The sequence below is a fragment of the Cibotium barometz genome, chromosome 42 (assembly GCF_041138505.1).
Source record: "Cibotium barometz isolate CiBa-2024 chromosome 42, ASM4113850v1, whole genome shotgun sequence".
NCBI classification, from domain to species: Eukaryota; Viridiplantae; Streptophyta; class Polypodiopsida; order Cyatheales; family Cibotiaceae; genus Cibotium; species Cibotium barometz.
In genome coordinates, this window is record NC_141087.1 from 22,244,263 (window position 1) to 22,379,773 (window position 135,511).

Sequence of the window (135,511 nt, forward strand, 5' to 3'; positions counted from 1 at the left end):
AGTGTCTCCACTTTTTCAGTGCATGAACTATCGCTAGTAACTCTCGCTCGTAAGCCGAGTAGTTACGCTGTGCACGATCTATCTTTTTACTCTCAAATGCAATTCGGCGTCCCCTTTGCATTAGTACGGCCCCAATGGCCTCATTACTAGCGTCTGTTTCCAAAACAAACGGCTCATTTGGATCCACAATAGTCAAAACAGGTGCAGCTGCTTACGATCACCTTGAGCTTTTCAAAGCTTTTCTGTTGGGCGTCCCCCCAACTAATGTTTTTTGTTTTTGATCGTAAACTGGTCAGTCTCAACGGGACTGCGATCTTCGCGTAGTCCTTCACATACTGTCGGTAGAATCCCGACATGCCAAGAAAAATCTGTAGTTCCTCGAGATTCTTTGGCGCTGGCCATTTAAGAATAGCCTCTACTTTTTCTGGCTCCATCCGCGTACCATCGGCGGATATAATATGGCCAAGGTAGTGAATTTCTGTTTCAAAAAATTCACATTTGCTCTTCTTTGCAAATAATTTGTGCTCTCGCAACAACTCGAACACTAGACTCAAATGCTCTATGTGTTCTTTCTGTGTCTTACTGTACACAAGAATATCATCTAGGAAAACTACTACGAATTTTCCCAGATATGGACGTAAAATGCTGTTCATTAGCGTCATAAACGTCGCTGGAGCATTGGTTAGCCCAAATGGCATAACCAAAAACTCAAAATGCCCGAAACGGGTCCTAAATGCTGTCTTCGCAACATCTTCTGCTTTTATTTTAACCTGATGATACCCAGATCTCAGGTCTATTTTTGTAAAGTATCTCGATCCATAGAGTTGAACAAACAACTCATCCATGCGTGGCATTGGATACTTGTTCTTAATCGTTATCTGATTAAGAGCCCTATAGTCTATGCACATCCGCATAGATCCGTCTTTCTTCTTTACCAGAAGAATAGGCGATGCCCACGGACTTGAACTAGGCCGAATAAAGCCTTTGTTCAAATATTCCGTCAATTGTTTTTCCACCCTCCTGTGCCTCGGAGTGGCTTAATCTATAAGCAGGTTTGCTTATAGGTTTTGATCCTGGCATAACTTGGATGCCATGGTCTACTTCTCTAGATGGTGGTAAACCATCTGGTAAATCATCAGGAAAAACATCTTGAAATTCCTCTAGTAAATTCATTAAAGTATCTACGTACTTTTTCTTTAATGTCTCATTCACCTTGGATTTTTTCTTGTTTGAATCACATGCATGCCAAACAGGGTTTTCAAACAGTGGGTCTCGTCCAAGGTTATTTTGTTTTCCTTGTTTGTCTACGCAAACATCATTTATTGTTTCATCTACGAAAACAGAATTCAAAAGAGGGTAACAAGCATATACCTCTGCTATCTGGTCTCTGCGGACCGCTGTACACAGCTCCATGGAGGAAATAAGTGGTGTGGCAGGGACAGTACGGTCGCCCTGCAGGGTGATGACTCTACCTCCGTGATCAAAACATAGCGTATTATGTAAGTAATTCCGAGCTAGACTAGGGCCCAAGCCATACAGCCACTCCCTGCCTAGATATACGTCTGCTCTGGCTAAGTGCATGACCTGAAAGTCAAGCGGAGCCTCGTAGTCCTGCATAGATAATGGGACCCCCAATACTACGGTATTCCATACCGTTTTGTCATATCTGTTGGCTAGGTCAACAGTATACTCATGATCACTCCGGGTCTCAGTCAATCCCAACTTCTTGACTAACGAGTAGTTCAAGAAGTTGTGGCTAGCTCCATCATCAATAAAAACTATGACTCTACGGCCACCTATGGTGCCATACATATGCACCATGTCATGCGGACCTACAGTAGACTGCCACATCGCTAGTGTCACTGAACAAGCGTGATGCTCATCACAATGACACACTGTCACCTCTTTGAACTCTGCGGAACTGAGAGGGAGTCTCTACACTGTATGCAACTGCCTAGAAGATTTACCATCTTTTTTGGGCTCATTGCCACTCGTCCTGGCTTTAGGCTTTGGACACTCAGCCTTCGTGTGCCCTACTTCATTGCAATTAAAGCAGCGATTTTCCTTTCGCGCTTTAATATAGTGCTCTTTCTTTTGGATTTCGGTGTCTCTTTTTTTCCTGGATGGTCGCGGTTTTTAAGACCAATGACTACCCTGTCCTTCCTGGTCCGTCCTATCCCCTTGTTTTCACTACGGAACCCTTTTCTTTTAAGGCCTGACCTCCTTCTTTCACTACCCTCGGCCCTGCTAGAACCACCACGCGCACTACGGCGCTTGATGTCATCAAATACCTATGCATATATTGAATTGCCTCTGCTAAGTCTTTAGACTGTAAGGGCTCTACGTACTCAAGGTAATCATCTTTGAGGCCTCTCTTAAAGCCTCGCAATGTCTGGAATGCATCGATTCCCTTTAGCTTGAGTACTGTCTCCCTGTAGTTTGAGATGTACTGAGTTAGGGATTTGTTCTCCATCGAGCACTTGTCCCATAACTCCCAGCTTCTCTCTGCCTCATTAACAGGCAAAAATTCTTTTCTAAACATCGTTTCAAATTCCGTCCAAGTGGCAGGGCGAGTTGTCAAACTCATCCACCACTTGTACGCTTTGCCGGTTAATGAGAGGCTAGCCTCTACGGGCTGTATACGGCTAGGCTGCTGTCGCAGCGCGTGCAAATCTGACCACTTTGCTAGAAACATATTGACTGAGTCCTTGTTTCTCTCTTTTTCCTCGCTACCAAAACTAGGCGGCTTTAAGTCTTTTAATAACGACGAAGCTATGGACGGCCCCGCAGGCGCATCGGCCGGCCTGTACTCCTGCAACCACTGGCGAGGCTATGCTCACCCGTGCTGTAGGAGCTCGGCTACCACGAGGAGTCGGAGTACTAGCCGAGGCGGCTGTCATCAGTGCATCTAACCCTGTAGAGATGCTCTGTAGCATCGTGACTAAATCAGCCTGGACTTTACCCATATTGTTTAGTTTGGCATTAAGATATTTAAACAGTCCACTAGAGAGCTCCGTCTCTGTCAGGACATCAGCAGGGTCCAATAGGTCATAGTCGTCGTCGTCATAATCCAAGAGGTCCTCCTCGGTCCCCTCGGTGACGTCGGTGTTCATGTCCTCTAGCTTGTCGGCCAGAAAGGGGTCATCTGCCAATGCGGCCGCTGCGGGCTCGCTGGGTCCTAAGGCGGTGTCAATAGACAAGGAGGGCACTGGCGGATCACGCGTGATCGACGAGCGCACTCCGGACCGAACAACGGTCGGGCATGTACGGCCTGACAATTCGGTTGGGGTCAAACCCGCGAGACAAGAGACTTGAAAAACCTAGAGAAGTAGAAGGAGGTGGGGACACACTACGCCTAGCAGACATCTTTAATTCTTGCAAAAAACAATGCGAGAACTCGAAAATTACTAAAAAAAAAACGCTAATAAAAATGAGCAGTGGGTGGAGAGAGAATAATAGTCACCCCCCTTTACGGTTAGCTGTCGATTTGTGTTGCGCTGCGAGCCTTTACAAGGACGCTACTTCGAGATTCTCCGATCCGAGAGAAAAAAATAATGCCTGCAACTCATAAAAAAATTAAAATGATCGAGAGGCTATGCCTTGCCGGGATTATTTCTTGCGGGGATTATCCCTCCTCCCCAGCCGAGAGAGAGGGTTTGTTTGAATTGAGTTTCATTTTTAATTTCATTAAAAATGAATAATGAAATATATATTTAAAAAAATAAATATTTTTTTTTTCTCCTTTCGCTGGTTGCCTGCAGCGCTGGTGGTTGGCCGGCCCCCTGGCATGGCTGCTCGACCGGTTGGCCGTCGCCGCCGCCTGGCTGGCCACGCAGGCCGGCTTCAATGCAAGCCAGTAGGTCTTCGCCCAGGCGCACATAATGGCTCTTCGCCCTACTCAGACGACGACCACCACGACGGAGCTTCCTCTTCCTCACGGCGGGTGGCGCACACAATGCGCATCTTTGTGCTCTTCGCGTTTCCAAGGCAACCCCCCCTTGCACAACAGCGCTACGTGAGGTAGGGGGCTGCTGTTCGCCTTCCCCCACACACAAGCGTCAACAAATTCTTTCGCAGACAGTGGGGCTGGTGTCCGCTCCCCCCACACACAAGCTTCAACGCAGACAATTTCAACGCAGAGAAAAAAAAAACAAAACGAAAATTGCTTACCTGGTTTTGCTTGCTGTGTGTGACGGCGGGGGGAGAGAGAGAGAGAGAGAGAGAGAGAGAGAGAGAGAGAGAGAGAGAGAGAGAGTGAGAGAGTCCTTCCCTTCCAAAAATGGTTTGGTCGCCTCTCACACACTCCCTTGTCGAGATAAGGGTGAGAAGATGAATGGTTGAAAACCATCAAGTGGGCTCCGGTCCCCCGTTCACGGGCGGACTCTCACGATCCCCTCGAACCATGCTCTGATACCAGTGTTAGATATCCGTAACGCCGCTATATGGGCGTTACCACGAGAGGGGACGGCCTCTGGCTCACCACCCAGCCATAGAGGAAGAATGAGGATTGCCCCTCATCCCCCAGGCTATATAGTGTGTGGCCTGCCGTCCACACTAGCCTGGCCGCCCATGACTCCGCATGGGCGTCCTCTCCCACTGAACCCCAGACATGGCCATCCGGTCTGCCGTCGGTCAACACAGGCGTTACAGCCTACGTGACAGCTTAATTGTCTGAACCTCTCATGCAATAGCTCAAGTGTCCAAAGCTACTAGTGCCCGCATTGGCTGGTGCAGTAAGGTTTAAAAATTTATGCATATTGTTTTGTATGGTTCCTCTCCTAATGACATTGCTTCCCTAGATCATAACACTAAACTCCTCAAACATCAAAGGAAGATTTATCACCTAGGTGTTCAATAAGCCATACACATCATACAACTTCTTAGTATATCTGTCGCTAGAAATAAAAGATACAGTACCTAATCTTATGGGTTGGGCACTCGACATCGTTCTCGAACACTACCAGGATGAGCTTCCTTGTAGGCTTGAGGATGAGACTGGTCATATGTCGGGATGAGCTTCCTTGTAGGCTTGAGGATGAGACTGGTCATATGTCGGGATGATCCATTGTCGATGATCCATGAAACATCGAAGGAATGTTTTATCTTTGCACAAATTTCTTCTATTGCCATGAACAACTCCAATTTCACATCAGCACTATTTTCAGACTCCTTCAAAGGCTTCAAAGTGCCATTCTTCTCATCTATTACCTCATTGGCAAATTAGCATACTTTACATGGATTTAGCTTCTATTATTCTTTATTTTATAGATTTAGCATACTAACATACTTCATCATTTTGTGAGCATTCCACAAGGAATTCACTTCAATCCATAGCTCTCTTGGAACACCATCATTTATTGTGAAGATGCTTCTACCTATGTGCATGGTGCATAATCAGGGATAGATGTAATGGTGGACAAAAGATTGTGGTCGAAGAACCTTTAATGGATGATACAAAAAGTAATGGGAAGGATGAGCTTATGACTCTTGTTATTTTGCTCTCTAACGAGACCACAAGAGGAGCACTAGATTGAAAATGCGAAGGATGAGTTTATGCTCATATGGCTATGAATTTAGTGATTTCCATATGGAGAAATTAGAGATCATCCACTCCCACAATTTCAAGGTGGGATGTATGGAGAAAGATGTGGATCTATGTGGTCATACGACTCATGGATCATGCACCCTTTAATTTTGAGGATGAAATCATTGTAGGAGGGGATAGTTTATAATAAAGATATTTTAGGGTGCACATGCATATGGGGACGTGCCTAGGTACTTTGGGCTTAGGGACATTTACACATGTGACATATGGGGGCCTTTTTCACCTTTTTGATCTTTTTAACATGATACAATTACCCTTTTTGGAGCTCCAAGCTCTTGGCTATGGTGGTACTCCCTTGAGTGCATGTGAACACTCCATTATGAGTGTGTGTGGTACTCCACTTGAGTGCAACCTTTCTCTTTCCTCTACCCCTCCCTTGCAAAGTCCACCACCTATTAAACCAAGAGATGGAACTAACTATACATTCTAGTAGTTCAAGTTGAGGTTTATTTTGGACTCTTATGAGTTGTGGGAGAGCACCACAAGGCTTAATGCGAGGTAGAACTAACTTGAGATTTTTTCTCATCCAATACAAATACTTTTATTAGATCTAGATCTTGCTTTGGCTTAGAGGAGAGGGAGTGTAGAATTATCTGTGTGCTATCATCACCAATCACCATAAATATTCCATTGAACCATTTTTGGTTGCCATAGATTTGGACACCATTTCTTAGCTCTTGCTTTGGCGTAGAGGAGAGGGAATGTAGAATTGCCTATTTGCTATCATCACCAACATCATTGATTCTATTATGACTATGATTTAGAATATAACAAAGGTACATAGTAAAGGTATGGGTGGACCATTCGTCATGATGATGGTAAGTTAGATAGAGCTAACTATACACTCTAGAAGTTCAATTTGAGCTTATTTTGGACTCTTACCATAAGGCTTGATGTGAGGTAGAGCTAACTCAAGATTTTTACGATCTAATGCAAATAATTTTACTAGATCTAGCTCTTTCTTTGGCATAGAGGAGAGGGAATGTAGAATTGTTTGTGTGCTATCATCACCAATCACCATAAATATTTCATCGGACCATCTTTCGTCGCCCAGCCAAGTTATGGATTTGGACATGATTGTTTCATAGATTGATCATATGTGCTTTTGGTATCTCCATCTTTGCTATTTGATGTGGAATTATAGTGGCAACACCCGTGGAACTTGCTCACTTGAGCTAGAGTTCTCTCATAAGATCATCTAGCTATGCGACTGACCTATACACCCCCTCATTTTTAGATCTCTAAAATTCTCTTAGTATCCTTTCTACCAAATTTTCATCACCCATAGGTGCTTTTTATATGCCCATAGATAGGTGATATTGCTGAAGGAAGATCGAATTTATGTTTGTAATCCAAATTACAAACTTGTGCATTTTGGAAAACCTTAAGTACCATTATCTCAATATGATAGAAGTGGCTAGTGCTACAAATGGATGTGAAGTCAACCTATCTAAATGGATGTGAAGTCAACCTATCTAAATGGAAATCTCAAGGAGGAGGTGTATGCAGAGTAGCCACTAGGTTTTTTTATGCTTAGTTTAGAAGGCAAGGTAATTGAAACTTTAGAAGGCATCGTACGAGTTGAATTAGGCCCCTTGAACTCGGTATGAGTAAATAGACACTTATTTTATAAGTATTGGTCTTTCTAAAAGCCCATCAAATGTAAATTTGTATATTTTCTATGAGCAAGGCATGTGGGAAACTTTCCAAAATCTCATTAGATATAATTTTATATAGTTTCTATGAGCAAGGTGGATGGAGAACTTTATTTTTATGTGAAACCATGAGGAGAAGATCTTGTAGTAGACAAAGGAGTTGAATGGATCGGAGGTGAACATTGAAGGGGGGTGTTGAAAATCAATGCTCCATCATCATTCTCATGGTTGTGTAGTGAGACGAGTACTCTATTTTGGAGGCCCTCTTTATGAGGAGCCATTATGTGTGAGGACATGCCTTGATGCATGACATTGCCCAGTTTAGACACTGACATTAGCCATAAGTGGCTAGATGGTTGTGAGATTGCTTATGTAATCTTGACACCACGCCACACATAGGTATGGTGTTAAAACCCTACGATCTCTCTAGATAATTGTTATGCATAAACATGCATAAATCAGGCATAAACTCATCCACCCGACCACCCCGAGCCCAAGGGATGCACACATGAATTATAATGAAGTACATCATACCTTTACCTTGATGTCCCATACCATCAAGAGGTATAACTCCAATCCAGTAGCATGTAGCTATAGTGTGAAATGATAGGTGAGTAGATATAATTCTCTATATAAGAGAACATCATATCATAACAACCTAGATAACATAGCCTTAGTCTCCCTTGAGTGTGCCCCATGCCCCTATTATTATATAGGAGGGCCCTTAAGTGGCTCTTGACTCTCCATTTCCCATGTGTGACAATTGGATGCCTGACCCTAACCTTTACCCTTAAGGTTAGTCCTAACCCATGCTCCACTAGACCCATGCTCCACTAGATCTTGTTCCCATGCTCCCATGCTCCACTAGATCTTGTTCCCATGCTCCCATGCTCACAAGCCTAGCCTCCTAGTATATGCACACATAATGTGCATATAACATACTTCCCCTCTCTCAAAACATTACACTCTTGCAATGAAAAGAAGGAGAACTACATTGAATAATCTCAACTAACTCCCAAGTCGAATCCTCTATTTCCCTATCTTTCCACCTAATTTTAACCTCAGGGATTAGTCAACTACAAAGTTTCTTTTCCCTGAATTCAAGTACCTTATCAGGTTCATGTGGAACATAGGATAATTCTTCGACTTCAACGAGTTCTTGAGGAGTAACTATGTTATCCTCACCTCCCAGTTTCTTTTCCCTGAATTCAAGTACCTTATCATGTTCATGTGGAACATAGGATAATTCTTCGACTTCAACGAGTTCTTGAGGAGTAACTATGTTAACCTCACCTCCCAATTTCCCTTTCAATCTATTGATATGAAAGACTGGATGAACTCTAACATGTGGAGGTAGTTCAAGTTCATACGCAATCGTGCCAATCCGATGTATAAATTGAAATGGACCACAAATAGGAGATAAATTTGAGCATTTTCCTTTTGACAAAGTCTGAGAATCTTTAGGAACTTTTGAATAAACCAACGCTCCTGGTTCAAAAGATCGAGATGAGCGTCCCCTATCAGCATAAAATCATGCTCTATCCTAAGCACTCTTGATAGAATCCTGGGCTTCGATCAGCATTTCCTACATATCATGCAAGAAATCCCTGAATGCATCAAGCTCAATGTCCTTAAGACCGACATCAATAGGTGCTCTGGGTTAATACCCATATATAAGTATGCACGGACTAAAACTAGTAGTCGTATGTTTAAAACTGTTATAGGTAAATTCCATCATTGGAAGATACTTTTCCCAATTTGATGATTTTCCAGAGACATATGCACGAAGCATATCCTCTCTACAATCTGATACACACGCTCTGTTTGCCCACCAGACTGTGGATGATCAGATGAACTCATACACAAAGTAGTTTTCCTCGTTGTAGAATAAAGTAGGAAAACATGGCATTATAATAGCAGGAACCAAGTATCCATCGGCGACCCGATGTACACACATCTCCACATGGAATTATCGATATCCCAAGTTATCCATATCAATATAGAGTCATCAACGTCTCGATGAGTCACATATGTTCATCCGTAAACCATCAGGTTGATTGTATAAATCACCTAAAGGACGGAACTAGAGAAAGAAATGCCAACAAAGGAAGAATCCAAATTTCCTTAATCCAAACACAACAAGATAAACTCGTTGAACTCTAAAGAAAGAGATTTCAAGTGAAAATGCCGACGAGATTACACTCTTCAATACATGCAGGCTATAGATAAAAGAAGTTTATCTAGAGAATGTCCACACAATAACTTTAAATGAATTCAGAAATTGAGATTGTCTTTGAATGTTGAGGTCAACATGCTAAGTGATGTAAGCAAAGCAACAATCTTGAGCCCAAATTATCCCATAAGATAATATATGTGAGGGATCACTAGCGTCCCATACCACCACGTTACCACCCATACATACCTTACCAATTTGAAACTCCCTAGTATGCCGTCTCTAGGAAATATGAAAAAAATCATGTATAAAAGGAATAAGATGGCCTTATCCTAGACTTTCACATACTAAAACCTGTCTCTATATACTTGAGACTACATCAAGGAATAACTCTTTCCGAGTACATCATTAGAAAAGAATTTGAATTATTGGTGCCTTTCTAATGATAACTACCCAATAAACATAATAAAGCTGGGGTAGAAAAATAACCTACCTAGATATATAAGCAACTAGGTATCCAAGTTGGAATATGTACAAAAGTACAAGGAACATAGTCCAAAATTACGTGCAAAAAACGAAGGCAAATGCTACCTTCAAAGCACATGATATTATCCAAAAGATCAAAAGATTCTTATAAAACCGTGGATAAAAGCATAGAAGCTCCTCGAATCCATGAAAACCATAGTTGATCATCATAAAAATTAATGCATACCATCTAATGGTCATTAATCATACCAAAAGAAGCATTAAAATTGGTGGCCAACTCATCAATCCGGAGTATATGAATGTGGTGTCGTTCAAGCAAAACTCCAAAGTAAGCAAGTGAAACACATACGTGTAGCACTCATTAAAAAACCCCTAGACACAAGTGATCTAGGCAGAACCTGATGAGTCCAAATAAAAGTTGAAAAACATCCAATAAAATCCACCAAAACAAATAGATCAACTAACCGATGATAGAATTTATCTTAGGCTTAAGAAATTAAGCATAGACCACACTTAAATAAGTGCAAAATAAATTATCATGAAAAAGTGTCAAAGGTGAGACACACTTTGAACGCAGATTCTAGCCATCAAAAGTATGGAACATGTCCAAAAAGAATGGCTAAACAATGGTAAATATTTATGAAAACATCGTTTTAGAATTAATCCAAACCAAAATAACTTCTAGTACAAGGTACAATCGTATTAATAAACCAAAATAACTTCTAGTACAAGGTACAATCGTATTAATAATATGTGAATAACCTGCATCTATCTAATGCCAACACGTGAACACGTACTTCAATACTAAATAACCCTCGAAAATATTAAATTCTCGAGAAAATAAATTATCATGATTTTTTTAATAAAATTTCCTAATTTTATAGGGCCTCAAAATACAATAATTTTGAATTCCACCAAACCTATCCTATGGCATTCCAAACCTATATTTTTCTAGAAATTTTTTAGCAATTTAATTTTCCAAAATACCATTGATATTTTATAAATACCAATTTTTTAGGACTTCTAAAAATAATTTCTCGAAAATTCCTAATTTTTCATGAGAATCCCATCGTTTACGAAATTTCCATGCCCGACAATTCTCAAATCCAATGGAAATTTTTTATTTTAATGGATTTCCTAATTTTCTGGGTCAAAAAATATGTTTTTAAAGGAATTTGAATGGTCACGGGCGCTCGAACGGACACATCACATGCCAAACACCAACCCCACATTTTTTAAAAATTTAAAATACCCTTTGTCTAATTTTTCACTAATTTTTGAGAATTTTTTAAAATTTTTAATTAACCCCGAACGCATTAGAATGCGAACGATCAAAAAATTTCAGAATCCCAATGGTTTTCCCAGAATACGGAAAGCCAACAGTTGGGGAAAATGAAAAGACAAAAAAATCAAAATGTGAAAGGTCAAAAGTTTTCGGAATCCGAAAGATCAAAAGGTTTCCCGGAATTCGGAAAGCCAAAAGGTTTCCCGGGAATGCGGAAAGCCAAGAGGTTTTAAGAGAAAAAATTTCAAAAATTTCAGAGAATTTTTTTTCTCAAATCTCATATTTTCTCAAATTTTTTTCAGGCTTTTCCAAGCTTTTTTGAAAAAACTTTCAAAAGCTTTTTTTTTGGTAAAAAACTCTTTTTTAAAATATATATTTTAAAGCCTAAAAAAAACTTTTTTTAACTAAGGTTTTTTAGAACCTTATAAAAATGAATTTTTTTTTGGGGGGGCGATTTTCGCATGCCTACAGCGAAACCCCTCCACGCCCCCCCCACCCCGACCCCCCCGACGCGTGTGCGAAAAACCAGAGAGAGAGAAGCTTTCTCTTTTCTCTCCACCCTTCTCTTTCCTTCTCTCTAATTCCACTCTCTCACCACCCCATCTTCTCTTCTCTGTTAATCATAGAAGAAGATTAACATTTAATTAATATTTGATTAATCATAATTAAAAATTAATTATGATTAATAGTAAATAAAAATGTGTCTATTAAGGGGCATTCACACGGACGAGAGAAGAAATAAAATAAAAATTCAGAATTGAGAGATGAAGAGGATCCCACGCACACGAGAGAGCATTCCATGCATCAACATGCTGCTCCCTACTGCATTTCAGCAGAAAATTGGGAGAAAATGGATAGAATATCCACGGAAAACCCGTAAAAATGCATTAAAAATACATTTTAACCTTAAAAATACTCTAAAATTTTCTAAAAATTTTAGGGAAAATTTCCAAAAATTATAGAAATTCAGGGAAATCATTCTATCAAAAATATCATAGTAAAATATGTGATATTTTGGTAAAAATTTCCATTAATGCTTATTTTAAACACAAAAAATAGAGAAAAATAGCATTAAACTCACGAAATTTCCTCACATCGATTCATTCATTGAATAGAAGAAACACGCATTCCAACCGCCATATCGACGATCCACATGCAAAATCATCAAAACAAATCAAAAAAATAATATTTTTATTTAGTAAATATTAAAATTTACTTCAAAAAATACCAAAAATTGCAATAAGAAAGAAAAATCAACAACAATTAACTAGAGATTGCTCTGATACCACTGTTAAAACCCTAAGATCTCTCTAGATAATTGTTATACATAAACATGCTTTACCTTTACCTTTGTCCAGTAGCATGTAGTGTGAAATGATAGGTGAGTAGATATAATCCTCTATACAAGAGAACATCATATCATAACCTAGCCTCAAGATAACATAGCCTTAGCCTCCCTTGAGTGTGACCCATGACCCTATTATATAGGAGGGCACTCAAGTGACTCTTGACTCTCCATTTCCCATGTGTGACCCTTGGATACCTGATCCTAACCTTAACCCTTAAGGTTGTTCCCATGCTCCCATGCTCTCAAGCCTAATGTGGGTTAGCCTCCTAGTATATGCACACATAATGTGCATATAACATATGGCAATAAGTAGGATGCATGTAAGTGTGAGTTAATAGACTATACTCTAGGGAGAAGGAGAACCATGCCAAGTAGGTATGCTAACAAGTAGGATGCATGTAAGTGTAAAGCTAATAGAATATACTTTAGGGAGACTTTCCAAAATCTTATTAGATATAATTTTACATATTTTCTATGAGCAAGGTGGGTGGAGAACTTTATTTTGATGGGAAACCATGAGAAGAAGATCTTGTAGACAAAGGAGTTGAATGGATAGGAGGTGAACATTGAAGGGGGGTGTTGAAAATCAATGCTCCATCATCATTCTCATGGTTTTGCAGGTGACGTACTCTATTTTGAAGGGCCTCTTTATGAGGAGCTGTTATGTGTGAGAGTATGCCTAGATGCATGACATTGCCAAGTTTAGACACTGGCATTAGCCATAAGTGGCTAGATGGTTGTGAGATTGCTTATGTAATCTTGACACCATGCCACATAGGTATGGCAATAGGTAGGATGCATGTAAGTGTGAGTTAATAGACTATACTATAGGGAGAAGGAGATCTTCCCATCTACCATGCCAGCAAGTAGGTATGCTAACAAGTAGGATGCATGTAAGTGTAATAAGTAGGATGCATGATGTAAGCAAAAGCTAATAGAATATACTTTAGGGAGACTTTCCAAAATCTTATTAGATATAATTTTATATATTTTCTATGAGCAAGGTGGGTGGATAACTTTATTTTGATGGGAAACCATGAGGAGGAGATCTTATAGACAAAGGAGTTGAATGGATCGGAGGTGAACATTGAAGGGGGGTGTTGAAAATCAATGCTCCATCATCATTGTCATGGTTGTGTAGGTGACGGGTATTCTATTTTCAAGGCCCTCTTTATGAGGAGCCGTTATGTGTGAGGGCATGCCTGGATGCATGACATTACCCAGTTTAGCCACTGGCATTAGCCATAAGTGGCTAGATGGTTGTGAGACTGCTTATGTAATCTTGACACCATGCCACATAGGTATGGCAATAAGTAGGATGCATGTAAGTGTGAGTTAATAGACTATACTCTAGGGAGAAGGAGATCTTCCCATTAACCATGCCAAGTAGGTATGCTAACAAGTAGGATGCATGTAAGTGCAATAAGTAGGATGCATGTAAGTGCAACAAGTAGGATGCATGTAAGTGCAAGCTAATAGACTATACTTTAGGGAGAAGGAGATCTTCCCATGACACCTTGTCCTTGGATCGTAGGGCTTAAATGGGCACTCAGATGATGCCTAGAAGTTGCACCAAGACTGATGGTGGACAAAATTTGATATTGTCCCGGTTGGGTGATGTGGTTAATTTAATACATTTGGACTAGTCATAAAGAGTTGACTTACAACATGACTAACCCTAGATTGTATATATAGACCTCTCTATTATATTGAGATATTATTTTGGACCTTTTCTAGTGAATGATATCCTAAGTCTTATAGTCTACCTAGATCACCATTAAATCTTCTTGCCATAGTACATGACATCCTAAGTCTTATAGTCTACTTAGATCGCCATCAAAGCTCCTTGGAATGATGTCATCAATTTGTAATCTGGTTTCCAAATAATAATTCAATATTATTTTCCATCTCTCTTTATATTAATTTATTTGTCTTATGGAAGGTTCGACTATTGTTGTGAGAGCATAAGTTGTATTTTCTTACAAAAACATGATCATACCCCCTCATAAAAGAAGCCTACCTAGCTTGTGTAGATTTAAATTATCCCTACTTGCATACCTATGTAGCCATAAGATGAGTACCATTCCTCCTAATTTACAAAGTTATGATACTCACAATCATCTCCCAATTTATGCTATAGGGTAAGTTTTGAGTACCATCCCTCCCAATTTACAAAGTTATGATACTCATAATTATCTCCCAAATTGTGCTATAGGGTGGTACAAATTGTGATTTTGATACATGACCCAAAGTTCATCTATAAACCTAGCCTTTTATGAGGGCTAGGTTCAATCCCTTTCTTCATAAGAAATGTATGGACTAGATTGGGATAACCAATTGTTAATCCCATTTTGGATTAACAAGTATGCTCCTTCAATTGAGGACATTAATAAGTGTCATGAAACGACACTATAAAAGTTGTACATTATGAGATATTGGCCACCCAAGGCCTAGTTAAGTAAGTTTTGGGTGCCCAAGTGTGAATAAGGGCCAAATGTATATAAGGCATTTTCTCATAATGAAAAGACACAATCCCCCTTTGTACTATTGAGAGCTCTTCCTTGTGTCTTGAGAGAGCATTCTAGCATATGTGCCTCTTTTATGCTTGTGTGGGAGAGTGGGAGTGAGAGAGAGAGATTGCCTTATGATTCATGCTTGTGTGGGAGAGTGAGAGTGAGAGAGAGAGATTACCTTATGCGATGGTATGAGCGACTCTACAGTGATAGCGTGAAGGTGGAACTTGGAGGTTCGGAGCTTAACAAGTGAGCTTGGAGGCCTCAAGGGACTCAAGTTTGAAGCATTAGTAAGTGCCCTACGACAGTTGTGTTCTATTGCTCTTCCTTTAGGTGAATGCATTGAGTTTCCTCTTGGAGGTGTGGTAGCCCATAACATTTTTGATGCCGCTGCTGCCCAGAAAACACCTTTGTTTTCTTCCTTCCTCTTTGGAGTTTCAACTCCCATTGCATAAGATTCATGATTTCCCTTGCATTCTGGTAGTGAATTATGTAGGAAATGAATGGATAAGATGTGTGTGGAAGTAAAAAATCATGTGAAATTGGTTGTGTTTGTTGTGTTGTGTATGTGTAGTGGAGTGGTCTTAGAATAGAGCTTCATTGTTTTTTCTAGTTAATTTTGATGTTTGCATCACTGGAATCATCAACGTGAACGAGCAGGTTGGTGTTCTGTTTTTCTTCTTTTCCAAAAATTCATAAAAATAAAAAAAAATAAGGAGCCATTGACTGTGCCTTGAACTTGTATTCCACTCCTTAGACATGGCACAATCATTTTGGGAACTGTTGGATAAATATTTTTGTTATGACCCTCCTTGAAACACATCCAAAAAGAGATTACCTGGTGAACCACAAACTGTCGTGAGGATCTTTCCGATGGTCGAGCTCGTAACCCTTAAGGTCTCCAAGCTCTACAACTCCTTGAGAAGCAATTCCACCACGTCTCCCGCGAGCGTTGTCACACTGCCGTCGCGTTGCACTACGGGTCCTCGTCTCTCCTTTCACCTCACTTCAGTCACACACACTCACTAGCATGCAATAGGGAGATAGATTAGCAAGAGCAAGACTCAATTGCACAATGGGAGAGTATGTTGTATTGTGAGAGAAATTCACTTATGCCATAAGTGTTCACACTCACTTAAACTATGGCCAACCGGGCACTTTAGGCTTATAAGAGGCCTAATGCTATTATAATGACTACTCTCATAATATATCCATGAATTACATCACTTAGGACTTCATCCTGTCTTACTACCACATGCTCTTGAAGCAGAAATCGCCATAAATACTCCGTCACACTATTACGGGTGCCCATCCAAGTTGTAGCTTTGGACACTATTGCTTCATATCTTGAATGTATGACCCTTTGGTGTATCTATCGTGACTCCTTGATGTAAGCTAATGGTGATAGCTCTTGTTAATCTTAGAATTGGATTAACATTCCCCCCTTCCTGTGACGATCGCATTGATGAAGACCTTTGGGTGGGGAGAATGAACAAGCTTTGTCGATGGCTTTGATGTTGAATGACGTTCAATGGTCTTTGTTCCTCCAGAAGGAATAAGAAAAGATAGTTAATGAATGCAGAGGTTAGTGGTGTATTGGGAATTCCTAATGGGGTGGGGGTTTTTTGCGAATGATTGTATTTTTATATTTGTGTGAGCCTCTTTTGTTTTTTTTTTTGCTTTTCTTTTTCTTTTTTTGGCTCACTTTATTTTTGGCAATCATCAAGGTTACATGTGATTTTTGTTAGTGGGGACACTAAGAGATGTTAATAATGGGAGAGAAGAGAGAGAAGGATCCGGAGGAACGTAGACTTAATCATTAGAACGAGATGATGATTCTTAATTCCTCATTTAATTCATTGAAGCGACATTCATCATTTGAAGTAATTGGCTTGTGATGATGTCCCTTTATGTGGCAGGATTCTTGTCAAATGTTTGTTGAGTAGGACCTAATCCTGTCTTCTTCTGCCCATGTGCTTTTTATATTTGTATGTATATTTAAGTGCTCTTAGAAGTAGTTTTTCATGAAGTACAAGAATTGAGTCATATAGACTCTTATTGAACTTCTCTATGTTGAAGTAGCCACTTGTTAGCGAGGATTGAAAGAATTACGTCAACTTGCGAGGCTAGTATAGAGATCTTCACTAGGGATTGAAAATCATTGAGTTGTGAAGATTGTGGTGTCATTTAGAGAGGTTTGTAATTTGAAGAAAAATTCCAGGCGATGGGTTGTACCATTGACCAGGCTTTCACCCACCATGGCCCCCCCATCCAGAGATGTACCTGGAAGTTGTCGATGGTGAGGCCTTGGTGCAAATGTTCTCCAGTGCTGCATGAGTATGGATATGTACTCATGGAGTAGCCTGCTAAAATGATGTTGAGGCAGTAGGGAAGACTGCTAATTGTTTGCTTGAATAGACAAGCTCTCGTGTTGGTGATGAATGCACGAGAGTGGTTGAGTGATTTGCTTGCTGTTTCTTGGGCCTCCATTCTTGTCGAACTTTAGGTGAAGTTTTTTGGGGTTGAATTTGGTGGTGAGGTTTTCTTCACAATGTTCGATTTTGGTAACCATATGATGGAATTACCATCATAGTATCCTTGTTGATGATGTACATGCACAAGCATCCATCTTTGACGAACACTGTAATTTGGTGGCCGTTGTGCTTGGTGTTGAGGCTTTATTCTTTGTACAAGCTTAGGGGACTTTGTGATGCGCTTGGGGACCCAAGCTTTGGTATTTCTTTGATAGTACCCTTGTGCTTACAGTAGTGTTTTTGGTACCCACACTTGTTGCATTAGTGGAGTTCTTTGAGGAACTCGCATAGGCTTTCGTGGACGGTGTTGTGGAGTACTCTTCTTCTTCCTTAGCTTTCGAGTGCTTCGTTGAGCAAGAGGTATGACTGTCGAGACACCTAAATTTGATTGGCACCTTCATAGTAGCCTTGAGCTACTGCTTCTCCACCCACATTTTGATACTATTAAGATATCTTGATTATGGTTGTCATAGGGTGGAGTTTTCTTTTGGGGTGATGTGGAAGGTTTGGGGCCCTCCTTGACTTTGGTTGGCGTTGAGGCCGTAGGTTTGAGACTCATGGGCATTGTTGATGATGATGAGGTTAGAGTCTCTTTTGTGGAGTGGCTGTCAACGATGAGGCCTTTGAGCATGTGGTTGTCTCCTTTGAATGAGGTTTGTCGAATGAAGATGCATAGGCTCCGCGGTCTTTCGTTTGAGTTCCTTGTTAGAGATAGATGGTTTGGCTATCTTCAGGTGAGGATGGGATTGAAGGAGTAGATGCTTTATCTGAGTTAGTCGTTGGCGTAGATGGTAGGTCATTGTGTAGAGGGGCTTTTGTGGAAGAGGCTTGTATCCTTGCATTCAGCATCATAGATATCCATTAAAGTTGGATCCTCTTCATGGCAGTATGGTATTGTCAACTTTTTATCGTTGATCGTTCATGATGACTCTATCGCTAGCAAGGCACAGTGGTGCTTGGGTAGCAACAGCCCATTTATGCCCCAAGATTAAATTTACTTCCAACACATACTCAACCACAAAAAAACTTGCAAGTAGGGGGCTAGTTTCAATATACATTGTATTTTCAAAGTACCCCAAACGTGGCATGTTCAAGTCTTGTGTAAAGTTTATTCTTTCAGGATGGGCCATGAGTGTTGGTTGACCTAACAAATCCCATAGCTCGAGGGTCATGAGATTGTGTTCTCATGTTGGATAAAGTTGTGCTTGAGCTGTGGTGATTTTATTTGCAATTTCCAATCCAACCAGAATCCTAGGGATCTTTTCAGTAAGATATGTTGGAAGTTCCAGCTCTTTTGCAAGGTTTCTTCCTTCCATAATAGCAATTGTATATTGCCTGCAGGAGTGTTCAAGGTGACTGTTTGCATGGATTCATCTAGTGAATGCAATGATTCACTTATCCAAGGTCCACCAAAGATGACATCATACTCAAGGGAATCTAGGGTAACATGAAATGTAAATTCTATATCGCCATCGATTGTTTGAGTAGTGTATCTAAAGTAACCTAGAACTTCAATGTTTTGTTCATTGGATCCTTTTACAAGACTATTGCTTGCAAAAATGAGTTTAGGTTATCCCAATGACACCCAAGTGTCTATTGTCATGATGTTATGACTAGCTCGAGGGCTAATCAATGCGCGTTTGCACGCTGAACATCATTTCCTGTAGGGAAATCTAACCACACCATGATAGAATCTTCCAAAGGAACCATGAGTGTTTTGATTATTGTTTCAGCGTCATCAGATCCTGTGTCTGTTTTATATTCCCATTCACTTTCATCCTCTGTTTGGGTCTCAGCTTTTTCAAGAGTACCCAATGCGTACACTGGCACACTTGGCCCTTTGACAAATCTTAATGAGGGATGTTTGGAAACTTGCGAATCCTCATAGTCCTGTTTTATGTAGTTTGTTATGTCCTTGTATAATTCTAGTTGAGCCATTAAAGGTACAAGTGTTGAAGTGATGTTGGCTTTATTTATCAGAGAAGATCATTCCTCCGAATGAGGTTTTGAGAGACTGTTTTAATCTTGTAAAGGAATTATCAAATTCCTCACGTGCTTTCTCAAGCCTATAGTTCGTATAGTCTATTTCAAATGACTCTTTTGTAGTAGAGAGTATGTCTTCCTCTTGAAAGGGGAAGCCATACTCCTCTAGGCTTCGTATTTTGGTTGTTCTTTTAGGATTGGCATTATGAGGCTCAATCACAATCGGTGACCCTGTAAGACATTCAACCAAGCTAAGCATGCTCTCCTGAACTTGCTTTTTACGTTCTGCATATGTCATGTGATTATCATTATCCATTTGGGGTGGTTGGGTGGGTTCTAGTTTCTTGATTGGTTTATATGGTGCACTGAGCGAAGAGTAAGAACTTGTTTCATCCTCACTTAGTGATATACTAGAACTTGTTTCATTCTTTGACTTTCTTTGGTTTGTCAGTTTTTCATTATGCTTACCCATGCGAGACGAGATCGAATTTTCTTTTGGGTTTTTGTATCCTATGTCGTACATATGGGTGTTGAGGTTTGTGCGGTAGTGTTTGATGTGGATGCTTCTGCATCTTGTATAGCTTTCGGCTCTTTTGGGATTATGTCCTGTTTTGGGTCTTTGTCCTCTGCAGGCTCCTTTTCCCTATCTTTTCTCGACCTTGGTTTCGATAGTTTTTTGTAGTCCCTTGGTTTTCTTGGGTTTAGAAGGTTTTGTTTTTTCTTTTAGGTTCTGTTTTAAAACATGTTCTTCTACCCATGTTGAGGTATTGTCTTTTACATTCTTTTTGACTGTTTGTCATGCCTTGGCTTGTAAGCGTGGACACGGATTGGTTTAAGCAGAAGGGTCCGATCTTTCATCTCTTTAAATCCCAGAAGCTTTTTCTTGCGGTATGAAGCCTATATGCCGGGGGTTTTAGAGGCATGAAATACCGAACAAATATGATTCACTTAAACATGGCACTTCATTATGAACTTTCCCATTCTAGTTCCCTTAGTTCCCCTAGTTCCCATCACTATTCCCGTTCTAGTTCCCATGTAGCCAGTTCTCATGTAGTTAGCCATTCGCATTATGATTTCCATCTGTTACTTAATACTTAAAGTATTAGACTGCTTCCTGTTCCTTTTTCTAACCGGCAACTTAAGCTTTATACCAACTCAGTGGATTCGGGCTGTAAGCACATTCAAGGGCCCGTTTTGTACACTTAAGATGTTAAGAGTTGTATTTTGTGAGACACGTTGCATTGAAGAAACTCATCTTGGGCAATCTTGGAACATGTGATCAATGCCACATCGTTCACACATCGGTTTTACAAGGTGTTAGTGACTATGGGCATGGAAGTATTCCAAACTGTGCAGTTTGCACCTTGTGAGGTCCACGATAATAGAAACACTGAAGTGTTCGATTAAATGTTGCTCTTGAGCAGTTTCTACCCTTTGGACTGTTTCTGTTTGGTGCACGGGAGATGGAGGTTTTGAGTCCATTGTGGATGAAGCGGGACACTTTTTAGTATCATGGTTAAAGGTTTTACAATGTATGCAGTATAGAAGGACAGGTGCCTTGTATGCACAATGAGGATTGGGATGGTCGTATAGTGATTACATTCGACACAAGGCATTTCGCTCGTCACTATTAGAGGCATTAAGGATGTCTAGTTTTGAAGGTTTTTATCCTGTCTTAGGGATGTTGTCAATTCCGAGATCGATCTTTCTTTTGCCATTGCTTCACTTGGTTTTTAGATGAGAAACACCTCGTAGCATGATCATCTTCTAGCATGTTGTCATCTAAATGTATTGCTTCTTTGCAACATTGATCAAATGTTTCCAGATTGGATACAATGATTAAGTTATGTAAGCAATTATTCTTCAAGCCCATCATGAAACATCTCCTCAATTGAACATTGTTTAATTTTTCCCATGACTCACAATGTGAGTCCAAGAGTTTTATCCAAAGGATAAAATCTCTAATAGATTCATTGGGTTGACGCTCGATTGAATAGAGTTCTGTTACTGCACTCCATCGATCACCTTGTCTAGAAAAGCCATGTATAAAGGCTAATTTCAAAGTTTTGAAGTTAGTCTTGATCGCCGGCATCAATGTGATGAACCATCGACTAGCTTTTCCCTCTAAGCATAAGTTCAACGCATGTACCTTAGTGGGGCAGTTGGGATTTCCAAAGGCTTCACATCTCTATTTTAAAAATTTTAATGATTTGAACAGGGTCTGTTGTTTTGTCATATTTGCCCATAATTATAGAAATTTATACGGTCGTATTTCTGTATGAGTCACTAAGGCGGTATGTGAGTGCTCTTGTTTGGAAGAGATTCAGTGAGTCCTTGGGCCACCCCCCTTTCTAGACTAGTCAGTATGTCAAAAGGTGTGGGCATCTAGGAAAGGGTTGGTACTTATAGGACTTGCAGGAATGTTAGGCAAGGGACCAAAGCCCGGTGGAATCAAAGTGACAGGGGGTGTAAAACCCGATGACACGCTTATTATTATAGGCATGGCCAATGGCATTGGGAGGTGAATTTGCGGCATAGATCTCAATAGCTCGAAGATGTCAGCCATTGGGTTCAGTCCTTGTGTAATCCCTGGCAATCTTGTGGCCATGTCAGAGTGCCTAAATGCTCCTTAATGAGCAATCATAATTTATTTATTTTTTTGCTTTTTATACTTTTCCACAACCCATTACAATCTCAAGAGGCTTGGCGTACTCTTCGTTGGATCAAATGGGTGTCCATTTGCCCTAATTAGCTTAGGCGCTATACGCACGGGAACGACCTGAGATATTTTTCAGAAAAAAACGTATGCTAGGAACTTCCCAGATGGAAGAGGAGGTCCTAAAACCTATTTTCCATCACTATCTCAAGACTGAAATTTTTTTGAGAATTTTATCTCTGTTTCGCAGCACATTTTTTTGGGTGTTCCAAAATGAATTTTGAAAAACTCTGCGTGAGGAAGTTGTAGTAATTTTGGAGTACTACATTTTGTTTCTTTGAGTCGTTCGTGATTTTGTCGTTTAGACTCTCAAAAAGTAGCCCAAATATGGCTCGTCGTCGTTTTCGCGCTGTTTTTTTTAAACGATTTTTCGTGGTTTTTGCGTTGTTTTTAACCTCGATTTTCGGGTCGAATTTTGAGGCTGTTGGTCGGAGGCCAAAATGATCGATTTTGACTTCGGACGACCAAATCTAAAGTCACAGAGCTTGATGTCAGCATTCCGATGAGCTCTAGAGTACTTTTATCGGATATATGGTTTAGGAGATACGAGCCTCCAAACAGGGGTGTTTTCCAGAGAAATCGTGTTTCTTTTTTTTGCCACGTGCAACTCTGGTTTTTTTTTTTGCCACGTAAAACTCTAGTATTTCACGCCGTGAAACGATTTTTACACCGTGAACGAGACTTCACATGGAAATTAAATTTTAATTTTTTTATTTTTTACCACGTGAAATTCTGGTGTCACGTTGTGAATTGACTTCACGTAAAAATTAAATTTTGATTTTTTATTATTAAATTATTTTTTTAACCGCTTAAACTGGTGTTTCACCTCATGAACCGGACTTCACGTGGAAATTAAATTTTGATTTTGATTTTGATTTTGATTTTTATCGCGTGAACTGGTGTTTCACGCCATGAACCGGACTTCACGTGGAAATTAAATTTTGATTTTTTATTTTTATTTTTTGCCACATGAACTAGTGTTTCACGCCGTGAACCAAACATCACGTGAAAATTGAATTTTAATTTTATTATTATTATTAATTTTGATCGCATAGAACTGGTGTTTCACGCCGTGAACCGGACTTCACGTGGAAAATAAATTTCATTTTTTATTTAAAACTGTGTGAACTGGTGTTTCACGCCATGAACCAGACTTCACGTGGAAATTAAATTTTGATTTATTTTTATTTTTATTTTTATTTTTTACTACGTGAACTAGTGTTTCATGCTGAAGCAGTTTTCACGCATGAACCGGACTTCATGTGGAAATTAAAATTTGATTTTTTTTAAAAAGAGTCTAGTGGAAAATATGAATTTTTGTTTTTTGGGGGGGATTATTTTTTGAATTTAAAATGAAAGGAATATGGGCATTTTCCCAAAAAGGTAAGTGGGAAATCAAAAAAGTCGGCCTTTTGATGACACCCCTTACACCCCTTACACCCTTCATAAATGACCCCCAAAATAGACAAATTGACAACTCATGAGCATCTACTCATTAGCCTTAATGAGTTATCTAAAATAATGATTAAGAATTAATCCAAGATTAATTCTTTTACTATTCTTTCTCTCTTTTACACTAATCAACAAGGACTCTAATTAATCACTAATCTCTAATTAATTCACACAATTGAGGACATCATTGGAGAGCAAGGGAGAACTAATCTTTGTGCATCAACAATTGTGTAAATTAATCTAAATTAGAAAATTAATTAGACTCTTAATTATAGTTTCCTCTTTTAAGATAAATTTAAGCAAAGAGAGTCAAATCCCTCCAATTGATCAAAAAATTGATGTGATCAGGTGTTTTGATGCATCTAGATGCTCTCAAAACACTCAAAAATCCCAATTTTGACTACTCATATGATCAATTTAGACCCCAATTAACACATTTTCTGATCAAGATTAATCACCCTTAATAACAAAAACTAGTCCATTAAGAGAAATTAGTCAAATTCAAAGGTTTTTTGATGGTTTTAAGAATTTTTTTAAAAGATTAAGCTACTCCTAATGCTTGCTAACACTCTAATCCAAACAATTTCAACAAAAAACACACAATTAAACTCAAATTAATGATCTTAGTTCTATGCTTAAACTAAAGAGAGCTAACATTCACTAGAATTGCATTCTCTTGTATTGTTTGATGCAATGGATGTAAACTAAGCTTAATACAACTATGTGCAAGCCCTAAGAACATGAAAAACCATAAAAACAACAACAAATTAATCTAAAAATTAAGCAAAAAACATTCTTTTCAAAAACAAAAAGGGAGCTATTCTACACCAAATCTCGCACAAATCACCATCAAATCCACATCTTTTTCATGGGAAACCACTAATCAAGATAATGGGCAATGGGTTTTGCGTAGATTAGAGACAAAATGATGGAAAAGGCCAAGGGATGGCTCCCCGGCAGTGGCGCCAAAAATGGTATGGCTCACCCTAACCCTCCTTTTGAAACACATCCAAAAAAAGATTACATGGTGAACCGCACTTATCGTGAGGATATTTCCAATGGCCGAGCTCGTAACCCTTGAGGTCTCTAAGCTCTACAACTCCTTAATGAGAAGCAATTCCACTGCGTCTCCTGTTGCGAGCATTGTCACACCGCCGCGTTGCACTACGGGTCCTCGTCCCTCCTCTCACCTCACTTCACTCACACACACTCACTAGCATGCAATAGGGAGAGAGATTAGCAAGAGGATTAGCAAGAGCAAGACTCAATTACACAATGGGAGAGTATGTTGTATTATGAGAGAAATTCACATATATACATGGCCATAAGTGTTCACACTCACTTAAACTATGGCCGGTCGGACACTTTAGGCTCGTAAGAGGCCTAATGCTATTACAATGACTACTCTCATAATATATCCTGAAGTATATCACTTAGGACTTCATCCTATCTTGCTACCACACACTCTAGCGGGAGTCGCCATACTCCATCACACTTTACGGGCACCCATCCAAGTTGTAGCTTTGGACACTATTACTTCATATCTTGAATGTATGACCCTTTGGTGTATCTATCGTGACTCCTTGATGTAAGATAATGGCGATAGCTCTTGTTAATCCTAGAATTAGATTAACAATTTTACACCCAGAATCACATTAGCCAGCGGGCGGGAAGTTCCCACGTGAAACTGCAAGAAAAAGTTCACGTCGTGAACCGTTTTTTACAACTTCACACCGTGAACTGCTCCCGACATCAGCGCCGCGATTAACATCGCAATTCACTTGATTACCTTGCTAAAAAGAGGTAACCTTATCTTCCTAACACCACGAGGTCTGACAAAATTAAGGAACATGAAAGTGCAAAAAATCGTTCGCGACGTGAACTTTTTTAGAACTCTTCATGGCGTGAACCAATTCGTTCATAACGTGAACCATTTTAGAAACTTTGGTGGCGTGAACCCTTTATTTTTCATGACGTGAAACCTTTCACAGCGTGAACTTTTTCTTGCATCTCATGGCCTAATCATCAAATCAAACTCATGAGCTTGGTATAGTCAGGTTAAGGCTAAGGAAGTCTTGAAAAGATTGACACCCATAACAAGGTAGAGTTTTGATTCCAAGAATAAAAAAATTTAAACACGTGAAAGTGCAGAAAAGTGTTCACGAACGTAAACTATTTTCTGACACTTCATGCCGTGAACTGTTCTCTGCAATCTCACGGCCTCAAAAATAGATCGACAGAATCTAATCAAAACTTAATTGGGTCATCAAAGTAGCTTATCAAATCGTACATACATGCACTTAAGATCTGGAAAGCTCATTAGAGACGATCTTACACCTAACGATGACCCATGATCTTCCTATCAAAAGAGTGTGGGTTCCGGTCACTCAGTAAAGGGACGAAGAAGCATAATCTATGGGCATGGGTCTGTCAATCGCCGCCGCTAGACTTGGTCCAAGGCAAGAAGTGCCCATCCAAACATCAAATTCAAGGCTGTCGAACATCGGCACCCCCCGAATGAGATGGGACATAGAAAGTGCGGCCAAGATGGGTCAAGTATTCTTCCCCACCTTAGTGGAAGTAGAGTTAGATCTAAAAAGAATCGAGGTGGAACGTCAACTACGAGAGTTGAGCTTAAGGAAACAAGAGCTTGATACTCGAAGGGCGAGAGCTAAACAAAAGGAGATGGGAGGTTTAAACCTACTCCAATCACGGGGTAAAGAGCTGAACAAAAGGAGATGGGAGGTTTAAACCTACTCCAATCACGGGGTAAAGAGCCATAATTAGTCATGGGAAGAAGTGAGGGAGAAATTCCAAACTTAGAACCCATAAATGAGGAGCCCATAGCTGAGGAAGGGTTTGTAACCCTAGAAGAAGAGGATAATCTAGCAAGAGTGGCAGGTGAAGTGGAGGACCATTTGTACACCAAAAAAGATATTGAGCAGATGATCAATCATCCTACGTTTGTAACAGGACATACCTAGAAGAGCCAACATAGGAAGAGGACGAGGTCTAGGTATGTTGAAATTTGAGCATAATGATGAGCTATGGTGGATCAACCACTAGAATCAACATCATTAACAAAGTGATTAGCAAATGATTAAGATGTAATTAGTGAATAATTGGCAAATAGATTAATGTAGGCATGGATACTCAAAAACCAGCAAATTCTCATTAGGGCTATGCCTCAATTTATAGAGTTTACATCAAGCATCAAATCCCATTGATTTCTCCATGATTCACTCCCAGAATATCTCCACCTTTTGCCTGATTCTCTCCACCTCTTCTCTTTTTCCTGAATATCTCCCAGAATAACTCCACACTCCTAAATTCTCTCATGCTACCCTTTTTTCTCTCCCAGTAGATTCTTCTCACCTTTTCACAGGTTCTTTCACAATTACATCTTCTCTTTTATAGCCTCTAACCAAGAGCTTGTTCCCACACACACCCTATTCACTTGTATATTTCAACACCTCCCCTCAAGTGAATAATCCTAGTACACCTAGACCCTATACCAAGTTTGCCTCCCCTTACTTGATAGTCCGCGACCAGTGTCTACTCCTCCCCTCAAGTTATCTCAGCACACCTGGACCCTGTATCAAGTTTCTTTCTTACTTGACAGTCCGCGACCAGTGCCTCAAGTCCCTAAACTCCATAGTCCTTGACACTCTCTCTCTCTCTATGTGTCCCAAGGCTACTATAAGTGCCCGCGACCTTGACTAAAGTGCCCACACATACATCTACCACGTGGCCTACATCATCGGCGGTGGCTCAGAGGTGGTTTTACTTTATTGGGGCAGGTTACATTGGGTTGTGGGGTCTCTCTCTCTCTCTCTCTCTCTCTCTCTCTCTCTCTCTCTCTCTCTCTCTCTCTCAGAGATTTTCACATGGCTCCTCACTCTTTGGAGCCTCACATCTTCTCTTGTCTTCAGTCTTCTTGTCGTGTGGCAGCTTCTCTCCACGCGTCCGTCTCTTCTTTTAGTCTTCTCGGGGCAGCTTCTCTTCTTGTGGCAGCTTCTCTTCTTGTGGCAGCTTCTCTTCTCGTGTCCATGTCTTCCTTCAGATCTTCTTCTCGGTGTGGATCCTCTTCTTGGGAAGAGATATTCTTCTTCTTTCATGGCTGGGGCCATGAGCTTGTCCGTCAGGTCATTTTGCTCCATGTGAGCAACATGTTTCAATGTTTTGCTGACAGTTCCTTTGGGCTTTTTATGTTTATCTTTTGTCATTATGCAATGCAAACCCAAATTTATGCGGGAGGTCTTACCTCTTGCCTTATTCTGGACAAGGACAGTGTCTATTCCCATTTTTACACTGATGCAATGTGCCCAATACATAATGCGTATAGCATTCATTCTCATGCACATTCCAAATGCAACTCTGGCTGTGAATAATCTTGTATTTGAGTGAGATTTATAGGCATTAGCCAAAGGTTAAATGAAAAATGATGATTTTCACAATTTTATCAGCACAATTTTCCCAGAAATTACATTAAATCAAGGGTAACCAATTTGTACGGGATGGTTGGAGTATCAAACCAACTCCGATTTGTAATCTGAAGTTATAAGGATCTGTATCAGATACCTAATGGTTAATTTGAACCCTCAATTGCACCAAAATATAGTGATTAGCACTGATTAATCACTGATTAGCAAATTAATGCTCTGTTTTGTGTGCAGAGAACAGAGTATGCGGGGAGTCCAGATCTGGTGCCTTCCACTTCAAATGAGCTCAAATGCTTTCAAAGGCATCAATAGCAATGAGTCTAGTAGAGGATTAAGCCAAGAAACACAAGATTTGACCAAATATTGAAAGCTTAATCTCTGTTTTACCAAAGTCACCTGCATATTTGATGAAGAGCTTGGATCTCACTGTAGACTTGATGAAACTGAATTCTATCTTCACCAGCTTGTAGAGCATGCTTGATTACCCCTTGGGCTAAGAGGAATTATAAAGATTTGATCTGATGAAATGGAGATCTGCAATTTACTCAGAAAAATCAGCGCTGGCCAAATCGTCGATTTCTCCTGATAGCGCCGGCGGTTTGCTATGTTTTTTTGATGGGCTTGTAGCCAAAGATGTAAGCTATGATATGCTAGAAGCTTGTGCCCTAATTGTGAGTGTGCCATGTGCTAGAGATCCTCACTGGTGGCTGGGGGTGAAGGGGAGAAGTGAAAACTCACTAAAAATTTGATTTTTTTGCTAATCTTTTACTAATCCTAATTAATTAACTAATGGGCTCATAAATCTGATTGATTCTAGGCATGGCTCTGATACCATGTTGAAATTTGAGCATAATGATGAGCTATGGTGGATCAAACACTAGAATCAACATCATTAACAAAGTGATTAGCAATGGTGGATCAAACACTAGAATCAACATCATTAACAAATGATTAAGACGTAATTAGTGAATAATTAGCAAATAGATTAATGTAGGCATGGATACTCAAAAACTAGCAAATTCTCATTAGGGCTATGCCTCAATTTATAGAGTTTACATCAAGCATCAAATCCCATTGATTTCTCCATGATTCACTCCCAGAATATCTCCACCTTTTGCTCGATTCTCTCCACCTCTTCTCTTTTCCCTGAATATCTCCCATAATAACTCCACACTCCTAAATTCTCTCATGCTACCCTTTATTCTCTCCCAGTAGATTCTTCTCACCTTTTCACAGGTTCTTTCACAATTACATCTTCTCTTTTACAGCCTCTAACCAAGAGCTTGTTCCCACACACACCCTATTCACTTGTATATTTCAACAAGGTAGGGGGGAGAAATTCCTCAAAGACCAAGGGTGGATCCAACCATTGACCTTAATGCAGCCACACAGATGGATCTGTTGAATATGACTGTAGAGATGGGCCGAGGAATGGTCAGGGAACTAGGCACTGCTCTAGAATCTCGACCCTCCCAGATGAAGCCACACATCATTTCTAAACTTGTCCAAAAATTCTATGGAGACAGAGATCCTATCCAACATCATGTAGAGATTTTTGAATCCACATGCAAAACCTGCAGACCTATCAATGATGTGACAATGATTCATGCTTTCTCACTGTGACCCTGGAGGGAAAGCGCATCAGCAGTGGTTCCAAACCCTCAAACCCGAGGATAAGATTAACTTCACACGACTCAAGAATGTGTTTGTGCCCAACTTTGCCAGTGGTGGTGATCAATGAAGCCATGTCGCATAGCTACACAATATCAAACAAAAGGAAATGGAGTCAATGAGAGACTATGTGTCATCTCGACTTAAGTACTTAAATTCAAGGTGCAAACTACGGGAGAGGTTAACTGACGATTAGTATTGCCTTGCTTTTGGAGAGGGGTTAAGAGGGGTTAGAGACCACAAGATGCATGATTATCTGGTACTAGCCCGACCAGCCACTCTAGATGCATGTTGCAAACTGGCATTGAATATGAAGATAATATGTTGGAATTGCCGCAACCGGAAGATGTCAGAATATCTTCAACAACAACAACTTCGCGTGTCTCGAGTCACCAAGAAATTTAGCTGCCAGCACCTAGAGCTCCATTGGCTTTACCAGCACCACCTGGACAAATCACTGCAGAAGCTGCAGGACAACCCAGCTCTTCCTATTTGCCTAGGGGGATGTTTCGGGTTCATGACACTTCACCTCTACCACCACCTGTTCTACCACCACAGGCTAAAATCAACCAAGTATTGATTGAAGAGCCATCTGAAGATATTGATATGGTGTGTGAAATAGAACTTAGCGGAGAGTACTATGAAGAAGTTGCGGGAGGTCACACCAAAATTCTATGTTCCTACAGAATAACACGCCAGTACCTGTGTTTCAAACCACGGTACAGTGGAAGGGTAAGGACATGAACTCGAACATGAGGAGAGGACCGCTATAATGTTTTGGCTGTGGAGGGCCACATCGAAGCTGAGTGCCCAAACAAGAATGTGGTTCATACGCACCAACCCCAACAATTGACTGCTTTGCCCAATGACATGTCAGTACTTACTTGTACTAAATATGGTATTGATCATTTGATCAAGGGTTGTCCATATCGTGCAAGCGGTTTGGCTTCCACTTCTAATCAAGCCACCATCTGAACCATTAATGTGCAGCTTTGAAATATCACACCACTCAATGTCATCCTCCTTACACGAGCCAAAGCCCAATTGGGAGACAAGGGGAAGAACCGAGCTGATGCGACTATTTCCAAAACTGGCCGTAGGAGAAGAGTGAAAAAAGTGGGTAAGGGTGACACAAGGGTCACAATCTAAGATGGATCCGAAGAAGATATGATCGACACTAGATCCACCCATTCGAGAGGAGAAGGGGATCAAGGGATCAACCACCACAAAGAGCCTGACCTAGAGGAGTAAAGGGGGAGACCATCAACCCCTAAAGGAGTCGGTGAGTACCCAAATGCCTACGAAGAGATAAGAAATCTTAAGGATGCCAGAGCCTTAGTAGAAGAATGTCAACGGCTTCATGAAGCCAAGCTAAGGGCTAACCGAGTCAGGAATACAATGTATCCCCACGAAACGAGCCAACAAGGGAAAGGGAATTGGATGTACCTACTCCAATTCCAGAAGAAACAGAAGAGGGATCTCAAGAAAACACAATATCCAGAATGTTTGAGGAAAATGCGTTGGGTGAGTCCATCCATTCCTTCCCTATGGTGGATGAATACGAGACACACACCTGGGGGGACCCTCAATCACCAGAGAACCTAGAGACATAGGAAGTCTCGCGGGCTGTACAAATTCCATTAGGGCAACTGCTACGCAACGCAGTTCACCAATCCTATGGACATACATGAAGGAATGGGTAGAAGGTGGAGGACTAAGGCCAGCCGATACTACAGAGGAGGTTTTGCCACCTTTGGCAGAAAGAACCCTAAGACACACAAGGAAAACCTGAGTTGTTAAGATACCAGTTAATCAACTAGGACATTATTATGAAAGCGATGACATAAATGCTATAATCTCGATTCATCACAATGGGTACCAAACACTGGCTATCTTGGATGGTGGGGCGGGGGTTAGCATCATCACAAAACGTTGGTGGGAGAACTGGGGGAAAACCCAATCTAAAAAGGGTAGATCTAATCGTTAAAATGGCTTGACAAAACATCTTCAAGGCCCATTGGACTTTTGGAGAATGTGAAACTCAAACTCTTTATGTTTTGCTACCATCATACATTTGTGGTGGTAATGGATTTCCTATGCCAGCCCACCGACTCATATGACATAATATTGGGGAGATCATTCATGAGGGAATCCAAATTGGTGCATAATTGGGCATTAGATCACGTGTATGTGTGTAGGGATTTGCAAATTTTGAAGATAGATCTGAGAACATGGACAACACACCCCATGGAAGGGTAATTGTTTGGTAAATGATTCGGTCACAATGGAGCGGACCACATCTGTACAAATATGCCAGCCCACGATGGAAAATTCCAAGGAAGAAGAGGAAATGAAAATGTATGCTTCACTTCCTCCTTCGGACTTCAGTTAAAACTGGATGCATGTGCTAGCTACCATAGATGTGATGGAACCCAGGGGAACCCAGTATGTGGAATCTAGTACTATGACCTCTGTCTATATAGTTAATTGGCAAACCATTGATGAAGAATCAAAAGAGGAGACCTCTAGCATAGAAGGGACCGTAACACAAGGCTGCACCAATGCTCAATGCCTTAGAAGATGGCAAAAATAGAAACGATATATTGCCCGACAAAATGCCCTATTACAAAGAAAACCCATGGATGCCTAGTGGCTGAGATACCTTGAGGCCACTAAGGTACTTGATGAGTGTTCCAAGGATTGGGGTGAGGAATTGAGTAAGATATCACTGGAGGGAAAACACAAGGAGAAAGTCACCCTTCAAGAGCAAGAAACACCTAAGCTTATGAAAGCTGGACGTCAAAAATGGAATAAAGCTTTGGCAAAAGCTGAACGTGAGGCTAGAAAGGTCATGGCTAAAACAAAAAGTGAAAATGAGGATAAACCAGACTTGCTCTACCCAACCATTTACAATTCCAATCATGGAAGGATCAAGACCAACTAGGCATAAACCATACCTGATGAATCCTAAGTATGCGGCAATTGTAAAGGAGGAAATAGACAAGCTCATACTGCGGATTTTATCTATGAGGAGATAGAACACACGGATTGGTTGTCACCAATCATAATAGTGCCAAAAAGAATGGAAAACTTGGGGTATGTGTCGATCTTAAAAAGGTCAACATAGCTACTAGGAAAGACCATTATCCATTACTCTATATACGGAACATGTTTTGGAGAGAGTGGTTGTTGGTGAAGAAGCTTACAGCTTCTTGGACGGATTTTCAGGCTACAATTAGGTGTCAATAGCACCAAAAGACCACCATAAGACATCTTTCAATACAATGTGGGGGACATTCGCATACAAAGTCATGCCCTTCGGTCTCACCAATGCCCTAGAAACATTCCAACGATTGATGTGCACAGCCTTCAAAGACTACTTGCAAAAGTGGTTGGAGGTATTCATTGATGATCTATGTGCACACTCTCGATGGGTGAACCATCTGGCTTGCTTAAGGAAGGTGTTCGAGCGGATGTTGATTATTCGTATATCCCTAAACCCTTTATTAAAGTGCCAATTTTGGGTCAAACATGGTGTGATATTGGGACACATTATTTCAAAGAATGGTATATCCATGGATGATAGCAAGGTCAAGTTGATATTGGAGCTGCCACCGCCCACTAATTACAAAGGTGTGCAAAGATTTATGGGCCACGTGAGGTATTACCGCCGCTTCATAATTTTCTATGCTGAAATCTCCAGGCCATTGTACAAGCTACTCATTGTCTTTGAATGGACGAAAGAATGCCAGGAAGCATATGATCGACTAAAGCATATGATCGACTAAAGCAGGGATTGGCTAGTGCGCCAATTCTATGACCCCCCAATTGGGACCTCATATTTCATGTGCATAAATATTGATGCATCAAACTTTGCTATTGGATGCGTACTAGCCTAGCCCGTTGAGTTCAAATTGGACTATCTACTCTGCTTCACTAGTTGCGTCAATTAAATGATGTAGATGTGAACTACACCACCACAGAGAGAGAAGGATTGGCCATGGTTTATGCTATCAAGAAGTATCGACATTACCTATTGGCCAACAAATTCGTATTCTTCATGGACCATCAAGCCTTATTGTACTTAGTGAATAAGCCTTGCACCACAAGAAGAATCACACGATGGTTGCTATTACTGTTGAAATTGGACTTTACAGTTACATTAAGAAAAGGGAAACAACATGTGTTATGTTAAGAATTTCAAATGGGGAACCAGCAACAATTGGTGTTGAAGATGATCTCCCTGATGCTTGTTTGTTCAAACTGGACATGGTACCCGAATGGAGCAAGGAGATATCTGATTATCGAGCTCATGGTTTTCTGTAGAGGAAACACCCTTGAACAACGATAAAATGCGGTGACTTATTAAGCTTGCTGCACCTTATCAATTAATTATGGGAGAACTATATAAGCTAGGTAAAGAAAATGTCCTAAGAAGATGTGTGAGAGAAGATGAGTTCGTCACACGATATTAGATGAAGCTCATTTAGGGATAGCTGGAGGGCATTTTGCTGGCGAGATCACGGCTCGCAAGGTACTTCAAGCAAGATTATGGTGGCCTACATTATTTGGAGATGCCATAGAATTTGTCAAAAGGTGCGAAGAATGTCAACGATTTGCTATCCCACAACAACAAAGGGACAAGATGCCGCTCACCCCTATTATTGTAAGATAACCCTTCAAAAAATGGGGAGTAGATTTTGTTGGACCTATTAGTCCAGTGGCACATCCATTACAAGCCCGATATGTGATCGTGTGGCCACGAACTATTTCACCAAATGGGCAGAAGCTAGAGCCTCGAAGCGAGTTGATGCACGAACAACAACAAAATTCTTATATGAACAAATTATCTTGAGATTCAGCTGCCCATTAGAATTAGTTAGTGGTCGCGACTCACATTTTATTAATTGCTGGATTCTTAGTAGTCCATCAGAAATCATCACCTTATTATCCACAGGCTAATGGTCAAGTAGAGAGCACAAACAAAATTTTGTGTACTATCTTGACGAAAACCTTGGAAGCAAGTCGAAGGACTGGGAACATAAGCTGACAGCAGCCCTATGGGCATACTAAACACACTCCCTTCCGTCTAGCTTATGGTGTTAAGGTAGTAATGCCTATGAAATACCTAGTTTTGAGCTTAAGGATTGCAATGCAAGAACGTCTGATGGAGAATGCATTAGCTGAAAGGCTAATTAATTTAGAGAAGCTCGATGAGACCAGGCTGATTGCATTGCATGAACTCATGGTCGAGAAACTATGCAGGAAGCATTGGTTTGACAAAAATTTGAAACAAAAAGAACTGGAAACGGGGGACCTTGTCCTCATGTATGGTGTAGGAAGCACCAAAAAAAAGAAACTCAAATATAGAGGCCTGGGACCCTTCCGAGTGTGTGAGATCACGCTCAGGGGTCAGTTAGAATTAAGACTCTGTGTCTTCCAGCATACATGCACGTCACGTTCGAAGACATGGTGGACACAGGGTTCTGGCGCTCACACTCAGCATTTAGATGAACCCTCAAAAAGCTTCAGTCACGCCAAAACTTCTACCGACATGAGTTCGCCGACATGAGTTCGGTGATTAGGTCTTTAGACCTCAATAATAACAGGTTCTGAGGACAGAACCTACATCAGGAAGGGGGGATGTTAATCCCATTTTGGATTAACAAGTATGCTCCTCCAATTGAGGACATCAATAAGTGTCATGAAACGGCACCATAAAAGTTGTACATTATGAGATATTGGCCACCCAAGGCCTAGTTAAGTAAGTTTTGGACGCCCAAGTGTGAATAAGGGCCAAATGTATATAAGGCATTTTCTCATAATGAAAAGACACAATCCCCCTTTGTGCTATTGAGAGCTCTTCCTCCTTGTGTCTTGAGAGAGATTGAGTGAGAGAGCATTCTAGCATTTGTGCCTCTTTTATGCTTGTATGATTCATGCTTGTGTTGGAGAGTGAGAGAGTGAGATTGCCTTATGCGACGGTGTGAGCGACTCTACGGTGACAGCATGGAGGTGGAGCTTGGAGATTTGGAGCTTAACAAGTGAGCTTGGAGGCCTCAATGGACTCAAGTTCAAAGCATTGGTAAATGCCCTATGACAGTTGTGTTCTATTGCTCTTCCTTTAAGTGAATGCATTGAGTTCCCTCTTGGAGGTGTGGTAGCCCATAACACCAATCTATAAGGCCTGAAGTAATATAGACCATGTGAATCCTAAAGCTACTAATTATTTAGGCCACCGAACATCACATCTCTACAACTCCAAATGCAATGCCTAACTAACTCAATAGAAATTTATGAGTATATAAGGGATGAAGGATTTAAGCACTACTCTCCATTGGTGAATTGAAAGGCCAACATCTAAGAATAGCTATAAGAAAAAGGAAACATGAATCCTCTTATAAAGAATTCCAAAGTATATGCTAAAATGTTTTCTAAATAGCCAAAGTGATCTCATAATTTTCCCAATAAGGTCTAAGAGTAGGAATCCTATTTATAGTATGAGCATAGATGCCTAGAAGTCTTGACTATGTACTAAAAAAGGAGAAAGCTCTCTTCATGGGGCAGATTATTAGCATCAATCCGATCCCATTCTCCCATATGCCAATAAAGGTAATGGATTAAGCAACAACCATAAAGCTCCAAGAATCATGTGTCATAAATCCAGATGATAAGTTATTATCTCCCTAAGCAGCACACTATATTGATAGGCACCATAAGCATACTATATTTAGTGGCTCCATGGCCATTATAGGAATGGGGTAATGGTTGAAGCTTGTGGACCACACATGTTAAACTATAGCACACAATAAATGTCAAATCTTCCTTGGAATTCGCTAACATGGAACAGATTAAAATCTATATCACCCAAAACCTTATTTGCCATACTCTATACCAATTATAAAGGATTCCTTTTTATCATTCATTTTTGTCGTTATGGTATCATTTAATTTCTTATCCCCATAACATCAATTATAGAGGATTTATTTTGATCTTTATAGTATCCACTTTTGATACACCACCTCATGAAGACCATAATAAAATTTTAAGTGCCTTTGAACATTGAATTTTTAGTAATGTCAAGCTTAACCTTAATAATACTACCTTCCTCTCTTTAAATCATCCATCTACAGCAACAAGCTCATTAAGGTGTTCAAAGGATACAAACTCCCATCTAGATTTGCTACAACTGACTCGTTTTTAGCCTGACACATAGTCTCTAAAATGTCCCAAGCAAGTTTAGATGTTCTGTAAGAATAAATATGCAAAATAATTTACCTTTTAATAGGTAAAGCAATTAATGCCAAAGCTTATGCATCATTAGAATTCCATCTTCTCTGATCAGTAGTAATTTGAGGGGCTTAAGATTAGGTCTCTTGGCCCTGACCCCATTAAGGAGTAACATGAGCAATTTTGTGAGAAATTTTACCAGTGTGGGGCTCATCACTGATAAGATACCATAAACCCTTGGCAACAATAAAGACATTTCTAATGGTGAAACTCCAGAGGGAGTATTTTGACCCATCTAGCTTGTTGTCTTTTAAAAGAATACCAAACAAATCATTGGATGAGTTGCAAGCCATACCTGCTGTTAAATCCAAGAAAGAAAGATACTAAAAATATCTTGAAATAAAGTCACCAGATGTTGATGAGCAATTTGTCAGTCGATAAAAAAATATACGATTGAATCACGTGATTGAAATCTATAGTTAAATCAAATGATTGAATACTATAGCTGAATCAAATGATTGAAGTTTATAGTTGAATTGGACGATTGAAGTCTTAGGCCAAATGATTGTTAAAGTCAAACTACAGTAGAATCGGATGATCAAGTAGTCGTGGATCAGATGATTGTTGAAGTAGAATTGGAGTAATCAAACTACATAGTAGAATTGGGCAATCGAATAAGTTAAATCACTCGATTGTTGAAGTAGAATTGGAGTGATCAAACTACAGAGTAGAATCAAGCAATCGAAAGAAGTTAAATCATTTGATTGAAGAAGTTAACTAGCTAATCAAACTACATAGTAGAATCGAGCGATTGAAGAAGTTGAACCACTCGATCGAAGTTGAACCACTCGATCGAAGAAGTTAAATAACCAACGGAATCAAGGCGTTAAAGAAGTTAGATTTTTTATTGAACTAGTCGTAAATCAAGTGATTAAAGAGTTGGATTACTGATTGAACTAGTCATAAATTGCATAATTGAATCGTGTTGAATCCCACAACTTATGCAAGAATCAAGCGTAAAAATTAGATCATCGATTGAACTAGTCCTGAATTGTGCAATTAAACTGGTCCTGAATTGTGCAATTAAATCATGCTAAATCCCATGATTTATATAAGAATGGCAAAGCAACTGTTAAATTTGGATCACCGATTATGGAGGTTACAAAGAGTTATATGCCATGTGATAGGTCATCATAGCCAGACGTCAACTCGTGGAGATGGCATACACTACAGTGAGATAGAGGGAAGACAGCATATGCAATACCTATTGAAGTCATTAATGAGGTATGCAATACATGTTGAAGTTATTCACATCATATATAATACTTTTTGAAGTCATTAACAACCAGAGTTGATGCTCATCATTTTAGCAAAGAGTTATTTGCCATGTGACAGGTCATCAACCAGATGTTGGATTATGGTGATGGTAGATGCTATTGATTGTGGAGGTTGCAAAGAGTTATCTGCCATGTGATAGGTCATTAGCCAGATGTCAGCTCATGTTGATGGCAGACGCTACAGTGAGACAGAGGGAAGATAGCATATGCAATACCTATTGAAGTCATTAATGACATATGCAATACATGTTAAAGTTATTCCATATATAATACCTGTTGAAGTCATTAAAGGCCAAAGTTGATGCTCATCATTGGCTACAGAGATGTCGTACATATTGCACTATTGGGATGAGCCACTCAAAGCAAGACATTGTGGAGATGTCTATAGCAAACAGTGTCAAAGCCACTGTTGTGAAGATGACATTGTTGACAGCCAAATTTCTCCTTTACATAGAGTTAAAGTTAAGGCTCAAAAGCCTTAATGCAATAGCTTCCATGTAGTTAGTAGCTCATAATACCACACATAGTTAGAAGCTCATAATAGAGAAAAGGTCTTTGGTAGTTTTTACTATAGAGCTCCAAACCTATGGGCTTCAAAGTGAAATCAAAGTAAGCTTCAATAAAAGCTCTGATACCACACTATTAGCTCACATTGGAGCTGAATTCACACACACATAATGCTCAATGAGAAGAACATAAGGGTGACAGTGTGAGGGAGAATGACTAGCTCAAAGAGGAGAGTGATGGAGGTCTCTACATTGGAGCTGAATTCACACACATTGGAGGTCTCTACATTGGAGTTGAATTCACACACACATAATGCTCAATGAGAAGAACATAAGGGTGACAGTGTGAGGGAGAATGACTAGCTCAAAGAGGAGAGTGATGGAGGTCTCTACAAGTATAAAAAAGAATGAACAACAAACTTAAAAAATGGATGTGGTTGCTTATAAACTAGCTAACCCTAAGGTATCCATTTACACCTTGATGGCCATGGGGAAAAACCTAGTGGGATAAAAGTGCCCATGGCATCAGTACATGGCCTCATTGTGGCACTAACATAAATATTTCATAGTTGTGGTTTTAATATTCGGTCACTCAAGAAAGTTTAAATCGAATAAAAAACATGTCTATACAAGTTACACAAAATGAATGTTAGGACATTTGAACATCCTTTTTAAAAAGTTCATGGCACTATTCACTAAGTATGTTTATAAGTTTGGTGCTTGGATGACCCTAGCACCTCCCATTTTTAGGGACTCATTGGTTCCTCCACCCAGTTTAGCATTTATGTAGCTCATTTCTTCCTCCCAAAGCTCCTTGCTTGAGGTAAAGGAAGACTACCTTCTTATCATGGAAGCACTTTGTTGAGTGTTGATGGGATTGAAGGTTGGGTGGTTTGATGCACTATAGTTGATTGGATTGTCGTTCCTATACTAAGTTCATAATATCACAGTTTATGGCTAGATTAGAAAGTTCATGCAATTTGATAACTTCATTATTGGGAAATAATGCAATTCGATAACTACGTTGTTGGGAAATAACATGTCAAGGAGATGTTGTGGGTTTGATATTTGGTCACTCAAGGAGGTCTGAATGAAATCAAACACATGTCTACATAAGTGTTTGTGTGTGTTTTTTTTGCTCACGTGAGTTTGAATGAACTTGGTTTATGATGTTGTGTGGTGGCTGGGTGATGGCCTCTACTACACCACTAGCACACACGAAGAAGACACTATGGGATCAGAACTGGGGGACACTAGAATCCAAGCTCCAAGGGCACCAAAAAACCTCGCTCCTGTCCTCTGCTCTCCAGCTAACACCTCCGGACACCTCAACACCCTCCCAACCTCCCTCTCTGATCCAATTAATTCCTTCAGCTGTCCTCTTAGGTCAGCACTGACCTCCAACACTGTTATATGCACATTATGTGTGCATATACTAGGTAGAAGGCTAACCCACATTAGGCTTGTGAGCATGGGAGCATGGGAACAAGCTGTAGTGGAGCATGGGTTAGGATTAACCTTAAGGGTTAAGGTTAGGGTCAGGCATCCAAGGGTCACACATGGGAAATGGAGAGTCAAGAGTCACTTGAGGGCCCTCGTATATAATAGGGGCATGGGGCACACTCAAAGGAGGCTTGGGGGCCTGGAGGCTTAGGCTATGGTCTCTTATGTAGAGGTCCATATCTACTCACCTACCATTTCACACTATAGCTACATGCTATTGGATTGGAGTTATACCTCTTGATGGTATGGGACATCAAGGTAGAGGTATGATGTATTTCATTTATAATTCATATGTGCATCCCTTGGGCTCGGGGGTGGGTGGATGAGTTTATGCCTGATTTATGCATGTTTATGCATAACAATTATCTAGAGAGATCTTAGGGTTTTAACAATTATACATCGGATTGGCACGGTTGCGTTTGAACTAAAAACTACCTCCACATGTTAGAGTTCATCCAGTCTTTCATATCAATAGATTGAAAGGGAAACTAGGAGGTGAGGATAATACAGTTACTCCTCAAGAACTCGTTGAAGTCGAAGATTTATCCTATGTTCCACATGAACCTGATAAGGTATTTGAATTCAAGGAAAGGAAACTTTGCAGTTGACTAATCCCTGAGGTTAAATTTAGGTGGAAAGATAGGGAAATAGAGGATTCGACTTGGAAGTCGGTTGAGATTGTTCAGCATAGTTCTCTTTCTGTTCATTGCAAGAGTGCAATGTTTTGAGAGAGGGGAAGTATGTTATATGCACATTATGTGTGCATATACTAGGAGGCTAACCCACATTAGGCTTGTGAGCATGGGAGCATGGGAGCATGTTGTAGTGGAGCATGGGTTAGGACTAACCTTAAGGGTTAAGGTTAGGGTCAGGCATCCAAGGGTCACACATGGGAAATGGAGAGTCAAGAGTCACTTGAGGGCCCTCCTATATATAATAGGGGCATGGGGCACACTCAAAGGAGGCTTGGGGGCTTGAAGGCTTAGGCTATGGTCTCTTATGTAGAGGTCCATATCTACTTACCTACCATTTCACACTATAGCTACATGCTATTGGATTGGAGTTATACCTCTTGATGGTATGGGACATCAAGGTAGAGGTATGATGTATTTCATTTATAATTCATGTGTGCCTCTCAACTAAAGGTGACTGAATTAGTTTTGACACAGTAGACTATAGACTTGCACTCACAAGGGTTCCTCCTCCATCATCTCAATTAATGCAACACAATTATAGCTCCTCAGCACAAAATCTCATCAATTTATTCAGAACTCATGCTGTACACATTGTATTCTTCATTGAAACAAAAACATACAGTCTCAACATCCTTGAGACTTGGGACTTCAAGGAAAAAGAAGAAAACACATAAAACTATCAGGGGTCCTCCACTGATAGACCAAAGTGACACCTCTTCACAACAAAACCTTCATCCACACAATGAACCAGCTTTCAACTGTTTGATAGTAGAGGTATAGTCGAGCAAGATCTAGATTGGGCCAAGTCTCTAATGATGGTGCTACACGGAGACCCAAGGAACACACCTCCTAGCCGATCCTCTACGTTTTCAGCTCTCCTTCAGCTCTGGCTCAAACCAACCTTCTCACATTGCTTCGACCTTCTGTCTGCAAACCTTTAACAACTGTAGGAACTCCAGCCTACAGTCTCTAATGATGGTGTTACACGGAGACCCAAGGAACACACCTCCTAGCCGATCCTCTACATTTTCAGCTCTCCTTCAGCTCTGGCTCAAACCAACCTTCTCACATTGCTTCGACCTTCTGTCTGCAAACCTTTAACAACTGTAGGAACTCCAGCCTACAGTCTTTAGCAAAAACAAATCATCCTACACGAGTCCACTCTACTACAGTTTGTGACTCACCCTCTTCTCTAGTGATCTCTAGCCACCGCGCCTTGGAGAGTCCCCTAAAAAAAACTTAATTGTGCTTCTTGAACCCCGTCCCTGCCTTTGTTTCTTCTAAATAGATGTGCCGCCCAGCTTCCCTAGGTCACCCATACGCTTTCCTTTCTCATTTGCACACCTGCGCTTATTCACTTAGCTGCACACACGTCTCTTTGCCACCTATGATTCACCATACACCATCATATGTACTTTTCTCCCATCTATACAGGGATTGGGCTTAAGATTCACCTCATAATGCATCTAATTGAGATCGTCTTATTCTTGCATAGAAATTGACAATGACCACTTAAAATCTCAAGTTTTATATTCACCATTTTGAAAGATAACATGGTTGATTATGTATTGGTGGATGGTTCATTTAGCAAAGATTATTACATGTGTAGCCAAATGTTAGAGGCAAAGGTGATGGTGCAAAGGCATATATAGACTAGGCACATGGAAAGTACTTGTCACATGATTAGAGAAAGTGTCACATGATGTGCCATGGTGCATAACACGTGATTGGCTAAATTCTCTTGGATCTCTATATATTGATTTACTTTGGTCTCTCATTAGAGAGTGTGATTATCAATAAAACTCATACTTATGCCCTCCTTGTGATTAAATGCTAATCATATTCTTTAGTTTATCATGGACTTGATTATGAATTTCATAGATCCACCATGGCTTTTATGGTATTAAAGCCAAATCATCTTATTTAGTCTATCATGGAGCTGATTATGAATTTCATAGATCCACCATGGCTTTTATGGTATTAAAGCCAAATCATCTTATTTAGTCTATCATGGAGCTGATTATGAATAGCTGATCCACCATGGCTTTTCACATGATAATAAAGCCAAATCATCTTATTTAGTCTATCATGGAGCTGATTATGGTGGAATAGAGAGAGAAAGATAGTTGTAAAAAAATATTGTGCTTTAATTATAAATTTAACCTAAGTTATTTAAAAAATGATTTTTGCTATAATTAGATAAATTTTGATTAATAAGCTTATGATTTTGAATTATGAATATTGATTAATTAATTTTTTATATACAACTAAATAATCAATGTAAAAAAAATATTATGTAAGATCATAAAAATTATACATATTTAAAAGTCCATGGTACTAAATACAACAAATCAATCTAATCAACATGTCGTGCAACATATTCTCTCCAATGCAGTTCTCTCTCTTCTCTCTGTGCAGTTCTCTCTCTTCTCTCTCCACACGAGTTCAAGTCCCACCGTTGGTCGTATATGCCCTCGTGTTGCATTCTACCGACATTAATACCTCTCTATCACTTTGCACACATAGAAGCCATGAAGGACATTTTTCAAGCACCTTAGCTTTCTCCTGTAAAATAAGGCCACATTTGGTCCTACCCCAAGTCCACATTTGGTATCAGAGCTAGGACAGACATTGTGTGCAATCTCCATGTGGTCACAAAGCCGCCTCATTATGCTGCAAGCGCCACCCATCGCCTCCGCTCGGCGACTCAGCGTCCGTGCACACACCTATCGCTACCTTTGCACGCCATCTCTCTGCTACTACTGATGCCTCCACCGCCGCATCCTTGCAGGGATGCCTTCTTCTCCGCCATGAGCTGCACCCCATCACTGGGTTTCCTTAAGGAGATGATCCTTGGAGCTCAACAAGAGATGGGCTACCACAAAGTAAGGGAGTCACATTCAATTATAATATGTAATCGTTTTGGTCTCATGAAAAGTTTCATGGTAATATCTCAACAATTTAGACACTTTTAACATCATCTTTTATATCAAATCTCTACATACATGGCCCCATATTATGAAGAGGTCATGCTACTTAATGGGAAGCTTGGTCGTCAATGTAGAGCTTCGGACACACATGTCCGAAAAACAATACCTCGTACATGAAAAAGAGTCCACATGTTGAGGCATCTTAAGAATGACCACAATCTACATGATGTCAAGATCCCCAAATTAAAGGCCCCGGGTGGCCAATATAGCTGATGAAAGACCTCATGTAAAGTCATGTCCATGTTACCAAAAGACAAAGCCAAACTCGCTTATATGACATATCTCTCGCAAGTTTGAGATTAATAGAAAGAAGTACCATGTGAGACAAGTCAAGAAAGCCAAGTTTGAGTGGGAATTACTGGAGGAGGACAATGAGTCAAAAGATGATTATGTGCATGATCGTGTTAAGAAGGCCATGGACAAGTACACTACGTCTAAGGATCTTTGCCTCTCACACATAGAGAGGCGCGTCAGCAAGGTGATGAGAACATAGTAAGTTCTCATCCTAACTCTCTTATTTACCATTCCACATAAACTAGAAGTAAACAAAGTTGTTATTAAATGTCGTAATGTCATTCATGGTAGAGGTGAAAAAATCCATTCAAGACTGTGAGAAAGATGATGAGGATGAGTTTGAGGAAGAGCGCACAATCCCAGTAAGGTTGCATGTCTCTTTGTAATATTGAGCTATGCATGTTCCCGTTTGAAGATGGACTAAAGAGAGTTGCTCTTAAACCTAGAGAGCCCGTGCAACCAATGTATCAAATGTGCCACTCGCACCTATAAAGGAGCACAAGAGAATAAAATACGAGGACTTCTCACCAATAAAGGTATATTGCCCTTTTACTCCATAAATGTTATATCCTTTCATCATATAGGTGTTGGTGAGGATTATGATGACAAAGACGTATCACCTTTGATGCAAGTATGCAGAAAGGTTGTGACGTACTCGGACTCAATTGTCGTCACTGACTTACATTACATCATAGCTTTATGAACTTTCTGAATAAATTAGTAACATGCGTGTTTATAATGTACGCACAATTTAATGATATAGGGACATGAACAACACCCATAGTGATAAATTCACCTTGCGAAAGTAGGCAACAACAATAATGAAATGACATTTTAGGGTGACTAATGGGAAGATCGAGTGCTTGAGTCTACACAAAGTTGGCGAGCAAACATATTAGGAGAGGTAAGATATAAAATATATTTATATTGTTTACGTTCACTTTTCTTCTCTAATTTACATCCAACCTTGTAATGATGTGGTTTACGTCCACGTCAGATTGAACATCTGCATGACCTTTTATTTGACATCCACACAGTCAAGGCTGATTGTTGCAGAGATGGATGCAAAACTTGCCGTGGTTGATTGTTGCAGAGATGGATGCAAAACTTGCCGTGGTTGATTGCAAAGATGGATGCAAAGCTTGTCGACTCTATTTTAGAAGTCCAAGCCTCGACGAAAAGCATGAACCTTTTTGCCACGTGAGTCAAAATAGATTATTTTACAAGTATGTTTCTTATTAATAATGTTGTGGCTCAGTTATGTGGACTCCCACATTGATAACATTTCTATATTGACAAATTAATCTTGGAATTGTAGATCTTGCAAACCACATGTTTGCTTTCTTTCCAATAATCCATAGGTACATCTACTTTGTTGATTAAGTTGGCTTTAGTTGTTTGAATAAGGAATGTTAATGTTGTTTAATTACAAGGATCATTGGGCTCTTTTAGCTTTTTACAATGCACACTCGAAGTGTGTGCATGGTTTACCATGAACAAAGAGTGTCTTACTCTTCTTTGACTCATTGTCCATTTGCTCACCTCAAGATTATCTACCGATGATACATAGGTAGGCCACCAAAGACACTCTATCTTGCTATCTTTTGAGGATCGATTGGTTATCCCTTATTATTGATTGTGATTTATGTATTAGGGTGTTCTAACATCTTGGTCCAAATTGTACTAATCCAATCTTGAAACTCCAGCTTGAGAGCCCACATGATCACTTTGAGATCATGCAAGTGGAGGTACGAATCATGTTATGTATGCCCTTGTAGCTACCATTTGTTCAATTAAAGCCAATTTGTTTAAATATGCACATGGTGTTCATCTAGGTATTATGTCAAACCGAACAATGTTGATTGTGGATATTATGAAAAGATGCAGGGGGGAAGAGAGCTTAAGCTCTTGCAAGCACACACACACACTCACAAAACCCTAAAAGTGAACACACAAGGTGAGAGGCTGAAAATCTTCTCTTCTTCACTCAACACTCACAACACACCATATACAAAGATAAGAGTACACACATATGAAAAGGTACTCAACCAAATACATACTAGGGTTCTCTATAGTGTGAACCCAACTAAATGAGCTGGCGTTATAACATGCCAGTCTCTAGAATGAATGTCACACAGCCTGTCATCCCACTGGCCGCATATCACCCATGATCTCACCAACCATGCCAGTGGTGTAAGTGTGGGGCCTATCCCCCAGGCGGGTCATCAGTGTCCACCGCCTCACTAGATGAGCTCGATATCTCAACACTCCCCCTCGAGCTCAACTCCATCTCATGTACACTAAGCGAAGCCCTGAATCTGCGAAGCTTCTCTGTACCCAATGCTTTGGTGAAGATGTCAGCTACCTGATCCTGTGTGCTGACATAAACAAGGTCAACGTCTCCTGCCAAGACCTTCTCTCTGACAAAATGGTAGTGGACCTCTATATGCTTTGTGCGAGCATGAAAAATTGGGTTCCTGGCCAATTGTATACTACTAATGTTGTCACAGAAAATGACAACTTGTCACTGATAGACCCAATCTGCACAAGTAGCTTTCTCAACCAAGCTACCTCACATGCTACCATATATCTGTACTCGGCCTCTGTACTGGATAGAGCAACCGTAGGCTGCTTCTTGCTGCTCCAAATCACAGCAGCACTCCCCAAAGAAAACATGAAGCCGCTAGTAGATCTTCTATCTGAGATACTACCAGTCCATCAGCATCTGTGTACCTATGTACACAGATCTCTGTCCCAGTTTCATAAAATAGTCCACAATGCAAAGTAGACCTCACATACCTCAGTATGCGTCTCAATGCATCCAAATGCGGCTTCCAAGGAACCTGCATAAACTGACTCACCAACCCAACAGCATAGCTCAAATCTGGCCTGGTGATCGTCATGTAGATCAAGCTTCCTACTATGCACCTATACATAGTAGGATCCTCCAAAATCTCTCCTGAATCTGCACTCAACTTGCCATTCTGATCCAATGGCACTGAGATAGGCTTACAGCTTGTCGTACCATACTTGGACAACATGTCCAAGCCATATTGTCTCTGCAGTAATCCAATACCATGTGGTGACCTAATCACCTCAATGCCGAAGAAATATCTAAGCTCCCCTAGATCCTTCATCTCAAACTTCTGTCTAAGTAAGATCTTCACATCAAAGATCTCTGCATCATGGTCCCCCGTAATAATCAAGTCATCCAATGGCACTGAGATAGGCTTACAGCCTATCATACCATACTTGGACAACATGTCCAAGTCATACTGTCTCTGCAGTAATCCAATACCATGTGACCTAATCACCTCAATGCCCAAGAAATATCTAAGCTCCCCTAGATCCTTCATCTCAAACTTTTGTCTAAGCAAGATCTTCACATCAAAGATCTCTGCATCATGGTCCCCCGTAATAATCAAGTCATCTACATAGATGACAACAAGCACAACCCCCTATCACTGTGTCTCACAAAGCCAATAGTGATAAGATATTCAGAAACCTTGTCAGACCATGCTCTTGGTGCTTGTTTTAAGCCATACAAGGCTTTCTTCAACCTGTAAACATGCTCGGGGTGACTCACATCCTCATAACCAGGTGGCTGCAACATATACACCTCTTCCTGCAAATCCCCATGCAAGAATGCATTCTTTACATCCATCTGATGTAAAGACCATTACTTTGACGCAACCACTACTATCACAACTCTCACTGTTGCCATCTTGGCAACTGGGCTGAAAGTTTCCTCATAATCAATGCCATATATCTGTGCATATCCTTTGGCTACCAATCTAGCCTTGTACCTGCTTATCTTTCCATCACTGTTATGTTTTACTTTGTACACCCACTTGCATCCAATGGCTTTCTTGCCTTCAGGCAATTGCACTAAATCCCAAGTCTCATTTCCATATAGTGCATCCATCTCCTCATCCATAGCTTTCTCCTTCCAAGACACATTTCCAACAGCCTCATCTCAATGCATGTGGGCTCTACAACCTGTACAACTATTGTAATGTATGCATAGTGATGTGCCACATAACCATCATAGGTAAACCTCTGCACAAGATTCTTCACTCTCCCAGATCTTTGCAGCTTTGCATTCATGGCTTCCATAGCCGTCTTTACACCAGGTGTTCTCATAGCTAGTATCCCAAGCTCCTCATCATCAAGGCTCATCTCTCAGCCACTAGTCTCTCCATCAACATGAGAATGCCCTACAGAAATGTCAGGCATACTAAGGGGCTCAACCACTTTCTCTTTGCCTTTATGTGATGTACTAATCACATTTGTAGGACTAGTATTATGACGCACCCTGCCACTCCATCAACATGAGAATGCCCTACAAAAATGTCAGGCATACTAAGGGGCTCAACCACTTTCTCTTTGCCTTTATGTGATGTACTAATCACATTTGTAGGACTAGTATTATGACGCAGCCTGCCACTCCATGGTCTATCAACAACTGAACCACTAGATGAGGACTCTCCTCGTCCACTCAAAGGCTGTGATTGCTGACTTGCATTCTGTGCAACCACATTTCCACTCACATCAACCCCTACAACTTCTTTTTCGGTAGCATACCAGCTGCTCATCTCATCAAAAACAACATACCTGCTTACCCTCAACTCACGTGTAGCAGGGTTATAACACCTGTATCCCTTTTGCTGAAGGAATACCCAATAAACACACATTTTTCAGCTTTTGGATCCAGCTTAGTTCTCAGCTCATCTGGCACATGCACATATGCAATGCATCCAGATGAGACAAATCAGGTTTTTTGCCAGTAAACTTCTCGTTTGGAGTTACATCATGTATGGCTGCAGTTGGAGTCATGTTCACACTGCTGTAGAAACAGCCTCAGCCCAATAGTTATGCGGCATATTCTTCTCTCCCATCAATGCTCGCGCAATCTCAGCAATGTGCTTGTTTTTCCACTCATGAACCATTTGCAAACATCGCAGCACTCACTTCAGGCATGTTTACATTCAATGTAAACATTCTGCCCACTCTGCTGCCTTTTGCAACCACTTGTCTTTAAAGTCTTCAATATAACAACCATCAGGGTTAAACCGAACACCTGCAAACCCTGCTCAATCATTTGGCCAACTGAAACCAGATTCTTTGTAATGTTCGGAACATGAAGTACATCTACAAGGTACTTCACTTTGCCATCCTATATAGACAATGGCACATCTCCAACATGGGAAAATGGATGAGCAGTGTCATCCCCTGTTTCCACAAAACCTGGTCTTTCAAGGTTTTTCATCTCCTTGAACCACTCCCCATGACGTCATGTGGTTTGAAGCACCTGAATCAACGTACCATACATCATCTTTATGTGCTGCTTCAACATTTTCAGACATGGCATTAACGACATGCTGCATAACAAACAACCTTTCATTATCCTCGTTGTTTCTGCTCGAGGATGCATAGTTGTTTTGCTGCAATTTTCCATTTTGCATGTCAGCCTGCTTCTTATAACAATCTACCTGCACATGTTCAGACTTACCACAATAAAAGCATCCACGTGTATCATTATACTGCCTTTGCCAATTTCCACGACCTCTTTGACTCCCCCTACCTCTGAATTGGCCTCTTCCACCTGCGTGTTGTTGTTGTTGTGAATTCTGGGACTGTTGTTGTTGCTGTGCTGCTGGCCATAATTCTGATTACCTGTTCGGCCACCTCCTTGGCCGTGTCCACGGCCTCCTCTACCTTGTCCTCTTCCTGAACTTGTGTAGAAGGCCTGTTGCTCTGAACTGTTTTTGTTTTGTGAAGGCTGTTGGTCTTCACCCAAGCTCTTCTCTTCTATAATCAACATAGACACCAAATCTGTGAAATTGGGAATGTTTTCCCGAGTCTGAATAGACATCTTGAACGCCTTATATTGTGGCCCGAGACCACGTAGACAGACTTCCACCTTATCATCATCATCTACTGAAACTCCAATAGATGCAAGGGATTCCACAATACCCTTCAATGCATGGTCATTCACACACATACTCTTTTTCTCCACAATATGAAGTTCATTCTTCAATGCATAGTCATTCACACACATACTCTTTTTCTCCACAGTATGAAGTTCATTCTTCAACTGTATCTTTCGCGCCTTGGTATTCGTTTCATAGAGTTTTACCAAGGTGTCCCATGCCTCCTTGGGGGACTTGGCATCCTGTATGTGCCCAATCATGGTGTCATGTATACTGATAGAGAGCCAATACATAACTTTTCTGGATCCTTGGTTCCAATCCTTGAACTCTTTCACATCTGCAGTAGTCGGATTGATCTCCAATATCTCCAGTGCCTCTTCATGCTCACCTTCTATATCGTCCCAGCAACCCTTTCCCATTAGGAAATTTATCAGCCTGAACCTCCAAGCATGGAAGTTATTCTTATCAAGCTTTTCAGCAACAATCTGGTTTATGCCATCATTTGACATCTTGCCAGACACAAATTTACCAGAAAAAGCACTCTGGTTTGTCCTGCACAAACTGCTGTATTTTCTGCAGCGGTACTGTAGTACACTCAAATGTCACACCAGTGACCTCAATGTGCATACATGCACCCAATGGCAACTGTTGACCTCCTTGCAGCACACACAGTCTGCACAGCCAATCTATCTTCCTGCAGTTCTTAAAACATAGTTTTGCAGAGAATTGATGACTTACCCGTAGTAGCTCGAAATCGCCTGCTTTTCGAAAAACGGAGGTTGTAACGCGCCTGAAACGCGTTTTTGGCCCGAAAATTACGTCCAATAGGACAGAATAGTTGTCCTTTAGCTTTACTCCCGCGAAGAAAGCTCCTCAATCAGAGATCGTTTGCCGGTGCCTCCCATAGAGCTCCCGACAAGGGTGTAGTCGCCAACACAAATAGGGAAGAGTAGATGAAGCTCTTACCCTCGTATCGCTTCTTGTGCTTCTCTTGCTTGCAGCTCAGCCCTTAGCATGAACCAGGCTCTGATACCATGAATAGATGCAGGGGGGAAGAGAGCTTGAGCTCTTGCAAGCACACACACACTCACAAAACCTTAAAAAAGTGAACACACAAGGTGAGAGGCTGAAAATCTTATCTTCTTCACTCAGCACTCAACACACCATATACAAAGATAAGAGTACACACATATGAAAAGGTACTCAACCAAATACATACTAGGGTTCTCTATAGTGTGAACCCAACTAAATGAGCTGGCGCTATAACTATGCCAGTCTCTAGAATGGCTGTCACACAGCCTGTCATCCCACTGGCCGCATATCACCCATGATCTCACCAACCATGCCAGTGGTATAAGTGTGGGGCCTATCCCCCAGGCGGGTCATCAGTGTCCACCGCCTCACTAGATGAGCTCGATATCTTAACATATTATGTGTTGGCATTCATGAGGTATCTTATTCAGAGGGCACTAATGAAGAAGAGGCCTAAATAATGGGTAATGTTCCACTCTTGTTTATTTACATTGTTTCTAACTTTCTCTTTTGTTTTTGTATAGCTTTCGAAGACTTAGCTTACTCAAGAAGATGTTTTGAAGCTTAAAGAAGATCTCAAAACATGGTATATGACCGTTTTACACAGACAATTGAAACCATAGTGTGCCCTTTTACAATATCCGTGTTTGATTTCCATGTATGCCAATGTCATCTTATGTATGGCAAAATTTTTAATGGTGAATATAAACATCTCATGTATCCCTTTTGTGTGGTGAATATAAATATCTCTTGTATGTCTCTTTATTTACACGGATGAATCCAAGAGGTCTGATATGTCTCTTTTCCTTATTATGCATATTGAACGAATAATTCACTCTAATGTCTCTCAATGGTTGAATCGAGAAACTTTATGTTCTCTCTCTCTCTCTCTCTCTCTCTCTCTCTCTCTCTCTCTCTCTCTCTCTCTCTCTCTCTCTCTCTCTCTCTCTCTCTCTCTTGCAAATACCAAAAGTATGATATATATGTCTCTCAACAATGAATGAGTACTGCTACTTTATGTTAATGCTTTATCTATCTCTCTCAAAACCCAAGTTTTGTACTTTGTACAGTAAACAAGGCCTAAGAAAGTAAACTTGGATGGTCCAATTTTACTTTCACAGAGGAGACTATACCATTCCCATGGTCGATAAGTCTGATAGTAAATTGAGATTGTGAAAGTAGACTCGGATTGTAAAAGTAGACTTGGAGCATCCGAGTCTACTTTTACAATCTGAGTTTACTTTTACAGTTCAAGTTTACTTTCACAGTCTGAGTTTACTATCGTAGTTTTCAATAGGAATGGTTCATGTTTACTTTTATAGTCCGAGTTTACTAACACTAGTTAGAGGCTTGGGAATGGATTGTAACATAAAGTAGCTCACATGAAAATATGTAGATGTCAATACCTTTGCAACTTAATCACATAAGATACAAAACTTCAAAATACCAAGAATGATATAATGACCTCAACATTTAGAAATATGGATATTCGCACATTGATGAAAATGGCAAAATTTGCATATAGTTGGATTAAAAGAAGTTAACAAGAGATGAAATATTGTTGGAGTACATAAGTAGAATCCTCACTTGAGAAGCAAAAATATTTCTCCAATTCGGGTAGTCACAATAGTTAGCTTGCATGCTTACATGGTACCACTAGCTTAGATTACTGCTACTTCGAATCTTAAAGAACAATGTCACAAAATCACAAGACATGATAGATCGTTTTAATACCGTCATAGAATTTTATCCCCCTCGTGCAATCTGTAAGGGTGTCTCTTTGATGATCAAAGAGAGTGTATTTGATATATTGCCACAACCTTTCTACTAAGTTAGTTGTATCAACACTTGTCAGCCAAATTTGAGACATCATCTCCTCCATATACAATTATGCCTGCACCATCCATTTGTGCCATAACAAACCACATCGGAGTATTTTTGCAAGAATTATTGATACTTATGCTCAAAGTCTTCTTCAGTGATGGTATGCATGAGATTAGACAATAATGTGTAAACATCATCTCGTAATTCCTTTGGAACCTGATTAAAACAACCAAGTAAAACATTAACAATATAAAAGTGTGGAGGTCAAATAAGGGTGCAAGCCTCTACCTATGTCAAAAGGTTATCCACCCATGCCCTCTTAGTATGAAACCAACATACTAAGACATGGCATACAATTTATCGTCTTTGTCCATGCTTGTCAAGAAGCCAACAATGAGGGTCATGGTTTACCACCTTGAGTATTGCATCTAGTTCTGGTTGTGACTTATCAATTACGATAGCCCGTGGGATGACCATTACCCATTTTTAAACGAATCATTGTGAGTGTTAATTCCAAGGCAATGGTCTCTTGATTGCAACCTAGATCATTGGTACACATCATGAACCATAGTGGTATGCCCATTCCAAGTTGGTTTGGTAAAACTGCTACATACAAAGGCATACCAAACATGCTGGTCTTAAAAGTGTTGTCTATAGGCCACACATTGTTTTTGGAGAAATGTAAGGCCATTTGTAACATCCACTCATCTTGAATAATGAGGACGAAGGGTTTGTCTCTGTCCTTCTCTTTCCCACTTCTTTAAATCAAGCATCCCTCTACTATCACAATCTTTCAAACTCTCCAATGTCATTAATACATCCCTTTGTATTGCTCTCTTCATCAAGTTATAACTTTTTATATCAAATGAGAAATATGTAGTAGATAAATAGGAAATCGGATTAAGTGTGTCACCATCACTTTGATTGTTGAGCATTACTACGCTTTAATTGGTATCATGGAGGTGCATTCTTCCACATCTTGGTCATCACTCATGGTGGTATAGCTTGTATCATTATTGGAGTCCTCTTCAAGCTCAAAAGCACTCGGGCCATCATTGAGGGAATCCATGTTTCTAGAATAAAGATCAAATGAACAAGAACTAGTTGATATACACATATTTCAAATCACACAAGTATATGTTAATTTATATTGTAAGCTATCTATTGATTTGAGTATATAGATAAAGGTATGTTATATAAATTTAATCTATCTATATTGTAAGTAATCTATAGAATGAATCGATACATGTGTTTATACAGATCAACCATGAGAGATGGAGTAGGTACCTCAAACTTAAAACACTCACAATCAAATATGTCTTCAATAGTCCGTTATCTTCTTCATAATGTAAGTGCTTATTAGAGAGAGAGAGAGAGAGAGAGAGAGAGAGAGAGAGAGAGAGAGAGAGAGAGAGAGAGAGAGAGAGAGAGAGAGAGAGAGAGAGAGAGAGAGAGAGAGAGCTTTTAAAATGGTAATAGCAATGGCCAAGACTGATAGAGTGAGTAGATTTTAACAAGGATAGAAAAATGCTATGCTTGCACGTCCTGAGTTTATGTTTGGTTCGAGTTTACCACATTGTATTTAATTGCTCATGCTAACCTAATGTCACTCCATGTAGAGAGAATAACAAAAATCTTAAAAGTCTTGACATATTGCCTATTTTAGAGAATATTTTCTCATCATAAAATGATATTTTACGCCAAGTTTATGGACCGAGTTTACTCCGCCGCCGCTCAATTAGATTAACTATGTTTATCTCTGGTCCAATTTTACTTTTATAGTGCCCGAGATAATCAACCAGTACAGATAGCTCAACATTATGGCCACACTACCTCTATCATTGATCCCATGACTCCGACACTATGTTAGATAGTCCTGAGGGTCGCCTAGGCACTTGCTAGAGGCAACAAAGGGCAAGCATACCTACATAATATAAAAATCAACAAAAGTTTTCTCAATTAGGGCTTCTTTTCAATTTGGAAAATGAGTAGTCTCTGCATAAAAATTTAGGGCTTAAAAAAAACAGTAGTAAAAATTTGGGGTTCTTTCAAATTTTTCATTTCTGCATCAAATTAAAGCTATGACATTAGAGAGAAATTGGGGCTTTTACAAATATTACTCTCTTCTTTAAAAATTAAAGCCTATAAAAGCTTAGAATTTAGAGGTATTGCTGAAATTGACCTCCTGAGCCAAAATTGAAGGTGTTGCACCTTTTTTGGGGCTTTTCCCAAAATTGTCCATCTGCATAAAAATTAACCAAAATTAAATAGCCCATAATGTTCAATTTTTAGGGATTTCCCAAAAATCGACATTTTCTCGCAAAATTAATGTCTTCTACATGAGTTACATCACCTCCATGGGTATTAGAGGCAGTAGAACTACCCTACATCATCTCCACTGGCGACACTGAGGTTCGACATCACCACCACTGCTTAGCTCAACTAGAGAAGCCCTGGCCTTGCCAGCACTTTCCCACATGTGACTCCATCGATGTTGACTTCCTCTATAGACTCCACGTACTGAAGGATTTTTTCTCACTGAGAAAAAATATTTTCCATGATTATTTATGTGTAAGTGTCGAGGGTTATTTGCCCAATATGTCCCCCGAAACGTCAATTAAATATAAACTTTTTATCTTATATGTTTGTAACACCTCATTTTATAAAAGGCTCCATTCCTATGTTATCCCTGTTTTGAGTCAGGGGGGGGGATAGTTCTAGATGTTGAAGAACCTTATATGTGGTCAAGCTCCATTTGTGGGCTTGATTTCTTATATCACATCAAGTATGGCCATTGTGATCTTTTGTATCATGTGGTGCCAGTGAGCCCAAATCACCTTAAGTATGAAGGCTATTCCTCATAACACCACCCTAATTCCGATGGAGGGTTTGTTGGGTATTTCAGAGTCTATGTGTGTATCCATCATCTACATGTATCCATAGTTATGCCTATGTGTGAACATTTGTTATATGTGTGCATGTGAACAGTCACTTATATGAGTGACTGAGTAAATATGTGTGAACAACCTCTTATAGCCACTAGAGTCTTTGTGTGTGTAAGCAATGATGCCATTGGTTTAGCCAAGTGTCATTGCCGTATGAGTAGAGTGTTTAGAAAGAAAAGGCATTCAACCTATAAAAGCATATACTTGGTGTAATCTTTAATACATCATTTTAATTAACAGAATCATTGGGTCATGCAACATATTCTCTCTAGTGGTGTTATTTCTCTCTCTCTCCTCTCTCTCTATCACTCTGCATAGAGTAGCCATGAAGGAAATTTTTCATCCTCCTTAGCTTTCTCTTATATAACCCTAACCCTACTCCACAAATATTGAGTTACTTACATAGATTTGTTATTTCATTCAAGTAATAACATCAAATTTAGAATTAAATAGAAATGTTTTTGTTGCTTAACGATAAAAAAAATATTAGCAATCGTGGTATAGATGTCAAGCATCACATATAGGTGCATTATCTCAATGAATGAAATGCTTATGTTTAAAAGCAATTCATGTGTTGATATTGTGAATAAAGCTCACAATGTGCTTTTCTATTATTGCAGAGGAATGTGCCAACTATTGGGGATACTTCAAAGATAAACAAACTATGAAATGTGCATAGAAGTAGATGTGTTAAAGTGCTAATGAGATGATGGGAAGCACATGAAGATGAAATAATTTTATTAAACTCAACAAAGCTGCAAATATGCATTTCAAAAAATTCTAAAGCTTTGTTTGAATGGCTATCAAACATTTGGCAAATCGGAATCGGAATACAAAGGGTTAATCGAAGAGATTTTTTCCTCTTATTTTTAAAAAATCTAGGATTCTTTTTTCTCTCTCCTCTCCTTGTGCCTTGGTTGTCCATGGTTAATATGGAATAGATAGATAAGCAAAGCTTAATTCATTCGTTTAAGAAAAGGAGGGAAATTGGAATCTAGAGAATTTAATGATGGTAGCCCTACCTTAATTTGGTGCACTGAATGTACTTTTTGTAAGTTTTTGCATTCTTGCACCAGTAGAGGGAGAAGTCAATCAGAGCTCAACTCAAAGCAACATCAACACGAGATTCAGTTTTGGCAGATCTCACACAACCAGGTACTCCTTTTAATCTTCTGATCCGTGTGTGTGTGTGTGACAGAGAGAGAGAGAGAGAGAGAGAGAGAGAGATCCTTGTTGTTTTTGCCCCCCAGTTTGCTGAAGCTGCACCCATATGTTAAAAACTTTGTAGAACCACTCTGCTGTCTGCCCAGCCAAGATGGGCCAAAACCCATTACACTAACTATGGTCCTAAAAAATTTTAGGATTTTCTTTGAATCTCACTCTTAGGGTTTTCTTTGAAGCTCATTTTAGGGTTTTCTTTGAAGCTCATTTTAATGCTCCTGTATGTGCCCCTGCTGTTTTTGATTAGTTGTTTTTTAAAACCACAGTGCAGCTATTCCCTCAACAGTGCAGCATCCATGTCACAGCCTTAATCTGCAAGATGCTTGTCAGGGCCCTAATTTTCAAGGCTTTTTATAGCCCAAGTTTCAGCAGAGAATTCACCCGCATGTAAAACCTTAGGTTGGGCATGTATCAGAAGCTTGGCATGTGTTTGATTATTGAAGCATATCCAAGTCTTACCTAGCTGCACCTTATATTGATTGGGTAATCGAGGAATGATCAAGCAGTTTGGACATGTCAGAAACATGAACCAGGGGAGTAAATGAATCCCATAGCTACCCAGGTGGCGGAGGCAGGAGTGTGGCGGCTTAGGGAGTGGGGGTGTGTGTATGTTTACATGTATGCACATACTCAGGAACTTTGCATAGGACTCAGTAGGAAGATTTTTATTCTGTGGAAAAATTTATATTAATCTTCATTTGGCCTTGTTTTACTTGCAGGTATACTTCTCTTCACAGCAACATGGCCACTTTTATAATGATATAACCTGGTAGGGTGCATGAAGCCACGTATGAATGTTTGAGAGATGGACAAGAACGTCGTTGACTGCCCTTACCCACGATGTTTCTTTTGTGTTATGAAAGAGGTGAACCCATCAAAGCGGCGTACAAGCCTAGCAAAGTTTTTCAAGGACTTTCCTAGTCAAGATGAGGAAGGCCAGGTACTTGCTGTCAGTGGGCTATGGAACACGGCTATGGCTCATCCGAACGATCCAGAATTTATCGAGCTTGGCATTTTCGAGTGCATGGAGGCTATGATATGGAAAGGAATAAAAAACAGATCATGGCTTGCCAAGGATCAAAATATCTACATTCCTTATTATGCAGCACATATTATTGGATCTTACACCATGAATGTTGAGGAGTTTGCTGAAAGGGCTGTTAGGGCAAGGGTCATTTCTCCCCTTGTGGAGCTTCTGAGAGGGAGATTAACATGGGTGGAACAGAGGGTAGCCGTACGAGCTCTTGGGCACCTTGCAACATATGACTCGACGTTTTCTTTTGTTGCGTCTCAAGGTGGTCAAATTCTTGAGCTTGCCATCCAACTTGCAGTCAGTGCCCTCGAGATCGTGTACACTCATTTTTTCCAGTTTGTAGATAAGCGACTGAGCTACCATTGTGACTTGCTTACCCGGGGGATGGGCGGTATAGAGATGGAGTCGAGAAAAGCAGAAGAGTGGGCAAGCCAACTGCAATGCTGGGCGTTGCAGCTGATCAACTGCTTTGCTTTCAAACCAGAGTTTCTTCCAGCCATCTGCAAGCCAGAATTTTTAGGAAAACTGCCAGGAATGTGGGGTGGTTTGGCGAATGAAAATTCACCTGCTGGCATTGGACTGCTGCAAACAATTTGCCATCAGAGGATTGGAAGAATGGCAGTAGCTGGTTGTCCAGGTGTTGTCGAAGCTCTTTGCAACATTGCACGCTCATCAGATGATTGGCAGTACATGGCTATACACTGTCTCCTTTGGTTGTTGCAGGATCCCAGCACCCGATACAAGGTAGTTTGCATTCTGACATCGTTGTTTTTCTCATGGGCTTGGTTACTTCAACATTTCATTCTTGGGGAATGAGATGAGTTGGCATGTCTTGTTGCTACTGGTTGCTCTACCCTGGCACTGCATCCTTCTAAGAAACTGGAGCGAACCAGTTCTAATGGTTGCAATTAGTCTATGGATGGTCTAGGGTACTAGTTCCAAAAGGTCTGTTTAGGTCTCAAACTGCTATGTTGCTGTGATAATGAGGGTGATTGAGGGCTGATGGTGCTGGTGTTGTAGCGGTTTTTGATAGCATTGGGGTGACACGCATATGCAGAGGAGCAGGGGTACGTGTGCACATGCATGTGCACACACGGAGAGAGAGAGAGAGAGAGAGAGAGAGAGAGAGAGAGATCTACTAAAGACCCAAGATCTGAGACCAAACATGTGCTCCATGAGGGGACTGAATGCCAACAAATATGAAAGTAAAAAAGCTAAGTATCCCAAACAGAGGGCCCACGGAAGAAAACATGAAAAGCAAGGGAGATGCAATCATGCAAGAGGTGACAACATGGACAAGAGAAAGGAAGAGAGAGGATGCGAGACTACACGAGCCCTGCGTGTACAATGAACAATAAAAGAAGCACTTCCCATCAGGTGGTATCCTAATCAAGGAACAACTAATGTCAACCTCTCGTGGCTGCGGTGCTCTATGGCGTTGGAGTGTGTCCTTGATTTGGAGCTAGTGGGAGGAGGGTCAGGATTTCTAGGCTCAAGCGCATCTAGCTCTCTGAAGAATGCGTGCTCTCTCAGGATTCCATGTGTGCATCACTTCAAACTTTAAGAGATGAGAGAAGAAGAAGAAGAAGAAGAAGAAGCTCTTTTAACGTCGTAGGAACAATCCCAAGAGACCAAATATGATCTATCCGACGGGAGTGAGATTCGAACACAAGACGTGTTGAATAACAACTCCATGAGCTAACCAATCTACCACACATTGGGTGATAGAAAGGTTAGCTAACCATAGAGAGAGAGAGAGAGAGAGAGAGAGAGAGATCTGAACACCTTATTCGGTCCCAAATTACCCATTGAAGGGCCCTCTCCTATTGCTAGGAAGAGAATGACTGCAGGAGTGACTTTGAGACTGTAGATGAGCCAAACGCAAGACCTTCGGAAGACCAAATGATGGGCTGACCTACACACTGTTGTAGAAGCACCAATGATGACCAATCTCGATGCCAATGCACTCTTCCAAAGGGTTGTAGGAAGGCTGCAAACTGAGGCTGAGAGAAGGGCTGAATTGGGGACTGTTTCTAGGGCTGAATATGCAAACGACGAGGGCTGTGTATGCTGCGATTTCCTTCACTAAGAGGGTGGGAAGAAAACAATGAAAATATGAATGCTGAATTCTGTTGTGAGACTGAGAAGGGCTGATGGACTGAAGCACTTCTTCACAATGCTGATGATGATGCGTTTTCTGATTGGCTGAATGCTTGAATGCTGGAAATTGCTTGGTATTTATATGCAATAATGGAGCTGGCCCGCTGACTTCATAAAGCTACACGACTTGAATAGATTATAGATATGATATATATGTTGAATATAATGTTTTAATGCTGGCCGATTGAGTGGTATGCTGTCGATTGGATTAATGCTTGGATAGTAAGGGCTAAGGCTTATGCAATGAGTTAAATGCTATGGCTAAAGGGTAGAGATGCTAAGGGAAGGTTCACATGCACATGAGATGAATGCTATGCAATGTAGACCATGACCTAATGCAAACCCTAAGGCTTCTATTGACTTCTGTATGCATGAATCATTCTCTTCAAGTGGGTTAAGGGACTTGATTGATTGATTGCTGGAAATCGCTTGGTATTTATATGCAATAAAGGAGCTGGTCGCAAGAAGGCTTGGCCCTTTCCTCACTGATAGAGGCGGTGACCCCATTTAGCATTATAGACCACCAGTGTGGTTGTATGAGATAGCTTTCTCCTCATAGAGCGGCTAGCCAGAGGAGAAGCATCTCTTCTTCTTATGAGCACTTGTTTCCCGCCCTTATATGAGGCGAGTTTGTATCTAGCCCGTCATGGTTGTACTTAGCCCTTTGTGGTTGTTTATTCTTTAACTAATTGAAGGATCTTTTTCCCGAAAAAATAATAATAATGGAGCTGGTCGATTGACTTCATTAACCTACACGACTTGAATAGATATGATATGTATGTTGAATATAATGTTTTAATGCTGGCCGACTGAATGGTATGCTGTCGACTGGATTAATGCTTGGATAATAAGGACTAAGGCTTATGCAATGGGTTAAATGCTATGGCTAAAGGGTAGAGATGCTAAGGGAAGGTTCACATGCACATGAGATGAATGCTATGCAATGTAGACCATGACCTAATGCAAACCTTAAGGCTTCTACTGACTTCTATATGCATGAATGATTCTCTTCAAGTAGATTAAAGTACTCAACTGATTGACTGACACTCTATGGCTGAGAAAAAGCTTACGTAGCTGATGCCTGACATATCCTGGACTAGGGCTTACCATGGAGCCATGGCATATGACAAAATCATATCCTAAAGGGTCCTACTGCTGTACAATGATGCTTTGATACCAATGTAACATGCAACAGAATTATGCGTAGATGAAGGATCCTGTCACACAAAGTCTCACACTGCCTTCTATATCTTGAGTTTCGTGAGTCTTTACCAATCCACACTTTATTATTTCAAACTATAAGAGAGAGAGAGAGAGAGAGAGAGAGAGAGAGAGAGAGAGAGAGAGGAGAGATGTGTACACCTTATTCGGTCCCAAATTACCCATTGAAGGGTCCCCTCTTATTGCTAGGAGTATTTGCTTTATTTCTTTGAAGAGAATGAGTAGGATTGAGTTCGAGATTGTAGATGAGTCAAATGCAAGACCTTCGGAAGACCAAACGATGGGTTGACTGCACACTGCTGTAAAAGTACCAATGATGACCAATCTCGATGCCAATGCACTCTTCCAAGGGGCTGTAGGAAGGCTGCAAACTGAGGCTGAGAGAAGGACTAAATTGGGGAATGTTTCTAGGGCTGAATATGCAAACAATGAGGGTTGGGTATGTTGCGTTTTCCTTTTCACCAAGAGGGTGGGAAGAAAATGATGAAGATATGAATGCTGAATTCTGTTGTGAGATTGAGAAAGGCTGATGGACTGAAGTGCTTCTTCACAATGTTGATGATGATGCATTTTGTGATTGGCTGAATGCTTGAATGCTTGAATGCTTGATTGAATGAATGCTGGAAATCGCTTGGTATTTATATGCAATAATGGAGCTGGTCAGCTGACAAGCTACACGACTTGAATAGATAATGTTTTAATATTGGCCGGCTGAATGGTATGCTGCCGACTGGATTAATGCTTGGATAATAAGGGCTAAGGCTAATGCAATGGGTTAAATGCTATGGCTAAAGGGTAGAGATGCTAAGGGAAGGTTCACATGCACATGAGATAAATGCTATGCAATGCAGACCATGACCTAATGCAAACCCTAAACTTCTATATGCATGAATGATTCTCTTCAAGTGGGTTAAGGGACTTGACTGACTGAGTGTCACTCTATGGCGGAGGAAAGACCTACGTAGCTCGTGCTTGACATATCCTGGACTGGGGCCACGGCATACGACAACCGCGGGAGAGAGTTTCTATCGAGTGTGGATTTATGATATATGTAACTGATGGTCTTGAAAAAGCATCAAGGCTCTCCTCAAACTTAGCTAGCATAATCTACCCAAATTCGGACCCCAAATGGGGCAACATACATCACAATAGGTCTTACCAAAGTGCAGCGTTAAAGAGCATAATCTTGTTTTTACCAAGATTCACTGTGAGGGGGGTCCCGCTGATCACCAAAGCACTGAAGTGCATCAAGGTGCCTCTTTTTCCCTCTGCTGAATATGAAAGCAGTACTATGTCATCTGCATATAGGAGGATAGGCATTATATTCTGAGCTAAGTAAGAGCTTGTGCCCCCCAATCTGTCAATAAAGTCTGAGATCTCATTATATACGATTCATTGTAGGGGATAATGGGCAGCCCTGTTTGACCCTGATAGTTACTATGGATCTCCCTAGATAGCCTCCTGGAGCCTGTTCCTGGCCAATCACTGACTCATACAATGCCATCACACCCGATATCTCTTGTAGAAATTGGAGCTTCTGTAAGTGGCCTAAGAGCTGTGATCACAGGACTGAATCAAAGGCCAGAGAGAGAGAGAGAGAGAGAGAAGGAGAGACAGATTGGCTGGTCGTGAAAAGAAGAGGCTTCTTCTACTGAAATGATCTCAAACCATCAACATTTATAATTATCTTGGAGAGGCCGCTGAGCCTTGTAACTTGACCTCTTTTTATCAGTTGGCTCTCATTAGGTGACCCTCATTTGTGAACTGACCTAATTGTGTTTACACTGCAGGTCATCGACAAAGCTGCAGCTGCTCTTATAGATCTAGCAGAACTTAAAAGATTGGGGGAACATAAGAAGCTTGGAGAGTTAGTGATGAGTGTTCTCCTACAGGAAAATGTACCCACATCTCCAGCTGGCATACGATCGTTGGTCAGTCCAAATACCAAACAACTTCTTCAGGAACTGGCCTCTCTACACCAAAAAATCAAGTGGGAAAAGAATGTGCCCAAAGAAGACCTTCATATAAAGCAAGCAGCTGCTCTTGTGGTGAAACTAGAGGGCAACTCAAAGTTCTCTGCTGGTGACATTGTAACAGCTGCTTCCAAATACACAGAAGCACTAGCTTTGTGTCCTGCAAGGGCAAAGAAAGAGAGAGTAGTCTTGTACAGTAACAGGGCCCAATGTTACTTGCTACTGCAGGAGCCTTGGGCAGCTATCAGTGATACAACCCGAGCATTATGTCTTCATAACCCCATAAATCGCCACAGCAAGAGCCTTTGGAGGCGAGCTCAAGCCTATGAAATCTTAGGCTTTTCCAAGGAAAGTCTACTAGATGCTATCATGTTCATTAATGAGTGCTCACAGGCACCAGATGGAGATTTGAATTTGAAGCAGAATCGTGTCCCTGACTATGCAGAGCGTCTTGTGAAGAAGGAAATGCAGGCTGCATGGCTTTTCAAGGAAGCAGCTCAGAAGTATGGAGGTGTACAATATGATGGGGATGGAGGGGAAGAGAAAGGGAGAGACGATGTTGATAATGAAGACTCAGAATGGGAGACCGCAAGTGACAGTGATGCAGCAAATGAGGAAAGACAGCAGGAAGGGGAGTGGCAGACAGAGGGAGAGGCTAAGGAAAGTCTTCACAGACTGGCACCCATCTTCAAGGGTGTAACTCTTGATGATCTACTTGGTCCTTAGGGCTGTTACACACTCAGTGGCAATGGAAATTACTAATAGGTGTTGGAGATCTTTGTCTTTGTGCCATGGGAAGTGTGAAAAGGTTCTCGATAAAGCAGCTTGCACCCCCATTCACTACTACTTGCACATGTTTTATCTAAAAGACAGCATACAGATAAGCTTATGGCATCCTTTCTTGGCTGTTACCAACAGCCACACCCAATAAGCTTCAAAGATATGGAGGAAGTATCTCACTACTAATGTTTTTTGAAAAGGGAGCCTATGGATGGCAAGATGATGAGATGAGTCTTTTATTGTCAAAATTATGCCAATGGACCACACTTGAACCTGGAATATCTCAATTAGGAGCTTGATGTGCTAACTGCTATGATAGTAGAGACTGGTATAATTCTTTGATGAAATGAGAGGAAAATCTAGTCAAGCTTAACTTCAAAGTTACTATAGTACAATTTGTATTTTCTTGGCACATACTATTCAACATCCTTGCATCATCAGAAAGCCTATTTGTAAGCACCTCTCTGATCCCATTGGGCCCTTCAGAAATTTATGGTGGAGATAGGATTTACCATTGGAGTTACTATTTTGTTTGGTCTTGTGTATAATTGTAAAAGCTTTACAAATTAAAACTCTGGAGGCTTTCACACAGATATGTACTTTCATTGGAGAAGAATAGGACAAGAGTTCATTAAAAGTTTGTCATGGTGGAAGTATTTTCCCCATTTCTGTTGCCTCCACTCTTAGCCTCAATATAGAGAAAACCAGCTAGAAATTTGCTGAACTTGTGAAAGTGAGTATCTTGCCTTAGAGATGCACATTTTGAAGGGAAACAAACCTTGGCTCATCACAACCCATCCTAACACTGTAGGTTTGTGTGTGTAAGTGGTGTAGCTAGCTCAGCTACATACATCATTTGAAAGAGGGCTTTTGAAAAAAAAAAAAACTACAAGATTATAATTCTTGAGTTACCCATGATCATGTTATGATTGTCTTAAAATTGAGTGTCAAGTCAATTCCAGTACCTTTCCTCATTCAACTTCTTCATATGTTTTGTAAAGAGACCTTGAGATCTATTGGAATGATCAACCTATTTGGTTGCCTTCTTGTTTTGCTAACTTTGTGTCCTAAACTATTGTGTCAAATTTAAAGGCAATGTCTTCTTCTAGCACTAGGCTACCTCTTCCTAATCACTCTAAGTAATAGATATGTGGGGCCAAAGACATCTCCAAGAGACGTGATTACAAAAGGTATTTGATGCACTATGCACATATCACAGCATGCATTGCAAAATAAGGCATGTTGCAAGGATACCACAAAAAGGTGCCCACCAGTAATCTCTATCCTACTTTCTAGTGCTACAAAAGAGGGCAATACTAAAAGTTCTTGTGGTCTACATGTATGATGAAGACCTTACATAGATATCAACTAGACATAGAAGGGAATGTGTCAAGTGTAGGTAGCTAAGGATAAAACAAAGATGGACGCTATATTAAAAAAGGAGAAACAAATGCATTAAGACAAATAGGGATGCCAAAATCATGAGAGTTTCCATGTAAATATGGAATTTTAATGGTACACTTCGGTCTACATTGAACAAAAAGACCTTAAATTTTATGAGAGTCAAGAAAGAGGATCGCGTAATGTACAAGGTCACACATGGGAACAAACATTGAGACAAGAGACTTGAATAGATCAAGAGGTATGGCTAATTATAAATCACAACTAGGCAAGATATTGGAAATGGTTTGCAGTTGCGCGTCCTAGATGCATTTGGCTCTAGCCTTTGCATGCATGGGAGGTATGCTCTTTCTCTGGAATTCTCAAAAGGCTATTCAAAAGAGAACCAAGAACTCCATATTACACACTATAAAAACACTTAGGGGACTCCTCTTGTATTGGAAAAGTACTAATGGTTGGGGATCTCAATACATGAATGATAAAGAAGCATAAAATAGAGGATTATTCTAGCGACACCATGATGTGTTGAGTTGCTTGAGGACGGCCAAGATACCATGGTTTCAACATATGGAAATACTTGCTTGTGATGTGGTACAACATATGGTTTTCTTATATTCTATGGAATAACATGCTCACCAACATTCTCAAGCTCCATTTGCCATCTATATGGAGGTGAGTGGAAGCAGTGTTATTGACTACCAGATTGCTTGATACCTATGATACCCATATATTTTGGCTATGACAATTGAACCTACCTTCTAAACCTTAGGTAGTTCTCCATCCATGCTTGCCACATGAAAGAACCCAACTATGTGGTGTGACCAACTTCATAGTCACATGTATGATCTTTTCATACATGCAAATTATGCTCTAAAGAGATGAAGAATAAACCAAAATATACTAGTGAATATCTCCCTTGATACAATCGAGGGCTTACAAGTTCTGTTATATGTACATTATGTGTGCTATGTTATATGCACATTATGTGTGCATATACTAGGAGGCTAACCTAGATTAGACTTGTGAGCATTGGAGCATTGGAACAAGCTATGTGTGCTATGTTATATGCACATTATGTGTGCATATACTAGGAGGCTAACCTAGATTAGGCTTGTGAGCATTGGAGCATTGGAACAAGCTATGTGTGCTATGTTATATGCACATTATGTGTGCATATACTAGGAGGCTAACCTAGATTAGGCTTGTGAGCATTGGAGCATTGGAACAAGCTCTAGTGGAGCATGGGTTAGGACTAACCTTAAGGGTTAAGGTTAGGGTCAGGCATCCAAGGGTCACACATGGGAAATGGAGAGTCATGAGTCACTTGAGGGCCTTCCTATATAATAGGGGCATGGGGCACACTCAAGGGAAGCTTGAGGGCTTGGAGGCTTGGAGGCTTAGGCTATGGTCTCTTGTGGATCATATCTACTCACCTACCATTTCAAACCTCTATAATGGTTCGCTTATTTCTACCAACATCGCCATGCTTCAAGCAAGTGGTCACCCACAACACTTGAAAAAGAGGCTTAAAAAAGCACCTCGAATCCATTTTGACGAGGTCCGACAAGTTGGTCATGGTCTGTGGTTTACGTATGTACCTATCATACGAGGTGTCCTAAATACTTCCATTCTCATGGACAACCCAACCTCATTCACACATACCTTATCGGTAGCCCCGTTACACATTAATAGCCAATTCCCTCTCTTAAACCATGTGTAAGAGCCGAAGACAATAAACAAAAAATATCCAAGAAAGCAGAGTTTTGGAGTTTTCACTAGAAGAACCTTCTACACAGGCACACCTTTTGCCTAATGCCCATGTACGTCACCTATAATATCCACCACAGGCTCTACATGTAATAAACACATGGGCACTGTTGTTTCATGAACCTACATGAGCCAACCATCTAGGTACATTTTTGAATGGGGAGACCATAGCTACGTGTGTAAGTCTAGCCCATAGTATGACCCATCACTTGGACCTTTCTCAAATCAAGAACCTTCTACCATCGTGGCCTCTCTTCAACCACACCACCCATTTGATCCACACTACCTCTATCCCAAGTGCTCAACAACACCTAATTCTTTGAGCCACAAAGGCCTCTAGCTCCATTGTAGTGTGGGCACAACCATGCATAAGTCCGCTCTGTTATGCCTCAAACAATCTAATAATCTTAACTCCCCAAGAAAAGGGATGTGTTAATCCAATTCTAGGATTAACAAGAGCTATCACCATTATCTTACATCAAGGAGTCATGGTAGATACACCAAAGGGTTATACATTCAAGATATGAAGCAATAGTGTCCAAAACTACAACTTGGACGTGCACCCGTAATGGTGTGACAGAGTATTTATGGCGATTCCCGCTTCAAGAGCGTGTGGTAGCAAGTTAGGATGAAGTCCTAAGTAATGTACTTCATGGATATATTATGAGAGTAGTCATTGTAATAGCATTAGGCCTCTTATGAGCCTAAAGTGCCCGGCGGCGGACCACCATAGTTTAAGTGAGTGTGAACACTTATGGCCATGTATATAAGTGAATTTCTCTCAAAATACAACATACTCTCCCATTATGCAATTGAGTCTTTCTCTTGCTAATCCTCTTGCTAATCTCTCTCCCCTAATGCATGCTAGTGAGTGTGTGTGAGTGAAGTGAGGTGAGAGGAGGGACGAGGACCTGTAGTGTAACGCGGCGGTGTGACAACGCTTGTGGGAGACGCGGTGGAATTGCTTCTCAAGGAGTTGTAGAGCTTGGAGACCTCAAGGGTTATGAGCTCGGCCATTGGAAAGATCCTCAGGACAGTTACGGTTCACCAAGTAATCTCTTTTTGGATGTAGGGTGAGCCTTAATATTTTTGGCACCGCTCGGGGAGCCATCCCTTGGCTTTTTCCATTATTTTGTCTCTAATCTACACATAACCCATTGCATATTATCTTGATATGGTTTACCATGAAAAAGATGTGTATTTGATGGTGATTTGTGCGAGACTTGGTGTAGAATAGCTCTCTTTTTTGTTTTTGAGAAGAATGCTTTTTGCTTAATTTTTAGATTAATTTATTATTTTTGTTGTTGTTTTGGTGGTTTTTCATGTTCTTAGGGCTTTCACATAGTTTGTATTAGGCTTAGTTTGCATCCATTGCATCAAACAATGCAAGAGAAATGTTAGCTCTCTTTAGTTTAAATATAGATCTAAGATCATTAATTCTAGTTTGATTGTGTGTTTTTTTGTTTAAATTGTTTGGATTAGAGTGTTAAAAACTATTAGGAGCAGCTTAATCTTTCAAAAAATTTCTTAAAACTATTAAAAAACCCTTGAATTTGACTAATTTCTCTTAATGGACTGGTTTTTGTCATTAAGGGTGATTAATCTTGTTTAAGAGGCTGTTCAAGAGGCTAAAATTTTAGAAAATGTGTTAATTGGGGTCTAAATTGATCATATTAGTAGTCGAAATTGAAATTTTTGAGTGTTTTGAGAGCATCTAGATGCATCAAAACACTTAATCACATCAATTTTTTGATCAATTGGAGAAATTTTACCTTAAAGAGGAGACTATAATTAAGAGTCTAATTAATCTCCTAATTTAGATTAATTTATACAATGGTTGATGCACAAAGATTAGATTTTTCTTGCTCTATCCAATGGTGTGCTCAATTGTGTGAATTAATTAGGGATTAGTGGTTAATTAGAGTCCTTGATTAGTGTAAAAGAGGGAAAGATTAGTGGTTAATTAGAGTCCTTGATTAGTATAAAAGAGGAAAAGATTAGTGAAATGATTAATCTTGGATTAATCCTTAATCACTTTTTAACATGACTGATTAAGGCTCATGAGCATTCAATGAGAAGATGCTCATGAGTTGTCACTTTGTCCATTTTGGGGGTCATTTATGAAGGGTGTAACGGATGTCATTTATGAAGGGTGTAACGGATGTCATTAAAAGGTTGACTTTTTTGATTCCACTTACCTTTTTTTGAAAAATGCCCATATCCCTTTCATTTTAAATTCAAAAAATCCCCCCTCCCAAAAGGAAAATTCGTATTTGCCACTAGACTCAAAAAAAAATCTCCACATGAATAGAAATCCGACGTGAATGGAAATCTGACGTGAACGAAAAAACCACGTGAATGGAAAAATGAAGTGAACGAAAATCCAACGTGAATAGAATAATGACGTGAACGGAAAAATCACGTGAATAGAAAAATGACGTGAACGAAAATCCAACGCGAAAAAAATAATCAAAATTTAATATCCACGTGAAGTCCGGTTCACACGTGACAGCGTAAAACAGCAGTTCACGGTGGGGGAAAAAATCAAAATTTAATTTCCACATGAAGCAGACCGGTTCACGCGTGACAACATGAAACAGCACTTCATGCAGGAAAAAAAAATAAAATTTAATATCCACGTGAAGTCAGGTTCACACGTGAAAAGTGTTTCACGGCGTGAAACAGCAGTTCACGTGACAAAATTAAAAAAAAGTTCAAAATTTAATTTCCACGTGAAGTCCGGTTCACGCGACGGTGTGAAACATTAGTTCACGCAGTAAAAAAAACACCCCTATTTGAAGGCCCTTATCTCCTAAACCGTATATCCGATGAAGGAGCTCTAGGGCTCATCGGAAAGCTCACATCGAGCTCTTCGACTTTGGACTGGGTCATCCAAAGTCAAAATCGATCAGCTTGGCCTTCGACAAGCAACCTCAGAATTCGAGGCAAAAAAACCACCCAAAAATCACAAAAAATCGTAAAAAAAATAGCGCGAAAACAACGATGCGGCCATATACGGGCTACTTCTTAAGGGTCTAAACGACAAAATCACAGACAACTTTAGGAAACAAAGTCATAATACTCCAAAAAAATATTACAACTCTCTCATACATAGTTTTTCAAAAGTCTTTTTGGAACACTCTAAAAAACGTGCTGCGCAACATGGAAAAATAACTCAGAAACTTTTTTCATCTTGAGACTGATGAAAAAGAGGTTTTAGGACCTCCTCTTCCATCTGGGAAGTTCCTAGCATACACTTTTTTCGAAAAAATATCTCAGAGGTCGTTCACGTGCGTATAGCGCCTAAGCTAATTAGGGCAACGTAAAAAAAGCGAAAAAAAAATTATAATTGCTCATTAGGAACATTTAAGCACTCTGGACGGCCACAATAGAGGGAGTACCAGGGATTACACAAGGACTGAACCCAATGGGCTGACATCTTCAAGCCATTGAGATCTACGCCACAAATACACCTCCCAATGCCATTGGCCATGCCTATAAAACAAGCATGTCATTGGGTTTTACACCCCCTATGACTTCAATCCCACCGGGCTTTGGTTCCTTGCCTAACATTCTCGCAAATCCTACAAGTACTAACTGTTTTCTAGATGTCCACACCTTGGACATACTGAATAGTCTAGGAAGGGGGGTGGCCCAAGGACTCAGTAAGTCTCTTCCAACAAGAGCACTCACATAATATAACCTCAATGACTCATACAAAAATACGGCAGTACAAATTTCTAAAATTATGGGCAAATACGACGGAACAACAGACCCTGTTCAATTAATTCAAATGTTTGAACAGAGATGTTAGGCCTTTGGAAATCCCAACTGCCCCACTAAGGTACATGCGTTGAACTTATGCTTAGAGGGAAAAGCTAGTCGAAAGTTCATCGCATTGATGCCGACGATCAAGACCAACTTCAAAACCTTGAAATTAGCCTTTATACATGGCTTTTCCAGACAAGGTAATCGATGGAGTGCAGTAACAGAACTCTATTCAATTGAGCGAATTCAATTGAGCGTCAACCAAATGAATCCATTAGAGACTTTATCCTTTGAATAAAACTCTTGGACTTACGTTGTGAGTCATGGGAAAAATTAAACGATGTTCAATTGCGGAGATGTTTCATGATGGGCTTGAAGAATAACAGCTTACACAACTTGATCATTGTATCCAATCAGGAAACATTCATTCGAAAGAAGTAATACATTTAGATGACAACATACTAGAAGATGATCATGCTATGAGGTGTTCCTCATCTAAACCAAGTGAAGCAATGGCAAAAGAAAGATTGATCTCGAAATTGACATTCCCAGAATTTTATGTAGCCTTGCTTAAAACATTATAGCAGACATCTGTAAGAGAGGATGTAAACCTTCAAAACCGAACATCCTTAATGCCTATAAAAGTGACGAGCGAAATGCCTTGTGTTAAATGCAATCACTATGACCATCCCAATCCTCATTGTGCATACAAGGCACCTGTTTTTCTATATTGCATATATTGTAAAACCTTTGACCATGATACTAAAAAGTGTCCCGCTTCATCCACAATGGACTCAAAACCTCCATCTCCCGTGCACCAAACAGAAATAGTCCAAAGGGTAGAAACTGCTCAGGAAGCAGTTAATCGGACACATGTGTTTCTATTGTCGTGGACCTCACAAGGTGGCAGACTACACAGTTTGGAATACTTCCATGCCCCTTGTGAACCAATGTGTGAACGATGTGGCATAGATCACATGTTCCAAGATTGCCCGAGACGAGTTGCAACTTGTCTCACAAAATACAACTCTTAACATCTTAATTATACAAAATGGGCAATTGTCCACAGTGCCATTGAATGTGCTTACACGTTTACAAGCCAAGGCACGAGAAACAAAAGGAAAGCAAAAGACAATACCTCAACATGGGTAGAAGAACATGCTTTAAAACAGAACCCAAAAGAGAAAACAAAACCTTCTAAATTCAAGAAAAACAAAAGACAACAACCTGTCGAAACCAAGTTCAAGTTAAAAGATAGGGAAAAGGAGTCTGTAGAGGACATAAACCCAAAAGGGGACATAATCCCAAAAGAGCCAAAACCTTTACATGATGCAGATGTATCCACCTCAAAGACCACCACATAAACCTCAACACCCATACGTGCGACACAGGATACAAAAACCCAAAAGAAAATTTGATCTCGTCGCATGGGTAAACATAATGAATAACTGGCATACAAAAGAAAGTCAGAGAACGAAATAAGTTCTAGTACATCACTAAGTGGGCATGAGACAATTTCTTACTCTTCCCTCAGTGTACCATATAGACCAATGGAGAAACTAAAACCCACCCAACCACCCAAATGGATAATAATGATCACATGACATATACAGAATTGAAAGAGCAAACGTGAAAGTCCAAGACATGAATCTACAGACGTGAAAGTCCAAGACGTGAATATACAAACGTGAAACTGCTGGGACTGACATGGGTCATGAATTTACAGTTGTGTTTGCACATGCTTAGAATGGATCATTTATCATTTCCAGAGGGTGACAAGAGCATTGTTATTTTGTTCTTGATGTGCTCTTAAGTCTCCGTATTTGATCTTGAATTTGTTGCTGAAATGATGTCGAGGCAGTAGGGAAGATTGCTGATTATTTGCTTGAACAGACAAGCTCTTGTGTTGGTTCTGAATGCACATGCTTAGGATGGATCATTTATCATTTCCAGAGGGTGACAAGAGCATTGTTATTTTGTTCTTGATGTGCTCTTAAGTCTCCGTATTTGATCTTGAATTTGTTGCTGAAATAATGTCGAGGCAGTAGGGAAGACTGCTGATTATTTGCTTGAATAGACAAGCTCTTGTGTTGGTTCTGAATGCATGAGAGTGGTTTTGTTTGCTTGCTGTTGCTTGGGCCTCCATTCCAGACATGGCATGTTCAAATCTTGTGTAAAGGTAATCCTTTTAGGATGGGCTGTGAGTGTTGGTTGACCTAACAAATCCTATAGCTCTAGGGTCATGAGATTGTGTTCTTGTGTTGGATAAAGCTGTGCTTGAGTTGTGGTGATTTTATTTGCAATTTCCATTCTAACCAAAATCCTAGGAATCTTTTCAGTAAGATATGTTGGAAGTTCCAGATCGTGTAATGTTTCTTCCTCCCGTATAGCAATTGTACATTGCATGCAGGAGTGTTCAAGGTGAGTGTTTGCATGGATTCATCTAGTGAATACAACGATTCACTTATCCAAGGTCTGCCACAATGATGACATCATACTCAAGGGAATCTAGGGTGACATGAAATTTAAATTCCATATCTCCATCGATTGTTCGAGTAGTGTATCTAAAGTAACCTGGAACTTCAATGTTTTGTTCATTGGTTCCTTTTGCAAGACTATTGCTTGTCGGGGTGAGTTTAGGTTGTCCCAATGACACCTAAGTGTTAATTGTGATGATGTTATGACTTTCATCGAGGGCTAATCAATGCGCGTTTGCACTGAACATCATTGCCTGTAGGGAAATCCAACCATACCATGATAGAATCTTCCAAAGGAACCATGGGTGTTTCGGTTATTGTTTTAGCTTTAGATCCTGTGTATGTTTCATATTCCCATTCATTTTCATTCTCTGTTTGGGTCTCAGCTTTTGTAAGAGTACCCAATGCGTACAATGGCACACTTGGCCCTCTGACAATTCTTAATGAGGGTTGTTTGGAAACTTGCAAATCCTGACAGTCTTGTTTTACGTAGTTCGTTATGTATAACTCAGGTTGAGCCATTGAAGGTGTAAGTGTTGATATCACGCTGGCTTCATCATGAGAGGAGAACATTTCTTCGAATAATGAGGTTTTGAGAGACTGTTTTAATTTTGTAAAGGAATTATCGAATTCCTTATGTGCTTTCTCAAGCCTATAATTTGTACAATCTGTCTCAAATGACTCTTCTGTAGAGAGTATGTCTTCCTCTTGAAAGGGAAAGTGATACTCCTCTAGGCTTTGTATCTTGGTAGCTGGTGTGTAGGTTTGGCATTATGAGGCTCAATCACAACAACCGGCGACCCTGTAAGACATTTAACCATGCTAAGCATGCACTCGAGCTCGTTTTTTGCGTTCTACATATGTAATGTGATCATTATTATCCATTTGGGGTGGTTGGGTGGGTTCTAGTTTCTTGATTGGTCTATATGGTGCACTGAGCGAAGAGTAAGAACTTATCTCATCCTCACTTAGTGATGTACTAGAACTTGTTTCGTTCTCTGACTTTCTTTGGATTGTCAGTTTTTCACTATGTTTACCCATGCCACGAGATCGAATTTTCTTTTGGGTTTTTGTATCCTGTGTCGCACGTATGGGTGTTGTGGTTTGTGTTGTGTCTTTTGATGTGGATGCTTTTGCTTCACATATAGCTTTTGGCTCTTTTGTGTTTATGACCCTATTTGGGTTTATGTCTGTCTCACAGACTCCTTTTCCCTGTCTTTTGACTCGACCTTAGTTTCGATAGTTTTTTGTCCTTTGTTTTTCTTGGTTTTAAAAGGTTTTGCTCCTTCTTTTGGGTTTTGTTTTAAAGCATGTTCTTCTACCCATGTTGAGGTGTTGTCTTTTACATTTTTTTTTACTGTTTGTCGTGCCTTAGCTTGTAAGCGTGTAAGCACATTCAATGGCACTGTGGCCAATTCAAAAAAGTCAACCTTTTAATGACATCCCTTACACCCTTCATAAATGACCCCCAAAATGGACAAATTGACAACTCATGAGCATCTTCTCATTGAATGCTCATTAGCCTTAATGAGTTATGTAAAAAAAGTTATTAAAGATTAATCTAAGATTAATCATTTCACTAATCTTTTTCTCTTTTACACTAATTAAGAACTCTAATTAACCACTAATCCCTAATTAATTCACACAATTGAACACACCATTGGATAGAGCAAGGAAAATCGAATCTTTATGCATCAACCATTGTGTAAATTAATTTAAATTAGGGGATTAATTAGACTCTTAATTATAGTCTCTTTTAAGGTAAAATTAAGCAAAGAGAGTCAAATTTCTCTAATTAATCAAAAATTGATGTGATTAAGTGTTTTGATGCATTTAGATGTTCTCAAAACACTCAAAAACCCCAATTTCGACTACTCATATGATCAATTTAGACCCCAAGTAACACATTTTCTAAAAAATTTTAGCCTCTTGAACAAGATTAATCACCCTTAATGATAAAAACCAATCCATTAAGGAAAATTAGTCAAATTCAAGGATTTTTTTATGGTTTTAGAATTTTTTTGAAAGATTAAGCTACTCCTCGTGCTTGCTAACACTCTAATCCAAACAATTTTTACAAAAAACACACAATTAAACTAAAACTAATGATCTTAGATCTATGTTCAAACTAAAGAGAGCTAGCATTCACTAAAAAATGCATTCTCTTGCATTCTTTGATGCAATGGATGCAAACTAAGCCTAATACAAACTATGTGAAAGCCTAAGAACATGAAAAACCACAAAAATAATAAATTAATCTAAAAATTAAGTAAAAAGCATTCTTTTCAAAAACAAAAAAGAGAGCTATTCTACACCAAATCTCACACAAATCACCATCAAATCCACATCTTTTTCATGGAAAACCACTAATCAAGATAATGGGCAATGGGTTATGCATAGATTAGAGACAAAACGATGGAAAAAGCCAAGGGATGGCTCCCTGACAATGGCGCAAAAAATGTTAAGGGTCACCCTAACCCTCCTTGAAACACATCCAAAAAGAGATTACCTCGTGAACCGCAACTGTCGTGATGAGGATCTTTCCAATGGCCAAGCTCGTAACCCTTGAGGTCTCCAAGCTCTACAACTCCTTGAGAGCAATTCCACCGCATCTCGCGAGCGTTGTCACACCGCCGCGTTGCACTATGGGTCCTCGTCCCTGCTCTCACCTCACTTCATTCACACACACACACTAGTATGCATTAGGGAGAGAGATTAGCAAGAGGATTAGCAAGAGCAATACTCAATTGCATAATGGGAGAGTATGTTGTATTATGAGAGAAATTCAATTATATACATGGCCATAAGTGTTCACACTCACTTAAACTGTGGCCGGCCGGGAACTTTAGGCTCATAAGAGGCCTAATGATATTTCAATGACTACTCTCATAATATATCCATGAATGTACATCACTTAGGACTTCATCCTAACTTGCTACCACATGCTCTGGGAATCGCCACCATAAATACTCTGTCACACCATTAGGCGCCCATCCAAGTTGTAGCTTTGGACACTATTGCTTCATTTCTGAGTTGGGTGCTCTTTAACTCGTGCTCAAAGTATCCTCTTTGTTTTCACTTAGCTCAACTCTCCTCGTGATTAGGAAACTTAATCGATTTTTCATTGAAGGAAGTTAACTGCATCTAGATGGCACTTGATATTGATCATCCTTCAATGCACTCTCTTCATATAAAGGGTTATTTTCTAATCTTGCATCCTAAACATACGTACATCAACTTTGGATTTGAAAGCAAGAAAACATGGTTTAAGGTCTAGGTAGGCTCCTAAGGTAGGGCCACTCTAAAATTCATAGAAAGCAACTTTGAAACTTCACATGTTTTTTTTTAAATCAACGCGTAAGTTGTTAGGAATAACAAGTACTTTATTGAAATCAATGCATTGGTAATTTTTGCCAAAAAACAATATAACGTGTAAATTTCTAACACTAACGTGTACTTTATCAGAGAATAACATGCATTTTAATGCATATTTTTTTCACTATTTCTATGTGCTCGACCTTTTTCGTCTTTAATGTGTAGTTTTTACTGTTAACACGAAAAGTTAGACTTTACATTATTTTGTTGCCCCAAATTTTTTTCATCTTTTAATGTGGTCTTTTTTATTTTTAACATTAACGCATTATTTTTATCTTGCACCGCAACATGTAATTCTTAATACCATCGAACGAACACCTTTTTTGAATTGCGACACATGTTTTATGAAGAAAACACTAATTTTGGAGATTTTTCTATGATTTTTGGATTAATTCCTCGTTTAATGCTTTTGATAACAATACTTGAAATAATCTATAGTTCCTAGGCTATTTAATGATGCATGGAATGCAAGATTTACACATATGAAGTGGGATTAATGTCTTAATTAAACTCTTTACAAACCTAGCATTAAAACATAGAGTAGAATCATTTAAGAATCCCATAAAAGCAAGGTTATCAATAGGGCATGGGACCTATGTGAGTGAGTGGATTCATGTTGATTACATGAGAGAGAGAGAGAGAGAGAGAGAGAGAGAGAGAGAGAGAGAGAGAGAGAAGATACATCAATATTAAGGTTTACTAGGGAAGATTAAGATTTTTTTGGGTGTGCATATTAATTAACGCCATTGTGGTGTTAATTAATATATATCCTAAGGTTACTAAAGTAATTAATATATATCCTAAGGTTACCGAAGTAATTAATATATATCCTAAGGTTACAGAAGTATTTCACAAAGAATTAAAGTCTCCAAATGTATAGAAGTACAAAATGTAAAAAAGTCTATGCTCACATTAAAAAAGCTTATACTCAAATACCCACTGTAGCAAACATGTTGTAGGTGATTAAAAAGTGGAATTTACAAACACATATCCACTTGGAAGATAAATCCCACAAATGACAAAACTCATATTTACATCGGGAATCATTTTGCAAACTATAAGTTTATAAAAAACAAGCATCTTGTGTTGCGAGCCTGACATTTTTATTGCGACGAGTATTAGGTGACAGAGGTATGTAGTCCTCGCCATTGAAGATTGCTTCTTTGAACCTTGCTATTTTCTGTTGCATAGAAAAGTATCTATTACTAAAGTCTTCTTCTTCATTTGTTCCTCAACATCGACTACCACTGGTGGATTCTGGCGAGTGCTTCCTTCTTCACGATCTTCATTTCCACGATCATTTGTCGGGTTGTTGTCTTCTCTATTTTTTGCAAATAAATATCTTCTTGCTGGTGTGTCCATGTAGAAGATCGTCTATATATCAATACATTGTGTTAGATGTGGTATTTTCATCACCTTCCATATGGCAGTTGCTCTTCGTCTATCTATACCATTGCCTGTTTTAGGCATTATTGAGGATGTTGCTGGATAATACTTTCCAGTTTGTACCATCTAAAGGAGAGTGTTCTCCAACATGGAACCTATCTTATTTGGAATATAATTATGCATAAAAACGTAGGCTCTCTCAAACAGATTGATCAGTGATAAGCATACCTTGTTTTTCAGGTCTCCTTGGCCATATAAAGCATATAGCTGTTGCCCATGTGTTATTTCTTCACTTGACACACTGTGGCAGAAGAATCTAAAGTGAGATTTATGTAAATCTTTCATATAATAACCTAACATACCCTCGAAAGTGTGCATCCGTACTTCCACAAACCTTTGCACATTACTAATCCTCCTTGTGGCTTCATCCAATCCCATTGCATGTATCTTTTCGACACTTATCAAAGATGGCGCCATGATTGAAACCACCATTTGGAAATGAAGATAACTTAGTGTCCCACCTTTTTTAAGTGTAAACATCCCTTTGCAGATAAACTCTTCTAGTGGTTCCTAAAATGACAAATCCATATCGCCATTTCCAACCCCTTCGTCATAAAAGCCTCAATGAGCTTTGTTTTTGGAGGAGGAGGAAAGTTAGGGCACTTGCTGACAGGTGGATTTGATTGCTGCTTCTTCCCTTTGCCATCAACAATTTCAGAGTTTCCTAAGGAAAATTCACAAATCGATTAAATTACTAAAGCTAGATGAAATTTATTTGAACAAAATGTTGGAATTAGAGTTGCATGAAAGCACACAAAGCTTGGAGAAGAAGAAGCAAGAATGCACACAACACAAAGTGTAGTAGATTGTGTCAATGTACAAAAGATAAGTTAGCCCTAGAGTTATGGGCGTATATACAAGCCGGGGAAAAAACCTCCTAAAGAGGGAAAAAGTGCCCCGGCGGTCCTAAGTGTGTTCACACACATCACTGCCTATATATATATATGGCAACAAATCCCCCCTGGGAGTGATGGTGTGAACGAGAGCTGGCACTCATGTATAGGGGAGTGCCATGCCCGAAGTAGATCAGTCCACAAAGGGGAGCAAGCCCAAAGCTTTGCGGAAAGCTTCGAACTTCTCACGAGGAAGCGCCTTTGTGAAAAGATCGGCGAGGTTGTTCTGTGTTGGCACATAGGCCAAGCTGATCTCTCCTGCTGAGAGTCTCTCCCTGACATAGTGATAATGCACCTCAATGTGCTTTGTGCGAGCATGAAAAACTGGGTTTCTCGCAACTGCCAATGCACTCTGGCTGTCAGTGAAGATAGAGGTGGCAAACTCCTGTCCAACACCCAAGTCAGCCACATAAGCCGTCTGAGCCACACACACTCAACCGTAGCTGTGAAAGTTGCCCTGTACTCAGCTTCACAACTAGAAGTGGCCACAGTAGATTGCTTCTTGCTCAACCAAGATATGCATGAGCTACCGAGCATGAAACAAAAACCACTTGTGGACACTCTTGTGTCATAGCAACCAGCCCAATCTGAGTCCGAAAAAGCATGTAAATCTGGCGGCAACGATCCCCCCTTGGGATAAAACAACCCAAGATGTATGGTGCCACTCAAGTAGCGAAAGATGCGTTTAACTGCCTTCCAATGCTGAGACCCTGGGCTATGCATAAACCTGCTCACCTGTGAGACTGCAAACTGAATGTCCGGCCTCGTAATGCATACATAAATGAGGCAACCAACAGCTGTCTGATAGAGTGTGACATCAAAGTGATCTCCAGCATCATGAAGACTTAACTTCAAACCTGTCTCCATTGGAATAGCAATAGGCTTGCAGTCTTCAAGGCCAAATCTCCGCAACAATGTCTCAATATACTTTGTCTGACACAAAGCAATACCTCCATCACACTGCTTAAATTGTATCCCCAAATAATGATGCAAATGTCCCAAATCTGACATCTCAAAAGAGGCATTCAAATCAGCCTTAAAATCAGCAATATGACTTTCATTTGGTCCTGTGAGCAGCATGTCATCGACATAGAGAGCAATGATTAGATGTACACCATCCACATGTTTAACATACAAAGTGCTTTCTGTTGGACTATTCTGAAACCCATGTGCAGTCAAATATGCATGTATCTTTTCATACCAAGCTCGTGGAGCTTGCTTTAAACCATATAAAGCCTTTTTCAACCTGCACACTTTGTTTTCCTGCCCTCTTTGAACAAAACCACGAGGCTGCGATACATACACCTCCTCATGCAAATCTCCATTCAAGAACGCAGTCTTTATGTCCAGCTGATGTACATTCCAACCATTATGAGCTGCCAATGCACAAATGCTACGAATGGTAGTCATACGACAAGTGGGAGCAAAGGTCTCATCAAAATCAATGCCCTTTTCTTGAGCATAACCCTTTGCAACAAGTCTAGCCTTATAGCGATCAACACTGCCATCTGGCTTTCGTTTCAACTTAAAAACCCACTTACATCCAATGGCCTTTTTACCAATAGGCAAATCACACAAAGACCATGTACCATTCTTCATTATAGCATCATATTCACTTTGCATTGCAGCCAACCAATTTTTTGATTTTTGTGCCTCATCAAATGAAAGAGGTTCTTCCTCTTCACACATACTAGACACAGCCAAAGCATAACAATCTGATGCATAAGGGGCATGCTGAAAACCTGAACGAGTACAACTAGATATAGGTGCATCAATTTTACTATCACGCAAGGTTTGCACCAGCCATTTAGGCTTATTTCTAGCCTACTCATTTTCAGCCCTATCCTTAGAAATTACATCCTGTAAATCTGCATCAAAAATAGGCTGATCTATGATGTCGTTTGAAATCTGCATAGGCTGAATATTTGCCTCATTAGGACTTACATTTGAATTCCCACCTGTAAACAGAGGTAACAATGTATCAAATACATCCCGTGAGCTCACACCTGTCTCTTTGGTACATGATAACAAAGGCTGCACAGCATCTTCCACAAAAACAACATCTCGACTAATCAAGATACGCTTTGACTACGGATGATACAATCTGTAACCCTTGCTCTCAGCACTGTAACCAACAAAAATGCATTTGACAGCCTTATCATCCAATTTTCTACGTTGTTGCACAGGCACTAAAGCATAGGCCAAGCAACCAAAGACACGCAAGTGACCAATAGAAGGCGTCCTGCCATGCCAAGCTTCGTATGGAGTAATAGACTGCAAGGCCTTAGTGGGACACCTGTTGAGTACATATGCAGCACACATGACAGCCTCAAGCCAAAACGCATGTGGCAAAGCTTGGCTCTTGACCATACATCATGCCATCTCCATAAGTGACCTGTTCTTCCTCTCAGCAATACCATTTTGCTGAGGGGTATATGGCACTGTACATTGGTGTTTTATCCCACGACTAGCCAGAAATGCATCAAACTCGTTAGACATGTACTCCCCCCCTCGATCAAAACGGAGGGTGCCCACAGTACAATTGGATACATTTTCAACCATAAGCATAAACTGTTTGAAGCACAAAAACACTTCGGACTTTGCCTTCAGTGGATATACCCATGCATGCCTTGAGTAATCATCAATGAAAGTCACGAAGTACAAGTGTTTACCAAATGACGGAGTTTGCATAGGCCCACATACATCACTATGTACAAGTTGCAATTTGCGAGTGGCCCGCACAGAACCATCCTTTGGAAACGCAGAACGCTGCATTTTGCCCAAAATACAGCCTTCACAAACATGTTTCAATGGTGCCTCAAGAGGGGGCAATGAAGCAACCATATCAAATTTCTGCAAACGCAGCAAACTAGTAAAGTTCAGATGACCAAAACGAGCATGCCATAGTTTTGCATCTGAAACTGCCTTTTCATTCAGAAACTGCATTTGCTGAATCTTCCACACACTTGTCATAAGAATTGAGCCTATACAGCCCACGAAACAAGGTGCCAGATACAATAATCGTATCACCAGAAGTCAAATCATGAACAGTACATCTGTCATCCACAAATTTGACTACGAGTCCAAGTCTAGCAAGCGCAAGGACAGACAATAGATTCTTCTTTATCCCTGGCACATACAAAGCATCTGAAAGTGTGAAAGTGCTGCCATTTGCAGCAGTAAGCATAATTTTACCAATGCCCTTCACTGGGTAAGAAGCATTATTGGCACATGTGACAGTATTCCCATTAGGGACAGCCTCAAGAGAAGTGAACATATCACGATGCGAGGTAATGTGCTTTGTAGCACCATTGTCAAAATACCATACATGAGAGTCAACAGAAATTGCCAAACATGCATCATGTACAGATGGGTCATACTGGCAATACACGCTAAACGCCCATTCTGTATCCTGCACAACATTTGCAGAATCTGCATTTGTAGAAGTATCCGCTATTGTGGCTGCATTTGACTCTTTCTTCTTTGCCTCTTTAGCCTTTAGCTTAGGGCAATTCTTAATGACATGATCATTTGCCTTACAATAGTTGCACCTGGTCTTTTTCTTGCCTTTATCAAGAGCCTTCTCAGACTTATTGTTGCTACCTGTGGAAGGAGAAGAAGTTACAGACCTACTAATAGGAGAAGAAACAGTGGAAGGGGCTGCCTTACCACTTCTTCTCTGCGCTGGGCAGCAATAAATGCTTGATCAACTGTACGCTGCCTGGCCCTGTTTTGCCTGGACTGCGCTTCTTGCAAGAGCTTGTTGACTAAAGTATCATACTTGACAGCATCAGGTCTGTCCTCATTAAGAAGTCTCCACGTGGAAGCAAAAGTCTGATATGTCTCAGGTAAAGCATCAAGAACAGTCTGCACAAGAGAATGATCAGGAATAATCTCACCTGCAGAAATCAACTGTTCTTTGAGATCTTTAATCTCAGCAATAAAAACATTCATGTCATCATCTTCTTGCATAATCTTCAATTCTAGCTCTTTACGAAGGTAAGCGATTTTTGCCTCGTTACGACCTGCATACAAACCAGCTAGAATATCCCAAGCCTGTTTTGTTGTTTTAGCTGAACGAATATGTGGGGTGATGTTACATTTGACAGAAAGTGCAATCAAGGCATGAGCTAACGCATCTTTACCATCCCAACGAGCTTGTTCAGCAGTGGGTAAAACGGCGCCAACAGTAGAGCTGCTAGAACCTGCAACATCCTCAACAGATCCTACATCCACAGAACCTGGACGTACATCCATACCCTGCACAATGTTTCACACTCCTTTTGCAACCAAAACATGCTGCATCATGTATGCCCAAAGTGGGTAGTTGCTGTCGCCATCCAGTTTGTCTTCAGCAGACAACATGCGAAATACATCATTGTTGTTATCAGCCATGGCCACTGACTGAAACTGGTGCAAAAGCTACCTGTAATGAAGCAAAGACTGAACAGAGAACAACTCGTGCTATGTAGCACGGTCCACAATAGAATACGTATGCCTGTTTTGTAGAAAACTGCATTGTCGAAATTTCTGCAGAAAATGACGAAAACACCTGTGCAAAACTTGAAATGCAAAAACGGAGCCCGAAACGACCTCAGATGCAAATTCTGAGAACGCAAAGCCCTATGGGCATAGTTGCAGAGTATAGGGACCTGCAAGCGCTCGTGAAAGCTCACCTCAATCGGAGAACGTGAGTCGGAGGGTGCTGGCGGTGTAGCCCTGGAAGCCGATGCCTGCTCTGATACCAATTGTTGGAATTAGGGTTGCAGGAAAGCACACAAAGCTTGGAGAAGAAGAAGCAAGAATGCACACAACACAAAGTGTAGTAGATTGTGTCAATGTACAAAAGATAAGTTAGCCCTAGAGTTATGGGCGTATATACAAGCCGGGGGACAAAACCTCCTAAAGAGGGAAAAAGTGCCTCGGCGGTCCTAAGTGTGTTCACACACATCACTGCCTATATATATATATATGGCAACACAAAAAACATTTCAAATGTTCTTATGTGCAACAAATTGCATGAATCATAACAATGGAAAAACTAGATGAAATTTATTTGTAAAAAAAAATATCAAATGTTCTTGCGTGCAAAAAAATGGATGAACCAAAACAATGGAAAAGCAATTTTGTGTTGTTATTCTATGCCATTGAAACAAAAATAGCAGGAGAATTTAAATTTAAAAAAATAATTCACTAGATTTAAAAGAAGTTTGAGAAATAAATTCACTAGGTTGGAAATAAGTTTTGCTTATCATGAAAATACTAGAAATCTTCTTTCGGCCAGAAAAAAAGATGCAACATAACAATCCATGCGATTGAAATGAAAACAGTTGGTCAATTTTATCAAAAAATAAAATCACGAAACTGTAATTTTTTCCTTCTCATGCAACTAAACAAAACGTGCACATGTAGAAAGCGAAAGTCCGTACTTCTGCTAGGCATAAAAACAAACAGAACCTGGAATTCTGTTTGCTTATTTTTAAAAAGCCCGAAACTAAGGACAAGGTCCATAAAAGGAACATGTGAACTATTTATAATATGTTTATATAGTCAAAGGAAGCAAGATTTAGAGTAGCATGCGAAATAAGGACCCGAAAACATATACTATATAGCCAAACTGTATTACTTTAGACCAACCAACTTGGTTCATATCTATTGCATGCAAGTGACATGGACGGTGTCAAGATAGCGTTATCCTTCAGCTGCAAATCAAATACCAGAAGAAAATATAAATTAAAAGCGTTAACTACATAACGTGGAAGTAAAATTAACGCAGTGATGTAAATAATTTAAAGTGAATAAAAAACTAAAAAATAATATATAGCAAATACGAAAAAAACAAAGTTGTACCTCTAGATCTTGCCAGCCTCTTCAACGACACAACATTGCGAACGAATCCACGCCCTTTAGGAGGAGTCACTATATGTGCAGGCATTGAATTATAATTTGCTACTTCTTGTCTAGGAACAGTAGTAGCTATATGCTCTTCTTCGTTGCAGAAAAAGGATCCTTGCACACGAGGAGGGGTTGAATTTGTAATATCGCGGAGGGCTGAACGTTTAGGAGCCATGGTGAAAACGATACAAACAACAACAACAGCAACATATTTGTAGGCGGGGCCAAGTGTCCCATGGTGGAAACGTTGAACAACATATTTGTAGGCGGGGCCAAGTGTCCCATGGCGGAAACATTGAACAACAGCAGGCCATTGCGTGTCAGGCATGCAAAGCTTTCGAGAAGCCATTGAGAAGCACCAGAAGCACAGAACCTTCATATCGGCAGCGCATGCACAACTATAATTATTTAAAGCGCATGCCCAACGAAGAGAACATGAAATCATAAAACATCCAGAACGAGAGTAGAGATAACAGATATCGCCCACGAATCCACGTATGCATGTTCCAGAGGCGGTCTTCGTGCAAAAGAAGCCAAAAAAAGCTAAAAAAAAGAAATAAAACATCCAAAACGAGAGCAGAGAAAACAGACATCAACCACAAACCCCAGCATGCATGTTCCAGACGCCGTCTTTGTGTAGAAGAAGCCGAAAAAAGGTCAGAAAAAAAGAAGTGTCCCTCGACCAAAAGAAGGCAAAAAGAACAGACAAAATCCGAATGCGAAAAAAGCGCAATAAAAACCAAAGGAAACATTGAAATGAAAGGTGCAAACATTGGAACCCATGCCACGTGTTTTTTTTTTGTGCATGATCACCACCCATTCGAAATTAATAAATCTAGAAAAACATTTGGGGTCCTTATAATTAAGGTTTACTAGGGAAGATATAAGATGGTTTAGTGGGTTAATCCTTTAGGTTAAGGCTTTCGAGGTGTTATTAATAAACAAGCTTATTGATTCCTTGGTGATCCACTTCCACTTCCACTTTCACTTCCGCGTCCGCATCTTTCTTTACCGGGTTCGAGCTCTCGGAGGTGCCTGAGGAGAGAAGCTCATCGTTTCTGGGTCTTCTCCAACACAGTAACCTTTCGAACTCTTTGAGCCTGCTTTTTTCAGCTCTGTGCAAAAAGGGAACTGGGTTTCTTTGCTTTTGCTGAACTCTACATGAGGTACCCGAGCTTCACTTCCCTAATCACCCATAATTTTTACCTAATCATATGCCCTAACCAGATTTTGCTGCCCAAAACCTGCTTTCAAACAGTACTCATATTGAGTTTCCGCATTGTTGCCCGTTCCCTTGTTTTTTTTGGTCAGCAATAAAGATTATAAAACAGAAAACCCATTAGGATGAGGTTTATTGCTAAAAAAAAAAACCCAGCTTAGGCACTGCATTTAAGTGTGAATGTTTAGTTGCCTGTGCAAAAATATGCCAGGTTATTTCACTACACACCATGCTTTATAAGAAAGACAAGGCTATTTTGCTGTTAAGGCTATGGACCTCAATCAATTGCCCCACAGCTACACATCTTGATCCAGTTTTGCAGGTTGTCTTTGTGAGGGGTTAAAGAGAGCTCCCAGACAGGTTTGAAGGGAAGGGAAGCGAAGGTGACAAAAAGATACGGTGACGATGAATGGTAATTCTGTGCTAGAGCTGCAGAGAGCAGAGGAGCTGAAAGCAGCTGCGAATGCAGCCTTTCAAGGTTAACCACTCGAATTCCAATTCCATTATTTGATGTTTTGTTTAGCCCTTTTTTTTGTATATGTATGCCACATGCATCCAATTGAGTGTTCATAATAGAGGCATAACATTGATGTTTTGCATAGACCATAGTCCTAACATTATCAATAAAATTTGACATTTCAGATTAGTGTGTTCCTTATCTAAAAGATAACGTGTAGTGCCATCTTGTGAGACTTCTTTCGATTGTAAGCTCCTCAAATCCAACAAGATAATTTCTTGAAAGAAAATGTTTCTCGGTATACTTGCCATTGATTTTTGGATGGTAGAAAACTAATAGAGGGTCTCATGTACTTTTGAGAGAGAGAGAGAGAGAGAGAGAGAGAGAGAGAGAGAGAGAGTGATATTCGTCTACGAAGGACTCAAAGGGTCTATGAGACAAAACAATAGTAGTACATCTCCATGAAAATATAGATCCATACACCCATGTATAACTTCGGTGTTCCATTCCACAAAAGCCTAGCCCGAAGGCCTTTGACGCGCCAACCTATGTTGTGCACAACATGAGCATGTCTGCTCTCTTGGTTCAAGCTAGACCTTTAGTAGTGCATTCGCACAACTGTTTCTCATAACAACAAGGTCCTCACTTATATAGTGATAACTATGCCATAAATAGCTAACCTGCTATCAATAACTATTAAGTGTGTTTTATTAATCCAAGAACTCTAGCCAAGTATGTGCATGCTAATCCCTAATTTTGAGGCCCCCTAAACTTGCAAGGTTAGGTCCTTAATCCCTAGACTAGTATCTAGGTACATAACAGACCACACATGGGCTGAAATTTTCTCATCATGCAAGTGATGTACATGATGAATATGCAGTCCATGATATTCATGCCTTAAGAGTATTCTCATGAGCAAGGAGATATCAGAAGGGATGCACCCATGTATACAAGAAGGGCACCGTTGCCAAGGCAGAGATATAAGAAGGGATGGACCCATGTATGGAGGAAGGGCCCTTTTGCCAAGGCTACCTACTCGGAGAGCACATGCATCATATCCTGCTAATGATGAGTCCAGAACTGCCCCATTGGAAACCAAAACATCAAGGTGAAGAGAATTATGCCAAAAAGTAGAAGAAATTCACGGCCAGCGCGATAAGTCAATCAAATTTGAGACATATCATGGTGAGTATGATGCTAGCAAGGCATTGGCTTTTATTGCACAATTTGATATTGCCCTTAGTGATGACGACTTCACGGAGAAGTCTAAGATCCACATGTGAGAATGAGTAGCGGAAATGTTACAAACAATTGAGAGAAAAGAAACGCAGAAGTGTTGGAGAGAGAAGCGTTGTATAAACTCTACTATATACACGATATCCGATACAACTGAGTGTTGGGGGGGAAGCGTGGTATATATACAACTTGGGGCTGCTGGTTAGCTAGTATAAAACAAGCATGAAAAGGGCCCACGACTAGGCTATGCCTAGTTGGCTAGCAACAAACCTGGTCAGCTAGCAAAGGCTGGTCGGCCAGGATACAGTCAGCCCTTCCTTGCCAGCAAAACACCTATAGCTGACCAGGGGAAAATATGGAGAATGGGAAAAATGGAGAAACACACACCGGGCGGGCACACCCACGACATTGGCCCTCACTCCCTACAGTGTAATATGGTACAGACAGGAGATAACTACTAACACCCCCGCTCAGCTCCTGGATGTGGAACCAACCCCAGTGAGCTGGAGTGCTGACGGAGCATCTGCTGAGGTAGAGGCTTCGTGAGAGGTCTGCCACGTTGTCCTTCGTTGAACAAAAGACTAGCAAGATGTCATTAGGCAAAATCTTGTCACCAACAAAGTGATATTGTATCTCTATGTGCTTGGTCCGGGCATGGAAGGCTGGGTTCTGAGCAATAGCTATACAGCTTTGGTTGTCGCACACCGTGGGTTCCTTTGTGGAAACTCAATCTCGCCAAGTAACCTCCGCAGCCACACCACCTCGCAAGTAGCACCTCAAGCAGCTCGATACTCTGCCTTAGTAGAAGACAAGACAATGGCTGCCTCTTGCTGCACCAAGAAATGGTTCCTGAGCCAAGGGTAAAGCTGTATCCTGAAGTAGATCTCCTCGTGTCTAGATCTCCTCCCCAATCAGACTCACTCCAACCTCGGAGACTGACTCGGTCCTTCGTTCTCCCTCCAGTGTTATAAAAGAGTCCAAGATCCTTCGTACCCTGTAGGTATCGCAAGATCTGCAATCCTGCATCCCAATGAGTCTTTAAAGGTGTCTGCATAAAGGAGCTCAACAGTCCCATTGGAAAACTCAAGTCCAGTCTGGTGTTCGGTAACCAAATCAATGAATCGACAAGCTTCCGATACAAGGAGGCATCAACTTGCTCACAAGGATCATGTACAATAAGTTTGGTATTCGGGTCCATCGGAGATGAAACAGGCTTGGAGTTCTCCATCCCAAATGCCTCCAGCAACTCATGAACATACCGTTGCTGAGAAACAAAGAACCCCCTCTAGATCTGGTAAATCTTCAATCCTAAAAAGAAATGAAGTAAGCTTAAATATGTCATCTCAAATTCCTCTGACAAGGCAGCCCTGGTCACAACTATGTGCTCCACATGATCGCCAGTGAGAATAAGATCATCCACAGAGGATAATCAATGTGACCATACAACGTTCCCGAAAGAGATCTAAGTTCGGATCTGCAATTGATCTTTGGAAACCCTTTCTCAGAAAGAAAGAATCAATCTTCTGGTTCCAAGCCCTGGGAGGTTGTTTAAGACCATACAAGGCCTACCACAACATGTAAATCATACTTTTTGATCTCGGAACCTCAAAGCCTGGAGGTTGCTCAACATACATCTCCTCTTGCAAGTCACCATTCAGGAATGTAGATTTCACATCCATCTGATACTCCGGCCATTGCTAAGAAGAGACAAGGGCAAGAATTGTCCAAATTGTGGTCATCCTAGCTGTCGGTGCAAAAGTGTCCTCATAGTCGATGCCAGGCCGTTGAGAATAGCTCTTAGCCACAAGTCTAGCCTTGTGCTTGTCCACCGACCCATCGGACGTATACTTGGTCTTGTAGACCCACTTGACACGACCTTTGTGACGGCCTCGGTACCAACTCCCAAGTTCCATTCTTCTCTATGGCTTCAAGTTCCACTTGCATGGCTTTCCTCAAAGTCTCTTGGGAAAGAGCTTTCTTGACTTGCGGAAAGCTTCAAACTTCTCTCGAGGCAATGCCTTTGTGAATAGATCTGCAACATTGTCCTGTGTACTATGTAGAGCAGTAAGATAATGTGATCTCCCTTGCATGAATCCTCTCTCTGACACAGTGATAATGAATCTCTATGTGCTTAGTGCGTGCATGAAACACTGGGTTTCATGCCACGGCTATAGCACTCTGACTGTCACTGTGTATGGTGGTGGGTGTCTGCTGACACTCACGAAGATCAATCATCAATCTCCTCAGCCATACACAATCTACTGTGGTTGTAAAGGTTGCCCTGTACTCAGCCTCACCAGTAGATGTGGCAACAATGGGCTGCTTTTTGCTAAGCCATGATATGCATGAATGCCCCAAAAAGAAACAATTCCCACTGTTGGACTGTTGTGTATCATAGTCACCAGCCCAGTCTGAATTACTATAAGCATGTAACTGCAAGCTGCCCCCCTTGGGATATACCAACGCAAGATCCAGGGAGCCTTGAAGATAGTGGAAGATCCGCTTCACTGCTTGCCAATGCTTTGTACCTAGGCTGTGCATAAATTTGCTACATTGGGAAACCCCAAACTGAATATCTGGGCGTGTGGCATAAATATATGAGGCAGCCCACTGCTTGGCTGTAAACACTCATACCAAAAGGCTCTCCAACATCATACATGCTCAATTTTAGCCCTGGCTCCATCGGAGTAGGGATGAGCTTACAATCTTGAAACCCGAATTTGTGCAACAGCTTTTGAATGTACTTCGATTGGTGTACATAAATCCCAACATCTGTCTGCACAAATTGTATTCCCAAATAATAATGCAACAATCCCAGATTTGTCATCTCAAATGACGATTGCAATTGAGCTTTGAATGCTGAAATTTAATCCATGTTATTCCCAGTTAGCAACATGTCATCCACATGAAGAATGAGCATAATCAAAGTACCATGATCCTCTTTCACATAGAGGGTGCTCTTTGTTGGACTATTGCAAAATCCCTGCGTGGTCAAATAAGTATGGATCTTCTCATACCGAGCTTGAGGAGCTTGTTTGAGACCATAAAGTGCTTTTCGAAGCTTGCATACTTTGTTTTCATGACCATGCAACACAAAACCAATGGACTGATTTACATACACTTCTTCTTGCAAATCCCCATCGAGAAAAGTTGATTTTATGTCCAATTGATGCCCTTTCCATCCATGATGGGCAGCCAATGCAACAACACATTTAATTGTGGCCATACAAGAAGTGGGTGCGAAAGTGTCATCATAATCAATGCCTTTTTGTTGGGCATATCCTTTGGCCACTAGCCCAGCCTTGTACTTGTCAATGGTACCACCAGACTTTCTTTTTAACTTGTAAACTTTACTTTGTGCCAATGGGCTTCTTGCCAGTGCTGTCTACCAAGTCCCAAGTGCTGTTTTTATGGATAGAATCCATCTCATTTTGCATGGCTTGCATCCAATGGTCATCCTCATGAGCCTCTTCAAATGAATCTGGCTCATTTGCATCACAAAGTGTCCTCATGCAAGCAACATTTGTGTGCTCTCTTGCATTATGTGAACCAACCCGTGTCCTACTACCAAGTGGAGCTAAAAGTTTGCTCTCATGTAAAGTACGGAGCAGCCAATGAGGCACAACTCTAGCCTCCTCCATTGCTCCACTGCTTCCTCCACATTTTGAGGTGTAATGAGCTCATTCGTGGGCTGATTTGGAGCACCCAAATGCTGTCCATTGAGCAAAGTTGGTGGCTGATCTGTAGAGCCATCAATTCCCAACGGGAGAAGTCCTTCAAACATGTTATGTGGGCCCGAAGGTGGCTGTCCAAAAAATTCAGCCAATGGCTGGTCTGAATTTTCAGCAAATACATCATCTCTGTTGACCAAAATCCTTTGTGTGGAAGGATTAAAGAGACGGTAGTCTTTACTGCCACTGCCATAACCCACAAATATGCACTTAGTAGCTTTGTCATCAAGCTTAACTGTCAACTGCTGAGGTACATGTGCATATGCTATACATCCAAAACCCTAAAGTGGTCAACTTTAGGTTTCCTTTTGTGCCAGGCTTCATATGGCGTGCTGGTTTTCAATGCTTTGGTAGGGCATCTGTTCAACACGTGTAGCACACATTATTGCCTCCATCCAGAATTATGTGGGCTGTGTAGACGGGCCAACAAACTGAGGCGGGCAGGAGATGCCAGGCGGCGACCAAGATGCAAGCACACGGTAAAGCGCCGGACGGAGTGCTGTAGGCGGTGACGGCCACGGCACGGACAAAGCGACAGAAACTCGCTGCCATGGCACGTACGAAGCAATGAAAAACCGACTTGATTTTGGCCAAAACCCGGGCTTTGCCACGTAAGCCCAAAAGAGGGATGAGCTTTGCCCTGGGCCGCCTCACGGGCTTCGAGTGCCGCCACGGGTGGGGTGGTGGTGGAGCCCTCCCCACTAGCTCCACCCTCTGTGGAGGCTGAAAAGGGCGGTGGACGCCAACTAGGCGGAGGTCGGGTGGAAGGGCCGCGGAGCAGGGTGTCGGACGGACTGCATAGGTGACGGACGAGTTGCCAGACGGACTGCGAGACGGAAAAAACGTAGGGAACTTGCCGAAAGCGGGCGCCAGAAATTGCACATGCAGAGGTTGCAAGTTGGCTCTGATACCACTGTCGAGGATTAGGATTTCAGAGAAACAAAGACGCACACAAAGATGGTACACAGCAGCAAGCTCTCACGAGAGTGAGAGAGATGGTGATTGGTACTCAAAGTAGATAGATACAAGATGTGTGGAGCAAGGGAGTTGACTCCACAATATCATAATACAATCTCACGAGAGTGAGAGAGATGGTGATTGGTACTCAAAGTAGATAGATACAAGATGTGTGGAGCAAGGGAGTTGACTCCACAATATCATAATACAATCAAATAAGTGAGGTGTCCTTTCACACCTAATATCCAAGGGGAAAAACCCAAAGGGAGAAAAGTGCCCTTGGTTAGCCCATGTTCACATGTGCACTACTCATAGCATATGTGGCATAACTCATAGCATATATGCCAATAAGACATCAATGCATAGTTTCCCTGTAAAGGCTCCTCTGATTGACTTTTATAATGAACTCTGTGCGATCTTCGAGGTCCATTCTCTGTGGTCCACTGAGAGGGATACTTCGTAACACTTGACTCTTGAATGGTATCCAACCACCACTTTGGTACTCGAACAGAATGCGGAGCCTCTTGCTATTGTTGTGGCACATCTCCAACCTCGGGCTCAACCTCTACGACTGACTGAGGCTGGCTAGCTGGAACAATAGCTTGGGATTCATCCTCAGACACATCTAGCTCTCCAAGAAGCGGTGGCTCCTCAACAGTGGAAGCTGGAACATGCTCATCAAAGACAACATCTCTGCTGACAACAACCTCATTCCACTCCGAGTCATATAACCTGTAACCTTTGGAAAGAGAGTTATATCCTACGAAAACAAGCTTCTGGGAAGAGTCAAGCTTCCCCCTCTGCTTCTTTGGAATGTGAACATAGACATCACTCCCAAAAACATGGAAATGGGAGACATCTGGTTTCCTACCAAAATAAGCCTCAAACGGAGTCATCTTAGGAATTGAAGTCGTCGGAGATCGGTTGAGGATATGGACAGCCGTGGGCACAACCTCTCCCTAAGTGGACGAGGAGGGTCTCGATGCTCCAACATCGTCCTCGCCATCTCCACCACAGTCTGGTTCTTTCGCTCAACTACTCCATTTTCTAAAGGTGACCTTGTATTGGCCAGCTCCCAATTGATGCCATGCTCTGCACAAAACCGCACAAAAGCATTAAAAGAAAACTCCCCTCCTTTGTTAGCCCGAACAGTCTTCACCTGCAATCTAGACTCCTTTTCCACCAAGCATGCCAGTCCTTGAACTGAGCAAAGGCTTGGTCCTTGTGTGGCAGAAAACACCCATGTAAACTTGCTACAATCATCCACAATCATCCACAATCAGCATGAAATACAAGGCTCCTCCCAAGGATGAGGTCTGCATAGGTCCACACAATCTTGCAAACCTCATGCACTGACAAAAGATGAAAGTGTCACGTGCACTCTGCACTGTACTGCATGGTGACAAGATGGCTCATCATCATTGCAACACTGTATAGCAGTAGAACCCTTTAGGATTTGATATTTGTCGTACGCCATGACCCCATTGTAATCCTCAGTCCAGGATATGTCAGGCACGAGCTACGTTGGTCATTCCTTAGCCTTAGAGAATCAGTCAGTCAGTTAAAGTCCCTTAACCCACTTGGAGAGAATCATTCACGCATATAGAAGTCATTAGAAGCCTTAGGGTTTGCATCAGATCATGTTTGCATTTTGCATATCATTCATCCCATATCATCTAGGTATATAATTCAGCCGTATTAGCGGACATGGAGATTTCACATCGTGAAGTTTTCGTCCGAGTTGCGGCTAGTTGATATTGTGCTAATTCTTTCTATCTTTCGCGGTGCATTTACCCTATCAACTACTTATTTGCTGGACTAATTCTTTCTATTTGCTACTTCCCTTAGTGCTAGGCTTCATTATGGTTGAGTCTGTCTTGCATCTCCGGAGGTTTGACAGAAAATATATGCTCTTATGTGTGTGTGTGTTTGTGGAGTGTGTGTGTGAGTATATCTTGAGACAGAGTTCTACACCCACTATTGGGCACTGATGACGTTAGTGGGGATGTCGTAGTATCTAGTCCATACTATGCATAATGGAGTTGATAGTTATGTAGTTGTGGGTTGACTACCATGAGTATATAACATGTACGTGTTAGCAGTCATCTCCTGTCTAGATATTTACACCAGGGCCTCTATTGTGGGTGTGCCTGCCCAATTTAGGTGTTTTCTCATTTTTCCCCACTCTCCATATTTTTCCCTATTTTTCCTTAGGTGTGGGAGGCTGTCCTGTGGCTATTGGCTCATCCAGGCTGTCCCTTGTAGCTGGCCGACTTGACCTGTGTGCTGGCCAACTGTGAGTAGCTGGCCGACTTGACTGTGTGCTGGCCGACTGTGAGTAGCTGGCCGACTGGAGGATTGAGTAGGTTGTGCGATGGTCTTGTCGGCTGTCTTTCTATTGGCCGACTAGATGATACGGGCCATATAAAATGGCCCCTTGGCCCCCCACACATTGTATTCTGATCTCGGGATTTTCTTGTGTATATAGCAGAGCTACACGCCTCTCTCTCTCTCCCTCTCTATTGCTGTGTTTGCACTTGCTCTTGTGTTTTTAGATCTTGTCTTCATCTCTGCTGCATATTCTGACATGGTATCAGAGCTCTAGGCTCTTGGAAGATCTTGCAAGCTGTGTGAGCAAGAGGGGGGCTGTTTTGTTGGTGATTGGAAGACTGTTTTGGGCCGTACGGGAAGAGGAGAAGCAAGCAGAAGGCGGGCTGATTTGCTGGACAGCCACTTGCAGGTTTAACGGCCGGAGTTAGAGGAAGGGGAGTTACCCTCGATTCGGAAGGAACGTGAGACACAGGCACAGTTATGGGATCGTGTCAATGCTAGAGTCCGTTCTTTCATTTTCCTCAATCGCACACCACAGGTAATCAATCATATCAAGCATAGTGGGAAGTTCAGATGCGGGTGATGAATCCCGCAAAGTCGTCGATGATATGGGAGCACATCAACAAGCAGCAGGCTCTTCAGCAAGAAGTTCTCCATGCTGGGAAAGAGATATCATAGGAGGATATGGCCATAACGTTGCTGTCACATTTGCCCTCTTGGTACTCAGCATTTTACTCTTCGTTGATTACCAGTGGGAGGCTTAGCACCATCACATGGGAGGAGCTTGTGCCCATGGTCTTGGACCAGGAGGAAAGATTCACGAACCCTCCACAGGGCGGAGGTTCGGAGGCCTTAACTGGCCAACGGTCGAAAGGCGAGAATAACAACAACAAGGGCAAAGGGAGGTTTTCATCGGAAAAGTCTTCTGAGAAGAAGCCTGACGCACACCGAGAGAAACTGAAGGCCGAGAGGACCTGCAATTATTGTGGCGAGAAAGGCCACTATTGGAGGAAGTGTCCCAAGCGGACTGGGAAGAGTACTGATTCTTCAGCTTCAGCTGCAAAGACTCCAGCCTTTGTGCACTTAGAGATGATGGACACAGATGCTTCATCTTCTTCGAGTGAGGAGGTAGTTCCCTTCACCGCAAAGGATACTCGGGAATGGATTCTCGATAGTGGTGCTTCCAGGCACATGACTCCTTCCCGTGACTTCTTTCTGGATCTGAAACGACAGTCAGGTCGCATTTTCATTGGCGACAATTCCACAATTCCGATACACAATGAGGGCCGGATGGAGATCATTCCCGATGGTAGAGGGGGTATGCATTCCTCCCGTGTTCTTTACATCCCAGCACTTGGTTTTCATCTATTGTCAGTGCATGAGGTATGCAAGACTGGCTTTCGGGTGGAGTTTGAGGAGCATTTTGTTGCTCTACGGGACCGCGAGACTGGCTAGGTTGTTTGGAAAGGAGGTGTGGTGAATGGTATCTACAAACCAAGGTTGTTAGAGGCGTCAGAGGCGTTTGGTACGAGGCGGGTATGGCAAGGTTGCAGCCGTACGCACGTACGGATCTGTACGTTTATTTTAAAAAAAAACCCCCTTTTTGACCTTCAACGTGCGAATTTGGGCTTACTTCGGAATTTCGCCTGTAGTGCTCTGTTTCGCTCTGTCTCTGCACACTGTGCACATTGCAACCAGGTAATTCTCACGCTCTCGCGCGCTCATGGCCTTGGTCCCTCATGATGCATCTCTATCTGGTACTGTTCTCTCTCTCTCTCTCTCTCTCTCTCTCTCTCTCTCAACCGCGAGCGGCCAATGTACTACATGATTAATCTCGTCTCTCTCTCACTCCCTCCCGAGTCCCTCTCCCTCTCTCTCTCTCTCTCTTTCCTCCTTTGGAGTATGCTCTAAGCTCTCCCTCTCTCTCTCTCTCTCTTTCTTCCTTTGGAGTATGCTCTAAGCTCTCTCTCTCTCTTTCTTTGTGTCACAGAGCTTCCAGGATCCAATATGCCGAAGCCATGCAACCCCTACTGGCAAATGTCATCCATGTTATTAATACGCCGACCCAAGCTGGTTCTCGCACGCGTAGATGGCAGTGCAAGTATTGCAACTTCGAGCTCACGAGCACAATTTCTCGTGTCGTGATACACTTGACAGGTATTGGCACCACCGGCAATTGTGGTGCGTGCAAGCAGGTGCCGCAGGATATCAGAGACAAGCTCATTTATGAGAATTCATCAACAGCAAAGGGTTCAAAAAAGGTAAGGGACAGCCAGCACACTCAAGATGCACTTCATGATGCGCTTGTGGGGGAGATGGGTGATTCTTCCACACAGGATAGCCAGCCTACAGGGGGCAGAAAGAGTGCCCGTGTCATGCAGGAGGGTGATGAGGATGATGATGCACATGTGCTGAGACAGAGTACTTTGCCTTCACGTGTGTCATCTCTTTCGTGGGTGAAAGAGAGACAAAAAGTGGCTGAGATGGAGATTGCTTGCACTCTTGTGGAGTGCAACATCTCCTTCAATGTACTGAGGACTGATCAATGGAAGAGAATGGTGAGGGCCATAGCAGAGGTTGGCCACACAGACTCGTGGTCCGGGGTGGAGTATAACAAATGCGTACCACGATGCTTGAAGAGTAGAAAGCCTTGATAGACAAGGCATTGGTACCTGTCAAGGCAGGATGGCAGTCTTTTGGGTGCACCATCATATCTGATGGCTGGAGTGATATGCGTAGACGACACATTATCAATATTTTGGTGTCCTCATGTCTTGGCACATACTTCTTGCGGGTTGTGGATGCAGGAAAGGCAGGAGAATCCATCAGTGCTGAGTTTATCTATCACCACATCAGACAGACAATTTTGGATGTTGGGCCAGAGAATGTGGTCCAAGTGGTGACAGACAATGCTTCAAATTGCAAGCGTATGGGTGAATTGGTCGAGGCAGAGTTTCCTCGCATTGCTTGGACTCCTTGTGCTGCACATTGCTTGGACCTGCTGATGGAGGATATTGAAAAGTTGCCATGGGTGCAACCTGAGGTTGCAGATGCCATGAAGATTACTACATTTTTCCGAAAAAAACATCAGGCTTTGGCCATCTTCAGGAGCCATAGTGCACTTGATATGGTGCGACCCTCGAAGGCCAGGTTTTCTTATATGTTCCTGGTCTTGCAGAGGCTTTTTAGATTGCGGGACCCACTACTACAGACTGTGGTGGACCCGAAATGGAGGTTTATGCACCATGCGCAGACAGAGGCCACTAGATACATTCAGCGGAAAGTGCTTGACGAGGCTTTTTGGACAGAGGTACAGAGTTTGACGGTGGCATTGCAGCCTATCCATGTCCTCCTCCGAATCACAGATATGGAGGGCTCTACTCTTGGACTGGTCTATCATCTCTTCATGGAGATGAAGCGCCATATTGCCGCCTGTACGACATTGACGGAGTCTCGGTGAGTGTACACTTGGATATTGTTCTTGGCTGATTATATTAATATTAAATAATATGCACATTGCAACAATATGTTTAAAGTTATATTATATAATGACTGTTGGAATGTTGGCTTGTCAATTTGTAGCCGGGGTGACATCCTGGCTATTGTAGAGCGGCGATGGACATTTATGAGCCGTCCCATTCATGGGATGGCTGCATTGCTTCATCCCTTCTACAAGAAGCCAGAGTTATTTAGTGAGAGCACTCTGCTCACGCAGAAAGACCAGTACATCAACATAATGTACGACGAGGATGAGCAACTTGAGGTTGATGCAAAGATGGTGAGTTTTATGAACAATCTAGGACCATCCTTTGCTAGAGCGGTGGTTTTGAGAGAGGAGGCGACGAAATTTCCTCTCACGTGGTGGCAGAGCTATGGAAGACAAGGTCTTCCAAAGCTGACTCATCTTGCTTTCCGAATCCTCTCGCAGGTACTCTTGACTCTTTCACAATTGCATCCATCTTTAAAGTTTAATTCAGTAAGGGTTTTGACTCCAAAATCGTATCGTGATTCGTGATCGTAGGATTGTTCTGTTGGTGCTTGTGAGTGCAATTGGAGCGCCTACTCCTTGGTTCACACGAAGATCCGCAATCGACTTAGTACCGCTCAGCTGGAGCGATTAGTGTATTGCCGAGCTAACATGAAGCTCGTGCGAGATTATCATGCTTTGGGGGCACCCAAGCAGGTATATTTAATTGTCGTACGTCTTTTGACACATTTCAATATAATTAAGTCATTTCTTGTGGTTCTGACTTGTCGGATTTTGCTTTTCCACAAGCAGATCCGACCCGTGTGAAGATGGTGCCAACCTCTACTGAGGACGACGTGGAGCAGCGTGTCAGAGACGAGCAGGCAGATATTATACGACTCCTTCATAGAGAGTTGGAGAGCATCGATCGCCGTGTCACAAGGTCACGCGCACGGGATTCAGAGAGCGCTAGACGGAGGAGCATTCGTCGGGGGAAGCTGCTTGTTCGTACGCAGCGGACTCGGGCGAATGAGGCTGTCACTCTCATTCATACTCAGAGTGAGCCAGGAGATGATGATGTAGCACATGGATCTCATGATACATCTTTCACATCATCACATGTGCTTGTGATGGCAGAGCCTGAGTATGACGACGAGGGCAATGTCCTGACAGATGGGGACTTGCTCTCTTCTGGTGCATCGTCATCATCATCATCATCATCATCTGATGAGGAGTTTTGACTCTTAGATCACGTTTCATTGTGGAGTCTAGACTCTGGACTAGCCCTTATGGGCCTTTTGAGGACATTTCTATGATGTAGTGTTGCAGCTTGCTATGTGGTATGCGCATTGTATTCAGTTTGTTTTGATGCATTTGCAGCCTTTTAACATGGATGAGAGTCGAGACTTTTGTTGTGTAAACACTGATTCATCAGTTTATATAGAGCTAAGAGTGGTGATTGGTGATTGAAGATTGATCTCTGATTGAAAACTGGTTTTGGTATCTGATGTTTGATTTCTGAAGTAACAAGTTTTACAACGTGCGGCAAGGGTTTTGTGATTACTAATCAAATGCGTATTAGCAAAGACCTTATTAGATTGTCTTGTAGGTCTCTCTCACAATTTAAAATGTATTTGGATCTTTTTATGTTTATTTTGATATGAAATGCCATATAGAATCTAGATTGATATTTTTTAGAATGATACGTATTTTTACGTACACAAAATTTTTATCTATACGGAACAACGTACAAATACGTACCGTACATTACGTACAGTACGTACACATCAACCTTGGGGTATGGTATGTGCCTCGAAAGACTCGTATTTTTTAGAGACGTTAAGTGTTAGAGGCGTCGTTATATATATATATATATATAGTGAAAGTTGAGAGAGAGAGAGAGAGAGAGAGAGAGAGAGAGAGAGAGAGAGACTAGAGTGTGTATGTATGAGCCTTGAGGGAGGGAGAAATAAAATGTTATATTAACGTCTTCAAAAGGCCAAAGTGACCTATGAGACCAAAGTTACAACCATGTGACATCTGATACACTGTCTGGAAAAGAAAAGAAAGAACTGAAGGTAAGTATCTAGCCCTACAATACATCAGTAGGGAGCATCCGGAAGCAGCAACTAGGGAGAGTGGGAAGCTAATGCTACTAGTCAAAATGGGGTACATGAGTACATGGATACATGAATACATGAATATGGGGGAGTACAAAAGTAAGAGTGAGTACAACAGTATATGGCTGGAGTGGTAATCATCCTAGGAGCTCTAGCATGGGTCTCTGTCGGATGGCCTGGATATCTGCCATAGTGAGATGCTTGGTCGGACGAGTCCGATGCCTCGCAATGATGCTCGGAGAGAGAGGGTGTGTATGAGAGAGGAAGAGAGGCTGTGTATGAGAGAGGGAGAGAGAGTGTGTGTGTGAAAGAAAGAAAGCTGTATTAAACGTCTGCAAAAGGCCAAAATGACCTATGAGACCAAAATAGTCCATCCTCATCATGTGGATACATCATCAAGATTCAAGGATACAAAGTAAAATGAAATGAACTGAAATGAACCGGTAGAGTAGAGAGAGCTCCAAAAGTGGGTATAAAAATCATCATCATCCTAGTGTGTTTAAAGTTTGAAGTTTGAACTTTGGGTCTTGAGAAAGGCTTAAGGGAGGGAGGGAGAGAATGAGAGAGAGAGAGAGTGTGTGTGAGAGGGGCTGCCTTGGGCCCTTAAAGCCCTTGTCTAAAGATTCAAACCAACAATTTTTTTTGTTTTTTTTTGTGGAGCCTCGATCAAGCAGTTGTGCGCCTCGAACGCCACGAACGCCTCGAACTGTTAGAGGCGCGCCTCGTAACAACTGTGCTACAAACTCTCCGCACTCTCCTCTTTGACATGTTCTCAGGTTGGTGACGTGTGGCACTTTCGGTTTGGCCACTTAAATGTGGATGTGTTGCGGCGAGCTTTTTGGGACCAGATGGTGGTTGGCTTGCCAGATGTTGGCAGCAGGCAAGGACACTGGAGTTCTTGCATACGTGGTAAGCAGCATAGGGAATCCTTTCCGAAGTAGGCTTCCAGGCGGGCTTCGAAACCATTGGAGTTGGTACACACTGACTTGTGTGGACCTATGCAAACAGCAATGCATCCGAATCCCGTGAAGCACTTGATTGGCCCCTCGAATTCGGCACTTCCAATGGGTTGCCCTGGCTGTCCATTGAATTAAGTGTTTGTGCTTGCTTCTGATCTCCAAAACTCCGTGTCTTCTCTTGAGAAAGAGAGACGACTGGGCTCTGATACCAACGTGACCGCTCCCTACAGGAGGCCTACAGATCGGAGGACAATATACACATATTTAGAACACTTAATCTAATTATTATTAATCAATGGAAACAACACCAGCAACACAAACACTGGAAATATTGAAAAATACAAATGACACCAGCACTGGGGCTGGAAATGACCGCCCCCCCCCTCAATACTTATTGTATTTCTTGGAGTATTTATATTTGTACAAGTATCATGGGCCTGAAAAGGCCAGATTCTTCCACTAGGGAGTGCAAATAACCAAACAGATCTGGTTCAAACCGATGAAGAAAGTGTTGGTCGGAGTAGCCTTAAATCAGAGGCTTGTTCCCACCTTCACTGGGTGTACACTTGCCTTTCACTGGTCTTCCGGGACCGTGCACAAATGGGCACGCCCGTACTAACGCAGGCAACAGTGTACACCGCGGAGGGAACATTTCTCGGTTCTCCCAATTAAGCTTTGTACTTGGTTTTTCTCATACCCTCTTGACCTTCACTGGCTCCTCTATAAATGAGGGCGCGGTTAGGGCAGTCATGGGAGAAACCTCTTCCCAATGATCTTCTAGAGTGTATGCAACTAGAGAAGAAACTTACCTACACAAAGCCTGAAATAACAACATTTAACTTGAATTATTATCTGAATTTGAGATAAAATATTGAAATAAATACCTGGCATGGATTTTAATTCAAATCTCAGTAGTGAAGACCATTTCCCTTGTTTTGTACTCCAAAATGGAAGCTTTAGCTACTGTAAACAAAGCAACCAGCCGGTACAACCAACAGGTACACGTGGGCAGCCAGCAGGTACTTGTCAGGTGCATGTGGGCAGCCAACAAGTACTTATGAGCAGCCAGCAGGTACAGCAGGTACACAAGGCAACAAATAGGCGGGTACTGTAGGTGGTACAACAGGTACACAAGGCAGCAAATAGGCGGGTACTGCAGGGGCAGCACACAGGTGAGTGTAACCAGCGTGGAGGTGTCGTGAAGGGGCAGCTACAGCAGGCGTGGAGGAGAAGGCGGGTAGCAGCCGTGTAGAAGGAAAGATCTGCCACCAACCCACACATGGTTTTTTTTCCCAAATGAGTTCCATGCAAAGCTTTTATTTAAAGGCGATAAAACCTTTAATCAAATTATTACTTTGGGCCCCACCCTCATTAGCAAGTGTCCAGTCCCTATTTAAATTGAGTGTGAACACAATACCTTATAAATATTAAGGTTCACTCAAGTTTATGGATTTAACCATTTAAAAAGGCGAAAATGAAAATACTTACCACCTGTTCACATGCCACACCACCGAGTCAGCAAACAACACTCCACGGTACACTGGGGGCGTCCCCGTCCAGTGTATTGGCACGGCATAACAAGCAGACACACGCAAACATGTCATGCAAAAAACAAATTTATGCATCGAGGCATAAATGCATGTGCATAAATAATGGACGAAATCTCCCTTTCATATGAAACTTGTACAAGAGGTTCCTATCGGGCACAAAAGTGGTGTGACAGATATAAATAAATATGTCATGGTCTTCCTATGGAGTGACAGTCCCATAGGTAAGACACCATCCTGGCCATACACGGGTTGCACCAACAGGCTCCCGTCCATACAACACAAAGCAAGTCACACATGGGTGGCACGAAATTGGTTCCCGTCCATGTGACGCAACACTGGTCACTTACGGGTGGCACTGATTTGGCTCCCGTCCATGTGACACCATAAGACTGGCCCTTTCACATGGGACACTGGCCTGGCCCCATGTGAACATGGCACAAATTTGGCCGTTCTATGGAGTGACAGTCCCATAGAAGTGGCTCCAGAAATGGAGATGGTATTAGAAGTCATCTCCTGTCCAGTTGTATACACCAGGGCCTTTGTTGTGGGTGTGCCCGTCCTTATGAGGTGTTTTTCCATTTTTCCCCACTCTCCGCATTTTTCCCCTATTTTTTCCCATTTTTCTGAGGCTTGGGAGGGCTGCCAGAGGGTGCCAAGAGCAGTACAGTGCTGGCCGACTGGATGTTTATCAATCGTGGGCACTCTTGCTGCTGGCCGACTGGTTTTGATCAGTTTTGGGCACCAGATTGCTGGCCGACTGCATTTATGCAGTCGTGGACCTTTTTATCAGTCGTGGGCTTTTTCTTATGCTGGCCGACTGTCCTCTAGGGGAGTATATATAGGTCCTCAGCCCCCATACCTCATTTGTATCATTCCTCGGGATCTTCTTGGACAGCAACGTTATGGCCATGTCCTCTGACGATATCTCCTTCCCAGCCTGTAGAACTTCCTGCTGAAGAGCCTGCAGCTTGTTAATATGCTCCCGCATCGTCGACGACTTTGCAGGGCTCATAACCCGCATCTGTACTTCCAAGGAAATCCTCTTCATGGGCGATACCCTGTTGTAAAGTGAGGCCAAATGCTGCCATATACCTCTGGCCAGCGTCATGTGCTTTACATGATTGATTACCTGCGGTGTGCAATTGAGGAAAATAAACGAACGGACCCTGGCGTTGACGCGATCCCACATCTGCGTCTGGGCCTCCCGGTCCTTTCGGGTTGACGGTAACTCCCCTTCCTCTACTTCCGGCCGTGGAACACCAACAACGACGAAATCGGCGAGATCGTAGGACTCCAAAACGGATTCCATCATCACCTTCCATATGCCGTAGTTGCTCCCGTCTAACTGACGGTCCACCGGGAACGTGGGGAGTGTCGGGATCTTCACATGTCTCTCGGCCATCTCAAACAGATCTGCCATAGCGGGGATGTACTCTGAAAAGGGTGGGTGGGTGGGAACAAAGAAGAACTGATACCTGCAAGTGCCTGTCCAGCAAATCAGCCCGCCTTCCTCTTGCTTCTCCTCTTCCCGATCAGCCCAAAACAGTCCACCAATCAGCCACAAAACAGTCCCCCTCTTGCTCACACAAATCCCAAGACCTATCTAGAGCCTAGGGCTCTGATACCATGTCAGAATATGCGGCGGAGATGATGACCAAATTTGGGAACACAAGAGCAAAAACGCAGGCAGAAAAACAGCACAAGAGAGAGACAGATGTAGGCGTGTAACTCTGCTCTATATACAACATTTGCCCTCTTCGTACTCAGCATTTTACTCGTCGTTGATTACCAGTGGCAGGCTCAGCACCATCACTTGGGAGGAGCTTGTGCCCATGGTCCTGGACCAGGAGGAACGATTTACGAACCCTCCTCAGGGTGGAGGTTCGGAGGCCTTTACTAGCCAACGGTCGAAAGGCCGTAACTCAGGCAAAGGGAAGGCTTCATCGGAGAAGTCTTTTGAGAAGAAGTCCGACGCTGACCGCGAGAAACTGAAGGCAGAGAGGACCTGTAATGATTGTGGCGAGAAAGGCCACTACTGGAGGCAGTGTCCCAAGCGGAAGACCGAGAAGGGTGAAGACTCCTCAGCAATCATGAAGACTCCGGCTTTTGTGCACCTGGAGGTGATGGACCCCGATGCTTCATTTTCTTCAGGCAGGGAGGAGATTGGAGGACTCTCCGCAACGGATACTCGGGAGTGGATTCTCGATAGTGGTGCTTCCAGGCACATGACTCCTTCCCGTTCCAGTTTACAGGATCTCTGCAAGCTTTCTGGTCATATTCTTACTGGGGATACGTACACTATCCTAGTTCACAGTGAGGGGAGGATGGAGATAGTTCCCGATGGCAGAGGGGGGAAGCATTCCTCCCAGGTGTTGTATGTTCCGGCACTTGGTTTTCATCTTTTGTCAGTGCATCAGGTTTGCAAGACTGGCGTACGGGTGGAGTTTGATGAGCATTTTGTTGCTCTCCGGAACAAAGCAACAGGCCAAGTGGTTTGGGAAGGTGGAGTGGAGAATGGAGTTTACAGGCTTTCAGCACTCTCTCTCCCAGGTCCTCAGGATTGTGATGAGTGGCAGTCTGGTAATGGCCACTCAAGTGTGGATACGCTGCAGGAGCGGGCTTTCCGAGACCAGGTGGTGGATAGCTTGCCAGTAGATGGCAGTAGTTGGCAAGAACTTTCTAGTACTGATGTTGGTAGTTCTTGTGTTCGTGAGTCAGAGGAAGCTGAACAGGTCACTTATGCTCTGATGTCTTGTAGTGTTCGGGACATAGAACTTCCAGTAGTTGAGGATGTTCTTTCCACGGGGACCTTTCAGAAAGTCAGGTGGCAGGTGCTTACTTGCAGAAGGAGGTGGTTTCTCCGGGCTTTGTGGTTCCGGATTCAGAGGGGGTGGTTGACAGGTTTCATCAGGTTTCCAGGACTTGCTTGTGCACCGTAACAGGTGTTGATCCTTGTGAGCAGTGTGATGTCTCTGAGACTCAGAAGCTGTATGGTTCATTGATCTGGTTGATGGACACCAGATTGGACGGGAGCTTCCTGATGAGGCGGTTGAGCTCATAGTTGCAGATGTCTCTTTGTGAGGCAGGATCGCGTTTCCTGTGGTTTCTGCGGCATGCGAAGGATCATGGACTCTTGTACACAGGAGGGGGATTGTTGGATGGAGTCCGACTCCACGGTTGGAGTGACTCGGTTTGGGGAGGAGATCCGGACACGAGGAGATCTACTTATGCCCCAGGAGCAGTTTTATGGAGCAGGAGGAGGTTACATTGCAGGTTTGGGCTTCCACTAGAGGAACCCTTGGTCATCCAGAGGCACTTTGTTCGTGAACAGATTGTTGCTGATGACATCTTGCTGGAGTTCTGTTCGACGGAGGACAGTACGGTGGACCTCTTCACGAAGTCGCTCTCTCAGGACTTGCTCAGGCGGCACCCTAGCTCCCAGTGGTTGGTTACACAGCCAGGAGCTGAGAGGGGGTGTTAGAAGTCATCTCCTGTCCAGTTGTATACACCAGGGCCTTTGTTGTGGGTGTGCCCGCCCTTATGAGGTGTTTTCCCATTTTTCCCCACTCTCTGCATTTTTCCCCTATTTTTTCCCATTTTTGTGAGGCTTGGGAGGGCTACCAGAGGGTGCCAAGAGCAGTACAGTGCTGGCCGACTGGATGTTTATCAGTCGTGGGCACTCTTGATGCTGGCCGACTGGTTTTGATCAGTTTTGGGCACCAGATTGCTGGCTGACTGCATTTATGCAGTCGTGGACCTTTTTATCAGTCGTGGGCTTTTTCTTATGCTGGCCGACTGCCCTCTAGGGGAGTATATACAGGTCCTCAGCCCCCATACCTCATTTGTATCATTCCTCGGGATCTTCTTGTGTATATAGAGCAGAGTTACACGCCTACATCTGTCTCTCTCTTGTGCTGTTTTTCTGCCTGCGTTTTTGCTCTCGTGTTCCCAGATTTGGTCATCATCTCCGTTGCATATTCTGACAGATGGACCAAATGGTGACATTTGGTGCTTCTACAACAATGTACAGTTCAACCCAACACTTGGTCTTCAGAGGTATTGCGTTTGGCTTATCGTCAGTCTCTCTAAAGATAATAAAGCAAATACTATCTCGGTGATGGGATAGGGGGCTCTTCAGTGGGTAATTTGGGACCCCATACGGTGTACAGTTCTCATCTCTCTCTCTCTCTCTCTCTCATATCTCTTTACAATTTGAAGTCATTAAAGTGGATTGCTAAACTTGCAAAACTCAGGATACAAAAGACGGTGTGAGGATTTGTCTGACAAGATCCTCCAATACGAATACTTCCGCTGCATGTTACATTGGTATCAGATTCAGCTTGTCCACTATCCTAGCGTGAGGGCATCCTTGGATGGTCAAATTGCGTTTTGGCACAACCATCAACTTCAGCATCATGTCTACAGAGGAGAGTACCCATTAGCCGGAAGAAGTCTCTCCCGAAGGAGACCTTGCTCTTCCGACTACAACAGACACCGTAGCTCTTCTTAGAGCTGAGAACCAGCTGCTCATGGAGCGTCTCCAACTCTTGGAGGCAGTAGCAGCACGTTTCCTTTGCCTCCAGCAGCTCTCCCTCTTCTTTCAGATTGAACAACAAAGAAGACAAGACGAGGCCCGAAGGAGAAGAAAAAGCAGAAGCAGAGCAACAAAACAACAAGAAAAAGCAGAAAGACGGAACTATGAGGAAGCCCAGCGCAGGATCGACAGAGACTGGCGTCAGGTTGAACTCGCCGCTCGGGAGCACCAACGAGAGCTCGATCGAGAACGTATGTTACTTGAGCACCAAAGGGAAAAGGAGGCCATTCATCTTAGATACCAGCACCTCTCTTCAGCATCCCCCGCCTCAGGTACCACCAGCCAGTAGTCCACAGCCATAGTTGTTTCTCGTACCGGTATGAATGGGTTCGTACGGTACGGTTTGAACGGTACGATCTTGATTGGTAGGATGAGAGAATCCTGCTGCATCACTTCGGGATCCCTGGTATAGGTAGGCTAGACAATTAGATTCTCAAGTTATGCACGAGGGAGAAGATTTGGACATGGCCATTTTGATCTAGAGAGGAGTCCCTAAACTTATCACCCTAGATGCACTCCTCGTATTTGTGCAAGGACGGTCCCTTAGTCATAAACGCTACATTGGGAGACCTTTGGTATTGCATTACCCATCCAGGTTCTTTTTTGGAGACAACCGGGAGAGACACATATCCATATTCTGGTTCCTCAAGCACTGTAGACTCCTCCCCTCCCAACCTTCCCTCACATTCAAGCTTGAAGCTCCATAGGTTGTAAGTGTAAAAAATAAAAACCGTATTTTATCGTACGGTATCCGAAAATTTCATATCGTACCAAAAATTCGGTATCGTATCGTACGGTATCGTATTTTCGTACCGTGACAACCATGTCCACAGCATTAACTACCGTCATTCGCAGTCAACCAAATTTCAGTAAGTATAATGGTAAGTGTGATCATTTGGCAGTTAATCAGTTTATTCATCAATTTACTGCTCATTTTCCATTAGCTAGGATCACAGATCCTCAGGATAGAGTCCACGTAGCGGCTCCCTATCTCACTGGTGAGGCAGTCACCTGGTGGCAACATTGGTCTAATCTTTATATAGACCTAGACCACAGGTGTCACAGCTTTTAGCTGGGATACCTTTGTCCATGACCTGAAGACCAGATTCCTCCCGCCCCAATACATGACCGGTTTGGCGGATGAGTTTTATGGACCGAGACAGAACGTATCCCCAGTGCTTCAGTTTTTCGGCAAGGTTATTACTTTAGTATAGCAGTTAGGACTATCTGTGCAGGCCAAGATGGAGCAATTCATTCGTGGATTGGATCCTAACATTCGGTTCACAGTTCATAACTTTAAACCCAGTACATATGACTGGGCTTTGACTCTCGCTCAGAATGAAGAAATGAAGATGAACGGAGGCAAGTCCAAGCAGTCATCCCAGTCCAGTACCAAACCCCAACTAGGGAAAGGTCTAAAGACACTAAGACATACAACAATCCTAGCTCTAGTTCAGGGGGTAAGGAAGCCAAGACTAAGAAGACCCCTAAGGAAAAGGCTAAAGCAGGCATCACTGGAGGCTATCTTCTTCCAGAGGAGCAAAGACAATATCAGTCAGAAAACCGATGTTTTTTCTGTCATACCATTGGGCATGGTAAGAAGGATTGTCCAAAAAGACAAGCAGAGCAAGTCTCCAAAGAGCCTTCTGCCAGAGTTGCTGCAGTATCCCCCGCCTGCTACTGTCAGAATACGCAGCGGAGATGATGACCAGATCTGGGAACACGAGCAAAAAACGCAGGCAAAAAAACAGCACAAGAGAAAGAGAGATGTAGGCGTGTAACTCTGCTCTGATATACACAAGAAGATCCCGAATATGATACAAAGAGTGGTATGGGGCTGGGGGCCTATATAAATGCCCCCACATCAGCAGTCGGCCTGCTGTAGGGCAGCCGACTGGACACAGGAACCTCCACGACTGGATAATCACAGTCAGCCAGCATCTGAATGGGTCGGCCAGCACCAGTAGAGTCCCACGACTCATGCACTGCAGTCGGCCATGTCACAGATGCAGTCGGCCAGGCTCAGGGTCCTCCTGCCACTACTAGACTCTGCCTCCCATGCCACAGAAAAATGGGAAAAAATAGGGGAAAAATACGGGGAGTGAGGAAAAACGGTAAAACACCTGATGAGGGCGGGCACACCCACAACAAAGGCCCTGGTGTATAAATCTAGACAGGAGATGACTTCTAACACCCCCTCTCAGCTCCTGGCTGTGAAACCAACCACTGGGAGCTGGGGTGCCGCCCGAGCAAATCCTGAGAGCGACTTCGTGAAGAGGTCCACCGTACTGTCCTCCGTCGAACAGAACTCTAGCAAGATGTCATCAGCAACGATCTGTTCATGAACAAAGAACCTCTGGATGACCATGGGTTCCTTCAGTGGAAGCCCAAACCTGCAATGCAACCTCTGCATCCTCACCACCTCACAAGCAGCATCACAAACAGCCCGGTACTCTACCTCTATCTGCGACAAGGCAAAAGATGAATGTCTCTTACTGCTCCTGGGCCTGAAGTAGATCCCCTCGTGTCCGGATCTCCTCCCCAAACCGAGTCACTCCAACCGTGGAGTCGGACTCCATCCAACAATCCCCCTCCTATGTACAAGAGTCCATGATCCTTCACACTGCTCACAAGGATCAACACCTGTTACGGTGCACAAACTTGTCCTGGAAACCTGATGAAACCTATCAACCACCCCCTCTGAATCCGAAACCACAAAGCCCGGAGAAACCACCTCCTTCTGCAAGTAAGCACCTGTCACCTGCCTGGCTTTCTAAAAGGTCCCCGTGGAAAGAACATCCTCATCTACTGGAGGTTCTATGACTTGGTTACGACAAGACATCAGAGCATAAGTGACCTGTTCAGTTTCCTCTGAACTCCCAACATCAGTACTAGAAAGTTCCTGCCAACTGCTGCCATTTACCGGCAAGCTATCCACCATCTGGTCCCGGAAAGCCCGCACCTGCAGCGTATCCACACTTAAGTGGCCATTACCAGACTGCCACTCATCACAAACCTGAGGACCTCGAAGAGAGAGTGCTGAAAGCCTGTAAACTCCATTCTCCACTCCGCCTTCCCAAACCACTTGGCCTGTTGCTTTGTCCCGGAGAGCAACAAAATGCTCATCAAACTCCACCCGTATGCCAGTCTTGCAAACCTGATGCACTGACAACAGATGAAAACCAAGTGCCGGAACATACAACACCTGGGAGGAATGCTTCCCTCCTCTGCCATCGGGAACTATCTCCATCCTGCCCTCACTGTGAACTGGGATAGTGGACGTATTCCCAAAAAAATATGACCAGAAAGCCTGCAGAGATCCTGTAAACCGGAACGGGAAGGAGTCATGTGCTTGGAAGCACCACTATCGAGAATCCACTCCCGAGTATCCGTTGGTCGGACTTCTTCTCAGAAGACTTCTCCGATGAAGCCTTCCCTTTGCCCGAGTTACGGCCTTTCGACCGTTGGCCAGTAAAGGCCTCCGAACCTCCACCCTGAGGAGGGTTCGTGAATCGTTCCTCCTGGTCCAGGACCATGGGCACAAGCTCCTCCCACGTGATGGTGCAGAGCTTGCCACTGGTAATCAAAGAGGAGTAAAATGCTGAGTACGAAGAGGGCAAGTGTGACAGCAACGTGATGGCCATGTCCTCTGACGATATCTCCTTCCCAGCCTGAAGAACTTCCTGCTGAAGAGCCTGCAGCTTGTTAATATGCTCCCGCATCGTCGACGACTTTGCAGGGCTCATAACCCGCATCTGTACTTCCAAGGAATTCATCTTCATGGGCGATACCCTGTTGTAAAGTGAGGCCAAATGCTGCCATATACCTCTGGCCAGCGTCATATGCTTTACATGATTGATTACCTGTGGTGTGCAGTTGAGGAAAATAAACGAACGGACCCTCGCGTTGACACGATCCCACATCTGTGTCTGGGCCTCCCGGTCCTTTCGGATCGACGGTAACTCCCCTTCTTCTACTTCCGGCCGTGGAACACCAACAACGACGAAATCGGCGAGGTCGTAGGACTCCAGAACAGATTCCATCATCACCTTCCATATGCCGTAGTTGCTCCCGTCCAACTGATGGTCCACCGGGAACGTGGGGAGTGTCGGGATCTTCACATGTCTCTCGGCCATCTCAAACAGATCTGCCATAGCGGGGATGTACTCTGAAAAGGGTGGGTGGGTGGGAACAAAGAAGAACTAAAACCTGCAAGTGGCTGTCCAGCAAATCAGCCCGCCTTCCTCTTGCTTCTCCTCTTCCCGATCAGCCCAAAACAGTCCACCAATCAGCCACAAAACAGTCCCCCTCTTGCTCACACAAATCCCAAGACCTATCTAGAGCCTAGGGCTCTGATACCATGTCAGAATACGCAGCGGAGATGATGACCAGATCTGGGAACACGAGAGCAAAAAACGCAGGCAGAAAAACAGCACAAGAGAAAGAGAGATGTAGGCGTGTAACTCTGCTCTGATATACACAAGAAGATCCCGAATATGATACAAAGAGTGGTATGGGGCTGGGGGCCTATATATATGCCCCCACATCAGCAGTCGGCCTGCTGTAGGGCAGCCGACTGGACATAGGAACCTCCACGACTGGATAATCACAGTCGGCTAGCATCTGAATGGGTCGGCCAGCACCAGTAGAGTCCCACGACTCATGCACTGCAGTCGGCCATGTCACAAATGCAGTCGGCCAGGCTCAGGGTCCTCCTGCCACTACTAGACTGCCTCCTATGCCATAGAAAAATGGGAAAAAGTAGGGGAAAAATACGGGGAGTGAGGAAAAATGATAAAACACCTAATGAGGGTTGGCACACCCACAACAAAGGCCCTGGTGTATAAATCTAGACAGGAGATGACTTCTAACAGCTACCACCAATGCGGTTCAGATCTTACCTTCTATGCATCCCATGCCATCCGTGGTACTTGATGCTAAGCAGGAGGGTGAGGCTACAACCACACAGAAAAGCCTGATCCGAGCTTATGGCTCTACCAAGGGCCACCAGTTTATAGTCCTATTCGATATGGGCAGTTTTGAAGACGCCATCTCTCCCCAGTTGGCTAACAAAATGAGCTGCACATTAGTCCCATATCATCTGGATGTGGACGGGTTCACACCTGGTCTCCGCACCCACATTTCGCAGAAGGCACAACAATTTGCCTTTGATGTTTAGAAGGCCTCATTCCAACGAGATTTCATTGTCTCGCCTCTGTTGGAGTGTGACATGATCTTAGGTATGAACCTATTCCTAATTGGGGACAGGACACCTTTATTATCTCTAAAGGTTTTCCTGAGCCTGTCACAGTGTCATGATTCGGGAGATAGGAGCATTCTTGGCATTCCTATGATTTCCCATCTCCAGGCCCGACGAGCTATCCGCAAGGGAGCAGAAGGAGCATTGATTTATGCTTAGACAGCTTCTATCTCATCGATAACAACTATCTCATCTTCTTTAGTCCCTCAATTGGCAGATCTCCTTTCTCATTCAGACATTTTTAAGGATGATCTCCCACCCAGTATACAACAGTTAGCAGAACCACCTAGCAAGTTTTCCTCTTGTCTTTCCAAGACTTTCAAGGGCAAGCTAGAACAGCAGTCAGTTCTCACACATTTGAAACTTATTCCTTATGGACGCATTCTCACAGTCATCACAGACCACCAAGCACTTAAGTGGCTCCCGACGATGCCAAGTGCCCAGTGGAGTGATCAGTACACTAGACAGGGTCAGCTCTTCCACCAGGTTGGAGGAATGATCAAGTATATCCGTGGTCAGCACACCCCAGTAGCAGATGTTCTTAGTAGAATGACCAGCATCCAGACCAGTCAGGAGTCTACCATTCTCAAAATCTCTGGAAAAGACTTAAATAGTATAGAAGATTAGTATGTCGATTCCGCAGAGCTTGGTACTCAACCCAGTTTGGTCCTCAATTTTGAGCATGGCCATTATTCAGTTCACAGACAGGCAAGTAAGTTTAGACGAGATATCCACTTCAAGAAGGGGAATAGGGTCTCTTTGCACATCATGAAACAAGTGGGCAAATGTTGTCCCAAGCTTTCATTTCGTAGTTTTGGACCTTTCCCAATAGTTACAAAGTTAAGTGATGCCTCCATGAAGTTGAAATTGCCTAACATTTGGACGATGCATGATGTTTTCCATGTTTCTTGGCTAAAACCATATGTTGGACCAGAAGTGTTTGATGTTTCAGATGAACAGCAGCCAGACGTGGTAGACGAAGCAGAAGTCATCGAGCCCGAGCAAATCCTTCTTCATCGTTGGAAGCATGGTTCCGATCGACGGATACGTCAGTTCTATACGAAATTCCAAGATCGAGATACCCACGAAGCCGTATGGCTAGACGAGGAGTTCTTTCAAGAGTACCCCCAGTTGTTGGCGGACTACTTGGAAGCCATGAACCTGCCGCCAAGCTAAGTAGGAGGGAATGTCACATGCACTCTGCACTGTAGTGCATGGTGACGAACTGGCTCATCATCATCATCATCATCAGTGCAACATTGTAACAGTATTAGTACCATTCAGAATGATAGTTGTCGTACGCCGTGACCCCATTGTAATCTTCAGTCTAGGATAAGTCAGGCAGGAGCTACGTAGGTCATTCTCAACCATAGCAAGTCCGTCAGTTAGTCTAAGCCCCTTAACCCACTTAAAAAGACGCATTCATGCATATACAGTCAGTAGAAACCTTAGGGTTTGCATCAGAAAGCATTCTGCACATTGCACATCATTCATCCATTGCATTTAGACCATGGCAAATATCCCAGATATCATCTAGTATTTATCAGGATATTTACTAGGATTTTTATGGTATTTTTTCCATCATTTTCAGCATTTTTCACATCATTTAGGCATTTATGGTGGACATGAGCAGTCGGCCAGCTTAGTAGCCAGCCGACTGGCTCATGGTGTCCATATAAATACAGTTCTTGCATATTCAGCCATTCATTCATCATATTCAGCAAAGGAGCATTCAAGCGCTTGTCATCCTCAGCACTAGGAGCATAAGCGATTGCAGTTTCAGCCATCTTCTCTCAGCGTTTTCCTCCTACAGCAATAGGCGCATCAACGCATGAGCATTCAGCCATCTTGCATCAGCAAAACGCATCAGTTCAGCATTCAGCCTACAGTCCACCTTGCATTTTCTACATCCATACAGTTTTCAGTATTCATCATCTCATCGTTTTGCTCTAGCCACTTGGTGAAGGTAAAACACAGCATTCATATTCATTTTCAGCATTCATACTCAGTCTAGAACAGTCCCAAACAACCCCTCTCTCAGCCTCAGCTTTGCATCCCCTTCTCATTCCATTGGGAAGAGTGCATAGGCTCGAAATTGGACATCTTTGGTGCTTCTACAGCAGTGTACAGTTCAGCCCAACACTTGGTCTTCAGAGGTCTTGCGTTTGACTTATCGTCAGTCACACCGTCAGTCTCTTTAAAGATAATAAAGCAAATACTATCTCGGTAACGGGATAGGGGGCCCTTCAGTGGATAATTTGGGACCCTATACATTGTACAGTTCTCATCTCTCTTTCTCATATCTCTTTCTCATATCTCTTTAAAGTTTAAAGTCATTAAAGTGGATTGCTAAACTAGCGAAACTCAGGATACAGAAGAAGACGGTGTGAGTATTTGTGTGACAGGATTCTCTAATACGAATACTTCCGTTGCATGTTACAGTAAGATAGGTGGAAGCACCACCTTGCCATAGAATATCTCAAACGGAGCCTTATTTGTTGAAGAATGCACAATCTTATTGTACGTAAACTCAACCAATGGCTAATACTTTTCCCAATCTGACTTCTGCTCAGATACATAACACTTGAGCAAATCAAGTATGGCTAAAGTTGCAATTTCACTCTGACCATCCGTTTGAGGATGATAAGCTGATGAAAAACTTAGCTTTGTGTCCATGTTATCAAACAATGCCCGCCCAAATAAACTGGTGGTCCGAGGATCTCTATCCCCTACAATAGACTTGGGCATGCCATGATGTTTGAAAATCTGAGCCAAGAACAACTTTGCCATGTGCTATGGTTTGATTATTTTCCTCACAGGAATAAAGTGTGCCTGTTTGCTAAAGCGATCAATGATAGTCAATATAGTATCATACCATGTGCCGATCTCGGCAAATCCATAATGAAATCCATGGCAATGCTTTCCCATGGTTCCTGTGGAATGGGTAAGGGTTGAAGCAAACCAGGGGTCTTGTGCTTGTTAAACCCGACTTTTTGACACACTAGTCAATCACGAACAAAAGCTTCAATATCCCTGCATAAAGCTGGCCAAAAGAAATATCTTTTGAAACCTGTGTAGTAGCTAGAATACCACGATGACCTGCGTATGGAGGAGCATGACACTCTTCTATAACCTTTTGGCGCAATTCGTGGACCACACAAATACGGTTTTGCATCATTAGAAAACCATCTCGAATTGAATAAGATGGGACAGCAGTACCCTACTCAAATCAGCCCAAATAAGCTGAAAATCTATGTCCAAAGCATACATATCTTGCATTCCTAACAAGTCCTGATGATAAGCGAAAGTCATTGCATGCACGTGAGGCCTGTGTGACGAAGCATCCGCTACCAAATTCTTCTTGCTCGGAGTATACAAAATCTAAAAATGAAACATGGACAAGAAATTTGCCCACCTTAGATGCTTTTGTGAGGGTTTAGGTTGTGTAAGAAAGTGCCATAAACTCTGATGATCTGAATATCATAAAGCTACACGACTTGAATAGATTATAGATATGATATATATGTTGAATATAATGTTTTAATGCTGGCCGATTGAGTGGTATGCTGTCGATTGGATTAATGCTTGGATAGTAAGGGCTAAGGCTTATGCAATGAGTTAAATGCTATGGCTAAAGGGTAGAGATGCTAAGGGAAGGTTCACATGCACATGAGATGAATGCTATGCAATGTAGACCATGACCTAATGCAAACCCTAAGGCTTCTATTGACTTCTGTATGCATGAATCATTCTCTTCAAGTGGGTTAAGGGACTTGATTGATTGATTGCTGGAAATCGCTTGGTATTTATATGCAATAAAGGAGCTGGTCGCAAGAAGGCTTGGCCCTTTCCTCACTGATAGAGGCGGTGACCCCATTTAGCATTATAGACCACCAGTGTGGTTGTATGAGATAGCTTTCTCCTCATAGAGCGGCTAGCCAGAGGAGAAGCATCTCTTCTTCTTATGAGCACTTGTTTCCCGCCCTTATATGAGGCGAGTTTGTATCTAGCCCGTCATGGTTGTACTTAGCCCTTTGTGGTTGTTTATTCTTTAACTAATTGAAGGATCTTTTTCCCGAAAAAATAATAATAATGGAGCTGGTCGATTGACTTCATTAACCTACACGACTTGAATAGATATGATATGTATGTTGAATATAATGTTTTAATGCTGGCCGACTGAATGGTATGCTGTCGACTGGATTAATGCTTGGATAATAAGGACTAAGGCTTATGCAATGGGTTAAATGCTATGGCTAAAGGGTAGAGATGCTAAGGGAAGGTTCACATGCACATGAGATGAATGCTATGCAATGTAGACCATGACCTAATGCAAACCTTAAGGCTTCTACTGACTTCTATATGCATGAATGATTCTCTTCAAGTAGATTAAAGTACTCAACTGATTGACTGACACTCTATGGCTGAGAAAAAGCTTACGTAGCTGATGCCTGACATATCCTGGACTAGGGCTTACCATGGAGCCATGGCATATGACAAAATCATATCCTAAAGGGTCCTACTGCTGTACAATGATGCTTTGATACCAATGTAACATGCAACAGAATTATGCGTAGATGAAGGATCCTGTCACACAAAGTCTCACACTGCCTTCTATATCTTGAGTTTCGTGAGTCTTTACCAATCCACACTTTATTATTTCAAACTATAAGAGAGAGAGAGAGAGAGAGAGAGAGAGAGAGAGAGGAGAGATGTGTACACCTTATTCGGTCCCAAATTACCCATTGAAGGGTCCCCTCTTATTGCTAGGAGTATTTGCTTTATTTCTTTGAAGAGAATGAGTAGGATTGAGTTCGAGATTGTAGATGAGTCAAATGCAAGACCTTCGGAAGACCAAACGATGGGTTGACTGCACACTGCTGTAAAAGTACCAATGATGACCAATCTCGATGCCAATGCACTCTTCCAAGGGGCTGTAGGAAGGCTGCAAACTGAGGCTGAGAGAAGGACTAAATTGGGGAATGTTTCTAGGGCTGAATATGCAAACAATGAGGGTTGGGTATGTTGCGTTTTCCTTTTCACCAAGAGGGTGGGAAGAAAATGATGAAGATATGAATGCTGAATTCTGTTGTGAGATTGAGAAAGGCTGATGGACTGAAGTGCTTCTTCACAATGTTGATGATGATGCATTTTGTGATTGGCTGAATGCTTGAATGCTTGAATGCTTGATTGAATGAATGCTGGAAATCGCTTGGTATTTATATGCAATAATGGAGCTGGTCAGCTGACAAGCTACACGACTTGAATAGATAATGTTTTAATATTGGCCGGCTGAATGGTATGCTGCCGACTGGATTAATGCTTGGATAATAAGGGCTAAGGCTAATGCAATGGGTTAAATGCTATGGCTAAAGGGTAGAGATGCTAAGGGAAGGTTCACATGCACATGAGATAAATGCTATGCAATGCAGACCATGACCTAATGCAAACCCTAAACTTCTATATGCATGAATGATTCTCTTCAAGTGGGTTAAGGGACTTGACTGACTGAGTGTCACTCTATGGCGGAGGAAAGACCTACGTAGCTCGTGCTTGACATATCCTGGACTGGGGCCACGGCATACGACAACCGCGGGAGAGAGTTTCTATCGAGTGTGGATTTATGATATATGTAACTGATGGTCTTGAAAAAGCATCAAGGCTCTCCTCAAACTTAGCTAGCATAATCTACCCAAATTCGGACCCCAAATGGGGCAACATACATCACAATAGGTCTTACCAAAGTGCAGCGTTAAAGAGCATAATCTTGTTTTTACCAAGATTCACTGTGAGGGGGGTCCCGCTGATCACCAAAGCACTGAAGTGCATCAAGGTGCCTCTTTTTCCCTCTGCTGAATATGAAAGCAGTACTATGTCATCTGCATATAGGAGGATAGGCATTATATTCTGAGCTAAGTAAGAGCTTGTGCCCCCCAATCTGTCAATAAAGTCTGAGATCTCATTATATACGATTCATTGTAGGGGATAATGGGCAGCCCTGTTTGACCCTGATAGTTACTATGGATCTCCCTAGATAGCCTCCTGGAGCCTGTTCCTGGCCAATCACTGACTCATACAATGCCATCACACCCGATATCTCTTGTAGAAATTGGAGCTTCTGTAAGTGGCCTAAGAGCTGTGATCACAGGACTGAATCAAAGGCCAGAGAGAGAGAGAGAGAGAGAGAAGGAGAGACAGATTGGCTGGTCGTGAAAAGAAGAGGCTTCTTCTACTGAAATGATCTCAAACCATCAACATTTATAATTATCTTGGAGAGGCCGCTGAGCCTTGTAACTTGACCTCTTTTTATCAGTTGGCTCTCATTAGGTGACCCTCATTTGTGAACTGACCTAATTGTGTTTACACTGCAGGTCATCGACAAAGCTGCAGCTGCTCTTATAGATCTAGCAGAACTTAAAAGATTGGGGGAACATAAGAAGCTTGGAGAGTTAGTGATGAGTGTTCTCCTACAGGAAAATGTACCCACATCTCCAGCTGGCATACGATCGTTGGTCAGTCCAAATACCAAACAACTTCTTCAGGAACTGGCCTCTCTACACCAAAAAATCAAGTGGGAAAAGAATGTGCCCAAAGAAGACCTTCATATAAAGCAAGCAGCTGCTCTTGTGGTGAAACTAGAGGGCAACTCAAAGTTCTCTGCTGGTGACATTGTAACAGCTGCTTCCAAATACACAGAAGCACTAGCTTTGTGTCCTGCAAGGGCAAAGAAAGAGAGAGTAGTCTTGTACAGTAACAGGGCCCAATGTTACTTGCTACTGCAGGAGCCTTGGGCAGCTATCAGTGATACAACCCGAGCATTATGTCTTCATAACCCCATAAATCGCCACAGCAAGAGCCTTTGGAGGCGAGCTCAAGCCTATGAAATCTTAGGCTTTTCCAAGGAAAGTCTACTAGATGCTATCATGTTCATTAATGAGTGCTCACAGGCACCAGATGGAGATTTGAATTTGAAGCAGAATCGTGTCCCTGACTATGCAGAGCGTCTTGTGAAGAAGGAAATGCAGGCTGCATGGCTTTTCAAGGAAGCAGCTCAGAAGTATGGAGGTGTACAATATGATGGGGATGGAGGGGAAGAGAAAGGGAGAGACGATGTTGATAATGAAGACTCAGAATGGGAGACCGCAAGTGACAGTGATGCAGCAAATGAGGAAAGACAGCAGGAAGGGGAGTGGCAGACAGAGGGAGAGGCTAAGGAAAGTCTTCACAGACTGGCACCCATCTTCAAGGGTGTAACTCTTGATGATCTACTTGGTCCTTAGGGCTGTTACACACTCAGTGGCAATGGAAATTACTAATAGGTGTTGGAGATCTTTGTCTTTGTGCCATGGGAAGTGTGAAAAGGTTCTCGATAAAGCAGCTTGCACCCCCATTCACTACTACTTGCACATGTTTTATCTAAAAGACAGCATACAGATAAGCTTATGGCATCCTTTCTTGGCTGTTACCAACAGCCACACCCAATAAGCTTCAAAGATATGGAGGAAGTATCTCACTACTAATGTTTTTTGAAAAGGGAGCCTATGGATGGCAAGATGATGAGATGAGTCTTTTATTGTCAAAATTATGCCAATGGACCACACTTGAACCTGGAATATCTCAATTAGGAGCTTGATGTGCTAACTGCTATGATAGTAGAGACTGGTATAATTCTTTGATGAAATGAGAGGAAAATCTAGTCAAGCTTAACTTCAAAGTTACTATAGTACAATTTGTATTTTCTTGGCACATACTATTCAACATCCTTGCATCATCAGAAAGCCTATTTGTAAGCACCTCTCTGATCCCATTGGGCCCTTCAGAAATTTATGGTGGAGATAGGATTTACCATTGGAGTTACTATTTTGTTTGGTCTTGTGTATAATTGTAAAAGCTTTACAAATTAAAACTCTGGAGGCTTTCACACAGATATGTACTTTCATTGGAGAAGAATAGGACAAGAGTTCATTAAAAGTTTGTCATGGTGGAAGTATTTTCCCCATTTCTGTTGCCTCCACTCTTAGCCTCAATATAGAGAAAACCAGCTAGAAATTTGCTGAACTTGTGAAAGTGAGTATCTTGCCTTAGAGATGCACATTTTGAAGGGAAACAAACCTTGGCTCATCACAACCCATCCTAACACTGTAGGTTTGTGTGTGTAAGTGGTGTAGCTAGCTCAGCTACATACATCATTTGAAAGAGGGCTTTTGAAAAAAAAAAAAAACTACAAGATTATAATTCTTGAGTTACCCATGATCATGTTATGATTGTCTTAAAATTGAGTGTCAAGTCAATTCCAGTACCTTTCCTCATTCAACTTCTTCATATGTTTTGTAAAGAGACCTTGAGATCTATTGGAATGATCAACCTATTTGGTTGCCTTCTTGTTTTGCTAACTTTGTGTCCTAAACTATTGTGTCAAATTTAAAGGCAATGTCTTCTTCTAGCACTAGGCTACCTCTTCCTAATCACTCTAAGTAATAGATATGTGGGGCCAAAGACATCTCCAAGAGACGTGATTACAAAAGGTATTTGATGCACTATGCACATATCACAGCATGCATTGCAAAATAAGGCATGTTGCAAGGATACCACAAAAAGGTGCCCACCAGTAATCTCTATCCTACTTTCTAGTGCTACAAAAGAGGGCAATACTAAAAGTTCTTGTGGTCTACATGTATGATGAAGACCTTACATAGATATCAACTAGACATAGAAGGGAATGTGTCAAGTGTAGGTAGCTAAGGATAAAACAAAGATGGACGCTATATTAAAAAAGGAGAAACAAATGCATTAAGACAAATAGGGATGCCAAAATCATGAGAGTTTCCATGTAAATATGGAATTTTAATGGTACACTTCGGTCTACATTGAACAAAAAGACCTTAAATTTTATGAGAGTCAAGAAAGAGGATCGCGTAATGTACAAGGTCACACATGGGAACAAACATTGAGACAAGAGACTTGAATAGATCAAGAGGTATGGCTAATTATAAATCACAACTAGGCAAGATATTGGAAATGGTTTGCAGTTGCGCGTCCTAGATGCATTTGGCTCTAGCCTTTGCATGCATGGGAGGTATGCTCTTTCTCTGGAATTCTCAAAAGGCTATTCAAAAGAGAACCAAGAACTCCATATTACACACTATAAAAACACTTAGGGGACTCCTCTTGTATTGGAAAAGTACTAATGGTTGGGGATCTCAATACATGAATGATAAAGAAGCATAAAATAGAGGATTATTCTAGCGACACCATGATGTGTTGAGTTGCTTGAGGACGGCCAAGATACCATGGTTTCAACATATGGAAATACTTGCTTGTGATGTGGTACAACATATGGTTTTCTTATATTCTATGGAATAACATGCTCACCAACATTCTCAAGCTCCATTTGCCATCTATATGGAGGTGAGTGGAAGCAGTGTTATTGACTACCAGATTGCTTGATACCTATGATACCCATATATTTTGGCTATGACAATTGAACCTACCTTCTAAACCTTAGGTAGTTCTCCATCCATGCTTGCCACATGAAAGAACCCAACTATGTGGTGTGACCAACTTCATAGTCACATGTATGATCTTTTCATACATGCAAATTATGCTCTAAAGAGATGAAGAATAAACCAAAATATACTAGTGAATATCTCCCTTGATACAATCGAGGGCTTACAAGTTCTGTTATATGTACATTATGTGTGCTATGTTATATGCACATTATGTGTGCATATACTAGGAGGCTAACCTAGATTAGACTTGTGAGCATTGGAGCATTGGAACAAGCTATGTGTGCTATGTTATATGCACATTATGTGTGCATATACTAGGAGGCTAACCTAGATTAGGCTTGTGAGCATTGGAGCATTGGAACAAGCTATGTGTGCTATGTTATATGCACATTATGTGTGCATATACTAGGAGGCTAACCTAGATTAGGCTTGTGAGCATTGGAGCATTGGAACAAGCTCTAGTGGAGCATGGGTTAGGACTAACCTTAAGGGTTAAGGTTAGGGTCAGGCATCCAAGGGTCACACATGGGAAATGGAGAGTCATGAGTCACTTGAGGGCCTTCCTATATAATAGGGGCATGGGGCACACTCAAGGGAAGCTTGAGGGCTTGGAGGCTTGGAGGCTTAGGCTATGGTCTCTTGTGGATCATATCTACTCACCTACCATTTCACACTATAGCTACATGCTATTGGATTGGAGTTATACCTCTTGATGGTATGGGACATCAAGGTAAAGGTATGATGTATTTCATTATTATTCATGTGTGCATCCCTTGGGCTCGGGGGTGGTCGGGTGGATGAGTTTATGCATGTTTATGCATAACAATTATCTAGAGAGATCTTAGGGTTTTAATAGTGGTATTAGAGCAATCTCTAGTTAATTATTGTTGATTTTTCTTTTTTATTATAATTTTGGGTATTTTTTGAAGTAAATTTTAATATTTACTAATAAAAATATTATTTTATTGATTTGTGTTGATGATTTACACGTGGATCGTCGATATGGTGATTGGAACGCGTGTTACTACTATTCAATGGACGAATCAACGCTGCGGGAAAATTTCGTGAGTTTAGTGCTATTTTTCTCTATTTTTGTGGTTTAAAATAAGCATTAATAGAAATTTTTACAAAAATATCACATATTTTATTGTGGATATTTTTGGTAGAATGGATTCCCTAAATTTTTAGAATTTTTAAGAAATTTTTACTAATTTTTACTAATTTTTTCTTAATTTTTATGGTTAAAAATATATTTTTTATACATTTTTACGGGTTTTTCCGCGGGTATGCGATTAAATTTTTGCCGATTTTCTGCTGAAATACAGTAGGGGGTAGCATGTTGATGCATTGAATGCTCTCCCATGTGCGTGGGACTCTCTTCGTCTCTCAATTCTGAATTTTCTTCTATTTTTCTCTCGCGTGTATAAACACCTCTTAAAAAAGAAATTTTTTATTAATATTAATCATAATTAGGAGTTAATTATGATTAACAAGATTAATTAAAAACTTAACCTCTATGTTAACAGAGAAGGAGGGAGTGAGAAGAGTGAAAGAGAGGAGAGAGGGGGGGGGGGCGAAAATCGCCCACCCCCTCCCCCAAAAAACTTTTTTTTAAGGTTTTTTTTAACCTTAGTTAAAAGTTTTTTTTATTATGAGCTTCAAAATATATTTTTTTAAAAGTTTTTTTTTCAAAAAAAATCTTCTCAATACTTTTCAAAAAAGCTTGAAAAAAAGGAAAAAAAGAGATGTTATCTGATTTTTTTTTCATTGATTTTTTTTTCTTGGAATCTCTTGGCTTTCCGCATTCCCGGGAAACTTTTTGGCTTTCCGAATTCCGGAAAGTTGGGATTCCGAAAATTTTTGACCGTTCGTATTTTAAATGCGTTCGGGGTAAATTAATTTTTTTAAAAAAATCTTAAAAATTAGTGAAAAATTAGACAAAGGTTATTTTAAATTTTGGAAAAATGTGGGGTTGGTGTTTGGCATGTGGTGTGTCCATTTGGGCGTCCGTGACCATTCAAATTCCTTTAAAAATATATTTTTTGACCCAAAAAATTTAAAAATCCATTTAAATTATAAATTTTCATTGGATTTGAGAATTGTCGAATGGAATTGGAAATTTTGTGAACAATGGGATTCTCAAGAAAAATTAGGAATTTTCTAGAAATTATTTTTAGAAATCTTGAAAAATTAGTATTTATAAAATATTAATGGTATTTTAACAAATTAAATTGCTAAAAATTTTCTGGAAAAATATAGGTTTGGAATGCCATAAGATAGGTTTGGTGGAATTCAAAATTAGCATATTTTGAAGCCCTATAAAATTAGAAAAAATTTTGGAAAAAATCATGATAATTCTTTTTCTCGAGAATTTAATATTTTCGAGGGTTATTTAATGTTGAAGTACGTTTTCTCGTGCTGACATTAGATAGATGCGGGTTATTCGTATATTATTAATACGATTATACCTTGTATTAATAGTTATTTCTGTTTGGATTAATTCTAAACACGATGTTTGCATGATTTTTTGCCATTGTTTAGCCATTCTTTTTGGACATGTTTCATACTTTTAATGGCTATAATTTGCGTTCAAAGTGTGTTTCACCTTTGACACTTTTCCATGATAATTTATTTTGCACTTGTTTAAGTGTGGTCTATGGTTAATTTCTTAAGCCTAAGACAAATTCTATCATGGGTTAGTTGATCGGTTTGTTTTAGTGGATTTTATTGGGGATGATCACTTGTATCTAGGGGTTTTTTAATGAGTGTTACACACATGTGTTTCACTTGCTTACTTTGGAGTTTTGCTTGAACGACACCACGTTCATATACTCCGGATTGATGAGTTGGCCACCAATTTTAATGCTTCTTTTGGCATGATTAATGACCATTAGATGGCATGCATTGATTTTTATGATCAACTATGGTTTTCATGGATAGCTTTCTATGCTTTTATCCATGGGTTTATAAGGATCTTTTGATCTTTTTTGGATAATATCATGTGCTTTGAATGTAGCATTTGCCTTCGTTTTTTGCATGTAATTTTGGACTATGTTCCTTGTACTTTTGTACATATTCCAACTTAGATACCTAGTTGCTTATATATCTAGGTGAATTGTTTATTTTCTACCCTAACTTTATTGAGTTTATTGGGTAGTTATCATTAGAAAGGCGCCAATAATTTAAAATTCTTTTCTAATGATGTACTCGAAAAGAGTTATTCCTTGATGTAGTCTCAGGAATATAGAGACAGATTTAAGTATGTGAAAGTCTGGGAATATAGAGACAGATTTAAGTATGTGAAAGTCTGGGATAAGGCCATCTTATTCCTTTTATACAGGATTTTATTCATATTTTCCTAGACGGCATATTAGGGAGTTTCAAATTGTTAAGGTATGTATGGGTGGTATCATGGTGGTATGGGACGCTAGTGATCCATCACATATATTATCTTATGGGATAATTTGGGCTCAAGATTGTTGCTTTGCTTACATTCAAAGATAACCTCATTTTCTAAATTCACTAGAAGTTATAGTGTAGGCATTCTCTCTAGATAAACTTATTTTATCTATAGCCTGCATGTTTTGATGAGTGTAATCTCGTCGACATTTTCATTTGTTGAAATCTCTTTCTTTAGAGTTCAACAAGTTTATCTTGTTGTGTTCAGATTAAGAAAATTTTGATTTTTCCTTTGTTGGCATTTCTTTCTCTAGTTCTGTACTTTAAGTGATTTATACAATCAACCTAATGGTTTACGGATGGACATATGTGACTCATCGAGATGTTGATGACTCTCTATGTTGTTATGGGTAACTCCGGACACCGATAATTCCATTTGCAGATGTGGGTGCGTCGGGGTGCCGATGAATCCTTGGTTCCTGCTGTTATAATGCCATGTTTTCCTACTTTATTCCGAATGGTTTACGAGGAAATTACTTTGAGTATGAATTCCTCTGATCATCCGTAGTTTGATGGGCAAACAGAGCGCGTATGAATCAGATTGTAGAGGATATGCTTCGTGCATATGTCTCTAGAAAAGCATCAAATTGGAAAAAATATCTTCCAATGATGGAATTTGCCTATAATAATTTTAAACGGCTATTGGTAGTCTGTTCATGTTTATGTATGGGTATCAACCCAGGGCACCTATTGATGTCGATCTTAATAAGGACATCGAGCTTGATACATCGAGGGATTTCTTGCGTGATATGCAGGAAATGCTGATCAAAGCTTGGGATTCTATCAGGAGTGCTCAGGATAGGGCATGGTTCTATGCTGATAGAGGACACTCAATTTGGTCTTTTGAACTAGGAGCGTTGGTTTATTTAAAAGTTCCTAAAGATTCTCAGACTTTGTCAATAGAAAAATGCTCAAATTTATCTCTTACATATTGTGGTCCACTGGCACGGTTGCGTATGAACTAAAACTACCTCCAATTGTCAGAGTTCATCCAGTCTTTCATATCGATAGATTGAAAGGGAAACTGGGAGGTGAGGATAACACAGTTACTCCTCAAGAACTCGTTGAACTCGAAGAATTATCCTATGTTCCACATGAACCCGATAAGGTACTTGAATTCAGGGAAAGGAAACTTTGTAGCTGACTAATCCCTGAGGTTCAAATTAGGTGGAAAGATAGGGAAATAGAGGATTCAACTTGGGATTTAGTTGAGATTATTCAGCACAGTTCTCCTTCTTTTCATTGCAAGAGTGCAATGTTTTGAGAGAGGGGAAGTATGTTATATGTACATTATGTGTGCTATGTTATATGCACATTATGTGTGCATATACTAGGAGGCTAACCTACATTAGGCTTGTGAGCATTGGAGCATTGGAACAAGCTCTAGTGGAGCAGGGGTTAGGACTAACCTTAAGGGTTAAGGTTAGGGTCAGGCATCCACCAAGGGTCACACATGGGAAATGGAGAGTCAAGAGTCACTTGAGGGCCCTCCTATATAATAGGGGCATGGGGCACACTCAAGGGAGGCTTGAGGGCTTGGAGGCTTGGAGGCTTAGGCTATGGTATCTTGTGGATCATATCTACTCATCTAGGGACCCTTCTACTAGACAATGTGACATAAAAATAACCTACACTAGGCACTTCCATGGGAATCCTCCCCATACCAAATGACCTTACCTTTGAGGCTTTTGTACCTCAACATGCAAAGTGGTGCTATCTGATTCCAAATTCATTATCAAAATTATAATTCTGCTAAAGGTGTAGGGAACAACTTGCCCATGCCCTCTACTTGACACATTAGAATCCTCCATGTATTGTGTGTCTTGCCAAAACAAACTCCATGATGCTACCACAAACATGTAATCCTCCGGGTCATGGAGCCTATAAAATTGACTACAACTTTAAGCTTTCCCCTTGTTGACTCAATAGCCATTACTTTCCTTTCATGTGCTGAATCTTTACATTCTTGTTGATGATCCATGTATCATCCACGTACCTTAACTTTTTCACGAAGCTCCTCCCAAGAGAAAAAAAGGTAGTTTGACTCACCTCCCATAACCTTTTCAACCCCTTCTTAACTTGCCTCTTTATCATAATAATCTCAAGCTTCCCTTCACTACCAAACATTAGTGAGTGTTCCCTCTCAACTATTTCTCACAAGATGTTCTAATCAATAAATAGCAAAGAAAACGTGTGACAAGCCAAAACTTAGGCTTTAATAATGCGTGAGAAAAGCATACCATGTGAGAGAACACTACTATGTGGTGCGACTAGCTTGATATTCACATGTAGGGTATTTCTACACACACAAATTATGCTCACGATTGAAAAAAAAAAAGAGATGGAAAAAATCAAAATCTACTACCAAATGTCCTTGTTGATATAACATAAAGGTTGCAAGTTTAACATATGTACTTTATGATTAAATCTTACATGACTCATGGATAGCTCTCATAATGGTTATAATGCTAAAGAATAAGGGGTTTTGGATGTGCCATAAAGAAGTCCTTTGATATGTTATAAAATACCCCTATTTGGATGACCTCATGTTGGCCATGTAGGCCCCAAGTTGTAGCTTAAAATAATCACCAATAGTCCTCTTTAGTGCCGAAGGACCCAAGTTGTAGCCTATAAATAATCACCCATAGGACTCTTTAGTGCCAAAGGCCCCAAGTTGTAGCCTATAAATAATCACCAATAGGCCTCTTTAGTGCCAATGGCCCCAAGCTACAACATTTAAATAATCATACCACAATGGACCCAACAAAACCATTGTTTCATGCAATGGAAACCAAATGGACCCAACAAAACCATTGTTTCACACCTTCATAAAGTTTTTGCAACCTTTGGTGTCCACACCATACACAATCCAATGGACCAAACAAAACCATTGTTTCATGCCTTCATAATGTTTCTGCCACCTTTGGTGTCCACACCACACACAAACCATACCGCAACACATCATGTGACCTCCCAAAGCATAAATGAAGCACAAGCAAGACCTAAGACCCCCAAAAAAATGTATGAGTTTCTTGCAAAAAACAAGCAATATTTTCTTGATAGTCTTTTTAACACTAAGATCAACAACTTGTTATGTGGCTGTCTACAAAGGAAGCCATATAGCAAGCTAACATAGAAACACTTTACCATTGATATCATAGATATGTTAGTCACCCTAGCATGGCAAGGAATAAAAACTCACTTTTGTGAGTCTATTTGATGGTTGAAAAACAACGTCAAACCCATCTACAAGTAGGGGACTCAATGAATCAACAAGAGTATAAACTATCATCATTTGTTCATCTTAGGGCCAATATTTTTGGATCATTACTAGAGGCTTAGTTGAGGAGAGAGCACAAGGAAGTTGAAGGCATGCACTAAGAAGACTTTTGATGAGACAACTTTCATTCGAACATATTTATACACTTAAGAAGTCTTTGAGGAGAGAAGACACACAATAACGAATGTGCTTGGGTAGCAGTTTTGTGGCAAGAGTAGATGGAATCTACTTGTTGAAGTGCTTTTAGTCTCAAAGTGTTATAAATAGAAATTGAAGCTAAGTTAATAAAAATACCATGTTTGCACATATATTCAATGCAAGAGACCAGTGCACTCTTGCCGGTGAAAGCGATTGACCATTAAGCAAGAGCGAGAGATCGACAATCTTGAAAGCGGTTATAGGTTGTTATGTAACAATAGTACGAAAGGAACGCCTACTCTTATGGAAACTCTTATGAAAACATTTTATAGAAATTGCTAGACAACCACTATGCATCCTACTTTTAGTGATTTAGTGATACCAATTCCTAAAGTTAAAAACCCTAAGGAAAAATTAAGACACACACACACAAAGATGAAGGAGGGAGAGAGGGGGGGCGAGGGGGGGGAGATGTTTAACACATCGTAGGAAGGGGTAAAGTCCCTCTTATGCATATTGCATAGCTAGATCCACCACCGCATGGAGCCACCTATATAACAAGGATTCATTTGACACAACCACAAAAAGAAACATGTTAAAACAATCTAAAGTCTAACTTTAATGATTGACATTTAAACATGTCAAAATGCTATCACTAACCACTCTGTCGGTTAACATGGTTTCACTTATCTGACTCTATTGTAAGGCGCTTTGTCATCTTACTTGCACGATGGGCACTTATCATTTGTAAGATGACACTAGAATATATAAAGCGGCCTTATCCTGCGCTTAATGTCAAATAGGAAAAGTTTATAGACAGTGCACATAGTTTTTTAATACTAGTAATAGAGATCGAGTCATTTTTAAGTTTGGTTGGCCTAGTATGAAAACTAGTCATTTGTATATGTCATTTTTGACAATAAGCAAGGGAAAATCATTCCCTTGTAATAGTTTTCTTATGAGCTATCCTTCTCCTCTCTTCTTGCTTGCATGCTATTAGGTTCTTACATGCTTGATGGATGCTTGTTTCAACAATACATTTCCCTCTTCCATTAGCTTCTTCTTCCCCACCTTTTGTGAGAGAGATCCATAGCGAAGGACCGTCCCTTCTTTCCTCCATCTAGACATTGAGGAATCTCCCTTCTCCCCTTTTGGCAATGAGTATTTAGGTATGACAAAAATAAAGTAAGGACGCGATAGATGAGCCAAATCGGGAAGTTGCAATTACGACTCAAACAAAAGACCCAATGACACATGCTTCGACAAGGCTAAGGTAAGCTCTTAACTTGAAAATATTTGGTGCTGCTAGCTAGCCTAGGGCTAGCTCTATTTATCCGTCCATTCTAAGCTATTGTGATTACCCAATATTGCTCAGTGTTGATTAGGAGGTCACACTCTGAAAAACATATAGTCTTGGAGGTCACACTCAGTGTTGATTAGGAGGTCACACTCTGAAAAATATGTAGTCTTGGAGCCATTGGATGCGTTTGTTTATTGCTTTCTATTCTTCTTTGAAGTTTATTTGCATTAGGGCATTCTATTTTCTTCTATTAGCAGGGAAAAACCTTGGTTTTTGGGTTATTTGTCAAACATGTAAGTCAACACTCATGAGCTTAGAGACGTGAGCTGTGAGCCTAAAGACGTGAGTCCTAGAGACATGAATCGTGAGTTTGGAGACGTGAGTCTAGAGGTAGGTATACCTAATATTGTACCAACCAATTATTACTACCTTAAAAATTTGTGAGGGCATACCTACTCATGTCCTTTAAGTATATTCTTTTTATACAATTTGTACTAGCTACAATTTCCAAGGAAAATTCTTACCCTTTCTAATTATTGAAACATTGAAGTATAATCATTGCCTGCACCACCATGTCATGAGCATAGTACATAGAATTTCGTATCCTAGGCAACCTATTTCATAAAAATAAAGTACGTGAGCCTAGTTCATACAAAAAAAGGCTTGAGTCTACATATGTGAGCACGTAGATGTGAACCACCTCAAGCAAGACACCCACACCTATTCCCATGAAGAGATATGGTTTGGTGTACAAACTTCCATCGAAACTATATAAACACAGAGTATTTGATTATGAGGTCTAGATAACAATAGTATTATGCTCATTACCAGCACCTTGGGAACCATAATACAACCCATTGTTGGTACCAAGGAAACTCGGCACCATCACCTATACTTCTGGCGATAAAGCAACCATTAGCCCTACCACCCATACCAGATGTTGCTCAACTGGCACATAATGCCCACCTATGAACCCTATACCAAGAGGTACGTATAGACCACCACCAATGCCATAGCCACCTCTAGTATTACCACCCCCAACCAATTCCTCTTGGAATCGCACTAGTTTAATAGTACTTGGTGACTTTGCTAGCACACTCTGAGAGTCCAGAACTGGAGAGTTATGAGTCATATGAGCATTACAACCAATTCCTCTTGGAATCGCACTAGTTTAATAGTACTTGGTGACTTTGCTAGCACACTCTGAGAGTCCAGAACTGGAGAGTTATGAGTCATATGAGCATTACAACTTGTATAGATATCCATAGAAACCTCCAACCATAGGGACTATAGCTCTTTGTTCTCGAAGCCATGGTGCAACAAAGAGCTCGACCTCAACAATAGGACCCATAGGCCACCTCTTTCCATTGCAAGAGCCTACACCATGTTATCTAGTGTCCTCATAGAACCATCACACCTAGTGTCCTAACTCCATTCCCAAATCCAGTGGCCAAATCCCAATGTCATTCCTTATGGAGGCACATGTTGCTGAGTGTTCTCATAGAAACATCATACCTAGTGTCCCAACTCTATCCCCAAATCCAGTGCCAAATCCCAATGTTATCCCTTATGGATGCATATGTTATAAGTGTGGACTCGAATATGTTTTCAAATATTGTCCTAATAGAGTGACAATCATCCCAGTAGCTAGAGCATTAGCCACTTTGGCAAGCCTTAACGATGGTTGCCAAACAAGGAAACATTTCATGCAACAAAGAAGTAGAAAGCTCAAGCTTCGATCTCAAAGCTAGCAACCCAAGAACCTCAAGCCCAAAAGAGGCCAATGAACTAGAACAAGAGATCTAAAAGAAGAAGACATCAAAGAGCATGCGTAAACGCAATGCAAATTCAGTTGTCAAGGGCAACGACATCATGACCAATGATAGCTTCAAAGCTACCTCCCTTGCATAGACAAAGAGTAATCTCCTGTTTAAACTATCTCTTTTCAGATAGGAAAAACCCATTGACTATATAAACCTTCCAAAGAAACTTAAAGAATACCCTAACCTTAGCTTGGAGAAGGAGCAAATGAAACAAGTCCAAGTGCTTATTTATAAGAAAGGTTCAAGCTGAACTAAAACCAATACTTAAGCTAGATACAAACAAGGAGAACTCGGTGGGAGGTGAAAGTTGGCCTATATTAGCCATCATGGTGACTATGATGGCCTCCCATGGGCCATCATAGTCGCCATAATATTTTCTTTGATGTGATAGGTAACAACTTCATTTTGATCCCATTAAAGGCACCACCTCCCATGAATCATCATAGTCATCATTATATTTTCTTTAATGTAGGTGATGACTTCATTTCAACCCCATTAGCGGCACCTCCTACTAGGAAAGGATTGGTGCACATCCCCTACATATTAGCAAAAAAGAAATTCAAAAGTGCCCATGAACAAGTTGGGACACTATTTCAAAAGTGATAAAATGAACACCATGTTACCTATTGTTTATAAAGGCATGACAGTCTCCACAATCTTGGATGGTAGTGTTGGTGTTAGCATTATCACCAATGATTGTTGGAAGGCTTGGGGAAGCCCACCACTCGTAGGTAGAAGCCTCATGGTCAAGCTTGCGATGGGAACAAAACTAAATCTTTGGATAGCCTTCAAGATGAAAATATTAAGACCTTCGGGATAAGTTTACACCACACATTCATGGTGATGGATTTTCAAAGAAGAGAGTCATACACCATGATCCTCGAAAGGCTTTACATGAGAGATGCAAGGCTAGTTCACGATTGGAAAACCAATCACATCTACATATGCAAAGATCCTCGAAAGGCTTTACAAGAGAGATACAAGGCTAGTTCATGATTGGTCACATCTACATATGTAAAGATACACAAAGGTAACCAATCCTTGCAAATTAACTTGAAAATAGGGAAGACTCATCCCATGGCTCAAGGCATGTTGGAATTAGGGTTAGGGTTGCAACAATGCACACACACAAGAAGATAGAGAAGCTTGAGAGCACACAAACTCACTAGATTAGAATGAACAAATGTGTGCCAGATACAAAAGATAAGCACACACCCCAAAATGAGTAGATAAGAGGGTGTACATACGCACGGGGAAAAAAACCTCCTAGTGAGGGAAAAAGTGCCCCGGCAGTCCTAAGTGTGTTCACACACATCACTACCATATAATGCTACAAATCCCCCCTGGAGTGATGATGTGAACATGTACAAGGTATGGCCGAAAGCTTTACGAAAAGCTTCAAACTTTTCACAAGGAAGAGCCTTCGTGAATAAATCTGCCATGTTGTTATTCACGTAGGCACATAACAACATGTGCCTACGTGAATAAATCTGCCATGTTGTTATGTGTAGGCACATAGACCAAGTTGATCTTTGCTTGCAGAGAGTCTTTCCCTGACATAGTGGTAATGCATCTCAATGTGTTTAGTGCGAGCATGAAACACTGGGTTCCTCGCAACTTCTATGCGCTCTGGCTGTCAGTGAATATCATAGTGCTAGACGACTGTCCAACACCCAAATCAACCATAAGACGTCTAAGCTACACACACTCAACTGTAGCTGTAAAAGCTACCCTGTACTCAGCTTCACAACTAGAAGTGGCCACTGTATATTGCTTCTTGTTGAGCCATGATATACATGAGTCATCAAGGTGAAAGCAAAACCCACTAGTGGACACTCGTGTGCCATAACATCCAGCCCAATCTGAATCACTAAAAGCATGCAGCTGTGACTCACCCACCTTTGGATAAAATAATCCAAAATACTGAGTGCCCTCTAAATAGCAAAAAACCTGCTCAATAACCTTCCAATGCTTCCTATCTGGGCTATGCATAAATCTGCTCAATTGTGAGACCACATACTGTATATTTGGCCTCGTGTTGCACACATAAAGAAGAGATACAACAGCCTGTTGATAACAAACTAACATCAAAAGAGTCTCCTGCATCTTAAAGACTAAGTCAAGTACCTGTCTCCATAGGTGTAGCCACAGGTTTACAGTCTTCAAGAATGAGATGCAGGTAGATCTGTCAAATACCAGGTGTCATTCTTGAGTATAGAGTTATACTCATCCTGCATAGCATGCATCCAATGATTATCATCCTGTGCTTCCTCAAAGGAAACAAGTTCCTCCTCATTACATAAAGTAGAAATGAGAACATGATCCACATGAGAATAATCTGCATGATGAGAACCTGCACGAGTTCTGCTAGGTAAAGGAGTTGCCAACTTGCTATCCCTCAATGTCTGCACAAGCCATTTTGGCATACGCCTAGATTCTTCTATGTGGATGCTCTCTTCTCATCCACTACATCCTCAATAATTGCCTCATCAAAAGATTGATTTGTAGGATGATTTTGCATCTGCAAAGGCTGAATTTCAGCACTTGGTCGAGCATTCAA

The 135,511-nt window shown here is 41.4% G+C and overlaps 3 protein-coding genes across 9 annotated transcripts; all 3 read left to right on the forward strand.

Moving 5' to 3' along the window:
- Nucleotides 1-57,045: 57,045 nt before the first annotated feature.
- Nucleotides 57,046-65,177, forward strand: LOC147614262 (uncharacterized). Of its 3 annotated transcripts, XM_086780813.1 has the most exons (4): nucleotides 57,172-57,307; nucleotides 58,093-58,142; nucleotides 58,237-59,150; nucleotides 63,578-65,177. In XM_086780813.1, the coding sequence occupies exons 3-4, from the start codon at nucleotides 58,347-58,349 to the stop codon at nucleotides 64,484-64,486; spliced, it is 1,713 nt and encodes a 570-aa protein (XP_086636939.1). In that variant the 5' UTR covers nucleotides 57,172-57,307; nucleotides 58,093-58,142; nucleotides 58,237-58,346; the 3' UTR covers nucleotides 64,487-65,177. The 3 variants fall into 3 exon arrangements, with proteins under 3 accessions (XP_086636938.1, XP_086636940.1, XP_086636939.1); XM_086780812.1 differs by having other exon boundaries at nucleotides 57,046-57,307; nucleotides 58,093-59,150; XM_086780814.1 differs by lacking the exon at nucleotides 58,093-58,142 and having other exon boundaries at nucleotides 57,169-57,307.
- A 21,267-nt stretch (nucleotides 65,178-86,444) lies between these two features.
- On the forward strand, nucleotides 86,445-121,350 carry LOC147614263 (uncharacterized). Of its 5 annotated transcripts, none has more exons than XR_015263098.1 (3): nucleotides 86,445-86,728; nucleotides 87,096-87,259; nucleotides 87,424-88,456. XR_015263098.1 is itself a non-coding variant. In XM_086780829.1 (3 exons), the coding sequence occupies exons 2-3, from the start codon at nucleotides 87,245-87,247 to the stop codon at nucleotides 120,720-120,722; spliced, it is 924 nt and encodes a 307-aa protein (XP_086636955.1). In that variant the 5' UTR covers nucleotides 86,462-86,728; nucleotides 87,096-87,244; the 3' UTR covers nucleotides 120,723-121,350. The 5 variants fall into 5 exon arrangements, 4 of the variants coding, with proteins under 4 accessions (XP_086636955.1, XP_086636958.1, XP_086636956.1 ...); XM_086780829.1 differs by lacking the exon at nucleotides 87,424-88,456 and adding an exon at nucleotides 119,814-121,350 and having other exon boundaries at nucleotides 86,462-86,728; XM_086780832.1 differs by lacking the exon at nucleotides 87,424-88,456 and adding an exon at nucleotides 119,814-121,350 and having other exon boundaries at nucleotides 86,462-86,728; nucleotides 87,104-87,259.
- LOC147614264 (uncharacterized) lies at nucleotides 97,512-99,508 on the forward strand. Its single transcript, XM_086780342.1, has 3 exons — nucleotides 97,512-98,069; nucleotides 98,174-98,949; nucleotides 99,076-99,508. The coding sequence occupies exons 1-3, from the start codon at nucleotides 97,512-97,514 to the stop codon at nucleotides 99,506-99,508; spliced, it is 1,767 nt and encodes a 588-aa protein (XP_086636468.1).
- Nucleotides 121,351-135,511: the final 14,161 nt, after the last annotated feature.

Excerpts from the sequence above, each read along its gene's own strand:
- LOC147614264 (XM_086780342.1), top strand. The coding sequence starts at position 97,512 with ATGCAACCCCTACTGGCAAATGTCATCCATGTTATTAATACGCCGACC. Across the intron at positions 98,070-98,173 it reads TGGTGAGGGCCATAGCAGAG|GCAGGATGGCAGTCTTTTGG; the intron begins GTTGGCCACACA and ends GTACCTGTCAAG. Across the intron at positions 98,950-99,075 it reads ACGACATTGACGGAGTCTCG|CCGGGGTGACATCCTGGCTA; the intron begins GTGAGTGTACAC and ends GTCAATTTGTAG.
- LOC147614262 (XM_086780812.1), top strand. The coding sequence starts at position 58,179 with ATGGACAAGAACGTCGTTGACTGCCCTTACCCACGATGTTTCTTTTGT. Across the intron at positions 59,151-63,577 it reads ATCCCAGCACCCGATACAAG|GTCATCGACAAAGCTGCAGC; the intron begins GTAGTTTGCATT and ends TTTACACTGCAG.